At 52.9% G+C, this 105,240-nt stretch overlaps 5 protein-coding genes and 2 long non-coding RNA genes across 23 annotated transcripts; 3 read left to right on the top strand and 4 right to left on the bottom strand.

Moving 5' to 3' along the window:
* The first annotated feature begins 24,870 nt into the window (after nt 1–24,870).
* On the top strand, nt 24,871–39,655 carry SLC4A1 (solute carrier family 4 member 1 (Diego blood group)). Of its 2 annotated transcripts, none has more exons than XM_033847738.2 (20): nt 24,871–25,002; nt 28,571–28,653; nt 28,760–28,847; nt 29,845–29,912; nt 30,773–30,953; nt 31,062–31,197; nt 31,646–31,769; nt 31,925–32,009; nt 32,160–32,356; nt 32,858–33,068; nt 33,333–33,539; nt 33,715–33,863; nt 33,975–34,169; nt 35,144–35,317; nt 35,762–35,851; nt 36,351–36,517; nt 37,013–37,266; nt 38,312–38,481; nt 38,579–38,755; nt 39,452–39,655. In XM_033847738.2, exons 2-20 carry the CDS (start codon nt 28,639–28,641, stop codon nt 39,530–39,532), a joined length of 2,769 nt encoding a protein of 922 aa, XP_033703629.1. In that variant the 5' UTR covers nt 24,871–25,002; nt 28,571–28,638; the 3' UTR covers nt 39,533–39,655. The 2 variants fall into 2 exon arrangements, with proteins under 2 accessions (XP_033703629.1, XP_033703630.1); XM_033847739.2 differs by having other exon boundaries at nt 39,412–39,520.
* Nucleotides 39,656–43,391: 3,736 nt separating this feature from the next.
* LOC141277280 (uncharacterized) lies at nt 43,392–54,663 on the bottom strand. 2 transcript variants are annotated; one of them, XR_012328369.1, is made up of 2 exons: nt 52,729–54,663; nt 43,392–52,633 (listed from the first exon to the last, which is right to left on the bottom strand). It is a non-coding gene; the product is annotated as an uncharacterized lncRNA (long non-coding RNA). The 2 variants fall into 2 exon arrangements; XR_012328370.1 differs by having other exon boundaries at nt 43,392–49,018.
* On the top strand, nt 54,659–69,148 carry UBTF (upstream binding transcription factor). Of its 7 annotated transcripts, none has more exons than XM_033848460.2 (21): nt 54,659–54,799; nt 57,751–57,875; nt 59,378–59,553; nt 60,113–60,196; nt 60,294–60,449; nt 62,826–62,890; nt 63,152–63,272; nt 63,655–63,765; nt 64,112–64,245; nt 64,400–64,541; nt 64,821–64,862; nt 64,994–65,107; nt 65,208–65,363; nt 65,743–65,877; nt 66,134–66,244; nt 66,650–66,738; nt 66,842–67,031; nt 67,827–67,874; nt 67,986–68,057; nt 68,155–68,298; nt 68,384–69,148. In XM_033848460.2, the coding sequence occupies exons 2-21, from the start codon at nt 57,818–57,820 to the stop codon at nt 68,507–68,509; spliced, it is 2,274 nt and encodes a 757-aa protein (XP_033704351.1). In that variant the 5' UTR covers nt 54,659–54,799; nt 57,751–57,817; the 3' UTR covers nt 68,510–69,148. The 7 variants fall into 7 exon arrangements, with proteins under 7 accessions (XP_033704351.1, XP_033704349.1, XP_033704350.1 ...); XM_033848458.2 differs by lacking the exon at nt 54,659–54,799 and adding an exon at nt 55,112–55,256; XM_033848459.2 differs by lacking the exon at nt 54,659–54,799 and adding an exon at nt 56,444–56,582.
* Nucleotides 69,149–69,986: 838 nt separating this feature from the next.
* Nucleotides 69,987–77,501, bottom strand: LOC141277281 (uncharacterized). The gene is made up of 3 exons (XR_012328371.1): nt 77,168–77,501; nt 76,990–77,084; nt 69,987–74,425 (listed from the first exon to the last, which is right to left on the bottom strand). It is a non-coding gene; the product is annotated as an uncharacterized lncRNA (long non-coding RNA).
* ATXN7L3 (ataxin 7 like 3) lies at nt 75,810–83,844 on the top strand. 5 transcript variants are annotated; one of them, XM_033846719.2, is made up of 13 exons: nt 75,810–76,419; nt 77,776–77,886; nt 78,185–78,317; nt 78,521–78,692; nt 78,884–78,981; nt 79,167–79,189; nt 79,495–79,561; nt 79,714–79,799; nt 80,118–80,186; nt 80,456–80,499; nt 80,775–80,846; nt 80,940–81,097; nt 81,211–83,844. In XM_033846719.2, exons 2-13 carry the CDS (start codon nt 77,836–77,838, stop codon nt 81,357–81,359), a joined length of 1,122 nt encoding a protein of 373 aa, XP_033702610.1. In that variant the 5' UTR covers nt 75,810–76,419; nt 77,776–77,835; the 3' UTR covers nt 81,360–83,844. The 5 variants fall into 5 exon arrangements, with proteins under 5 accessions (XP_033702610.1, XP_033702613.1, XP_033702614.1 ...); XM_033846722.2 differs by having other exon boundaries at nt 75,812–76,419; nt 79,516–79,561; XM_033846723.2 differs by having other exon boundaries at nt 75,930–76,419; nt 79,771–79,799.
* A 78-nt stretch (nt 83,845–83,922) lies between these two features.
* TMUB2 (transmembrane and ubiquitin like domain containing 2) lies at nt 83,923–88,053 on the bottom strand. 5 transcript variants are annotated; one of them, XM_019939475.3, is made up of 4 exons: nt 87,951–88,030; nt 87,284–87,357; nt 85,435–85,983; nt 83,923–85,182 (listed from the first exon to the last, which is right to left on the bottom strand). In XM_019939475.3, exons 2-4 carry the CDS (start codon nt 87,316–87,318, stop codon nt 84,816–84,818), a joined length of 951 nt encoding a protein of 316 aa, XP_019795034.1. In that variant the 5' UTR covers nt 87,319–87,357; nt 87,951–88,030; the 3' UTR covers nt 83,923–84,815. The 5 variants fall into 5 exon arrangements, with proteins under 5 accessions (XP_019795034.1, XP_033702616.1, XP_019795033.1 ...); XM_033846725.2 differs by lacking the exon at nt 87,951–88,030 and adding an exon at nt 87,897–87,941; XM_019939474.3 differs by lacking the exon at nt 87,951–88,030 and adding an exon at nt 87,697–87,875.
* Nucleotides 88,054–92,776: 4,723 nt separating this feature from the next.
* Nucleotides 92,777–102,256, bottom strand: ASB16 (ankyrin repeat and SOCS box containing 16). Its single transcript, XM_033847529.2, has 5 exons — nt 101,954–102,256; nt 99,660–99,927; nt 95,653–96,145; nt 94,782–94,895; nt 92,777–94,263 (listed from the first exon to the last, which is right to left on the bottom strand). Exons 1-5 carry the CDS (start codon nt 102,252–102,254, stop codon nt 94,078–94,080), a joined length of 1,362 nt encoding a protein of 453 aa, XP_033703420.1. The 5' UTR covers nt 102,255–102,256; the 3' UTR covers nt 92,777–94,077.
* Nucleotides 102,257–105,240: the final 2,984 nt, after the last annotated feature.

Below are 105,240 nucleotides of genomic sequence, written 5' to 3'. Positions count from 1 at the left end.
TCACATCAGCTGTCAACTCAGGGTGCAGTGTAAAACCCAGAAGTCCTTTAGGGCAGCACTCAAGGAAACTCTTATCTGCAGCCTGTGTGGGGCTGACTGGGCTGAAAGTCAATCCCATAATGCTGTAAGAATAGCAAGATTATTTATTTAAAGCCCCACCAAGTCAGGGCCCTGATAAGGAAGGAGTAGGACACTGAGACCTGGTATGAAAACATCTGTTCTGGAATCCCCATATTCTCCTGAACCCATTGGGCAAGGAGAAGTGGCCTCTCCCCCTTGATAGAAGAGAGCAGTTTCTCCTTGCCTGGATAACATGCAAAGTCCTCACCTGAGGCAGATGCCTCACAAGATGATACTTGCTCTCTTCAATATCTGACCCTGATCCCACTCCATGACTCTAGACCATGGACAAGTCTCATCCTGGAACAAGTGGGGAAGTACTATCCCAGCTATAGGAAGAAAGGGATTGTTCACCAAAAATGCTGCAGCATCTGGCTAACGTAGCAGCAGAAACTGGGAGAACGTGCTTGAGAACAGATCTTGAGGGTGCCGGACTGGGGTCAGGGAGTAGAATATAAGGGTGGATAGCGGAGAGTCTATATTGATCTGGGATACTCTACCATGACTAAGGATTTAACATTTTAAAGCCTTAGCAAGGACATCTGAAACCAGTTGCAATATGCTACTGAGATAGAGCTTCAAAGTTTGGAGGAAACCGTATGTTACAGCAAATGAAGTGGAGATGCTAGAATTTCCTAGGCTGAGTGCTGGGGAAGGGTCAAAAGGCTCAGGGAGATGAGCTCACCAGAATTAAATTATTATTGTGTAAGACCTATTATTATTGCATAAGACCAGAGAACGCTCCAGCTTCCTGTGTTCCTCATGAGGACCCAGAGACACTCACTTAAATAGTGATAAGAAATAGGCTAGTTGTCGGAGAGGCACCGGCATCATTTGCAGTTCAGTAGGGGTTATTCTCTGCAGGCCGAAGTTGACGGTAGTGGACATATCTATGGAACTGGGCTTTGTAGAGTCAGTGGGTATGACACGAACCCAGAACAGAGGCCAGGTGATGCCACTTAGTCATCAGCGTTAAAGTGGACGTAATTACCATAATGGGCAGAAAAACCAAAGTGGCAAGCTGGGATCTATTGTGATAGCCAATGGTCTTCAACATGGAAGACCATGGTCTTCCTAGGTAGGTGGACAGCCAATGAGAGTATTTCTTGACTTATATAACCAAAAACAAGCAAGAGTGTGAGTAGAAGGCTGATGTCGGCCACTGCAACGGAAAATCATGATTCATCACCCAATTTCCAGACCCCAACCATTTTTCAGCTACAGAACCCACTGATTAAAGCAGAGGCCAGTGCCCTTCAGGAAGAATCTTGCAATGCCACAGTAAACTTACATCATAATAATTACCTCACTCCTCCAAAGTCATTCCTCAGAGCAACTAAGGAAAGGGGAATACTCAGATCTTTCAAGGCTTTTGGGTACAGGATTTAAGCTGACAGATGTTAAGGGATCAAAATGCCACCATGCACATGTGTTAGAGTGGGGCATACAGAGGCCAAGTGATAAAAGGAGACCTGGCCAAGTCCATCCCACAGTGGGTCCAATAGGTCCACAGACCCACCTGGTGGTTATTTCCCTGGTCTCTAAATACATAATTGAAATAGATGTACTTAGCAGATAGCAGAATTCTCACATTGGTTTCCTGAAACAAGAGCCATCGGAGTAGGAAAGACCAAGTGGGAACTGCCCCCTATCCCTGCCAAGATATTAAATCAGAAGCAATACCTCATCCCAGGTGAAATGACAGTGATTATAGTCACCCACAAAGGATGCAGGAGTGGTGGTCCCTGTTACATCTCCATTTAACACATCAGTCTGGCCCTTGCAAAAACCTGGTGAATAATCGTAGATGATGAGAACGTAACCAAGTGGTAGCCCCAATTTAGCTGCTGCGCCAGATGATCTGACAGATTATCCTAGAGCATATCAACATAGTCCCTGATAGTTAGTATGTGGCTATCAATGTGGTGAAGGAAAAGGGATTAGAACCTTATAAAAGTAGACTTCCATTGCCTCTCTCCCTGACTTCAAATACTGTTGTTATACATTTTATTTTAGTTGGCATTTATTTCCAGGATTGTTAATGAGTTCAAGCATTTTTTCACATGCTTATTGGTCACTTATATGTACTACAAATATCTTCTCATATTCTGTGCCTTGTCCTTTAGTCCTCTTTATGGTATATTTTCATGAACAAAAATTCTTAATTGTAATATAACCAAATATATCATTTTTTCTTTATGACAGGTGATTTTTCTCTCTTAAGAAATCTTCCCTATCTTGAGGTTATGATGTTTTTTTATTACATTACCTTACAAGAGTTTTATAGTGTTATTTTATTTTGAAGTCTATAATTCACCTGGAATAAATTTTGTGTACGGTGTGAGGTGGGGGTCCAATTTCAGTTTGATCCAGCTCCATTAGTTATTCTCTCTCTCTCTCTCTCTCTCTCTCTTTTTGGTGGGGGGCGGGGGGGTGTCCGTGCTGCACAGCATATGGGATCTTAGTTCCCCAACCAAGGATGGAACCGGCAACCCCTGCATTGGAAGTGTGGAATCTTAAACACTGGACCACCAGGAGAGTTCCTCATTATTTTTTTAAAGTACTTTCCCCACTGCTTTTCTGTCTCAAATCAAGTGTCCGTACAAGTGTGGGTCTGTCTCAGCTCTGTGTTCCGCTTTAGTTGTCTCTTTGTCTGTCCTTGCAACAAATCATAATGTCTTACTTATTAAAACTTTATAATAAGTCTGGATGACTGGTAGGGCAAGTCCTACTATCTTATTTATTCTTCTTTAAGAGTGTCTTGTTTCTTTTCTTGGACCCTTGTGTTTCCAGAATAATTTTAGAATTAGCTTGACATGTGCAACAAAAATGAAATTTATTGAGGTATGATTGACAAATAAAAAATTACATATAAAAAACTGACCTTAGAATTTATATTGGAATTGTGATTGCATTGAATCTATAGCTTAATTTCTACAAAGCTGACATCTTTACAATTCTGAGTCTTCCAATCATTGGATACAGTATATTTTTATTTAGCTTGTCTTAAAAATTTGTCAATAAAATTTTCACATTTTCTTCAAAGAAGTCTTATACATACTTCGTTAGGTTTATCCAAGGTTATTTATAAGTGTTATGCTATTTTAAAAGTACCTTGTTAAAATTTTATTTTCTAATTGTTGCTGGTGTAGATAAGCAACTGACTTTTTATTGTGTTAAAATATATATAACATGAAAATTTCCACTTTAACCATTTCTCAGTGTACAATTCAGTAGCGTTAATTACACTCACAGTGTTGTGCAACCATTGCCACTATTTCCAAAATATTCCCATCACCCTTCATCATACAGTTATGAACATTTGGGTACAGTATGTGTTGGAGTCCCTGTTTTCAATTCTTCTGAATTGCTGTGTCATATGGTAATTCTATGTTTAACATTGTGAGGAGCCCCAAACTGTTTCCACAGTGGCTGAACCATTCTACATTCCCACCTTAACTACCAGGGTTCCAATTTCTCCACAGCCTCACCAGTACTTACTGTCTTTCCCTTTTCACAATAGGTCTCCTAGGAGTTGTGAGGTGGTATCTCATTGTGGCTCTGATTTCCTTTCCCTAATGCCTAATGACGTTGAGTATTTTTCCATATGTTTATTGGCCATTTGTAACCTTCTTTGGAGAAATGTCTATTCAAGTCCTTTGACCATTTTTTAATTGGGTTGTTTGTCTTTGTGCAATTAATTTTTAAGTTGATTCTTTTAATTTATTCAACATTTCTATAAATTGAAATAATTTACTGTAGCAATTTTCTTGCTACACAATTAAATTATTTGCAAATAACAGGTTTTTTTCTTCCTCGCCAAGTAACAAGCATCCTTGTCCTGTTTCTGACCTCAGGAGGAAAGATTTCAATATTAGGTGTGATGTTTTCTGTAGGCTTTTTTTATAGATATCCCTTATCAGGTTATAGAAGTTCACGCCTATTCTTAATTTGCTCAAAGTGTTAATTATTAATGAGTGGCAAATTTTATCAAATGCTTTTTTCGTCTCTGAGATGAATATATGGTTTTCATTCTTTTCATGTTCGTGTGGAAGATTACATTTAATTGATTTTTCTAATGTTACTAAACTCGATGTCTGGGATAGCCCAGTTTGGTCATGATGCATTACCTTTTTCTTTTATTACTGGTTTCAGTTTGCTAATGTTTTGTTTATTTAGGACTTTTGAATCTGTGTTCATGAGCAAGATTGACATGTTATTTTTCTTCCTTGTACTATCCATGCCAGGTTTTGGTATTAAGATAATGCTACTAAATAAGTGAACAAGTGCCTCCTCCTTTTCTGTAATCTGGAATAATTTGTGACTGTTTGGAAGTATTTGCTTCTTGATTATGTGACTGAATTTAATGATGAAGCTCTCTGGTCACGGAACTTGTTTTGTGGGAATATTTTTGACTGCTAATTCAATTTCTTTTATGATTGTAGACTATGTAGGTATTGTATTCTTTTTTTTATTCCTAGAAGGTTTTTGTTTTTATTTCATCAATTAATTTCTCCATTTAAAAAATCAACATTACTGAAGTATAATTTACACACAAGAAATGCACCCATGTTAATTGTACCAGTCAATGAGTTTTGACAAACATACACACCCACAATCAAGATAGGGGATACTTCCATCACTGGAAAAGTTCTTTCGTGCCTCTTCCCAGTCAATCCTCTGCCCCAACCCCAGGCAACCATTTATCTACTTGCTGTCACTGTGAGCTCGTCTTCTTTAGAATTTCATCTAAATGGAATCATATAGGATTTACTACATTGTGTCTGGCTTCTCATACTCAGCATAACATTTTGGAAACTCATTCCTGTTGCTGCAAGTGTTGTTAATTCATTACTTATCAGTGCTGTGTAATATTCCAGGGTATAAATGTACCACAATTTATTTGTCCATTCATTTGTTGATGGCATTTAGGATTATTTCAGTTCTTTTCACTAGTATGACTAAAGCTGCTAAAAATGGTATTGTATAAATTTTTTTGTAATAAAGCGTTTTCATTCCTGGTGGGTAAATACCTACAAGTAGAATTTCTGGATCATATGAGAAGTATGTGTTTACATTTGTAAGAAAGCTCCAAACTTGCAAAGTGGTTGTACCATTTTACATCCCCATCATCAATGTATGAGAGGTCTAGTTGCTTCACATACTCACCAATGTTCAGCATCTTTATTCCTTTTTTAAAATTTAGCTTATTGAAGTATAGTTGATTTACAAGGTTATGTTAATTTCTGCTGTACAACAAAATGATTCAGTTATACATATATACATTCTTTTTCATATTCTTTTCCATTATGGTTTATCACAGGTTATTGAATATAGTTCCCTGTGCTATACAGTAGGACCTTGTTGTTGATCCATTCTATTATTCCTTTTAATTGTAGCCATTCCAGTACCTCAGTGTGGTTCTTCATTATTGAGGTGTAATTTACATACATAGAGCAAAATGTTTTGATTTTAAGCACTGCCATTCAATAATTTAATAGATACATGCACTCAGGTATCCCACACACCTATTAGGACACAGAACATTTCCATCACCCCCAGGAAATTCTCCTCTGCCTCTTCTCAGTCAATCCCCACCACCACCAAAACAACCACTGATCTGAACCATAGATCTGTTTTCCCTATTCTAGAACTTTCTACAGATAGAATCATAAAATAAATATTCGTTGGCACTGGCTTTTTTCCTTCAGGGTAATGTTTTTGAGATTCATTAATGTTGTAGCCATGTATAAGTAATTTGTTTATTTTTATCGATGAGAAATATACCACAGATGTCGACTCATTAACCTGTTGATAGACATTTGAACTGTTTCCAGTTTGGGCTACTATGAAGAAAACTTCCATGAACATTCTCATTGAAGGTTTTAGTCGACATATATTTCATTTCTGTTAGATAAATATCTAGGAGCACATGAATGAATCATAGGATAAGTGTATGATTAACTTTTACTGCCAGACTCTTTTCCAAAGTGGTTTTACCCCTTGTACAATGTACAAAAATGTAAGATTGCCAATGCTCCATCTCCTTTCCAACACTTGGTGTTCTCAATCTCTCTCTCTTTTTTCTTTTTGGCCATGCCACCAGGCTTGTGGTATCTTAGTTCCCCGACCAGGGATTGAACCTGGGCCTGCGGCAATAAAAGCACTGAGTTCTAACCACTGCACCTCCAGGGAAACGCCAGTTTTTTTGCATTTTAGCCATTGAGTGGGTATGTAGTGGTATCTCATTGTGGACTTAATTTGCACTTCTCTGATGACTAATGATGTTAAGTTTTTTCATGAGCTTATTAGTCCCTTGTGTATTTTCTTTTGCAAAGTGTCCAAGTCTTTCATCAAAATTTTAATTGAATTGTTTGTTTTCATAATTGAGTTGCAGGAATTCTTTATATATTCTAGATACAAGGCTTTTGTCAGATAAATGTATTGCAAACATTTTTGCCCAGACTGTGACTCTCTCTAAGGATCAAGGTGCTGGATTTTGTTGTTTTCCAAAATGCTGGACTTTGTTCTAACAGGCAATTCACAAACTTATTCATGATTAACTTAATTCATTTGAAGTTTATTTTTAAGGTATTAGGGAAGGTCTAAATTTGCCTACGGCTAAAAAAGCCCTCATTAACTACTAAAGTGTTACCTTTCTGGGGTCTCTCCTGAATGCCCTGGTTTTTTTAACAAGCGTTCTCCACTCTGGGTGGTCAGAATTTGACTATATCCTAGCCTTCTGTAAGCTCTGGGAATTCTGTAGCTCACAGCACATCTGATCTCTCAGATGTGTGGCGGTTCACCCTTACATGAGTGGCTTAGTATTCAGAGACTCAAGTACACTCTGATGCATATTGCTGGAGCTCTCTCTCTGCACAGCTCCCTTCTCTTTAGTATTCCACTTTGTAAATTCCAAGTGTTACAGCCTCCCAAAACTCTGATCTCTCATCCCAACCCAGCAAATCCACTGCTTTGGGACCCCTTCCTGGCACTGTGGTCTAGAGAGTGCCTCCGGGCAGAAGCTGGGGTAATCACAGGGCTTACTTGGTTCCCTTTCTCCTAGAGATCACAGACCTGCACTGCCTATCCAATGATTAAAAGAGTTGTTTCATATATTTTATCTAGTTTTCTTGTTGTTTACAGCTAGACAGCAATTCCAGTCCCTATAACTCCATCATGATGAGATAGAATTCTCTTATTTCTTCTTGAGTTGGTTTGTGGTGTCATAATTTTCTAGGACATGGCCTATTTTATTGAAAATTTTAAATTCTTTGGCATAAAATAAGTGTATCTGTAACATCCTCTCATTTGTTTAAATGTCCTTAAATTTGGTAGTGAAACTCACCTTTTCATTTCTGATATTTGCAGTATGCGATCTTTTTTTTCCAATGATAAATCTCACTAGAGATTTTTAACTTTTATTAATCTTCTTAAAGAACTACCTTTGTCTTTATTGATTCCCTTTATTGAAGCTTTATTTTGTGTTTTTATTATTAGTTATTTTTCTTCTTTCTTCTTTTAAGGGACTCATTTTGTTCTTTTACTAAATTACAGAAATGGGTAACTTAGGGAATTCCCTGGCGGTCCAGTGGTTAGGACTCTGCACACCCCCCCCCCCCCCCCCGCTCCATTGCCGGGGGCATAGGTTCGAACCCTGGTCAGAGAACTAAGATCCCACAAAAAAAAAAGAAAAGAAAAAAGAAACAGCAAGAAGAAGCCTGAGGATACAAGAAAGAGTACGCTGGCGTCTGGTTCCTCCAAAGGGATAATCCCAAATAAATATCTAAAATAATTTTTTAAAAAAAGAAATGGGTAACTTAGATTGTTCATTATAAACTTATTTTCCAATATACACATTTAAGGCTGTAAATTTTTCTATGAGCATTGCTTTAGCCATTATCCCACAAATATTTTTTTCATTCAATTCAAAACATTTTATAACTTCCATTACGGTTTCTTCTTTAACCCATGAAAACCAATAGGAGAAATATGTAGAGACACATAGGTACAGATATATAAACATCTCTCTATATATTTATAGACATACATATATAAAAATAGATATTTATATGCAGATATAAATATATTTGTGTATTTCTAGATATATTTATAGATAAATATTTACAGAGAGAGAGAAATTAATTTACTGTTTTATTGCCAAAGAATTGGCTTAGTCAATTGTGAGGGTTTTGTTAGACAAATCTGAAATCTGTAGGGCAGGCGCTGACACTGAAGTTCACAGGTAGAATTTCTTCTTCCTCGGGGAACCCTCAGTTTTGCTCTTAAGGCCTTTCAACTAATTGGATGAGGACCGTCCAGAATATCCTTTACTTAAAGTCAACAGATTGTAGATATTAATCCCATGTACAAAATACCTTCACAGCGACACCTAGATTAGTGTTTGATTGAATAACTGGGTACTGTGGACTAGCCAGGTTGACATATGGAACTAACCATCACATCACTGTCTGTCTGATGCTTCTCTCATGATTAGACTCAGGTAATGAGTCTTGGGGAGGAAGATCACAGAGTCCCATCTTCATCCCATCATCTCAAGTGTATGTACTATCAACATAATGTGCGATTGAAGATGTTGACCCTGCTCATTGGCTGAGCTAGTGCCTCCTCTGCTCCATTTATTAATCTATTCAATTACTTAAACATATCAATATGGACTCATGGATATTTGTTTTATACTTTGGGTTGTAATCCAATACTTCTTTATTTTGTTGTTCAAATTGTTCTAGCTTTGGCCACTGGAAACTGCATGGTATATATATTTCCCATCTTCTTACCTTTACCTTTCAGCACGCATGTTCAACAAACATTTATTGAGCACCTACTGTGTGCCTTGCCCTGTGCTAATCATATAGGATCTGCATGTAGTTTAGTATATAAGGGGAGAGAATGAAGAGGAAGAATGAAACTCAAGGTTAGACAGAGCTACAGGATTTGAACATTAGCATTCTTTTAACTTTTTATTTTATATTGGAGTATAGTTGATTAACAGTGTTGTGATAGTTTCAGGTGTACAGCAAAGTGATTCAGTTATACATATACATGTATCTATTCTTTTTCAAATTATTTTCCCGTTTAGGTTGTTACATATATTGAGCAGAGTTCCCTGTGCTATACAGTAAGTCCTTGCTGGTTATCCATTTCATTTTTTAAATTTTTTATTTCTTTCTTTTCTTTTATTTATTTATTTATTTTCTGGCTGCCTCGGTTCTTAGCTGTGGCACGCGGGGTCTTCGCTGAAGCGTACGGGATCTTTCGTTGCGCCACGGGCTTCTCTCTAGTTGTGGCGTGCGGGCTTTTCTCTCTAGTTGTGGCACGTGGGGTCCAGAGCACGTGGGCTCTGTAGTTTGTGACACACAGGCTCAGTAGTTGTGGCACGCAGGTTTTAGTTGCCCCGCGGCATGTGGGATCTTAGTTCCCCAACCAGGGATCGAACCCACGTCCCCTGCATTGGAAGGCAGATTCTTTACCACTGGACCACCAGGGAAGTCCCTGGTTATCCATTTTAAATACAGCAGTGTGTACATGTCAATCCCAAACTCCCTAACTATCCCTCCCCCCCTCCCCCCCGCCAACCATAAGTTCTGAACATTAGAATTTGAACATTACCAAGGAGTGACAGGCTCCAATTTGGGCTTTAGAAAGGTCATCAGTTATAGGAAAGTCAATGGATGGTTCCTTGGTGATTGGCCAGATAAGGTGGAAGTTTTGCAGTCACTTCCAGGTTTCTGGCTTGAGCATTGGGTAGACTGGGGTGTCATTGGCTGAGATAGGGCACCTTGAATGAGGGCCAAGTCACAAGAGTGTGCACCGTGGAGGTAAGATAGCTCAGGAAAGATGAACTTGGGGGAGCACCAACATGGGGGTGAGGTGATAGGAGGAAGATGAGCCAGCCAAGAAGATAGAGGAGAAACCATCAAATAGATAGGAGGGGAACTGAGAGCAGATACCTCCAAGACGGGAGGGGCTGCACATGTCAAATGGTACGGAGAAATCCACCTGGGGAGCTGGGTAATGTTCATTAGACTTGGCAACTTATAGGTTATTAGTGGAAAGGGGAGATAGAGGAGAAGCTGAGCTGTCGGGCAGAGGAGGGAATGAGAGGTGAGAGAGAGAGAGTGTTAGGCATTGTGAAGGGGAGGAGAGCAACAGGGCAACCTCTCTAGCGTCAAGAGAAGCTTGTCTGGTTATTTCAGTGGATAGACTTGAGCTCTTTAGGGCTGTGGGGAAGGAGCGAGTGGAGAGAGAGAGGGAGAGTGGGGAGAATGGAGGGAGGAAGTCCAGAGTGGCCTGTGCCTCAGGGTGGGGGTGGAGTGCTCCAGAGAGGTAGGGTGTCCCATGGGGCAACCTGAGCCCCCTAGAGGACGGGTGCGATCACTACAGACAAGTTTACCGGAGTTGCGGGAGGAGAGGTTATTTATTAAAATCTTCAGCCTTCAAGGGTCTTTACTGATGGAGAGAAATCCTCACTACTACCTGAACTTTGTTTCATGTCCAGTTTATTTATTTTTTTATTTTTGACATCTTTATTGGAGTATAATTTCTTTACAATGGTGTGTTAGTTTCTGCTTTATAATAAAGTGAATCAGCTATACATATACCTGTATCCCCATATCTCCTCCCTCTTGCGTCTCCCTCCCACCCTCCCTATCCCACCCCTCTAGGTGGTCACAAAGCACCGAGCTGATCTCCCTGTGCTATGCGGCTGCTTCTCACTAGCTATTTTATATTTGGTAGTGTATATATGTCCATGCCTCTCTCTCACTTCGTCCCAGCTTACCCTTCCCCCTCCCCTCATGTCCAGTTTATTAACCTTCTGAATCTACTGAATAATTGACATTACTTTAAACAATCAAAAAAATTAAATAAATAAAATAAAATAAGTAAAATAAAAAAGGAAATTCTCTGGCAGTCCAGTGGTTAGGACTTGGCACCTTGACTGCCGTGGCCCGAGGGTTAAATCCCTGGTCAGGGAACTAATGTCCCGCAAGCCAAACAGCGCAACCAAATAAATAGATAAAAATAAAATAAATAAACAATCAACATCTCTCTGATAATCACGCGAGCACAAGTTAACAGGAATTTGACAAATTAAATGTCTCCTAACATTTTAAACATGAATGACAATAATAATTGGCAACACTTAATATTAGCCTTTACTATAAGCTCCAAGCACTGTTTGAAGTGCCTTACATGTATTACTTCATTAATACTAACAACAACCCTTCAAGGAAGGTGCTATGTTTATCACCTGGTTCCCATTTTGCAGCTGAGGCGACTGAAGCCCAGAGACGTGAAGTAACTTGCCCAAGGTCACACAGCTGGTAAGTGTTACACTTGGGATTTGTACTCAGTCACCTGGGCCACCGAGACTCTACTCCAATTACACACTGTAATGAAAACACGGCTGATTTTTCTGAACACTTAAACAAAACATACACAAATATGGCAAAACATACACAAATATGATTATTTCCAAAAGTATTATGTCTGGTTATCAGGCAAATTGAGGCTTCTCTTTGCAATGGTCATTTCCCAATGATCTAAACTCTGTCTTTTGTGTTTTTCTTTGACCGCGCGGTGCAGCTTGTGGGATCTTAGTTCCCTGACCAGGGATGGAACCCGCGTCCCCTGCAGTGGGAGCGCAGTCTTAACCACTGGACCGCCAGGGAAGTCCTTTAAACTCTGGTTTTAAAGTACAAAATGAGGAGAGGGAACTTAAAGCCAGCAGGTGGAGACATCTCTTATGTCCTTACTCATTTTTTGCCTTCATTTTCTGCCCCCTTGGGCACATGGAGGGCCACTTCTCCTGCACTGGCCTGTCCACTGTCAGAAGCATGTTTTGACCATCGGGACATCCTGTCTGCAGTGCCTTGCTGCGTTTCACACCTGGCTTATTTCAGGTTAGCCTGATTATCCTTCTCCTTCTGATGCTGGCACTGTCCCTGCCCGACAGAAGGACTCCTCAGCACGGCCCCTTGACATCCTTGAAAGTTTTCTTGCTACCCCAGGATACAGAAGCCACTATCATCCTGGGAATTGTATTTCCTTTGGTGGAAGAACTGATTTGAGAGGTAAATACGGGAGTCAGGCCATGTTTGGTTTGAGCAATGTCCTCCAGCAGCAGAGTCCGGGGTGTGAGAGGACACCCCCAGGTCAGGCAAGGTTTCGGATCTGCTGGGCAGATGAGGCAGAAGGATGAGGGTGTCTATACATTGCAGATACTGGCAGTCCGTCTTTTTTTTTTTTAATAAATTTATTTAATTATTTTATTTATTTATTTTTTGCTGCGTTGGGTCTTTGTTGCTGTGCGTGGGCTTACTCTTCGTTGCGGTGCGCAGCCTTCTCATTGCCGTGGCTTTTCTTCTTGCGGAGCACAGGCTCTAGGCGTGCAGCCTTCAGTAGTTGTGGCACGTGGGCTCAGTAGTTGTGGCTCGCGGGCTCTAGAGCTCAGGCTCAGTAGCTGTGGCGCACGGGCTTAGTTGCTCCGTGGCATGTGGGATTTTTCCCGGGCCAGGGCTTGAACCCGTGTCCCCTGAATTGGCAGGCGGATTCTTAACCACTGCGCCACCAGGGAAGCCCTGGCAGTCCATCTTAGCGTCCGCCTTCCAAGGCTTCCCATCTGAGATGGAGAAGAGATGGCAGATCCACCAAGCTGTTGGCTCACTCCTTCACGGACACACTCGCTACACTGCTTTGAGCGCATCTGTTTACCTCTCTGCTAAACCACAAGAGGAAATCCCTGCTCCCTCCTGGTGTTTACCGGCCAAACTGATGTGTAACTTGGTGTACAGTAGGCTCCCATTGGTTATGGGCTGCTGCCTCTCTCTGCACAGTCCCAGGACTGCAGTATTTACTTTCCCTCAGACTCTGAGGCTCCCGGGCCCGTCCGCCTGGGTTTCTGCATCCCCAAGCACCTAGCAGGGTGCCTGACACATTAATAGATGCAAAATAAATGTTGTGGACCTATTCTTGGGTGAATAAATGAACTAACTTCCCCATCTTCTCAAAGTTGAGCCTTAGAAAACCCCATTTCCTCCAGTTATCCGAAGGTAAACTGAGGGACAGACTGGAAACCCTTCCCCCATCCTCCCCTCCCCTCGGATATGAGACCCAGTATTTTTTTCTCCCAGACAAGATGGGTTAATGTAGTCGCCTCCCAAATCTGCCAGCTGACAGCGCTGGATCCTGAGATAGGGGCCTGGGTGCTGAGACACCGCTTTCTACTCCCCACCCTGTCCCACCCAAGCCCCTTTAGCACCACTGGTCAAGCCCCATTTGAAATTAACCAGTGTAAGTAAGGGTAGAGCTGATGCTCTGGGTCCTGATTGGCTGCTCCAGGTCTATTCAAAAAGGAACAAGGAGGGGCGGATAAACTAGGAGTTTGGGATTAACATATGCACACTACTATATATAAAATAGGTAATCAATAAGGACCTACTGTATAGCACAGGGAACTCTACTCAATATTCTGTAATAACCTATATGGGAAAAGAATCTGAAAAAGAATGGATATATGTATATGTATAACTGATTCACTTTGCTGTACACCTGAAATCAACACAACATCATAAATCAACGATACCCTAATATAAAATAAAAAATAAAGGGACTTCCCTGGCAGTTCAGTGGTTAAGACTCCTCGCCTCCAATGCAGGGGGCGCAGGTTCCATCCCTGGTGGGGGAGCTAAGATCCCACATGCCCTGCGGTGTGGTCAAAAATAAATTAAATTGAAATAAAATAAAAATGTGCTACTTGAAAAAAAAAAGAAACAAGAAGCAATTTGGACTTTGGGGCTCCCTGCCCTCCTCCAGGCTCCTGGAGAGACAGTTATTAAGCTGAGTCTTCTGGAGCCTGGTTGGCTTCCCCCCGAGGAAGACAGAGGCTCCTGAGAGGAATAGAGGTTTCTGAGGTTTCCCTCAGGAGGTCTTCCCAGAGGTCAACCTTCCTGCTGGGAGTCGCGGTGGGCATCTCAATGTATCCTGATAGGGACAGTTCACGAAGGAGGAGAAGCTAGGGTCAAGGGCTTTGGGACCCAGAGGCCTTGCTTTTCCCCTTCCCCATCAGCCAGGTCTTTGGGTACGTACCCTCACCTGCCAGGATCATCAGACCTCAGGGTCCAACATATGGAGGGACCCTCGGGCTGACTGGGGTTTTCTCCTAACCATGGCAAAACCTACTATTTATCAAACTTTACTACGTGCCTGCAGCTGTGCTAAGGGCTTCCTGGACAGTATCTCATTCTACCTGCACAACCTCTCTGGGAGGCTGGATGTTATGGGTGAAGAATCTGAGACTTTGAAGACATCTGGAAACTTACTCAAGGTCACACAGCTAGTAAGAGGCCAGACCCAGTTGGTTTGACTCCAAAGCCACTGGTTTAACCACAACTCCTCCCCCCAACTCCCCCCCCACCCCCACACCACACACACACACATACACAGTGGGGGACACACCCATAGGCCCAGGCCCTGAGACAGACTCTGCCATCAGCTGTCAGGCAGAGGCCCCACACATCTGGCTCAGCAGATAGGGAGGACCAAGAAGGGATGGAGCTGCTCCCCGAGGGAGGGGCAGTCCCTCAAGTCAGGCTGGGCTCTTTTCTGGAGGAGCCGTCTGACCCCTCCTCCAGCAGGGATGGAGACAGAAGAGGCTCTCTTGGGCTGAGAGGCAGGGGAGGGCCAGACTCACAGAGAGACCCACCTACCCCAGGGAGGGGTGGGTCAGCCATGGAGAGAGATCCCAGGGGATGCAGTGAGAGACAAGCCAGGGACAAGACAGAGGGAGGGTGGAAGTGGATTCCCCCCTCCCCTCGGGTCCACCAACAGCTGTCTCGCCACACAGAACTCACTAGTGAACACTGACATGGCAGGCACAAATACCACCGCCCCCCGCCCCAGCAAAGCGGCCCCTCCACAGCTCTGAGTATTTCAAAGGGTCAGGAAGGGAGGGAGGACAGAGGCAGCTTCCCAGTGGGTTCCATGGTCAGCCCCTGCCACACCTAGTTCTGAGCTCCCTCCTGGGTGCAGGCCTGCCCTGAAAGCAGAGGATGACACTCACAAGGGACCCCTCAGGAAGGGGAGGAGGTCCCGGCAGGAGGACCAGTGGTCATGCGTGCTGGGCAGCCAGTCAACAGAGGCGGGTGTGGCTGGACTGGAGAAGGGACAGAGCTCAATTTTAACACTTAACCAGTTCAGAGGAGAGCACGGAAGCTAGGACCAGTAGGGCAGGACTTGGGATCAAGAGCAAGTTCACAGACAGGAAGGCCAGGCCGGGAGGTGAGCAAAAATCGGGTCAGAAGGAAGAATCTGGACTTTATCCTGGGACGCCAGGAGCAGCTGGCAGCAGGAGTGGTTAGAAGGGCAGGAGCGGGTTAGGTGGGCAGGATCAGTGGGCCCCTGGAGCACGTGCGGACCCCCTACGTGCCCTACCCGCTTTGGGAAGGAAGAGGAAACTGCTTTCCATGGGTTTTCTCCGCCCGCTCGGGGCTCCCCAGGCCTGGATCCCCCTTCCCACACACAGAGGCCCCCAGGGATGGGTCCTCTTCGAACACAGTCCCCTCCCCCCCCCCCCCCGCAGGTTCTCCCCCACCCTCAGGTTCTCTGCTGCTCCCTGCAGGTCCTTCAGGTGTAGAGCTCCCCAAGCAGGCCTGCGTCCAGGCCGCCTGGGCCCTAAGTGGGCAGAGCGGGGGTCTTGGGCCTCTCCCGCATAGTGGATCCAGGACAGGCATCGAGTGACTGTCCCCCACTGGGCAGCCCGCCCTCCAGGCCTGAGTCAGTCTAGTGAGCAGCGGTTTCCGGTCTGCTGCAGCCCCGCCCCAGCGCTGCTCCCTGGGCCTGGTCGGTGTGACCTTGAACTCTCACCGACCCAGAAGAGCCATTTCCTTGAGGGTTTCCCTCCCTGACCCCATCCCAAGCTTTAGACCCTGGCTGCCTATGAGCTGGGTGACCCCTGGGAAGTTACATCACCTCTCTGTGCCCCACTTCCTTCAAGTGTTGTGAGGATTAACGGAGAACAGGCTGTGAGTAAGGACGGCTTACCTTATGGTGGTCTTTGTGCCATGTGATCGAGTCTTTCTGTCTAGATGAGGCAGCAGAGGGTCCGGGGTTGCTACTTAATGGGAAGAGATGAGGTGGAGGGGGCCTGGATTTCAGCATCCCACTGGGGGCTGACGCTTGTTCCAAGACTATTCCTCATTTTGAAGCCCTGTGGTCTCAGGACTTGTGAGCCATCCTAGAGCTACTGTCTCCACCTGTGGGCTGTGTTTTCGCCCCGAGGACAGAGGCTAGATGGTGGGATTAGTGACGGATGAGATAGTACCGGAAAGGGTGGGAAGAGGCAGGCTAGTGCAGACCAGGTTGGAAAATGGCAGGGACCTCAGGGATCAACACAGCAGGGGACAGAGATAATACTGTCAAATGTTCTACACCAGAGGATTCCCCAACGCCCCCACCCCACCGCCCCGCCTCCGGCTTTCAAGGTGCCTCCTCCTTGGGAATTCCCTGGTGGTCTAGTGATTAAGACTCCACACTTTCAATGATGAGGGCCCAGGTTCAATCCCTGGTGGGGGAACTGAGATCCCACAAGCCGCGCAGCACAGCCCCCAAAAAAGATGCCTCCTCCCTCCTCCTTGAAGCCTTCTCTGACCACTTCATTCTCTTACTGGAGAATTCCTGGGGCCTGAGAAGCTGCAGCTTAGCCTTGGCGAACTAAGTGTTCCCCGTTACTGCATGTGATAGGGGCCCACCATTTATTCATCACCGAGTCTTTTGTAAAGAGCTTTCCCAGGACTTCCCTGGTGGCGCGCAGTGGTTAAGACTCCACGCTCCCAATGTAGGGGGCCCGGGTTCGATCCCTGGTACGGGAACCAGTTGCATGCCGCAACTAAGAGTTTGCAAACCACAACTAAGGAGCCCGTAAGCTGCAACTAAGGAGCCCACCTGCTGCAAATAAGACCCAGCACAACCAAATAAATAAATAAATATTTTTTTAAAAAAAGAGCTTTCCCATGTATTAGCTCATTTAATCCTCCTAATAGCCCCGGGAGGGAAGGATGAAAAGTGCTTACTTCCAGGAGGAATTTATCTCATGTATTCCAGTAACATCCTCACCTAGTGAGTAACAGAAAGGTTACACAAACTTGTCCCAACCATTTCTGATGTTAATCCCATTAGAGCCCAATATAAGTGAGAACTTGAGAATTTCACGGGGAAATGGCATTTACAGAATCCAGGTGATTGTGTCCTGACTTCTAACTAATCCAGGGTGGAGCTGAGAGATCAGAGAAGCCAGCGTGTGAAGTGAAAGTTGAAAGAACACTGGAGCCGCCGAGAGCAAGGTTCAAATCCTGGCCCTATTGCCTACTGTGTGACCTTAGGCGGGTTACTTAATCTCTCTGAGACTCATTTTCACCATCGGTAAAAATGGGAATGAGAATGCATCTCTCATACAGTTATTGTGGAGAATCATTCAATCATTCATTCAGTAAAAATTCAGAGCCTACCCTGTGCCAGGCACAGTGATGGACAAGCCTAGCAAAGAACGGGTCTTCAACGAACTACTATGTATAAAATAAATAGGCCACAAGGATATATTGTACAGCACAGAGGATATAGCCAATATTTTATGGTAACTATAAATGGAGTATAATCTTTAAAAATTATGAATCAATATGTTGTACACCTGAAACGTATATCTTATTTTAAGTCAACCATACCTCAATAAAAAAATTTTTTTTAATATAAAAATAAAAAGAACTTGTCTTCATGGAGTTTATGGTCTAGTGGAGAGAGATAACAATAAACAATAAATAAAACGGGAAATGATCAGCTGATAGGAAAAAGCAGGTGATGTGATCCTGGCTGAGATTACTGGGTGTCCTCTCATTTTCATTCTCTCTCTTTTTTTTGGCTGTAGTATCTTAGTTCCCCAACCAGGGATTGAACCTGAGCCCTTGGCAGTGAAAGTGCGGAGTCCTAACCACTGGACCACCTGGGAATTCCCTTCCTCTTCTTCTTGTGTAACTCTGGACACATGGCTTCCCAGGCTCCCTTGAAGCTCAGCGTAACCATGTGACTAAGTCCTGACTAAAGGGATATAAGCAGAAGCCACCTCTGGGAAATGTCCTTAAAGAAAGGGGCACATCTTTCTTTACCCCTTCCTCTTTCCTACCTGCTGGAATGCAGAGGTGATGGCTGAAGCTCAAGCAGCCATATTTGGCCAAGAGGAGAAAGCACCCGCTGAAGATGCCACAGATAGAAGGTGTGTGGGGGCTTCCCTGGTGGCGCAGTGGTTAAGAATCCGCCTGCCAACACAGGGGACACGTGTTCAAGCCCTGATCCAGGAAGATCCCGCATGCTGCGGAGCAACTAAGCCCGTGCGCCACAACTACTGAGCCTGCGTGCCTAGAAGTTGTGCTCCGCAACAAGGGAAGCCACAGCAATGAGAAGCCCGCACACCACGATGAAGAGTAGCCCCACTCGCCGCAACTAGAGAAAGCCCGTGCGCAGCAACAGAGACCCAACTCAGCCAAAAATAAATAAATTAATTAATTTTTTTTAAAAAGTATGTGGGTGGGGTCCCTGACACCGTGGAGGACCAGCCTGAGATCTCCTACCTCCAGACTCTCACATCAAAGAGAAATAAACTTCTGTCTTGCTTAAGCCAATACGATTCGGGGTTTCTCTCATACACAGCCCACCCTGATTTTCCTTGACGTGATGGTAGAGTCGATGGGGTTATCTGTAAATGGGTGATCAAAGATGCAGGGGTAACATTTGATCTGAAACCTGAACGGTGAGAAAGAGCCAGCCAGGGGGAGATTAGGGAGGAGCACCCAGGCGTGGTGGGGAGACACAGGCAGGAATGGCGCTGGGGCCTTGGCAGAGCAGAAAAAGTGGGGTGAGCAGAGGGCAGGAGTAGCCCAGAGTAGGGAATGGGTGTGGGGAAGTCATGAAGGATTTTACACAGGGGAGTAATGTCTTCTGTTTTCTGTTTCTCAAAGGTGAGTCTGAGCGCTGGGTGGCCCCTGTATTGTGAAGTCAGGAGGCCAGGTGGGAGGCTCCTGGGGTGACGGAGGAGCAGGACGGTGGGCCTGGGGAGAAACAGTAGAGAGGGAGAGAAGAGGGTGGAAAAGTGGAGGTGGAGACAATAGAATGAGCCGTGGCTGGATGTGGAGCTAGGGGAAGAGAGGAATCAAGGCAGTAATTCGACTGGGGGCATGAGGAACCAATGGGTGAAGACTGGAGGAGGCCCAGAGTTTGTTCCTTTGCTTATTTGTGTTTAGGGGGAAAGGTCAGAATTAAACCAGACTGTTAACCTGTGTCACCCGTATTGCCTTTCTCCAATAGTAAGTGCCTCGTGCATGCTTTCAGCAGCGGGCTGGGGAACCGATTTTTGCACTGACGGCATTCACAGTCAACAAACACGTATGAACTATCAGCTATGGACAGAGCTCTGGGCCAGGTTTAAGGGACTGAACAATGGTCCCTGTCCTTGAGGTTCATGGTCTGTGGAGGAGAAAGGGCCATGGACCATCCCAGTGGAGCACAGACGGGTGATGACACAGGTGGGCGTGGGCTGAGCCGTTTCAGTCCTCCAGGGGTGGGGGAACATGAGGGGAGGGAGGCTTCACGGAGTTGGCGATGCAAGAGCTGAACCCTGAAGCTTCAGTTCAGCAGATATAGAAAGGGAGGGTGTCTCAGGACAAGGGAACAGCATGTCTAAAAACCCAGAAGCCCAGGGAGTTCCCTGGTGGCCTAGTGGTTAGGGTTCCGGGCTTTCACTGCCATGGCCCGGGTTCAATCCCTGGTCAGGGAACTGAGATCCTGCAAGCAGGACAGCGCAGCCAAAAAAAAAAGACAAAAAAAAAAAAAAACCCAGAAGCCCAGAGAATACAGAAACTTCAGAGAACAGCAAGTGTCAAAACTCCGAGAGAGGGACTTCCCTGGTGGTCCAGTGGTTAAGACTCCATGCTCCCAATGCAGGGGGCCCAGGTTCTATCCCTGATCAGGTAACTAGAGCCGCAACTAAAGATCCCAAGAGCAGCAACTAAGACCCTGCGCAGCCAAACAAATAAATATTAAAAAAAAAAAAGGGCTTCCCTGGTGGCACAGTGGTTGGGAATCTGCCTGCCAATGCAGGGGACACGGGTTCGAGCCCTGGTCCGGGAAGGTCCCACGTGCCACGGAGCAACAAAGCCTGTGCGCCACAACTACTGATCCTGCGCTCTAGAGCCCACAAGGCACAACTGCTGAGCCCACCTGCCACAACTACTGAGGCCCACACGCCTAGAGCCTGTGCTCTGCAACAAGAGAAGCCACTGCAATGAGAAGCCCGTGCACCACAATGAAAAGTGGCCCGTGCTCCCCGCAACTAGAGAAAGCCTGAGCACAGCGCACAGCAACGAATCCAAAAATAAATAAATAAATTAATTAAAAAAAAACAACCCTCTGAGAGAGCTCTCAGCCTTGCCTTGAGGCCCCTTGAGCAGATCCTACCTACAAGGACACCCCACCTCCCTGCCCTCCCTGGAGAGCCAGGCTGACCTCACAGCTCTCCAAGGCTGCCTTTTGACCTCCCTCCTCCCCTTCTGGAGAAACCCCTGGAACGCTCCTCCCCCTCTTCTGTGAGCACCCAGTTCTCAGGGGATCCTGCCGACTCCCGGTTTGTAGCTCGGAGTGACTTACCTTTGCAAGATCTGACCTTGCTGCCCCCAGACAGGCAGAAGCCTCCTTGCTCTCGGGATGCCCCCTGGGACCAGCCAAAGGTGCGGGGATGCGAGTCAAGGGGTACAGGATTCCAGGAGAGGAGGGCTGGACGGGCTCATCCCTGAATGCCCTTCCAGTTCCAGTCCCTCCCCCTGCTTCCCTGCTCTCCCACCCCTCCCCCCTCCCCCCGCCATAAGGATGACTGGTCCATTCACGACATAGAGGCATTACTGCCCCAATTCCATTCACCCCCGCTCTGCTCTGTCCCCAGCCCGTGCTGTAACTTACACCTCTGGTGCCTCCACCTGGGAGGCCTTGCTCCCACTTCTCCTGCTGGACTTTTCTAGGACTTGGCTCAGAGGACTCCCTGGAGACATCTTCACTTCCCAAATTACTCATCCCTCAGTCTCCCCATTCTTTGTTCACACCCCTTGCTGTCATCACACTCTGGTTATTATGTGCTGACACCTGCTGTCTCCATCGGACACGAATTCCTTGAGGATGGATGCTGTGTGGCCCTGGTCACCTGAGACACAGGTGACCTTCAGTCTCCATGGTCTATTTCCCCATTCACGACTCAGTCCCTTACCTGCGTCCAGAGCAGATTATATTCTCAAGCTCCTTTCCATCTGTCATCCCATTTGGTGCGTACATCGGCCCAGAGAGGAAAATCAACACCGGAGAGAGGATGTGGCCAGCTCAAGATCACCTAGCGAAGGGGAGAGCCACCTGCCCCAGCAGTTCACACTGAACCTAAATGCCCCAGCTGTGGCGCACGTGCTTTTAGTGCAAAATCCCAGTGGTTTGACTCCCCAATCCAGGAAGGCACAGGAAGCCACATCTTCACAAGGAATACCCATGGGTCTCTCCAGATCACCTGGCCAGACCCTGTCCCATCTGCCAGCCTCCTGGCTCCCTTCGATGGGTCATCCCATGCTATCTGGACCTCCAGTCACCTTAGCTGCCACTGAACACTATGGACCACTTTGCCCTGAACTTGGACCCAGACCCTCCCTTCCGTTCCCACAAGGGAACTGTCCAGCAAGGCTTTGCTAGGGGTCAAGGGAGAGCAGCACAGGCTCACCCACTGGGCACCAAAGAGTAGGTGTGAGACTACCAGATGGGTCTACCTTCAGTGGTCACCGGCCCACCTAACACTTCACTGTCAAGCCCATTGCAAGGGGCAAGTCACCATGACCCCTCCCCCCTCAGCTCCCTCAGGCCAAGAGAAGGAAGGCAGCCTCTTCCCTTCCAAGGTCTACTGCCAAATCCTCACTTCTCATCGAGGACTGACCGAGTCCCAGCCTGACCGAAAATACGAACGTCTCCTCCCTTCAGGAGAACTTCACACCCTGCCCACAGGGTCTCCCTCGGGGACAACCAGTCCCAACCCATGATCTCGGCTGTGTGGTCTGGAATAATATCAGATGGGGGTGCCACCAAATCCCAGTTCAGGGTGGGCTTCCGCAGGCCCAGCTCGGGGCTCCACCCTCGGCTCACCTTGTTCCTGCCGACATTTGAAATTGGCACCCAAACTTCTACAAGCATGAACTTGGACAGGGGCATCCGTGGACCTTGGAGAGGGGACCAGGTAGGCGCCTCCCTAGTGCTCTAGGAAATGGCCGGGTCTGGATGGCAAGAGGGGCTCTAAGTGAAGAGGATGAGGGGGTGGGGGGTGGGTGGCCCTGGAGGACCAATCAGGTTACCCTCTCAGGGCATCCCGGGGCCCTGGTCAATTCCCCCAAAGCCCAGGCTTTCTGACCATCTCCATCCAGCCCAGGGGCATGGCTAGGGGGAGGCAGGCCTCTCTCGTCTGATTTCCCCAGAGCCCAGCGCAGTGCGAGGCACTGGAGCCTTCAAATAAATTGAACTGACCCAAGTCCAAATTGGAATCAAATGAGTGAAAAGAGCCATCACTTCCTCCTGGAGAATCATAAGCAAGTCAAGTGCGACGTCGGATGGATTTGGGGAAACAGCCACGCCCAGTCAAGGTGACAAGAGTAACCAAGAACACGTGGTGTGAGTAGAAGGACCAGAGGCCAGTCCGCTCTGCTGCTGCTTGGGTGACTGGTGGGCTGGTCCCCGCAGGACAGCCGAACGGCTGGGTGGATTCTCCTTCTAAGCCAGACGTTCCCATTTGTCATCCCCCCTTCTCGCCGCCTCTCACCTAGCTGGCTGCCAGTCCCTTCTGGGCCCTGGGAGAGGTGCTGTGTTGCAGTCTCCTGCACTCAGCTGCCTCTCGGCAACTGGGACAGGCAGAGGGCAAGGTGCCTGGGACCTCTGGGCTGTGGTGGGAAGGCAGGGCCTGCATCTGGTATTCGCTGCCGCGAGCTGCAGAAAACAGCCCAGTCTGGACCAGGGCCTGGAACAGATGCCACCAGCTGGGAGACTGAACACCAAGGCGGAGCAGAGGAGGCATCCCCATCCCCCCTCGCCACGGCCACTCTGCTCCTGACTGGCATGAAGGCCAAGGGTGGCAGGAGGGAGCCCAGGGCTTGGCCTCAGGCAGGACACCAGCTGCGGGGAGTCGCCTACCTCTCCACCCTCAGCTTTCTCACCTGTAAGAGGGAAAGAATAGTAAACAGCGCCTTCCTCAGAGGGGCTTGCAGAGCTCAGAGAGATGGTGCATGTAAAGCGCTGGGCACGGCACCGGCACAGAGCCGGTGCCCATTCATTGGTTATTCTTTTTACTGGGAAGCCACTTTACCTCTCTGTCGTGTTAGTTTCCTCCTCTGTAAAACGGGGAGGCTATAAGGATTAAGTGTGACCACCAGGTGAAGCTCCCAGTGCAGAGCCTGGAACAGACCCTCTGCAAACTGGAGGATTCCAGCTCCGGGTCTGAATGGATGAATGACCTTTCTCTCTCTGCCGGGGCTCGGCACGTGCGGGCTTGTGGTGAGCCCCAGGAAACGGTTGTGGAATTACTGGATATGCCACCTCTCGGTCCTTGTCTCTGCGTTTCTATTGTTTGAGTCTGAAGCAGGAAATCCCCAAGCTGGCGGCCGCAGGACCGACAATCTCCCTTTACAGATGAGGTCACGGAAGCCCGGAGAAGGGCAAGCACTTGCCGTGCGTCCCGCAGCCAAGCAGGGTCGGAGCTGGGCTGGGACGGTTTCCTTCCTCCGTGCAGTGTCCACAAAACCCCCTTTCTGTCCGCTTTCAAACCTCTGTTCACTCGTGCCCATCTGACCTCCTCTTTCAGTCTCTGCCTCTTTCGCAGCCCGAGCCCAGGAACCGGTGACCAGCCCTAGTTCCCGCCAAGAGCAGAGACTGCCCTGCTTGGGGGTGGCGGTGGGAGCTGAGAATGCCGGCTGCTCGGGCCCCGGGGCCTAGGTCGGGCTGCCGACAGAGGAGTCAGTGTGCCCAGACATTGGGGCTTTTTGAGCTCAGAGCTCAGTGTGGGGACGTTGTTTCTGTTGACCTGAGATTGTTTCAGGTTGACTGAAGGGCTGCGTCTTAGCGCCCAGGCGCCAGTTCTTCGGAGCTGGTTGGGGTCTTGAGGAGAGGATGGAGGGGGTGCCCTAGTCTGGGGCAAGAAAGGGCAGTGGCTGCCTGGGTGCCCCCCCTCCGTGAACACCGGTCCCCGAGGGCAAGGCTACAGAGGAAGAGTGAGCGAGTCCCGAGGGACGGCACCAGGACAGGAGGGAGGAGAAAGCAAGCGCCCGTGCATCTTGGGACCTGAGCAGAGGGGCCTGGCCAGAATGAGGAGGGACAGAGGCAGGACAGGGGCATCCAGATGTTGGGACAGACCCACTGGGAGCCTGGGAGCTCCAGGAACCCAGCCATCGAATGTTAGTCCATGAAGGAAGACCCAGGAGACTCGTAGGGGACAGGAGGGCCTTGGGAGGCCTTGGAGGCTGGCCATCCGGGGTTGGGTGGGGTGGGCCAGACTCACAGCTGTCCAGATGTGGGTGAGAGATAACTCTGTTTACTGGGCATCCAGCGGGAGCGGGGCAGGGGGTGGAAGGGGCTCCCAGGGCCCATGGGGCGGGCAGATTAGGAGGCGGGGGCATGAGTCAGGGGTTTGGGAGCTGCCCCAGGGGTGCGGGAGCGAGGACCAAGTGCGGTTAGAGCGGGTGTGAGCTCAGCTGGTCGTAGAGGCCACCAGGCGGCTGCAGGAGTTCGCCGAGGGACCTGGAGGCTCGTGAGCAGGTGAGCAGGGCGGGGAGGGGCTGGGGTGATCCTGAGGTGCCTGTCCTGAGGGTTTCTGCAGGTGCCCAACCTGAATCTGTGCCCGTGGGCATGGATGCTGGACCTGCGAGAGGGGTGCTGGTGGGTGGGATGAGAACGTTACAATGTGTGTTGTTGCCCCTAAGGGCACAGGCCCATTGGCCCCTGCGGCTGGGAAGAGTGGGGCGGCAGGTATTAGGAAGAAAAGGCTGGCACGCGGCAGCAGCCGTGGGTGAGCTGGCTGGGTGAGTACGTGTGGAGGGGCAAATCTGATTCCCCTCCAGGTGTGGGTTCTTGTCAGGTTCCTATTTACCAGCCCCTGAATCGAACAGGCTTGGGTCTCAGCCTCCTCTTTCCCCCGCGTATGGGCACCCCCAGGCCACCCCGTCTCCCTCCTAAGGGGAGAATTGTCAGCTGACACGGCTTCTCATTTTGAAACACTTCCAGGGAATCTAACCAGGGAGACCTGGCACTGTCCCCATCCTAGGGGGTGTTTGGAGGGAAAGGAGGAGTCCCCCACCACCTGAGGATCTCAAAACACTTAGGTTAATTCCATGGGAATTGAAAGAAAATCAGAGGGGGATGAAGATAGCAAGTCTGTACTTGATCCCCAGTAGCAGTGAGAACGATAGCAAACGAAAGCTCTTTTGTGCCAGGCATTAGTCTAAGTGCTTTATATATGTGAACTTACTTAACGCTACCACAGGCCTATGAGGTAGATGTCATTATGATTAGCCCCATGTTACAGATGAGAAAACTGAGGCACAGAGAGGTTGAGTCACTTGCCTAAGGTCACACAGTAAGTGGCAGGGCTGGAATTTGAAGCCAGGCAGCTGGATTGCAGGGTCCATGCTCTTAGTCACTGATACTAAACCAGCTAATAGCTATTTTCTCTTCTGGGAGACAACTCAGGGCAATGGTTAGAGGTGTAGCTGGAGTCAGCTAGGGCAGGGTTTAATCCTGCCTCTGCTACCTACCTGCTAGGGCACCGAAGCAGTAAACCTCTCTGAACCTCAGCTTTCTCATCTGTAAAGCGAGGCTAATGACCTTACCCGCCTCACAGAGTGATATGGGGAGAGATAAAACGGCACAGCCGTGTATGGTGTCAGGACGATTATACAAAGTTGGTGCTCTGCCACCAGGGAGCCCTCCCCGCCTTGTGGTCCACGCCGCCCCCACCAGCCTCTTCCAGCTGTGCTCTACTTCCGGGGCTTCAGATGCCCTGCTCCCCCTTATCTGCCTGGCCCTGGCTGGCGGGCTGGCCAGGTGTTTGGTGCGCTTCATCAGGGTCCAGGCTCTTATCAGTGTCAGCAGAGCAAGGCCTGCAGCTGGGGGGCGGCTGGGCCTGGTGGCGGCTACAATCTGGGTCACGGCTGCACCCTCTGAGGCCCCAGCAGAGCTCGAGACACCTCTGTTCTCCCCTCTCCTCTCTCACTGAAGTCTCAGAACCCCAGCAGGAAGGCGTCCCATTGTACAGACAGGGTGACTGAGCCCTAGAGAGAGGCGGGGAGCTGACAGTCAGTGGCAGAGAGGCAGCCTGGATGTCTGGGCTCTCGGGCTCCGAAGGGACCCTCTGACCCTCTCCCCTCCCAAATGGGAAACTAAGACCACAGTCCCAGCCCATAGGGGGGGGGGGGCGTATGTTTAGCACCTCAGGCAACAAGGCCAGAGAAGGGAGAAAGAGAATAAAAATGGGAGAAGAGGAAGGCAGGGGAACCTGAGGAGAAGGGGACACGGAGGGACAGAAGAGGGAGAGAAAAACTGCGCATGACCAGACTCCTCAAAGGGCAAGTCCCCTGCAGTAGGGACACCCCATCCTCAGGCTTTGGAAACCGCCCCCCCAAGGCCATCACTTTCCCTACCACCCCCCAAAGCAGGGACTCCTGCGTTTCTCAGTGTAGGTCAGGGGCTCACTCACGCCCCTCTCTCTATCTCTAAGGACCTCAGGGCCAACCATTCCTGAGAATGGCTCTTTCCGTATATACTCCCTGCCCTGTTCCCTCCCACGGCACCCAGCCCTGTCTCGCATGGTCCTCTCTCTGCATCTTGCCCACCATTCCTGGCACCCGGGCTAGCCCTCCCCACCTCTCAGTCCTTCACATCCCACCGGTGCTTCTGGACCCAGCACCAGTGTCCCCTCCACCAGAGACGCTCCGCCTGCAGCCCCACTGCGAGTCCTACTTCCCCCTGCCACAGGCACCCTCAGCACCCAGCATGGTCTGCTCACTGCTTGTGTTTGTCTGGGTACGTGTTTTCTCCTGAACGCCTTAGCCTGTCACGTGTTCCCAGCTTGTCTCCCCGGTCAGGGTTACGAGCTTCTGGAGAGTAGAACAGTGTCTTGTTCATCTCAGCTTCCCAGGCTCCATGCCAGGCACAGAGTGGGCACGTTTGTCAACCTGACCCAAATCCCTGCTGCTACAATGCGCTCTGCTGCCGTGGGTAAGGCGGAGAAGGATGTCCCTGCACACGCAGCCTGGGGCCGCGCCAGGGCACCCCTGTGCTCTCCTTGGGCTGGTCCTCACATTCCTGCAGTGGGCATCCTTCCTCTCCACTAGAGACACAACTGAGAAAATGGAGACGCAGGGCTCCACTGCCTCCTGGCTGGGTCCTAGTCATCCTGGCTCCCCAGCCCCAGAGCCCCAAGCCTGCAAGGGGGAGCCCTTCTTACATTCTTTCAACACATACTTATTGAGTGCCTACTACGTGGCAACCACTCTGCTAGGAGTGGGAGATCCAGTGAGGATTGAGACGCACAGGAGCTTAGCACTCATGTGGCTTCCTTTCTAGAGGCGTCCTCAGACCATAGATCCACAAATGAATTAAGAAACCAGAAAATGACAGATTGAGTTAGTGACTGTTAGGGTGGTCAGGAAGGGAATCTGAAGAGGCAGCATATGAGCTGAGATGTGGGAAGGGCTGAAGTGTGGGAGTAGGGGCATCCAGGATGTGGCCAACTACATGTGCAAAGGCCCTGGGGCAGGAAAGGGCTTGGTAAGGAGGCCAATGGAATAGGTGGTGAGAGAGCAAGAGAGAGGGAGTTCAAGATGGAGTAGGGGAGAGAAGCAAGGCCATATCATCCAGGACCTGTGAGCCACTCCTAAGGATACTGCAGCCCCATGCCCAGGAGGAGGCACCCATTTCTGGGAGAAGAGGGTATTCTGTGGAGACTCAGCTAAGCTCCCTGAAGGAGGGACACTTCATGTTCCTGGAGTTGGTGATTCCTGGGGATGGGCAGAAAAGGAAGCCAGGTGAGGACTGGTGGATGGAGGAAGGAGTCGGATTGGAAGAACACCCCCCCTCCCATCCTCCCAAACATCCTTAGGTTGTTGCCAGCTAAGTTTCATCTTCCCTGCTCTGCCCTGTCTCTCCGGCCCCTGCGCACCTGCCCTCAGACCTACAAATCCAACCGCCTACTCACACTTCTTTCCTCTGACCCCATTGTCTCCCAACACCTGGGATCCCCCTTCACTCAAATACAGCCTCCTGTGGGGACGAATGGGAGACCCCAGGCTGCCCTGTGCCTCACTCAGCCTGTGCCTTTCCCCTGCAGGGACCTGCAGTGTGGGTTATGCTGGGGGCTCAGATCACTGCAGACAATTGAACAATCAGGACAGCGCCATGGGGGATTCACAGGTGAGTCTTGGGTGGCATGTGCAGGGCTCCTAACCCTGGACTCCTACCTTCACGGAGGTTTGTGGAGCCCCCTCCACAGCCCAGCCCTGATGGCACCTTCTCACAGGAGAATGAAGATAAGCTGGAAGAGTTTCTAGAGCAGAAGGAATATGAAGACCCTGGATTCCCCACGCTCCAGGTGGAGGAAGCAGAAGGTGAGCCCCATCTCCCTCTCTCCTGCTGGGATGAGCTGCTGAGTCCCATTAGACAGAGGTGGGGAACTTGTCCTCCCCTTCTCCCCGCTCCCCACCGGCCCAGCCCCAGGGCCAGTTCTCCCACAATCCTGGCTGATTGAAGGATAAACAGAGTTTTGTTTGAAATGATCACAGGAGGTGACTGGGGGTAGGTGCTGGAGGCAGGACCAGTCACCCATCACTGTGCCCCTTAGATTTTGTAAGAGGGCAGCCAGGCCTGTCGGGGACGAGGGCATGAGCCCGCATGCCACCCGTGCCTATCCAATGCCGGCTTCCAGGCCAGGCACTGGGCCTGTTCTGGGAACATTGTTCTGTTTGGGGGTCCAGGAGTTCTGAGAAATGGGGGGGCCGTAGAGACCCTCAGGGCGGAGAAACATCAGGAAACCTTCCTGGGCCTCTGCCCAAGGTCTCGCTTGGGGAGCCCCGGGAAGGGACCTGTTTACTGTCAACAGGACTTAAGTGCTAGCAATTGGTATTGGAGATAAGAGGCCCCTCTGGGAAATGAGGGCTGGGGGTGTAGGGGCCAATAATATAAGGGCAGACCCCACGGGGCACCCAAGCTCCACTTGGAGGCAGCGAGAAGCTACTGGCTGGTGGGATCGTTGAGGCAGGTGGGAAGAAAGAAGGGAATCTGGCCCCAGAAGGTAGCAGGAGAGGGAAGAGAATTGCCACTCAGGACTCCCCAGTCCCCTTGGAGATGACCCTCCTCGTCACCACTGAGGATGAGCCCCAGGGGTCCTCCACAGCGCTCAGATGGGGAGTGACAGTGCCAGGCTGGGCGGCCAAGAACACGCGTGGGGGGCCACAGCCCAATGAGCAGCAGGGGCAGGGTCCCAGCCAGGGGCAAGGGGAGGGAGAGCGGCATCAACCCTGTGGTGTCCAAGGCTCATGCTGGTGGTGCAGGAAAGTCTTGCGGGAATTGTCTGCGGCCAGCGCTAACCGGCTTCTTGATTTTCAGCTCAGCTCACCGAACCGACAGCCACAGACTACCACACCGCGTCGCACCGCCCCCCAGACGTCCTCGAGGTGAGCACCCCAGCCTCCCCCGATTCTCTTTCCTGTGCTGCCCTTGGGATCCATCATTCTACCAGGGGAGGAGAGGAGCAGAGGGATAGCTACAGTTTCAGGATGGGAGGGACCCCACAAACAGGGAGAGAAGGAATGGGCCTCCTGGGAAATAGGTAAAGGACATCTGCCAGTGAGGGGGGAGACCCGGGGCCCCCTTCCACTGATGGGGGAGCTCCCTGGACAGAGATAAATGGACAGCTGGAGGTCGGAGCCACCAGGTCCGCTGGCCCTGGCTGGGCTGTCAGTTACTCCCCGGGGAAGCACAGAATTAAATACACGCTCTCCTCAGCCCAGCCCCCCACGGCCCCCCGCGTCCTTGCTGGACTCCAGACGGTCTAGCTGGTTAGAAAATCGGGTCTGCCCTCAGCTAGGCCCCTGGGACTGGCCATCTGGCCCCAAGGAACCCCAAGGGCATGCTGAGCCCACACGACAATCTTGGAGGCAGGAGGCTGACCCAGTGACCCCAAAGGCTTCCCTCTTCTTTCCTCTCCTGCCCCCTCTAGCAGCCCTTTTGCCCCAGAGTTTGTTCAAATGCCTCTGAAATGGGGTGAGGGGCCTGGTCAGGAGGCTGGGGAACAGAGCCAGAGGTGGGGGACCCCCAGTCATCTCCTCATAGGTCACACCTCACTCTACACCCTAGGATGGAGCTCCTGATGGTGCCTTTTGAGCTCAGGCTCTGCCCTCAGGGCTCCAGGACCCCTGGGCCTCTGATGGACATCTCTCAGAGCCCGCTGAGTGCCCACCGTGCCCTGGGCTTCCAGCCTCCCCATAGCCCTGCCCGGGGCCCGAGGGACTAATGCAGGCCTGTGGGGCTGCAGGTCGTCGTGGAGCTGCGGGAACTGGTGATGGATGAAAAGAACCAGGAACTACAATGGATGGAGACAGCGCGCTGGGTGCGGCTAGAGGAGAACCTGGGGAAGGACGGGGTATGGGGCCGCCCACACCTGTCTTACCTCACCTTCTGGAGCCTCTTGGAGCTGCAGAAAGCCTTTGCCAAGGGTGAGTGAGCCCCTCTGTGCCCCGCTGCGCGTGGCCCCTGCATGTGAAGTTGCTAGGGAGGAGGAGGGCCAGGGCCAGCCAGCCCGTTCACCCCTCCCCTGCCTGCAGGTACTGTCCTCCTGGACCTGCCAGAGAAATCCCTGGCCGGGGTGGCCAACCAGCTGCTCGACAGGTTTATCTTCGAGGGGCAGATCCAGCCTCAGGACCGAGAAAATCTGCTCCGGGTCCTGCTGCTCAAACACAGGTGCCCCTGCCTGCCAGGCCCTGGATTCCACACCCACAGGGCCCATCTCCCCAGCCCGCCTGCCCCAAGCTCTCCCTGGGGGTCCAGATGGCCCCTCCCGACCAGGCTGGGTCCCACTTTTCTTCCACAATGTCTCCTGCTTCCGGCACCTCTCGAGCGGTAACCACGTCTCCACGCTTAGGGTTGGGGGCCGCTGGTCCCCAGGAGGGCGGGCTCTCAAGGTCCCTCTCTCCATCCATTCTTCTGGCTCCACCTAGTCGTTCCAGACAGAGGCCACCCGCTTCCATCCACAGTGTCCTTCAGAGGAGGCTGATTCTCCTTCCGCCCTGGGCCTCTCTATTCTGGTCACTGGCAAGTCCCATGTCCCTCCCACCACAGGTCTCCACTCTGCTGACAGCCCAGGCTGAGCTGCCTACTCAGCCCATGTCCCCTGTGTGTCGCCCTGCAGCCACGCCAGAGACGTGGAGGCCCTGGGGAGTGTGAAGCCTGCAGTCCTGACACGTTCTGGGGACCCTTCACAGCCTCTGCTCCCACAGCATCCGTCGCTGGAGACAGAGCTCTTCTGTGAACAGGTGAGGCTGTACCAGGGGTGTGTGAGGAGAGCCGGAAAGCTCCCAACCTGAACATGGTTCGAAATGAGAGTGGGTAGGGCAGACGGGGTGGGCTGCTCCAGTGTCCAGGGTCCAGAGTGGCCGGAGGACTCCCCTCACCCCCCTCCTTCCAACAGGGAGAGGGGAGCGCGGAAGGGCACTCGTCATCTGGAATGCTGGGAAGGAGTCCCCAGGACCGGGAGGCCACCCTGGTGCTGGTGGGTAAGTGGGCAGAGCGTCCGTCCCTCACCCCTTCCTGTCCCCTGCTCCTGCCTCCTGCCCTGGCCCAGCCTGCCTCTCCCTAAGCCTGGACCCCAGCAGCGTGCCCCCCTTGGCCTGGCCCGACCACCTCACTTCGTCTGTCCCCAACAGGCTGTGCCAGGTTCCTGGAGCGGCCAGTGCTGGGCTTTGTGCGACTAAAGGAGCCCATGGAGACGGAGCAGAAGCCACAGGAGCCAGAGGGGCCGGCAGTCCCTGTGCGCTTCCTCATCGTGTTGCTGGGACCTGAGGCCCCCAACATCGACTACACCCAGCTGGGCCGGGCTGCTGCCACCCTCATGTCAGAGAGGGTGAGGAGGGGCCGGCGAGGGCTGGGGGAGCCCAGGGGGCTGGGTGGCAGCTGAGGCCTCGTCCCCAGCCCCGGTTACTTTAACTTCACTAGTTTGGCCCATTCAGTCTGATCTAGCTGCTTCCATCCTGTCTGGCCAGGGGGAGTCCAGGCCCGTGTAGTCTGGCCTAACCCTGCCTGATCAGGCCTGGTCTAGTCTGGCCCACTCTGCCCCGGTTCTGTCTGGTTAGGTCTGGCCTGGTCCAGCCTGATCTGCTCTCGTTCCATCTGGTCTGCTATAAGCCACCTGGTTCGCTTTAGTTCTTTCTGCTTTCCCGACTCAGGGCCCTGTCTGCCTCCCCAAAGCCCTTTCAGAGCAGAAGGTGGAAGGCCAGCGGGGAAGGAAAAGCAGTTCCCAGCAAGCAAGGGCTGGGGGAGAGGGGCCCCTAGGCCCTGGCTGTGGCCTCTTGGATCCTTTTGTTGAGCAGGTCCTTGTGGCTCTGACCTTCCTTCCTGCTCCCAGGTGTTCCGCACTGATGCATACTTGGCCCAGAACAAGGAGATGCTGGTGCATTCCCTAGAGGGCTTCCTAGACTGCAGTCTGGTGCTGCCGCCCACGGACACGCCCTCTGAGGATGCCCTGCTCAGTCTGGTGCCCGTGCAGAAGGAGCTGCTGAAAAGACGCTACCTGCCCAGCTCGACCAAGCCAGAGCCCAGCTTCCTCAAGGGCCTAGGTACCTGCCCTGCCCAGCCCTGGGCACCTGCCCTGCCCAGCCCTGGGCTTGCTGAGCCCCCAGACCTCCAGAGAGCCCAGCACAGCCCTGTGAGCCCCTACCGCCCCTCTTCCCATTAAACCTCCCATGTCCCCTCTCCCTGTCCTCATGCCTCCCAGCCTCCTGGACCCCCCCATTCCCATCAGACAATCCCCTTCTCGATTCCCTTTTCCCCACACTTCCCCCTTCCACCCCCCGTTACCGTGGTCCTGCCCTTCACTACAGATTTGAATGGGGGTCTAGAGGACACCCAGGATGACCCCCTGCAGCGGACAGGCAGGCTCTTCGGGGGACTGGTACGTGACATCCGGCGCCGCTACCCCCGTTACTTGAGTGACATCACAGACGCATTGAACCCCCAGGTCCTGTCTGCCATCATCTTCATCTACTTTGCCGCCCTGTCACCCGCCATCACCTTCGGTGGCCTCCTGGGTCAGTGCCTCTGTGTGTCCCACTAACCCTCACCTCCGACCCTCTGGCCTCAGTATCAGCCCTGACTTTGCCCCGATCTGACACTCTGGACCCCCACATCATCTTGTCCATGAGATGCTCTATTGGCCTCTGGAAATGACCTTGACCTTGACTGCACTGTCACTTCCATCCACAGGAGAAAAGACCCATAACCTGATGGGTGTGTCGGAACTGCTTATCTCCACCGCGGCGCAGGGCATCCTCTTCTCCCTGCTGGGGGCTCAGCCCCTGCTCGTGGTGGGCTTCTCAGGACCCCTGCTCGTGTTTGAGGAAGCGTTCTTCTCGGTAGCTCTGTTCTGGCCCCACTGTCACCCTGTAACTGGCCCCTGGCTGCTGCTTCATGCACGGGGCCTGGGCCCATTTACCTGACCCCAGCTCCCTCTGACCGCCCTACAGTTCTGCAAGAGTAACGGCCTGGAGTACATCGTGGGCCGCGTGTGGATTGGCTTCTGGCTCGTCCTGCTGGTGGTGCTGGTGGTGGCCTTCGAGGGCAGCTTCCTGGTCCGCTTCATCTCCCGCTACACCCAGGAGATCTTCTCCTTCCTCATCTCCCTCATCTTCATCTATGAGACCTTCTCCAAGCTGGTCACGGTGAGGGCCATGGGAGTGTTAAGAGGCACGTGTGCGTGCATGTGTGTGCGCGTGCGTCCGTGTGTGTGTGTGACCGTGCACAAGCTGTGTGACTGTCATTGCGCATGCGTCTGTACGGCATTTATGTGGCCGTGTTTTCACGGTATGTGACTGTGACCACATACATGTGGATGCCTGCTGTCTGTGGGCCGGTGTTCTCACCACGGCCGTGCGGAGTGACGGTGCATGAGAGCTCCCGTCTGCCTGCACAGGCCCACGTGTATAACAACATGCAGTAACCAGTGGGCACGTGTGAGACTGAATGTGGGAAACTGCAGGCATGGCGGGGTAGCAGGGGTCCTGGAGACTCTGAAGTCCCCCACTCCTTCTCCTGCAGTTGCCCTTAGGAACTGCAGGGCCTGCAGAGGGCAGGCCCCACCTCCTCAGCTCTGTCACCTTAAACCATGCCTACCTCTGTGTCCGCATTTTACATGGAGGAAGGGTGGATCCTGTGCATCTACCCGATCCTGTTGGTCGGTGGGTCCTTCTCTGCTTTCCAAGTGTCTGGAGCCTGAGTCTTTTTAGGAAGCTCCTTGGCACTTGTTTCCTGCCCTCCAGCCTTCTCATGGCTCCCAGACCCTGGATGCTCCTGTGCGCGCGCGCGCGCACACACACACACACACACACACACACTTTCATTTCCTCCATGGCCTGCCCCGCCCAAGCCTAGCCTGGTCCTCAGTCCTGAAAACCAAGCCGTGGAATCGCATTGCCTCTCTGTTACTATGTCAGTTGAGGAAGAAGAGAGGTAGAGGGATGATGCATAGACAGATGGATGGATGAACGGATGATGAAGAGAGAGAGAGACGCTGAATAGAGAGAGGGATGATGGATGGGTGGACGATGGATAGAGAGATGATACGTGATGCGTGTATCATGATGGCTGGAGGATGGATGGATGGGAGGAAAGAGGATGCCTTGGTTTTCTGCTGCAGATCTTCCAGGACCACCCACTGCTGGAGAACTATGACCACAATGTGACAAGAATACCCAAACCTCAGGCGCCCCTGCCCAACACAGCCCTCCTCTCTCTTGTGCTCATGGCTGGCACCTTCTTGTTCGCCATGACGCTGCGCAAGTTCAAGAACAGCTCCTACTTCCCTGGCAAGGTCAGCACATCCCCCCACCTGTCCTTGCCTACACTGCCCTGTCCCAGTCTACAGCACTCCCCTCAGCTTTCCCAGTGCCATTCGTTCCCCTTCTTACCCTAGGTTCCCATTTCCGATTCCAAGCCGCCCTCCCCCCTCATCATGCAGGATTTTACTCTTGAGACAAGCGCATCTCACTTTCTCGGCACGTCCAGGCTGAGAACCCAGGGGGGAACCAAGGACAGTTCTTGGAAGGGAGTGGAGAAGCTGTGGGGCCGGGGGTGGGGCTGGGCCAGGTGAACAAGAAAGGAGGCAGGTATGTTGAGAAGCAGGACAGGGCATTAGATGTTCCCCCTGGGGAGAGTGGGACCGCCTGGTGAAGACGGGGCAGGAGTGGGGGCAAGTGGCAGGTGAGAGGTGGGAAGCAACTGGGCACTGACCATTGGTCCCTTCACCTGCCCTCAGCTGCGACGAGTCATTGGGGACTTTGGGGTTCCCATCTCTATCCTGATCATGGTCATGGTGGATGCCTTCATCCAGGACACCTACACTCAGGTGACCCTCTCCTCCACCCTTATTTCATTCCCCCAGCATGCACCCTCCCCCAAACTGCCTTCCCAAACCTGAAGCCAGCTAGAACTACCCCTTCCCCAGTCCCGTCTCTCCAAGCAGCCCCATGTTCTTCCCACAGCCCTTCAGGACACCTCTGGCTGAAGAAAGGGCCTGGGTCAGTTTGCCCCCTTTTACTCCTTAATCCAGAGCAGTAGGAAAGAATCCGCTTTGAAGCCAGGTTGATCTGAGTATGAATCTCAGTTTTGCTACCAAATAGCTGTGCAATGCAGAGCCAGCTACATAACTTCTCTGATCCTGTTTCCTCATCTATAAAGTAGGGAATGAGAAAATGTATGTAAAGGGCTTTAGTGCAGTGACTGAGTACCAAGTAGATGCTCAATATAAGTAAGTTCCCAAGGGCCCAGGACCCTGGTTCTCCCTGTCCCCACCCTTCCCCATCCCCCTGCCCCCAGGTGTTCTCACCAGCATCCCCCTCCCACAGAAACTCAGTGTACCTAAAGGGCTCACCGTGTCCAACACCTCGGCCCGAGGCTGGCTCATCCACCCGCTGGGCTTATATAAGCCATTTCCCATCTGGATGATGTTTGCCTCCGCCCTGCCTGCCCTGCTGGTCTTCATCCTCATCTTCCTTGAGTCCCAGATCACCACGTAAGAGCCAGGGTGGGACTGGGCCTGGGAGGGTCCGAGGCAGAGAAAGGGACAGGCTCCAGGCAGGCAGGACACCAGCGACTGAATGCTAGTAGGAAGGATGGACGGACAGGAGGTCCAGGTTTTGTGGGACATGACGTGGTACTATTTAGGGAGCCCTTTTTAATAAAAAGAATATAAAACGAGAACTATAAAATTAGGCGCTAGATCTTGGAACGGGCCTGTGCCCGTGAGGTTCCCTGAAGCGTATGTTTCTTTAGCTTCAGCGTAGCTCGGCCGGTGGGTGTTCTAGGTGATGATGAAAACACTTCTGCTCTTAGAGTCTCGATTTCTCAAGATGGTGCAGGAGGGAGGGGAGAAAGGAACTCTAAGGGAGACGGGCAAAGAAGGATAAACTAAAGTACAGAGGGACCCAAGTCTAGGGGAGGAAAGAGAGGGTGAAGGGGGTTGGGGTGAAGGAGAGCCCCGCTTACTCCTGACCTTCCACACCCCCAGGTTGATCATCAGCAAACCGGAGCGCAAGGTGGCCAAGGGCTCTGGCTTCCACCTGGACCTGCTGCTGGTCATGGGCATGGGCGGGGTGGCCACCCTCTTTGGGATGCCCTGGCTCAGTGCCACCACTGTGCGTTCTGTCACCCACGCCAATGCCCTTACGGTCATGGGCAAGCCCAGCACCCCAGGGGCTGCAGCCCAGATTCAGGAAGTCAAGGAACAGCGGATCAGCGGCCTCCTGGTCTCTGTGCTCGTGGGTGAGTGAGGATTGGCCACACTTTCCAGCACCCTCAGCCCCTGCCCCTTAGGATCCAGTGCCCCTCCAGCCCTGACCACCCTGCAGCCAGGTCTCCCCAGACACCCACTGCCCACATCTCCCCAGTGTCAGTTATTCACATGAAGGAGTTCTGGAGGAAATACCCGAGGCACTGAAATGGGATCTGAGGGGGATGGGGGGGACACTCCATTACTGGAAGCTTCTCTAGACAAGACCCTGTACTCTGAGCTTCTCCAACAGTTCAGTGAACTGTGGGCTCCAGCCCTGCCCCGCTGCTGACTAGGTATCCCACCTTGTCTCTGGACCTCAAGTTTCCCTCTCTGCACCATTACAGGGTTCATTAGATGCTGAGCTCTCTCTAGCTCAGTTGCTCTGTGACTCATACAAAGGGCAGTGCTCCTAGGTGGGGGTGTGAGGTGAAGACAGAGGGTCACTGATCTGAGTTCCAGAGCAGCTGAGAGTCCAGTTGGGCTTGGTGTGGGCAGCGCCACGGGATGCAGAGGCCAGGGAAGTTTCCTAAAGGAGGCGAAGCTGATGCTAGCTGGAGGAGGGCTGGGATTTGGGTAGGTGGAGGGTGATGGAGGCATTCTGGACCGGGGTAAGAGGAAAGGTGGGCTTCTCTGCCCTCTGTGACTCCCTAGGTTAAAGGAGTAGGCTTTGAAGTCAGGCAGGCAAGAGTCTGACTCCCTGCTCTGCCACTTACTAGCTGTGTGGCCTTAGGTTAGTTGCTTCACCTCTCTGAGTCTGCTTCCTCATCTGCAAAATGGGGGTAATATCTATTAAGAGGATCCAGGGAATTCCCTGCTGGTCCAGTGGTTAAGACTTGGTGCTTGCACTGCTGTGGGCCCGGGCTCCATCCCTGGTTGGGGAAATAAGATCCCAGAAGGTTCCCGGCGCGGCCAGAAAAAAAAAAAGAGGATCCACAAAAAGGGTTCCATATAGTCCCTGTGACATCATTGCCCAGCCTCTGCTTGTGCCGATCCTCTGGGGCAGCTGGGGCTAAGACTGCGTGGATCTCCCCACAGGCCTGTCCATCCTCATGGGGCCCATCCTGTCCCACATCCCCTTGGCTGTGCTCTTTGGCATCTTCCTCTACATGGGGGTCACATCCCTCAGTGGCATCCAGCTTTTTGACCGCATCTTGCTTCTGTTCAAGCCGCGCAAGTACCACCCGGATGTGCCCTACGCCAAGCGGGTACGGGGCCCTCCCGGCTGCCCAGGTCAGGGGCGGGGGGTGGGTGGGGGCCGGGTGCCTGGGCAGGGCAGGCCATGACCCCAGCCTCCGCCCGCAGGTGAGAACCTGGCGAATGCACTTGTTCACGGGCACTCAGATCATCTGCCTGGTAGTGCTGTGGGTGGTGAGAAGCATCAAAGCCATCTCGCTGGCCCTGCCATTCATCCTCATCCTCACGGTGCCCCTACGCCACTTCCTGCTGCCACTCATCTTCCAGAACCTGGAGCTCCAGTGTGTGAGTTGCTTCTCCCACCACCCAGCCCGCGCCCCTCCCCCCCATTTCCTATGGCCAGAGGGCACAACTCCAGAGCAGAGGGCAGCAAGGGGACATCAGTGGGGCTCAGCGAATGTGAGAAGTGTGTCTGGGAACTAAGGAAGGCAGAAGAGCATCGTGATTAAGGTCTAGGTTGGGGCCTGCGTCCAAATCCCGGCACTGCCACATCCCAGTGTGTGACCTGGAGCTAGCGGCCTCGTTTCTCTCTACCTCAGGTTTCCTCACCTGTAAAGAGAGGAATAATGACAGGGCTGGTGAGAGGACTGAGAGGCTCACGAGATGTGTTCCACTTGGGTGGTTCCCACCACTGAGCGGCTAGTCCTGTGGTCTTATAAACCATCCGGAGAGTGGCTCTTCCAGTAGAATTCTTCCACGATGTGACACAGGTCACTGTGGTGCTGCCCCGGTGAAGGGGTCTCCTGCCTGCCCTCTGGAGGCCCTCCCCTACCGGGGCACCAGATTCCTGGAGGCTCCCCACCCTGAGGAAACCTCTCATCTAGACCAACCCTAGGAGATGCAGGGACAGGACAAGACTTGTCCAAGGTTCAAAGAGAGACAGGCTCTCCTGACCCCAGAGGTGCCTCCGCGCTGGGGGGAGGGCTCACCTGGGCCCTCAGCCGCTCACCCTATGTCCTTCCTGCCCCCCCCCGCCCCCAGCTGGATGCTGACAATGTCAAGCCGAACTTCGATGAGGAGAACGGTCAGGATGAATATGATGAGGTGGCCATGCCTGTGTGAGGGGAGGGCCCAGGCCCCAGAGCCCCCTCCATCGTTCCACTTCCCCACTCTCCCAGGAAAAGCAGAAGTTCATGGGCACCCTATGGACTCCCAGGTCCCTCCTGGGGCAGCAGTCGAGGCCCTGGGGCCACGGGTGGGGGAAGGAAAGGGTGTCTAGGAAACCTTGTATGAAGGGTAGACTGGCTTTTCTGGATAGAAAAGGCCAGTGGGGCCCACAGTAGGGGGATTCGCTGTGCAGTCCCTCCTGTGGCCACACTGCCACCTGGGAGTCCCACCCTGGAAGACTTAGATTCAAGCCCTACCTCCTCATGACACAGACACGGGAAGTAAAGAGGATGGGAGTTGGGTGGGGGGGATTCAAATTCCTGCTTTCTGTGTGACCTTGGGCAAGTCCCTGGATCTCTCCAGCCTCTGCTTCCTCATCTGTAAAATGGGTATATTGATAATCACACCCACATTACAGGATGGTTTCTGAGGACCAAAGATAAATGTGAAAAAAGGGCTTCGTAAAATCTGAAAGGACTATTACACAGTAGTCATCCTTCTTCAAGCCTGCCCAGAGTCACAGAGCTCCTGAGGCACACAGCCGGGATTTGACCTCTGAGGCCAGAGTCTACTTCAGTCACCCACCTTTCCATGATGCCCCTGCTGGCCCCTCTCTTCCCCCTCTCTGCTCCCACTGGGGACCCTCTTCTCTGGGGCGGAGGAAGGTGTCCTGGTGAGGGTAAGGTGCAGGTGAGGACAAAATCAGGGCTGGGACTCAGGACTCCTAAGTGCTGCTCCCTCCCCCACGCTCTCATTCATTCACTCATCCATTCATTCCACAAACATTTATCTAAGGCCCTGGGCCCCGTGGACACAGAGGTGACTGAGACAAGCCGTTGCCTTGGGGTTGGGAGTGGGGGGCAGTGTACAGTCTGTTCTTCATTTGGATGGGGGTGGGGGAGGGTGGGAAGATAGGGAGGAGATGGGGAGGGGGAGGGAGGGAGGTTTGTAATTTATACCTTGTGTATCCTCAGAGCTTTCATTGTCCTTGAGCTACACGCAGGCACACTCGCGCACGCGAGCCCCAATTAGAGACACACTGTCCTCAGCTCCACTTGAACCAAATCTTGGGGAGAACCCAGATTCGACCAATTGGGGTAGGAGACAGTGGGAGCTGCAGAATATGGGCAAAATCTATTTTTTTACAAAAGAAAAATATAAAAAGAGTTGAAAGAACTGGAAGTGGTGAGAGATGGTTGAAACTGAGAATCAGGGTGTGACAGAAAAAAAGGAGGCTGAGAGAGGGCTCTCAGGTTCCTCCTGAAGGCTCACAGCTGCCTCCCACCACTTCACTGTTCTATGCCTCAGTTTCCTCATCTGTGAAATGGGGACGATAATGGTACCTACTTCGTAGGTTTGTTGTAAGGATTAAAGGAGACGTTGCCTATAAAGTGATTGCTTAGCACAGCGCCTGGCCTCAGACCCCATCAGAAGAGTTCAATAAAGTTAGCTGCTGGTATTGTTATTCTGACTGGGATGCCCCTGCCCCTTCCTACCCTCTGCTCCTTGAACACTGCCAAGTGGAAAAAGTCACTCACCCTGCTAGCACCCTTCCCCTTGATGTTTGGGAATAGGTTTTACTAATAAATGCATCTGTGGTGGAGTGAGTGCCATGCTGGAATTCCCTTCCCAGGGTCGGGGGTCCAAGGGGTCTGGGCTGGACCAGGTGGAGAAGGAAGGTATGGTGTGGAGCTGGTGTAGGGCTGTGGCCCTAGGGGGCAGGAAGGGCCAGGCTGGGGGAGGGGTGTGGCACTAGAGTTGGGGGAGAGGCAGGGCTGGTGGCCCAGAGCCCTAGGGTGGAGAGGGCCAGCACCCAGTGAGGGGGTGGGAGAGCAAGGGAAGACAAGTTTATGCCCCGGACATCCCTCCTCTCCAAAATAAGCATGGAGGTGGGGAGAGGGGCGCCCCCTGCCCCTTGCACAGTGAACCCCACATCCCTTAGGACCAGTTGGCCCCTTAGCCTGGACACATCAGGCTGGGCAGCACCGCTAACAGAAATTGTCAGAGAGAAAATGCGATTTGCCATCGGTCACACAGGAACAGCATCTCTTGACCAGCTTTCCACCAGCCTCCACTGTGATGCCCTTGGAGGCCCTGCCCCCCACTCCCACCCCCAGCCACTTCCAGCAACTCTAGGGGACTGCTGGGCCAGGTGTCACCCACCCCTGGTGAGGAAGGTGTCAGGACATCACCCCTCACCACCCCAACCCTCCAAAGAGAGGTCAGTGCAGGGTTGGGCCGCCTGGCTTCCTTCCCTGGATCTATATTTACATGCTGCCTATCCCCAGCTGACCCCTCCCAGGCTGGCCAGGGCGGCCGCCAAAGGGCCAGAGAGCTACTGTGGCCCCAGGATAGTAGTCTCAGCCAGTCACCTCCCACACACGGCAGCTTCATGTCCCACAGAGTTGTCCCAGTCCCCAGGGCTTGACAGAGGGACACCCTAAGTCAGCAGGGAAGGCATTAAGGAAACGTGAAGACCGCAAAAAATCAGTCGGGATCCAGCTTCCTGCCTGGCCCGAGACCTTACTCTCCCGACATTTCCTGCCCCCTCTCCTCGCAGATGCCCTGCCCCCCACGTCCACATTTCCTCTCAGGAAAACTACCTCAACGTGAATTAGCTGCCGTGAGGAACACCCTTTTGTGTGAACGCAGAGTAACCTAAGCCTAACCCACTCCCGGCAAGGGAATAACTCAACAGAGTTGAAAATCTCTGTACCTGAAACTATTCTTTGCAGGACTATGAAAGCGAAAAGCTAGAAAGAGTCCAAATACTCAGCAATAGGAGAGCTGTTAGTAAATTACAGTGAATTACCCGACATCAATATAATGGACCCTTAGGCAGGCCCTAAAAACAACGATGATGATGAAGAAGTGATTGGATCCGCTTGGTGCAATCACGTGATCCTGGGCATCTGAGGCCGAGATATTTGAAATTCCAGCTAAGAACCACATTCCTGAGCTCAGTTTTCTGCATCTGTAAAATGGAGGTCAGGACACGGTACTTACCTCATAATGTTACTGAGCGGATGAATTGAGATCACACACCAGTGGGTCCTAGCCCAGTGCTGGCACTGAGTAAGCAAAAGTGCATTCCTAGGATTTCCCTCGTGGCGCAGTGGTTAAGAATCCGCCTGGCAATGCAGGGAACACGGGTTTGATCCCTGGTCCGGGAAGGTCCCACATGCCGCAGAGCAACTAAGCCCGTGTGCCACAACTACTGAGCCTGCGTGTCACAACTACTGAAGCCTGCATGCCTAGAGCCTGTGCTCCGCAACAGGAGAAGCCACCACAATGAGAAGCCTGGGCATCACAGTGAAGAGTAGCCCCTGCTTGCCGCAACTAGAAAAAGAAAGACTTTGCGCAGCAACGGGACCCAACACAGCCCCCCAAAAAACTTAAAAATAAATAAATTAATTAATTAAAAAAGAAAAAGTGCATTCCTATTCCTAAGGGAAGCACGCAGTGATGTGACTGTCATGGTGACAGCCTTGTGGAAAAGTATGGTGGGCACAGGAATGAAGGTTAGAGGCTTAGATGGAAAAAATTAAAATGCCACGGTGGTAGAGGTATAGGGGATATCAATTTCTTTCCTCCTTCTTTTGGACTTTAGGTGCAAAGGGTTAAGTTAATCATCCTCCTCAGTCCAGAGTGGATTTTCGTTGACCGTTCTTATTTCCTTCCTTCTGTCCTTCCTTCCCCTTTGTCCTCATTTTCTATTCCCTCCTATTTTCTTTCCCCTCCATAGGTGGTCACTCTCACATGTTTAATGTGTATCTTTTTGTGTGAACATAGTCTTGAAAATATGTATCATTGATATTGTTTTAAGTTTTATTATGAATTTTAATACATACACAAAAGTAGAGACAATAGTACAACAAACCACCATATACTCATCTCCCAGATGCAGAAATTATCAAGATTTTGCCTTAAAATCTTACTTAAATCTTTGCTTAAAATACACTTTCTCTTTTTTCCCTCTGCTGAACTAAATACTTGAAAGTAAATTTCATACGTCATGCCATTTCACCCTTATACCTTTCAGCTATGCGTCCCCCCAGCACTGATCATTTTTGAACCCAACTGCAGTGCCATTGTCACACCCAACAAAATGAGCAAAAAATTTGCAAAATTAGCATTCAATCCATAACTAAATTTCTCAGAATGCCTCTTTTTGGTTGGTTTCAGCGGGTATGTGTGTGTTGGGCTGTACCCCACAGGCCTACAAGCCCTGTGCTTGCCCAGCTTCGAGACCCAAGAAAGAGCCCAGAGTCAGCAATAGACACATCGATGGTTTAATGGATGCGGGAGCCTACATGTGTGAAGCAGGGTCCTGGAGCGACACCTCACCATGTACGGCAGACAGGACGTGGTGGCAGTCTTCGCTCCCTAAGGGAACGGGAGACTGCCACATACAGGGGGAACTGACATCAGGTTGGCTCATTAGTTACCAGGGAAAGCAGCAGAGAGGCACGCCCCTCACCACCCCTTTGATAAGCTATCACTAGCTGGGCCTGGGGCAAGTACATAGGAAGGTCAGTCATGTGCGTAGGGTATAGGTGAAGCAGGCACCTGTCGGGCAGGGGATGTACACAGAGCAAGAGAACAGCCATCTTGAATGGCCTGACATTACAGTGTATTCTAATGTATTATTCTACATTATTCTAATGTATTCTAATACATATTCTAATGTATTTCTATACATTACCAGCACTGTGTTCTAGGCCTTGCACTGTTCGTCCTCTTTGCACCCAGCACTGTGGCTTTAAGATCCAGCCAGGTTGCCCTGAGTTGGATCCAGCCAGGAACAGAGTTGCTTTAATTGCTGTGGGGTGCTCCATGGGGGCATTCCCCACCTTTGGCCTCTTCACTCTCCCAGGGAGGGACATCTGACTGCACCCAACTCCCCTGCAGTAAGCAATGCTGCAACGCACATCCTCAGCCTTGTCCTCTTATGGATCTAGTGAGAATCTCTCTGAGTTATAAATGTAGAAGCCAGGAGTGGACTTGCTAGGTCATAGGGTATAAATACATCTGTCTTCATTTGACTAAGTACAGCCATATTTTTCTCCGCTATGTCTGCACCAGGCCACACTCCCACACACAGAGCAGGAGGTTCCTATATTCCCATATGATTGATATTATCCAGCTGTCTGATTTTTCCTACCCCGACTGAGGTATTATCTCACTGTTTTTTGGGGGTTTTTTTTGCGGTACGCGGGCCTCTCACTGTTGTGGCCTCTCCCGCTGCGGAGCACAGGCTCCAGACGCGCAGGCTCAGCGGCCATGACTCACGGGCCCAGCCGCTCTGCGGCATGTGGGATCTTCCCAGACCCGGGCACGAACCTGTGTCCACTGCATTGGCAGGCAGACTCTCAATCACTGAGCCACCAGGGAAGCCCCCTCACTGTTGTTTTATTTGCATTTGTCTGATCACCAAAGAGTTTGAGCATCTTTGCACTTGGTGATTAGTCTTTAACGTTTCCTCTTATATAAAGTCTTTTTACATCATTGGATCATATTTCTATTGATGCCTTTTTGGAGGTTGATTTGCAAGAGATCTGGAAGAATCTATGTTGGTTTTGGATGTTGCAAAAATATTCTCCCATTTTGTCATCTCTCTCTTAACTTTGTCCACCTCGTTGAACAGAAATCTTTAATGTTGATGTCATTAAATATACACAAGAGGAAGAGTTTGGGTTTGATTCAATAGGCACCAGCAAGTCACTGCAGGTTCTAGAACTGGGGATGACGTGATGAAAGTGATTCACCTGGGAGCTGTATACAGGAGAGGTTGGCTGCAAAGAGGAAAATTGGGAATCCTTCCATGTAGGTGAGTCAATAGCAGAGGCAGGTGGACATAGCTCCAATTCTCATAGGACTTCCAGTCTGCGTGGGAGCCAGGCGTTCAACAAGAATGATGCGTAATTCTGCAGGGAGTGCTGGGAGCAGAGGCCGGCTGAGGTTTGGCAAGGATTCCTCGAGACATTTACTCTGATTCCTGAGGGAAAAGTAAGAGCTGGCCCAGTGATGAGAAAGGGGGGATATCTTGAGAGAATAAGAGTCTGGAAAATGGAAAACATTGAGAAATAATCTGAAGATGAAGTGGGTGAAATTTGCTCAGCAAAGCCAAGTCACATGGTGGAAAGCCTGCTGGGTTGGCAGGCCACATGGTGACCTCAAAAAATTGTTTCTTTCCCAGGCACCTGGGCCCAAAGCCAGATGACAGGAAGTGAGGAAGGAAGGGCTGGTAAGCAAGCAGAAGCAGTAGGTTGAAGCCATGGTCTGGGAGCTTGGCAGGAATGGGACAGAGAGCACCCAGCTGACTTTTTTCCAAGCTAGCCCAGGCTAGGAGGACACGTTTGCAGCCATGCAATCATCTTTCTCTTTCCCTTAAAACATGTCTGTATATTTTCAAATTTCAAAAAGAATACATGTATACTATAAAACACTTAAAATTACAGAACTATTTAACATAGAGAATAAAAGCCTCCAATACCCCACCCCCACCCCAGTAACCATTGTTAATAATTTAGAGTGTTTTCCTCCAGATATATTTATATGTGAACACTCATTTCCACATATATAGTTTTTTAATAGAGCATATATAATTTTTTAACAGAGCTTCAAATACATGAAGCAAAAACTGATGGGACTGAAAGGAGAAACAGATAAATCCACAGGTACAGTAGGAAACTACAACTACTCTCTCGATAATCCACAGAACAGGTAGAGAGGAAATTATTAAGGATACAGAACCCCTGAAGAGCACCATCAACTTACTTGACCTAGGTTACAGTTGTAGAACATTCCAAGCAACAATAGCAAAATACACATTCCCTTCAACTGCACATGGATCACTCACCAAAACAGACCATATTCTAGGCCATAAAAAACCTTAACAAATGTAAAAGAACTGAAATCATACAGAGTATAACTTATGTCCGTAACAGAATTAAATGACTAGTATATCAAAGATGAAGTGTACAGTATAATGATTTGACTTACATGCATCATGAAATGATTACCACAATAAATTTAGTGAGCATCCATCATCTTGTATAGATATAAAATAAAAGGGACTTCCCTGGTGGCACAGTGGTTAAGAATCCACCTGCCAATGCAAGGGACACGGGTTCGAGCCCTGGTCCAGGAAGATCCCACATGCCGTGGAGCAACTAAGCCCATGCGCCACAACTACCGAGCCTGCGCTCTAGAGCCCTTGAGCCACAACTACTGAGCCCGCGTGCCACAACTACTGAAGCCTGCACGCCTAGAGCCTGTGCTCCGCAACAAGAGAAGCCTGCACACCGCAACAAAGAGTAGTCCCCACTCACCACAACTAGAAAAAGCCCTTGCACAGCAACGAAGACCCAATGCAGCCAAACATAAACAAATAAATAAATTTATAATTAAAAAAAACCGAAATCATACAATGTCTTCCCTCAGAACACAATGGAATTAAAGTAAAAGTCAACAACAGAAAGATAGCTTGAAAATCCCAAAATACTTAGAGATAAAGCGCACACTTCTAAATAACACATGGGTCAAAGAAGAAATTTCAAGAGAAATTTAAAAATATTTTGCAATGAATGAAAACAAAAATACTACTTATCAAAATTTGTAAGATGTAGCAAAAACATTGCTTGCAGGGAAATTTATATCACCACGTGCATATAGTATCAGAAAGAAGAAAGATCCAAAATCAATAATCTAAACTTCCACTTTAGGAAACAAGAACAAAAAGAGCAAATTAAATGCAAATTAAACAGAAGAAAAGAAATCATAAAAATCAGAGCTGAAATCAATGAAGTTGAAAACAGGAAATCAGTAGAGAAAATCAACAAAAGCAAAAGCGGGTTCTTTGAAAAGATCAACAAAATTGATAAGCTTCTAGCCAGGGTAACTAAGAAAAAGAAGACACACATTGCTAATATCAGAAATGAAAGAGGGGACATAACTATAGCTCTCATATACATTAAAAGGATAATACAGAAATATTATAAACAGCTCTATGCCTACAAATTTGACAACTTAGATGAAATGGACCAATTCCTTAAAAAATACAATCTGCCAAAATCCACACAAGAAGAAATCTGAATGCGTCTTTATCTGTTAAAGAAATTGAATTAATAATTAGTAACCTCCTAAAACAAGAAGCACCAGGCCCAGCTGGGTCACTGGTGATTTCTATCAAACATTTAAGAAAGGGCTTCCCTGGTGGCGCGGTGGTTGAGAGTCTGCGTGCCGATGCAGGGGACACGGGTTCGTGCCCCGGTCCGGGAAGATCCCACGTGCCGCGGAGCGGCTGGGTCCGCGAGCCATGGCCGCTGAGCCTGCGCGTCCGCAGCCTGTGCTCCACAACGGGAGAGGCCACAACAGTGAGAGGCCCGCGTACCACAAAAAAAAAATTAAGAAAGAAATTATAACAATTCTCTACAGTCTCTTCCAGAAGATAGAAGCAGTCAACTCTTTGTATCCTCAGGTTCCACATCTGCAGGTTCAACTAACTGTGGATTGAAAATATTCCAAAAAAATTTTTTCCAGAAAGCTCCCAAAACCAAAACTTGCATTTGCTGTGTGCTGGCAAGTATTCATGCAGCATTTACATTGTATTTTCAACTATTTACATAGCGGCTACATTGTATTAGGTATTATAAGTAATCTAGAGGTGATTTAAAGTATATGGGAGGATGTACATAGGATATATGCAAATACTAAGCCATTTTATATAAGGGACTTGAGTATCTGTGGATTTTGGTATCTGCAGGGGTCTTGGAACCAAGCCCCTGTGGTTACCAAGGGATAACTGTACTTCCTAACTAATTCTACGAGGCCAGCATTACCCTAATACCAAAACCAAAGACATTACAAGAAAAAGAAAAAACTACAGATCAATATCTCTCATGAATATAGATGCAAAAATTCTCAACAAAATATTAGCTAATCAAATTCAACAATGTATAAAAAGAACTATACACCACAACCAAGTAGGATTTATTCCAGATATGCAAAGCTGGTTCAATAGTTGAAAATCAATTAATGTAATCCATCACATCAACTGGCTAAAGAAGAAAAGTCACATGATTGTATCAATCGAGGCAGGAAAAGCATTTGACAAAATTCAATACCCATTCATCATAAAAACTCTCAGCATGCTAGGAATAGAGTATGCTCCTCAGTTTGATAAAGATCAACAAACAAGGTACAGCGAACATACTTAATGGTGCGTATCTTGACGCTTTCCCACTAAGATCAGGAACATGGTAGGTATGTTCTCTCTCACCACTGCTTTTCAACCTCGTACTGGAAATCCTAGCTAATGCAATAAGGAGAAAAGAAAGGAAAAGAAAAGGAAAGTTTAGGAAGAAAGAAGCACAGATTAGGAGGAAAGAAATAAGGCTGTCTTTTTTTGCAGATGACGCAATCATCTATGTAGAAAATCTGAAAGAATCAACCAAAAAACACTCCTGGAATTAATAAATGATTATAGCAAGGTTACAGGACACAAGGTTAATGTACAAAAGTCAATTGCTTTCCTATATATCAGCAATGAACAAGAGGAATTTGAAATAAAAAACACAGTGTTATTTACATTAGCACTCAAAAATAAAAAAAGAAAAGAAATACTTAAGTATAAATCTAACAAAATATGTATAAGAACTATATGAAGAAGATTACAAAACTCTGATGAAAAATATCAAAGAAGAACTAAATAAATGGAGAAATGTCTATGTTCATGAATAGGAAAACTTAATATTTTCAAGCCATTAGTTCTGGACTTCCCTGGTGGCACAGTGGTTAAGAATCCACCTGCCAATGCAGGGGACACGGGTTCGATCCCTGGGCCAGGAAGATCCCACATGCCAAGGAGCAACTGAGCCTGCATGCCACAACTACCGAAGCCCGCACACCTAGAGCCCATGCTCCGCAACAAGAGAAGCCACCGCAATGAGAAGCCCGCGCACCGCTCACCGCAACTAGAGAAAGCCCACGTGTAGCAACGGAGACCCAATGCAGCCAAAAAAAAAAAAAAAAGACATCAGTTCTTGTCATTTTGATCTACAGATTCAAAGCAATCCCAATCAAAATTCCATCAAGTTATTTTGTGGACATCAACAAACTGATTCTAAAGTTTACGTGGAGAGGCAAAAGACCCAGAATGGGCAATACAATATTGAAGGAGAAGAACAAAGTTCAAGGAATGACACTACTCAACTTCAAGATGTGTATAAAGCTACAGTAATCAAGACAGTGTGGTATGGGTGAAAGAATAGACAAATAGATCAATGGAATATAATAGAGAGCCCGGAAATAGATCCACATACATATAATCAACTGATCTTCGACAAAGGAGCAAAGGCGATACAATGTGGCAAAGATAGTCTTTTCAACAAATGGTGCTGGGGAATTCCGTAGTGGTCCAGTGGTTAAGACTGGGCACCTTCTCTGCCGTGGGCCCAGGTTCAATGCCCGGTCAGGGGAACTAAGGTTCCGCAAGCTGCGTGGCACAGCCAAAAAAAAAAAAAAAAAGCTGCTGGAACAACTGGACATCCACATGCAAAAAATTTAAAAATCAATCTAGATATAGATCTTATATCCTTCACGAAAAATTAACCCCACATGGATCATATATACCTAAATCTAAATCACAAAACTATAAAACTCCCAGAAGATAACACAGGAAAAATCACAAAACTCCCAGAAGATAACATAGGAAAAATCACAAAACTCCCAGAAGATAACATAGGAAAAATCCTAGGCGACCCTGGGTATGGTGGAGGCGTTTTAGATACAACACCAAAGGCATGAAAGACATCCCTGATAAACTGGAATTTATTAAAATAAAAAACTTCTGCTCTGAGAAAGACAAAGTCAAGAGGATGAGAAGACAAGCCACAAACTGGGAGAAAATATTTGCAAAAGACACCTCTGATAAAGGACTGTTAGCCAAAATATACAAAGAACTCTTAAAACCCAACAATAAGAAAACAAACAAAGTCAGGACTTCCCTGGCAGTTCAATCCCTGGTCGGGGAACTAAGGTCCCACATGCTGCATGGCAAGCCAAAAAAAAAGAAAACAACCTGATTGAAAAACTGGGCAAAAGATCTGAACAGACATCTCACCAAAAAAGATATATGGATGGCGACTAAGCATATGAGAAGATATCCAACATCATATGCCCTTAAGGAATTGCAAATTAAAACAATGAGATGTCACCACACACTTCTTAGAATGACCAAAATCCAAAAACACTGACAACACTACTTGGCAGTATCAAATAATGTCTGATATATTTAAAGCCTATGATATAGGAATCCACTCCTAGAAATACACCCAGGAGGAATGAATGCATATATCCACCAAAATATAGGCACAAGAAGGTTTGAAGCTGTTTTATTCATAGTAGTCAAAAACTGGAAACAACCCATATGCCCATTAGAAGTAGAAAGAATAAATTGTGGTATATTTATACAGTGGAATACTACATAGCAATGAAAAGGCATGAACCAGTATTACGTGCAACATCATAAATTAATCTTAGACATAATGTTGAGTGAAAGAGGTTAGATGTAAAAGAATACATACTGAATGATTCCATGCATATGAACTCCGAAAACAGGCTAAACTTATCTTATGGCAATAGGTCAGAATACTGGTGACATTTGGAGGGGAATATTGACTTAGAGTGAGCTTGCTCAATGCTAGAAATATTCAATATCTTGATCAGGGTGGTAGTTACATTATACATATATGTATATGTATGCATGAATATATATACATACATATATGTAACAAGTAAACTATGTATACATAGGTAAAAATGCATCAAGCTGTACTCTTAAGATGTGTACACTTCATTATCTGTAAGTTACACCTCAATAAAAAAGAAAAAAATAAATGAGGGACAGTAGCTCCCCCCAAAAAAGAAGCAGGTTTACGTCACTATCTTAAATTTTAAAAAAAAATGCATTTCCAAATACGCATTATAATACATAACTTTGAAAACAATATATTCATCTGTATACTATCTAAAATTACTCCATGTACACTAGGAATTTAAGTGCCACACTTTGGTTAATGCATTCCAGGCACAGTAGGGGTTTTATATGAGCTAGTGCTGGGATACTGGCAACCCAAGGAAAGGCTGGGGCCAAGTGGAGAATGAGTAACTAGGATTATGCCTTGTCACCAGCCTGGCTGGGGTTGTGGAATGCTGAGGCTCTGCTTCAAGGCACAGGGCAGAAAACTGGGAGGGAGGGGGAAGTGAATTGGGAGAGGCGGCATATAAAAAAGACCAAGGGTAGGTTCCCTCATGCTCTGGCCCATAGCCCAAGTCCTAGACTCCTGACCTCACCAGAGACACAATAGACGTAAAACAAGCCAATTGGTTTCCAAGTGGGAAAAGTGCCAGCTATGATTTTTGCTGCCCAAGAAATGAAAAATCAATAATTATCATTCTTGGGCTTCCCTGGTGGTGCAGTGGTTAAGAATCCGCCTGCCAATGCAGGGGACACGGGTTCGTGCCCCGGTCTGGGAAGATCCCACGTGGCGCAGAGCAACTAAGCCCACGGGCCACAACTACAGAGACTGCGCTCTAAAGCCCGCGAGCCACAACTACTGAGCCCACATGCCACAACTAATGAAGCCCGCGCACCTAGAGCCTGTGCTCTGCACGCAACAAGAGAAGCCACTGCAATGAGAAGCCCACGCAACCCAATGAAGAGTAGCCCCCACTCACCGCAACTAGAGAAAGCCCCACGCACAGCAACGAACACCCAATGCAGCCAAAATAAATTAATTAATTAAAAATAATAATTATTATTATCATTCTTATGATTCATGTTCATCCTGTTTTATTCCAAAGCCCTTTACCGAAAGGCCCCTTGGCCCAGCCAAGAAGTTCAGGGCCAGGAGCCAGGACACCTGGACTCCAGATCTGTGTGTGGAAGACTTGGAACTTTCTTGGGGTCTAAGTCTCATTGTAAACATCGCAAGTGACATTGTGGAGTATTTTACAGTTTTACATATATCATCTCACTCGACCCTCCAGCCCCTGGCGAGGAAAGCAGAGAACATAGGATTGCTATTTTAATTTTATAGACAAGGAAACTGGGATCAGATGAGGTTAAGAGATTCAATCAAACTCACACTGTTAAGAAGGTTGGGAAGCCGAGAAGCTCGGAAGCTGGGACTTCTGACTCCAAACCCTTTGCTGTTTCCCAGTCAAAACAAGAAAGTCAGTCCCTGCAGGCTCGAAGTGCGGTGTGAGATGTCTTGGTCCTACACAAAATGCACTCTGTAGGTTCCAAGGGCAGAGCTGGGTTTGTGGGGCTGAAACTTGTACAATTGGAAGGGAGGGGGAGACTCAGAAATAATACCAAATGATGAATCAAAATTAAGGACAGGGCCTTGAACAGGCCCTGCGATGAGGAGCCCTGAAGCGTAAGCTTCAATAGCATCAAGGTAAATCGGCCCCTCCTACATGCCCTACCCACTGAAAAATCCAGACACACCAGACCTTGACAGGATTTTCCTCCTTGTTTGTGAAACGTGGCAGATGTGGGCTATGGAAGTCCTGGGAAAGGAATCTCATTTCTCCCAGGAGACAAGAGGAATTACAGCAGCAGCGAGGCTGTTGTGTGAGGATGGAGAAGGCTGTGTGCCAGGGGAGAGTCCAAAGGGGCCGGTGATCCAGCTGGTCGAGATGTGGGCCGTAGCAGTGTTGGTGTGGTAGACTGGCATTCCGGGACCCGGGAGCAATGGCTCTGCCCCCGGAGCGATGGCCCAAGCCGTAGGCTCGCCGATTGGAAGCAGGCGTTCTTCAGACTGTCTTCTGGCTTCCTGCGTCCAGATGAACCTTCCTCGGAGGAGGAGAGGCAGAGACAGACAACCACAGCCGACAGCAATGGGAGGGTAGATGGTGGTCCCGCCCAGGCCTTTCGATCCCCGCCCAGGCCCTAAAATCCCTGGCCCTCAGGATGGTGGAGAGCGGAAACCTACGAGGAGGCTGCCCCGCTGCGGCTCGGGCGGCGAGGCCGGGGTGCAAGGCTCCCCTCGCGGCTCCCCGCCGCCGCCGCCGCCGTGCGGGGGGCGGGGGGTAGGGTTGGGGGGGCAGTGCCCGCGGCCTGTTTTCCCAGGGCTGGCCGAGCCTTTTTGACAAGCTGATTGCGTGGCGGGGATTGGCTAGTCCGGGCGTGACGCCGGTTAACAACAAAGGTGGAGTTGGAAGAAATTAGATTAAAGGCGAGGGGGCAAAAAAAAAAAAAAAAAAAAAAAAAAAAATTAAACGGGGAGCAGGCAAGGGACAGGAGGCAGAGACCGAAGGGGAGATGCTCGAAGCGCGGTCTCGCGGCTCCGACTTTGCCCCGGAATCCTCTTCGCCTAAACCAACCAGGATTTTTGCTCTCAACCCGGACTCCGGCCCAGCTACCGAAGCTGGGGTGGGAGGGATGGTTTTGCTTCTTGAGAAATGCCCCCAACTCTCACCCTGACACCCCCTTGCTACGGCCCAGGGGGAGAATTATTTGCTCGGACTCCTCGGACCCTAAACCCGAAGGAGGTGAGGGGCATTGAGAATAGCGTGAGGCTCGCTCTGAAACCCGGAAGGCCCTCGCGGGGCTCCGAGATCGGACGAGGCGGGGTACTCCCCCGGTTTTCCAATGTGTTACAAACCTAAGAGCTTCTTGCTTGCTTTTTTTTTTTTCTTTTTGGTAACACCCCCCCTTTCTATCCCCCCGCCACTTGGCTCCAGGGTTGCAAAAGCAAAGAGCAATAAAAAAAAAAAAAAGCGCGCACACACTCAGACACACACCAGTGGCGACAGGGGAGAGTTGGAAAGACGCAGGAGAGAAGCAGGAGGCAGCGGGGAGGGAGCAATGGGACCGGGAAGCCGCAGGTTCCCTCGCAAATCCCCCTCCGTCCCCACGTCGTCTCGCCGGCCGCGGCAGGGGAGCGAGGAGCCGGGCGAGCAGATGGAGGAGTGGAGCTCGCTCTAGGCATCGGGCTTGGCCGGAGAATGGAGGAGCCGCCAAGCGATCGGCTGATTGGAAGAGAAACGCAGAGCGATGGAGGCGGGGGTAGGAGGACGATTTCTCTGCGGGGACTGGCGGCGGCGTATACGCCCGGGTCGGGCGCTGCAGAGCTTGGCTAGCTTTCAACCCGCGCTTGCCGGCTCCAGCCCCGCGCGCCCCCACCCCCAGCCCTCCCGGCGGCTCCGCAGGTGAGTGCGAGCTGGGGGCAAAAAGATCCAAAAGTCTCAACACGCCCGCCCTACCAAAGGAAAAAAAAAAAAAAAGCATTTTTCCTTTTCTTTTTTTTTTATTTTCGTGCAGCCCCCAGCGCGGTGGGAGGGAAGGGGTGAGGCTAAGCCGCCCGGAGGAGGCGGAGGGGCCAGGCGAGGCCCGGGTGGCCCGGGAGGCGGCGGCGGCGCCGAGGCGGCTCTGACGGGCGAGCGCTCGGAGCGGCGCTGCGCTGCGCCGAGGCGGGCGGGCGGGCGGAGCGGGGCGGGCGGAGCGCGGCGCGTGGGGCTCGCCATTAGCCGTCGCTCCGCTTCGCCATCTCGGGCTTTGTCTGGCGACTTGCTGCCCCGGCGTCGGCTGCGGCGGAGCTGCGGCTCGGCTCTTCGGCCCGCCGCACCCCTAAGGTGCCCCTGGCCCGCGCTCCCATTCACACGCTCGGTAAGTGAGCCCCGGCGCCGCCGATTTCGGGGGAGAGGGGTTGCTGAGAGTGGTGGCGGCGCCGATCTCCATGCGCCCGGGCAGGCCTGGGGAGCCATGCCGGGCTGGATTGAACCAGCTCCCAGAGAGGCTCCTCCGCCGGAGCCCGTCGCCCCCTCGCCGTTTGCGGGGTTTAAGGAGCAAAGGAGACTTTTTATTTTAATTAGCAAGGAGGATATTTTGTAGGGATAATTTTTTTGAAAGTTTCGTGTGTGTGCTGCTCGGCAGCTAGGCGACCGCGAGGCAGGCGCCGAAGCCTGGCGCCGCGATCGGCGTGCGTGCGCCCCGAGCCGGTGGCTACGCTCTGGGGATAAGGGTGGGCGCGGACCGCCCGCTCAGCGAGGCGGGCGAGGGGAGCGTATGAGGGCTGGAGTGGAAGCCCGAATCTGAGCTGGGAAGACTGGGGAGAGAGCTCCGGAGCAGGGCTGCAGCCGACCCCTGAGCCTCCACGGCCGCCTGGGGGCCCTCCGGGCACCCTCTCTGCGGCCGCACCTCGCGCCCTCCCTCCCGCGCCGGCCGAGCCTGTTAGTTCCCCCGCGGGTCTGGCGAGGTCGCTCTCGGCGCCCGCCCGCCCGCCTGCCTCGGCTCCGAGCCCCGCCGCCATCCGGGCGGCTGCGTGTCTCCCTGCCCCGGCCCCCCCCCTCCCCGGCGGCGGCAGCCGCCGCCGCCGCCACCACCACTACCACCACCACCACCACCACCACCACCCCCCTCCCCTCCTTCCTTCCCTCCGCCTCGGCCGCCCGGGTCCCCCCAGCTCCCGCCCCTCCTCCCAGCTGCCCCCCGCGGAGCCCGCCCGGGCAGGCTGTGGGAGGGAGCGGAGCCGGCGAGGCGGGCGGGCTGGCGCTCGCTCCCCGGGGGTCGGTGTGCGCTCTACGGGGAAGGACGCGCTCGCTGCCCCGCTTCTCCCGCCCCCCCTCCCGCTCCTCCTCCTTTCTCCCTCCTCCTCCCCGCTCCGGCGGCGGAGGCTGCGGCGGCGGCGGGGGGTGTGCGAGCTGAGGCCGGGGCCGGCGGGCGGGCGGCGGGCGGGCTGCCTGCAGGCGGAGGGCGCTGTGCTTTGTGCTTTTCGCCGCGAGGAGCAGCAGGCAGCAGCCACAGCCGCCGCCGCCACAGCAGCAGCAGCAGCCGCCGCCCCAGCGCCGCCGCCGCCGCCGCGCCCGGAGGAGGAGCCGCTGCCGCCGCGGGAGGGAGCTGCGGCTGTGCCCGGCCGAGCGGGGGAGGGCGCCGCCGCTCAGAGCCGGGGAGGGAGCCGCCGGAGCGGGAAGCCCGGAGGCCGCGCTGCGCCGGGTAACCGAGGCGGCTGAGGACGCGCGCCGGGGTCGGGGCCGGGCGGCGGGGAGCGAGCCGTGGGTGCGGTGGACACCCGGAGGAGACCCGGGGCGACCTCCGGGCAGGGGACTGGGCGAGAGAGGACCAGGGCACTGGAGAGGACGCCGAGAACCGGGGGAGGGGAGGGCAGGAAGCGAGGCCCGAGCCGAGCCCCGGCCGCAGGCGGAGGAGCCCGCGCTTCTCCGAGCCGGCAGGCGCAGTTCTCTCCGGCCGCCGGAGGGGGCGGCGGGGCCGGTGAGCGCTGCTCCCCCGCCTCCCGGCCGCCGTCCTCCCGCCCTCTCCTTGGCTCGGCTCCCCGGAGGCCGGGGCGGGGGCGCCGGCGGGGCTGGGCCGCAGGCTCGGGGGAGGAGGCGGTGGTTCCCGCCGTGGTCGCGCCTCTGCGCCGGGCTCCTCCGTGAGCGTCGGGGTGGCTGGGCGGTGGCGGCGCCTCTGGCCGGGGTGGGTGGCTCGGGGGCGGGGGGCAGGCCAGGCCGCTTCTCTCCGGCTGCTCGCCCGCCCAGGCGGGCGGGGACGGCGTCGGGAGCCCGAGGGGGAGGGCGGCGGGAATCCGGATCCGGTCCCCGGGGGCGATGCGGCCGCTGCGCTCCGGGGCCGGCGGCGGCTGCGCTGCGTCCGGGTCCCCGCCGGGTTGCGGAGGCGGGGGGAACCGGCCGGGGGGGAGCGGGAGGAGGAGACTACAGCGCGTGCCCGCTTCCGCGGCCGCGCGCGCCCTTTACCCGCCCTTCCTCCTCCCCCGCCCTGCAGCCTGGGGCCTCCCCGGGGCGGGGCGCACAGAAGAGGAGGAGTTTTTTTTTTTTTTTTTTTTTTTTTTTGGCCGGGGTGGGGGAAGGAGGGCGGAGGGCGGGTGCTATAGCTGCACGCGGGAGCTGGGAGCAGTCTCTCGCGTGGGCAGGGGAGGGCGCACGCCGAGGAGCGGGGCTGTAGGGGCTGGGGGGCGGGGGGTGCGTGGTTAGGAGGTAGAGGAGGAGCGCACTCCCACCCCCACCAACTCATTAAGCCTCCTAGAGTCTTGGCTGGGTTTCTCTGAGAGTGTGGGCTTATGTTCCCCTCCCCTTTGGGGGAGGGAGGGATAGACAGTCCCCCACCTCTCAGCCCGCCTGAATGGGGACTGGTGTCTCTTCTAAAGGGTGAGGTGGCTTTGACCCCGGCTTGCCTGGCCAGCACGACCGAGGAGGTGGCTGGACGGCTGGAGAATGAACGGAGAAGCCGACTGCCCCACAGACCTGGAAATGGCCGCCCCCAAAGGCCAAGGTAGGAGCCCCGACCTTCAGGGCTCTTTAACTTAAATCCTCTTTTCTCACGTAGGTCTGCAAGGCCCACTCCCCTTCTAAAGGTTTTCTCCAGTCTGCATTCTCTGAAATGATACGGGAGAGAGCGGCTTGAGTGTCAAACATCCCTTACACTGGGGGTTTGGCTAAACCCAAATTATTTGGCCTTGAACCTATAAACTGTATTTTTCACACTCCATTACCCCCACGTCAGAGGAGGAGAAGGAGGCATATGCAAGTCTTCCTTCTGGGGTTCCCAGTCAGCTCTAGTGTGTCCCCAACAGTGTTCTGGAACGGGAGGGAAGATGAGGAATGTGGAGGAAGGGGGAGATGAGAGGGATTGGGGAGGCTTTTCAGGTTCTTTATTGTTATGAAGAGGACAGTTTTTGGTGAGGCAGGTTGGAGAGAAAGGGTGTTTTGATGGCTTGAGGCCTCAAAGATAAATAACTACACCCTACCCCACCCAGTGGGGATCCAGTGTGTAGGGTGGCAGGGGGTAGGATGAATCTGAGCATCTGGCAATGCCTGTGGGACATTGAGAAGAGAGAGGATTATGGGTTCATGTGACCCATCTGTGGAAACCCTGGCCCAGGTTACCAGATGTAAATACAAGAGCCCTTTTGACTCCTAGCCTTGGATAGCTGTCCTCCCAGCTTACTTTCCAGGGTAGCCACCCTCCAGAGAGGCCTCACTGGAGCTACCTTTCAGTGGCTGGAAATAGCTGGTCCAGACTCCGTTTTCTGCCTGCATGGGGAGTTGGGCTGAGAAGACAACTCAGAATTCTAGGGGAGGGAGCAGAGGGGCGGTGTCTCCCTGGAGCAGGGCCCTGGGAGCGTTTGCCCACCTGCCTGCCTTGCCTCACAGCTGCTCTATATGGTTCTACCATTGGTTTACTTACCCCAAATTCTCCTTTGGTCCTCTTTGAGAGGAGGGGTAGGATGGTGGAATACTCACGCCTCTAACGCTAGTTTCTAGCTCTGCTGGAGAGAAACAACAGCACGGGTTCTCCTTACTGCCCACACCCCCTCCTCCGTCTGCACATTTAGGGTAGCCACCTAGAACTTGGATTGAATTTAGCTTCACGTTTAGATGTGTTGCCTCCCTCCTTCCCTTCCTTCTCCGATAAGCTAGCTGTTCTCCAGCAGTGTCCCAAATCACTGTAGCGTCCTTTCCCCCCACTTCGCTACAGTAAACTGTAACTCGTGTCAGGCTGGCGTGTTAGAAATGATAATAGCTTTGAAGTAAGCCAGACTGGAGTCCAGGTCTGGGTTTCTAGGCCTGATGCTGTCTGGACTGGAGTCCCCACTCTAATCCGTATGGCCATGGCTTTTCCTTAAGGCCAGGCCATGTCTTGTGTATGCCTTCAGATGGGAAATACTCAGGGTCTGGGATGCTCTGGGAAGGAAGGGTTGAGTGCTTAAGGACTGGGGAGCAGATGGGGGCTGGCATGAGCTAGGCATGATGGCTTTTCTTACCCTTCCCCAGACCGCTGGTCCCAGGAAGACATGCTGACTTTGCTGGAATGCATGAAGAACAACCTTCCATCCAATGACAGCTCCAAGTTCAAAACCACCGAGTCACATATGGACTGGGAAAAAGTAGCATTTAAAGACTTTTCTGGAGACATGTGCAAGCTCAAATGGGTGGAGATTTCTAACGAGGTAACGGATCCCCCCCACATGCTTCCTGACACATTCAAACACACATCTACACTTACCCTTGCCTCAATCTTCCTGGTGGAGGAGATGGAACAGAAGTCTATAAACAGGAAGGAAAGAGACTAGGCAAGGTGCTCTTGTGGTCGCCCTTGTGCATTTCGGGAGGTGGCACGGTTGACAGCACTGGCCAAGACTTCTCAGTTCTGCCACTTTCTAGCTGTGTGGCCTTGAATACTTACCGTCTTAGAGCGTCTGTTGCCTGAGCTGTTTGAATGAGGTGCTGACATGAACAACCATTTCGAGGTCAGGCGGTCGCCTTGTTGCTGTCCTGTGCTGTGTACTGACTGCCTGGGCCTCTGTAGTAAGCACAGACCAGTGCCTGGGTGTCTGCCTGGGTGTCAGGGCTGCCTGAGTTGTGTCACTGTCGGCCCCTGCCCTCCTCCTTTGATAACTTCAGTCTAGTGGAAAGTAAAAAAGGCCCGTTGGGAAACAAGGCTTCGTTCCTGGGTGGTGTCCCCCTCTTCGGAACTTCCCCTTCCACTCACCTCCCTTCTTCCTCCAGGTGAGGAAGTTCCGTACGTTGACAGAATTGATCCTCGATGCTCAGGAACACGTTAAAAACCCTTACAAAGGCAAAAAACTCAAGGTGAGTTTCCATGAGAAGGAGCACAAAGGTTTGGAGAGGCAAGGTCCAAAGAACGGCCAGTGTCTCACCTTGACCATGTCCTTGTCCCTCCTTCCAGAAACACCCGGACTTCCCAAAGAAGCCCCTGACCCCTTATTTCCGCTTTTTCATGGAGAAGCGGGCCAAGTACGCAAAACTCCACCCCGAGATGAGCAACCTGGACCTGACCAAGATTCTGTCCAAGAAATACAAAGAGCTGCCGGAGAAGAAGAAGGTGGGGGGAGGGGGACCAAGGTGCGGGGAGGGAAGAGGCCGGGAGCAGCTGATATGGTGTAGGTCATCTGTTGGGGGTGGTGAGGGCTTAGACCAAGGGACCTGGCATCAGGGGCATGGGTGGGTCAGCTGAGCAGGGTAGGGCCTTGGGCAGCCACACCTGATCACCCTCTCCCAGGCCCACATGCTGTCCGGCGTGGGCACTGCTGCAGGTGTAACCCTGACGGAGGCAGGCAAAACCCGTAGTGTTCTTTCACACACACGTCCTCACTGTTAGGCCTGCAGAGCTGTTCACTTCTGCTATTTCCCCACATGGTCTCGTTTGATGCTTGTAGAGGTAACCCCGGGAGACTGGGTTCTCCTGATTTTGTGGGCAATGAACGGGGGTGCAGGAGGGTATCGTGTCCCAGGACTCCGGTTTAGTGTTCAGGTTCCCTGCCTAGTGCTTTTCCCACTGCCACGTCCACAGGTTACATGGGCGGGCTTCCCCTTGCACACATTGTCCCTCGTGGCCTCACGCTCTCCCAGACCCTCAAGCCCGTTAACCTTGGGCAGGGGCTGCCCAGCCTCCCAGGCAGGGGTGGACACAGCACAGTGAGATCATGCGGTACCTTGCAGAGGTAGACAGCAAAGCACTGCAGCTGGGACACGAGTGAGGTGGGGTGGGGAGAGAGACCCACACACAGAGGAGATGCTACGTGGCGAGATGGAGTCAGGGAGAGATGTTGGCAAGGGGCAGCAGGAGAGACAAGAGGGCACATTTATTTGCTGGGAGAGGACACAGAGTTGCAGGCAGCCAGCTCCCGGGAGGGCACCAGCGCTGGGAGTAGCCCTCTTCCTGGTCTGCACACCCTGGCTTCGGGCTCACGTGGCCTGTTCTGTACCCAGAAAAGGAGCTAGCTTGGCTGGGCAGATCCGGCTGTCTGCAACTACTGCTTGAGCCAAGCCGGAGTATGAATCGCTGGAGCTATTCTTGACCCCTACGATGGGGCCGTCACAGAACTGACTGTACACATAACACCGAGACATTTCCACGGGGTGGGAGGGAGAGGCAGAGGGTCTCAGGTTCAGGGAGGGATAGAAGAAACTCCGTGGTAGAGTGGACAGAGTGCCGGCCCAGGGGACACAGGCCTTGAGCCTGTTCTCCTGGCTACTGCTGAATCGCTGTGTATGTGCCCTTCGGTAAGTTACTTCAGTCCTTCCGGCCTGGTCTTGATCTGAGGTGTGGAGAGTGAGCCTGGTCTGGGTGGTGCCTTCCGGCTGTCAAACCTGCTGTCTTGTGTGAGGAGGGCTGCGACAGGGGCTGAGCAGGCTGGGTTCTGCTCCCGGTTTTCTGCGGGAACCTTGGAGGGAGGTGGAGCTGCCTCGCTTCTTGCGCCTGATGAGAGGCAGGGGTTGCGCTCAATCAGTTTGAGACCCTGGCCTCCTCCAGTGCTAACTCATTTGTGAATCTGGGAAGAAGAGGGATAAAGGAAAGATGGACATTGAGTGGGAGCCAGGACAGGATGTAGATGAGGAAGGGAAAGAGACAGGCTGGAAAGGAAGTCAGAGTGAGGGGTGTGGAGAGGCAGGAAGGATACCGGGCTGGAGGTGGGATGGTGGGAAGGGAGGACCAGGCTGGTAGAAGCCGGTGCAGGCGAAGGAAGGGAAGCCAAACAGCAAAGGAGAATGACGGGGCTGGGGGAGGGAGGGCTCAAGGAGCCAAAGAGCCAGGAGCCTGGAAGAAGGGATCAGAGGCAGGGAAGGTGGCAATGACTGAGGAAGGGGGTGGGGGTGGGGATGGTGTCAGGATCGCCAAGGACAGCCAGGGACCCAAAGGTAGCAGATGGGGGGAAAGAATCCAGATACAGGAATTCACTCTGGGTTCCCTTCAATGCGATCTCCCTTTGGAGCAGGACTCAGCCTGCCACTTGCCCTGTGGGCCACCTCTGAGGGGGCAGATTACTATTAGCTGCCCCAGACACGGGAGGAGAGCGCGACAGGAGCAAGGCCTACATCTTCTCCTGACTCTCCCTGGGAGTGTCCTGGCGTTGGGGAAGGGCAGAGGGGTAGTGTTGTGGGGAGTCCCAGCCCTGTCGCTGCTTACTGTGTGACTGGATAATGCCATGTCCCCTTCCTGGGACTCTTTCCCTTTCTTAAAGGGAGGGGATAGGATGTAGGATGTGTTCTGGGAGACCCCTGTGGCTCCCGCTGTCTGGGCTACGGTTGAGTTCCCCATCCTCAGCCCGCTGGAAGGCAGACCGCCATCCCTTTCCTGCTCGTGACATCCTCTGTATACATCACCAACTGGGAGGCAGAATAGCTAGCAAGGAGGACTTAGTGGGTTTTGTAGCTCAGGCCTTGGGTTGTGGATGACCCCGTCACCTCCTCCCCCCAGATGAAATATATTCAGGACTTCCAGAGGGAGAAACAGGAGTTTGAGCGAAACCTCGCCCGATTCAGGTAAGGCAGTGGAGCCCAGAGGAGGGCCACAGGGTGCTGGGTGCGGCAGGAGAGGGTAGCAATGGCCAGAACCTGGCACTTGAGGCACGGAAGAGGGATGGGTCACCTGTAGACCCTAATGGCTTAGGCTCAAGGGGAGGGACCGGAGCAGATAGGCCAGCTGATAGGCCAAGGAGCCTGGGTGGGTGGGGCAGCTAGCTTGGGTCTGCCCTGGCAGGATCCCCTCCCCGCATTGACTGTTGCTCCCCGTGCCCTGGCTAGGGAGGATCACCCAGACCTAATCCAGAACGCCAAGAAGTCGGACATCCCTGAGAAGCCCAAAACCCCCCAGCAGCTGTGGTACACCCACGAGAAGAAGGTGTACCTCAAAGTGCGGCCAGACGTGAGTGTCCGGCCAGGGGGTGGCAGGGAGGGCGCACGGTAGTGGCAAGGGGGAGCCGCGCCAGATCGGCCGGGCACGGTGCAGGGGAGCAGGAGAGGAGGCCCCTCCCCAGGGGTGGGCTGCATGGACAGGGCCTGGGCCAGCTGGCGTGCGAGTGTGTGCATGTGTGCGTGTGTGAGCCTGTCCCTTTGCACCCAGGCGGGACCCCCCGCCCCACCCCACCCCACCCCCGCCGCCTCTCTGCCTTCCCCTCCTGGCCTGTGGGGGACACTCTCGTGACCTCCTGTGGCCTGAGGGGGCGGGGGCCTCTGTGTCCCCCTCCCCTGCCCCTCCCCCCTTGCCCCTGGCTGCCTGTGTGTGTCTGACGGCTTTTGGTTTGCAGGCCACTACGAAGGAGGTGAAGGACTCCCTGGGGAAGCAGTGGTCTCAGCTCTCGGACAAAAAGAGGCTGAAATGGATTCATAAGGCCCTGGAGCAGCGGAAGGAGTACGAGGTTAGGCTTCCGCTGCGCTCCTCCCCGCCCGGCTCTTCACGAGCCTCTGCCCTCTGACTCTGCGGCCTCCGCACTCTGCGGCAGGCGGTCTCTCCCCGTCCTACCGCTGAGGGAGGGGCCTTCGGGCCCCTCACCTCTGCCCCTACCTTCCCCGCCCCGCCCCCCCCCATGAGATCTCAGGCTAGGGCAGGGCAGGGCACCACGTCTCGGGTGACACAGCAGACACGCGGCCACCCCCCAGCTTTGCTCCCTGCCTCCCCTTCCCAGCGGCTCTCCCCCACCCCCCCGGCCCCAGCTAACCCCACACCCCGTTGCCCTCCATCCCCCCCCCCGCCTCACTCTGCAGGAGATTATGCGTGACTATATCCAGAAGCACCCCGAGCTCAACATCAGTGAGGAGGGCATCACCAAGTCCACCCTCACCAAGGCCGAACGCCAGCTCAAGGACAAGTTTGACGGGCGACCCACCAAGCCACCTCCGTGAGCGCTGCCCTGGGCTGGGTGGGCGAGTGGGCAACTAGGGAGCCGGGCTGGGGAAGGGCCTCAGCCCAGGCTCTGGAAGTGAGGGGGCTGCCGCCCTGGGCCTCCCAGGTCGCTCACAGGGCCGCTCCTCCCTTGCTGCCGGTTGTGACAGGAACAGCTACTCGCTGTACTGCGCAGAGCTGATGGCCAACATGAAGGACGTGCCCAGCACAGAGCGCATGGTGCTGTGCAGCCAGCAGTGGAAGCTGCTGTCCCAGAAGGAGAAGGACGCCTACCACAAGAAGTGCGACCAGGTGAGCTGTGGCAGGGGCCAGCCCTGGAGAGGGAGGACTCCTGGAGGGCCCTGGGGTTTTGAAGCATGAGGTCTGACCCCTGGGCACCTGCTTCAGACATGGTGTTGTGCTAGGTTTAGCATCTGGGCTGATCCAGGCAGATTCTCGGGCCTCGCGCTTGCCATCTATGGAGGGAGACTAGGCCCTGTCCAGGCTCTGGAAGGTCTGCTGAGGGCTACTGTTTGTCCCCCTCCCGTGAGGCTGCCCCCGTACTGACCCCGACTCCCCTTCCTTCCCCAGAAAAAGAAAGATTATGAGGTGGAACTGCTCCGTTTTCTAGAGGTGAGTGTTCCTTTCGGGAGGGCAGCGGGCAGAGAGAGGCCGGGGAATTGGTGAGCAGCGCCCTTAAGACAACCAGGAAGCAGCCTGGGGACCAGACATTCAGCCCCATGGTGCCCCTTCTCCCCAAGCAGAGCCTGCCTGAGGAGGAACAGCAGCGGGTCCTGGGGGAGGAGAAGATGTTGAACATCAACAAGAAGCAAGCCACCAGCCCAGCCTCCAAGAAGCCCTCCCAGGAAGGGGGCAAGGTGGGCAGGGGGCACGACCAAGCAGGTCCTGGGGGAGGGGGGGAGGCAGGGCTCCCCGTGAGCACCCCGTGGACCCCGACCCTCTTTGCACATCTACAAGGGTGGCTCGGAGAAGCCCAAGAGGCCCGTGTCAGCCATGTTCATCTTCTCGGAAGAAAAGCGGCGGCAGCTGCAGGAAGAGCGGCCTGAGCTTTCAGAGAGCGAGCTGACCCGCCTGCTGGCCCGCATGTGGAACGACCTGTCAGAGAAGAAAAAGGTCAGGCTTGCAAGACCGGAGGGGCTGCCGGGCAGAGTCTGGGCTGCTTCTCCCCTGGGGGCTAGCCGTACTTCCTCACCCCGCCCCAGGTGTGTGTGGGGTGTGAGCCGCAAGGGTGCCTGGGCGCAGATGGTGGGGCTGGGAACCCAGCGAGCCGGAAGGCGGGAAGCTGTCAGCTGTGGGCTGTGAGCTCCCTGGGGAGAAGGGCCGCTGGGCGGCTTGTGCCCCAGGCCGGAGACATCTGCACTGGCCCACGCCTCTGCTCACCCCACCCTTGCCGGTGGCGGTGGCGGGGAGAGCCTTCAACTGCTGGACGGACGAGCCACGTGCGCCCCCTGGGGGTGGCCGGAAGGCTGACGCCTCTGCCGCCCCTCCGCAGGCCAAGTACAAGGCCCGGGAGGCCGCACTGAAGGCCCAGTCAGAGAGGAAGCCGGGCAAGCTGCCAGAGTCGCCCAAAAGAGCCGAGGAGATCTGGCAACAGAGTGTCATCGGCGACTACCTGGCCCGCTTCAAGGTGGCAGGCAGTGGGAAAGGGGTTGTTCGGGGTGTTTTCTTTTCTTTCTTTTCTTTTTCTTTCTTTTGGCGGGGGTGTGTGTGTGTGTGTTGTTTTTCTGCTTTTTCCATTTTCTTTTTCTTTCTTTTTTTTTTCTGGATAAGTAGTTGCTTTATTATTAATTTCATAGGAAAGGGGTTGTTCTGCCACCGCCCATGCAGACCCGCTCCAGCCCTAGGTGACCCTTCCCACAGCTGACACCCCTGTCTGTCCCCAGAACGACCGGGAGAAGGCCTTGAAAGCCATGGAGATGACTTGGAACAACATGGAAAAGAAGGAGAAACTAATGTGGATCAAGAAGGCGGCCGAAGACCAAAAGCGATACGAGGTAGAAAGAGGGCTTCTGGTTAGCGCGGTGGGGCAGGATGGAGCTGGGGCACCTCTCTCCACTTAAAACTCAGGAGCACCCTCCTGGGTGGGCGGCTTTCCTCACTGCGTGGGACTTGGAGCCAGAAGTCCCGGCTTGGGTTGTGTGACCCTAAGTAAGTCTCTTAACTTCCTCGTGTGAGCCTCAGTGACGCATCACTGAAACGAGGGCAGTGATGCTAGTCGTGTGAGTGCAGTCATGAAAGCACTTTCAGACGGCAGTGCCGGTCTGACACAGGTGTGAGTTGTTAGGAAGTTGCTCCTTGGCTGTGCCTCAGTTTCTCCTCCTTCCTGGTACACCAAAGGAGAGTCAGATGGCATGGGGCAGGCGGGAGGGTGAGTGTGACCTTTCCGGGTGTCCCCATAGAGAGAGCTGAGTGAGAGGCGGGCGCCCCCGGCTGCTGCAAACTCATCCAAGAAGATGAAGTTCCAGGGAGAACCCAAGAAGCCTCCCATGTGAGTCCGGGGGCTGGAGTTCACCCTAGGGATGGGGAGGGTCAGGGCAGGACGGCCGCTTGGTTGGTCTCCTGACCTTCCCTGCAACACCCCCGCCTCCCAGGAACGGTTACCAGAAGTTCTCCCAGGAGCTTCTGTCCAATGGGCAGCTGAACCACCTGCCACTGAAGGAGCGCATGGTGGAGATTGGCAGCCGCTGGCAGCGCATCTCCCAGAGCCAGAAGGAGCACTACAAAAAGCAGGCCGAGGAGCAGCAGAAGCAGTACAAAGTGCACCTGGACCTCTGGGTCAAGGTGAGAGGCCCGGGGGACCCTAGGAAGGAAGACGGAAGCATCGTGGTGGCTGGTCTGCATTCATGATTTCATTCAGTGTCCCAGCAGTCTTTCAGGGTAATGATTACTATCAAAGATAAGGGAACCAAGGCTCAGAGAGGTTAAGTAACTTAGCCAAGGTCACACAGCTAGTGAGTGGGACAATCCAAATCAGACTGCCTTTTCCTCCCTCCAGCTGGGACCAGGGGACCTTTCCTAGACTCTGGCTCAGCCCCTAGCCTCTGAGCTTCCTTTCTGTGCCTTGCTTGAGCAGTCAGATCTGTAAAGTGGGGAGAGTCACTGGTGTCCTCCCCGGCCACCCAGGCAGGTTGGCCAAGGACCCAGGAAATTAGCAGGGTTTAAGTGTTTCAGAAGTCTGGTGAGCCCCACTGCATTGGCAGTGGCTCTGGACTTGGCTTCTGGGGAGGAGTGATGCAGCCAGGCTATGGAAGTCATCGTGAGGGGCTTCTCTGAGCTGAGGAAGACCCTGAATCTGGCACCTCCATTTGGGTAGAGTAACAGGACAGACGTGAAAACCAACAGTCCTAGGACAGGGTAGCTTAGAAAAGGCTTCAGGGCATCTTAAGCAGAAACACTGAGCTGTGTTCTCAGGTCCCTGGGGTTCTCTGCAGAGACCCAAGGTATGGGGAGACTGGGATGGGCGAAGGTGGGATGGTGGGCAGTGCTCAGCCCACTGCCTGGCACTTGGCCAGCATGCTCAGTCAGCAGTGGTTTGGGTCATGTTCCAACCCTCACCTCCTTCTCTGTCTCCCACAGAGTCTGTCTCCCCAGGACCGTGCAGCATATAAAGAGTACATCTCGAATGTGAGTCTGGGAGCGGGCTGGTGTTGGGATAAGGAGGGAACTTGGGCGGGGCGGTGGGTGTTTAGAACTCACGGCTGCTCCCTTTGCCCACGTCCCCATCCTCTCCTACAGAAACGTAAGAGCATGACCAAGCTGCGAGGCCCGAACCCCAAGTCCAGCCGGACGACCCTGCAGTCTAAGTCGGTAAGGAGCCCCTCTCAGAAGCGGGACCGGGAGCGGGGGGTCCGCGGTGCCCGGAGTGGTGTGGCAGGGACCACTGATGCGCTTCCGTCCCTCCAAGGAGTCTGAGGATGACGATGAAGAGGATGAAGAGGAGGAGGAGGAGGAGGAGGAGGAGGAAGATGATGAGAACGGGGACTCCTCTGAGGACGGGGGGGACTCCTCCGAATCCAGCAGCGAGGATGAGAGCGAGGATGGGGATGAGGTGGGATGGACGGGGCCCAGTGGGAGGGGAGAGTGGGGCCCCGCCAGGACGGCCACCTGGTGACTGCACACTCCTTGCCTCGCAGAACGAGGAGGACGACGACGACGAGGACGACGACGAGGACGACGACGAGGATGAGGACAACGAGTCCGAGGGCAGCAGCTCCAGCTCCTCCTCCTCGGGGGACTCCTCGGACTCTGACTCCAACTGAGGCTCAGCCCCACCCGGGGCTCCCCTCCCCGACTGACCACCTTTGTTTCTCCCCCATGTTCTGTCCCCTGCCCCTTGGCCTCCCCCACTTTCTTTCTTTCCTTTTTTTTTTTTTTTTTAAAAAAAAAAACAAAATACGGTGGGGGGAGGCACTGGAGGCGCCCAGGCCAGAACTCTTCGGCCTCAGAGACATCAGCCCTGGGGGGCCTTCCAGGGAGCACAACCATCAGACTGAGCCACCACTGGACCGGCCCAGCCCACCCCCCTCTGCACTTGCGGTTCCAGCATGGACAATGGACCTGGGAGTGGGATGGGGGGGTGGGCCCCAAAGAGTTCAGTGAGGCCCCCTACACCTGCAGCCCAACCCAAGGGAGGGTGGAAGCTTGGGAAAGACCCCTTTCTTTCCAGAGGGGCTTGCAGCCTGGACCCCTACGTTGGAACTGGAGGCAGGGAACATGGGAGAGGAGGGGCGGGCGCCTATGGGAAAATAGGCACTGCCCCATGGCCCTCTCCTGCCCCCTGCGGGAAGGAGCTGCCTGGACCCACTCACGGCGGGGAGGGGGCAGAAGTGTTTTTTATATATGTGTATATATTTTTTTTTTTTAAGCTCTGAGCTGTCAACGAGACGTTTCCTACCGACCTCGGCTGCCGTCTCTGTTGTCATTTCTGGGAGAGGGAGGGTTTAGGGGGTAGGTTTGGGACTTTTTTAAAACGGTCTTGATGCGTATGGAAAAGCGTATGTGCGCGTGTGTGTGTGCGTGCGTGTGCGTGTGCGGCCTATACGTAGCATGGGTGCACCTGTGGGTGTGCAAAGGCACATGTGCATTTGTGCGTGTAAGAGAGAAGGGGGCGCCCACCTCAGTGTATGAAACTGGTAAAAGGGTTGGTGAGGGCCAGGGAGACGTTGATCCTGGTGGGGATGGGCCGGGGTGGCCCCTTTCTCCATATCTTCTGCTTTGCTTGATCTCTAATTCAATTTGGGGGGGTGTACTGAAGCCACTCTGATGTTTCCTGTACTGGTTTCCCTCTGGCAGGGTCATTGGAGCTACTGCTAGTCTCCAGTACCCAGCAGGACTGTGGGGAGGGGGAACGGACCAGGTGAAGCTTAAAGCTTTGATTTGGTGGGAAAGGCCCCTGCAGCTCATCTGAGGGGTCACCCAGCCACCCTGGGCCCTGAACCTGGCCTTCAAGAAATGTGTTGGAAGCTCTTAACTTACACATCCCTCCTGTCTTTCCCCCTGCATCTCCTGCAGCTGCCCCACGCCTGTTTCCTTTGATTTCTCAGGTGTGCTCCCTTCCCCGCCCCACCTCCCCAAATCCACAGCTTTGGGAAGAGGTCTGCAAAAGCTGCTTTTGCAAGCTGTCCTCCTAAGCCTTCCCAGCCATCCCCCTCGTTTTGGTACCTGATTCCCAGATTCTTCATAAGCCAAGCCACCTTGCCTCTGTGGGTTTAATTTTTGTTGGTTTGTTTTTTATTAAATTTTGGCTTCTCTCTTTTTAAAAAAAAACAATCACATCAGTGACCTATTTAATTGGGGCTTTGTGCATTTCCACCTTCCCCTCCAAATGGAAGCCAAGGGATGGGGAAGAATGGGAACTCTACCTAGGAGGTGGGATGGGAAAGGTAGGTCCCCTTCCCAGAGGAAGGCAGACCATCTGCTTTGCCTTAGCCATGGTGCTGTGGGGGGGAGGGGGTGGCTAGGGAGGGACACTCCCCACTCCTACTCCCCTTTGTCCGGATCCTGGAATTAGGTACAGGGGTCCGTAAGGTTCTATTTCTTCCCAAGAGCCCCTGCAAAGAACCCCATTACCCTGAGTGCCCCTGCGCTGTTCTTTTAGCAGAATGTGTTTTCATTTAAAAACAACTTTGAATGGGGCACTTTTTTTTTTTTTCCTGTTTTAAAATTTGAAAAATTCTTACAGTACGAACAGGGCTGTGGTGGTGGGGGAGTTAGTGCTGTGAGAGGTGACTCGGTGCATTTTGGCACTGGGATGGGACGGCTGGGATGGGAGGACCCTCACTCCCACCCCACCTCCCGGTTTTTTCCTAATATTTAAGAAGTGTTTTTGTAGGTTTCAACAACTGCAACTTGAATTTGCATCATGGGAGGTGGGAGGGAATGGCTTAGAGGTGTCTGCCTAAGCTGAAGGCCAACTGTGGAAGTTTTGTTTTCCCTTTTTTTGTACAATAAAGTAAAAAACAAAGATTTGACTGCTGTCTGATCACTGGACTCAATGAAGGGCGAGTAGAGACAGGGGCGACCGACAGTCTCAATGTGGAAAGACCCTTGAAGCCAGCTTGTTTGCCCCTTCTTTCTAGAACCATCTTCCTCATCCCTGACGATTCCGTAGGCAGCCTGCCTTCACATTGTTTCGTGCTACTGTTCTTGTACTTTCTCAATTCAGTTTGTTCACCTCGGGTTGTCAGACCACTAAGGCCTGAGAATTTGGGAAACAGATACATTATTTTCTCCTGGAATGCACTGCCTTGAAAAACAGAGGTGATGAATGAACCATTAGGGTCAGGGGTGTTCACCATGGTCATGCAAGGGCTTATCTTTGGGAGTTGGGGTAACCCTCCCACCTTGAGCCCTCAGCCTCACCAGGGTTAGGAATGACTTTCCTAATGACCCAGACCTCTGATGGGAAGTGGGCTGGGCTGAGATGACTTGCTCCCTGATGTTAAGGAAGACAGCCTTCCCTCCACAAGCCTTGGCTGGGTTCCTGCAACCACCAAGGGCTAACGACCCAGGGCCATCTAAGACCTCTCCCTTCACCCCACACCCCTCTCTCACTCTTGGCCAAACTTCTGAAAAGCTCCTTGCCCCTCATGGTCTCCCATTTCCTCACCTCCCACCCACTATTGCCCTGAGGTGACTCGCTGAGGTCACCAACATGTTCATCAGTTACACCCAGTGGACACTTGTCTGTCTCTTTTTTTAAAAATTTAATTTGGCTGCTCTGGGTCTTAGTTGCGGCACAAGGGATCTTTTAGTTGTGGCATGTGGATTCTTAGTTGCGGCATGTGGGATCTACTTCCCTGACCAGGGATTGAACCTGGGCCTCATGCATTGGGAGTGTGGAGTCTTAACCACTGGACCACCAGGGAAGTCCCACTTGCCTGTCTCTTGACTTCTTGGTCTACTCTGCTGGCATCCACTCCTCCTCATTCTTTTTTTTTTTTTTAATAAATAAGGGATTGATTTTATTTCTTTAATATTTATTTTATTTACTTATTTGGTTGTGTGGGGTCTTAGCTGTGGCAGGTGGGCTCCTTAGTTGCAGCACATGGGCTCCTGAGTTGTGACACGTGGGCTCCTTAGTTGAGGCATGTGAACGCTTAGTTGCAGCATGCATGTGGGATCTAGTTCCCTGACCAGGGATCGAACCCAGGCCCCCTGCATTGGGAGCATGGAGTCTTATCCACTGTGCCACCAGGGGAAGTCCTACCTCCTCCTCATTCTATCCTAGGTGTTCAAGTCACTCTATGAACCCCCAGTTATCACCCATAGTAACCATTCCAAAAGGTGGTCTCTATAGAGACCGCTCTTCCAAGCTGCAGACCCGTACAGACTTCAGTGTATCCTTTGGGATATCTTGCAGGCACCTCATACCTCAAGACCCCAGATGATCACTAACTATCTGGTCATTCAATCTAGAAATCAGTGTATCATCCTTAAGTCCTCGCTCCCTATTTCATCTCTTAGTGAAAGGAGGTGAAATTCGCTCACCTAGACCCGTCCGTTCCATTTCCCGTATCTCTCTCAAATCTGTCTACCTGCTTCCATCCCCATCCTCTTCAGGCCATCACCATTGCTCAACTTCTGCGAAGACCTAAAACTGGTCTTCCTGCTTGCTCTCTTGCCCCCTACAGTCCATTCTGCACACAGCAACCAAAACTATCTTTTTAAAACAAATCTGATGACCTTACACTTACAACTCCTTGTCTTACAATGACCCTAAAAGGCCTAACCCTTGTTTCCCCTCTCCCTTCTCTCACTCCACTCTTCCTAATCACTCACAAGGATCGAGCCAAGGGATCTGTCTTTTGTTCCTCAAACATGCCTACCACAGGACCTTTGCACTTGTTTTCTCTACCCAAAATGCCATTCCCCCAACACTACAGATAGCTTGTTTTTCCCATTCTTCAGACTTAAGCTCAAATGTCACCTCACAGGCCTTCCCTGACCACCCTCTCTAGAGAGGCCTTCTTCTACATCTCCTTGTTTCTTATCTGTTTACTTGTTCATTGTCTATCTCTCCAAGTAGAAGGCAACGTATCTGTTCATTCATTACAGTAATCCCAGCACCTAAAAGTGCCTGGCATACATTTTACAGTCAAGAATTATTTGTTGAGGGACTTCCCCGGCGGTCCAGTGGTTAAGATTCTGTGCTTGCACTGCAGGGGACGCAGGTTCGATCTCTGGTCAGGGAACTAAGATCCCACATGCTGTGCAATGCAGCCAAAAGAAAAAAAAAAAAGGCAGTATTTGTTGAATGAGGGAATAAATAGGGCCCACAATGCCCTGGGGATCTGGTGCCCTTGCTGTCCTCTCTGCCCAACTCCAGCTACACAAGCCATCCAAGATTCAAACACACTACACTCTCTTCCCACATTCTGCCTGTACACATAACCATTCCCTCTGCCTAGAATGTTCCTCTTCACCTCTCTTCCTAGTTCATTCAGGGCTCCACTTAAAAGACCACTTCCTCCAGGGAGCCTCCCCTGACCCCCTGACTAAAAGATCTCTATGCATTTGTTTCTTCAGCAGCCTGGATGCCTTCACATTCGATCTTTCTTCCACTTCAGGCTTTGCTGGGCTGTAAGCCCCACTAGGACAAGGTCTGTGTGTCTCTCTGGCTCACTGCACTTCGCCCAGAGCCTGGACCAGTGTAGTCCTTAGTGTTTATTGACTGGTGCTAACTGTGGAGACCGGGCACGTGCCCAAAGAGGTCACCACCACAGACTGCTCAGGCCAAGTGCCAAATGAATAGTACAATCCAGTTTTAAAGGAGTTTCTTGTGAGGGTGGCCAGGGGTGAAGTGAGGAAGGATTTAGGTAAACAGGGAGGAGATAGGAAGGCTTCCTGGGCATATGTAAATTCCTTGGGGCAGGATGTATTGCCCATATTCCGAGACTAAGAAACAGATCAGGGTCATCGGAGTGGAGAATTCCTGATTCACACTGTGGAGACACCTTTAGTCCTGGCCTCACTACTTTGCTCTAGACTCAAGTTCAAACACCTTCTGAGAGTCTCCACCAGCTGATTCCACAGTAACTCCAACATATCTCAGACTGAACTTGTCATTGTCCTGTATCCTCACATCTCCTCCTCAGAGTTCCCCATCTTGGTTAACGATGTATTCAGGGTCTCTCTCTCCTTTACCCCACACATCTCAAGCTATAACAAAAACCTACTACTTCTAAGCTATCCAGACTCCACATTCCAGAGTGATCTACTTAAAATGCAAGTCAAACAGTTCCCCTTGAGGACTCCTCACAGCCTGTAGGGTTAAAGCCCGCAGACTCCTCAGCATACCCTTAGTCCTGCATGGTCTGCCCTGCTTACTTCCTGCTATTTCCCCATATATTCCTATGTTCCAGCCAGTGCCCAGACTCCTGGGCACTTCACTTTTTTTTTTTTTAATAAATTTATTTATTTTTGGATGCATTGGGTCTTCGTTGCTGCACGCAGGCTTTCTCTAGTTGCAGTGAGAGGGGGCTACTCTTCATTGTGGTGCGTGGGCTTCTCATTGCTGTGGCTTCTCTTGTTGCGGAGCACGGGCTGTAGGCGGGCGGGCTTCAGTAGTTGTGGCTCGCGGGCTCTAGAGCACAGGCTCAGTAGTTGTGGCGCACGGGCTTAGTTGCTCCGCAGCATGTGGGATCTTCCCGGACCAGGGCTCGAACCCGTGTCCCCTGCACCGGCAAGAGGATTCTTAACCACTGAGCCACCAGGGAAGTCCCGAGCTCTCTTATTCTTATTACACTGGCAATTATTTTCCTACAGGTCTGTTTACCCCACAAATTGTGAACTTCTTGAGGAAGTGTAACTGTCTTATTTTATTTTTGCATCCCAGCACGGATGCACCATAAGAATTCTTAACAGCGCACCGTAAGAGTAACAGCTCAGCACACTGAGCCGAGTTTCTCAGGCACTGACTTGTCAATCCCCACAACAACCTAATGAGATAGGTACTATCATTATACCCGGTGACAACAGTGTAAACTGGGGCAACAGAGAGCTCGTTTGCTCAAGTTCGTTTGTCAAGTCCACAGATTTAAATTCAGATGATTCCTGGTCTTAACCACTTAGGACTACTGCCTCTATAAATGCTTGCTGAAGACTAAAGAATCAGTGATGGCCCCAAAGTATGTGATTTAAGACTTTCCTCATTTAATCTCATCTTCTGAAGGAAGAGGGCTGTCATATACCCGTTTTAGGACTCCAGACACAGAGAGTAACTGAGATGGAAGCGCCAGTCTAAGCATCTACTGCGGCTGGGAAAGGCCCTTTGCTCCAGAAGAGGGACTGTGAGAGCGCGCGGATATGGGCACACACTGGAGAGTAGAACTGAGTCGGAGTAAGGGTCTGGCCACTGACTGGCAAGCTGTGGAGAGGAGGGGGGGGGGGGGCGGTCCAGCGTGGGTTCCGGAAGCAGGAAAGGCGAGCAGGTGTGGGATCTAAATTAGGATGACGGCGGGGAGGGCGCTCCGCTCAGACTGGCACAGCTCGGCCTCTGCCCTCAGCGGAGGACCCTCATCTCGGGCGTCTGTTGGTTCTCAGGCCTGGAGTGGGCTGAGACCCGCCCAGGAACACGGGGAACCGAGGCTCGGACGAGCCCCCTTCAGGTTTTCTGGCCTGAGTTGCTGCGTCCCACTTCAACTCTGGCCTCTTCACAGAAGCGACTGCACGCTTCAGGGTGAACTCCGGGGTGGGAGCGCTGGGGGGAAAAAGAGCCGGGAGCCCGGAGGGAAGGGCGGGGGAACCTGGGCCGGAAGGCGTCCCAGGCTCGGCTGGGAGCCGGCGCTCTCTTTCGACGCCACCCGCTGCCCCCGCCCCGGAGCCGGCCGGGACGGCACAACGTCTCCGCCCCCAGCGCACCGCGCACCTCACCTTGAACGCCGCTCCACCCACCGCCATCCTATTGGGCCGGCCGGGCCGGGGCGAGACGGCAATTGGCCGAGGTGGCTCCCGAAGGCCCCGCCCATCTCCCCGCCCCCGTCCCCGTCCGCCGGTACTTTGGACGGCGGCGTGGCGCCCCTCCTCCCCGCCCGGTCCCCGCCCCCTGGAGCAAATGCTGCCGAGCTGCGGCCGCGGGGCAGATGCACGCGCTCGGGCCCTTCTAGCAGGCGCGAGCAGTCGCTGGGCGCGCGAAAGCGAAAGAAGGAAGAGGAAGGGAGGGCGGGGGCGGGGTGTTGAGGAGGGGCGGGAGGAGGAAGAGGAGGAGGTTGGAGCGCGCTCGCGCTTGGCCTCGCGCCCGCGCGAAGGGAGGGGGGAGAGGGGCGCGCGCGCGCACGCTCGCGTTCTCGCTCGCTCCATCCATCCATCCTCCGGTCGCGGCACGCGCGCGCGCTCCGGGCTCGCGCCGCACCCCCCGCCCGGGAGAGGCGGGCTGGAGTGGGGGGCGGGGGGAGGGGCGCGCGGACGGCGCGCGGACTGCGCGCGGGCGGGGTGAGGTGAGGAGGAGGAGGCGGCGACGGGACGAGAAGGGAGGGGAAGGGGCCATGGCCGCCCGGTGAGGCGGCGAGGCGGGGGGGCGGCCCGACCCCCCGGCCCCGGGCCCTGGGCCCCGGGGAGAGGCGAGGACGGACCGACGGACATGGGGCTCCGGAGCAGCCGCCGCCGCCGCCGCCGCCGGAGGACGCGGCCCTGAGAGGCCGCCGGGCCCCGGCGCGGCCCCCCGGGCGGGGTGAGTACGGGACGGAGACGGGGACGGGGGAGGGGCCTGCGGGGGGCGGGGGGCGGGGCCCGAGGCGGGGCTTGGGCCCCCTCCCCCCAGGTCTGGGTCAGCGCCCCTTCCCCTCCCCCCGGGCCGCCGCGGAAACGCCCGGCTTCCCCCGGCTTCCCGGCCCGGCCGGGGCCCCCTGCTCTCCCCCTGTCTGGGTCCCCCCTGGGCGGGGCAGGGCCGGCCGGGGAGGGGGCGCGGGGCCTTTGTTAGGGAGCCAGGCCCCAGCCCCCGGGACAATAGAGACACCCTCCCGGACTCCTCTCCCCGGCCGGCCGGGGCTGTCGGCGGGCGGGGAGGAAGAGGGGCCGGGACGCGTCCCACTCTGCCCACTCTCTAAGGGTCGGTCTGTCCCGGACCGGCGCCGGCCTCCGGCGGCTCGGCTCTCCTCCCCCCAGTTGGTATGATGCAGCAGCAGTGCCGCAGGGACGGGGGAAGAGCCGAGGCCCGGCCTCCTACCCTCCCCAGTGCCCCCGGCTCATTTGTCAGTCCCCACCCCACTCTAGGCCGGCAGCTCCTTAAACTCGTACCCACCGTTCAGAGGGGCCCCGGACTGTGGGCGCTGTTTCTGAATCCTTTGGTGGGGATTCCTGGACTTTGGGGCTCTTGGAGAGACTTCCGGGCTGGTCCTGAGGGAGGGAGGGTGGTTATCTAAAAGAAGAACAGGTAAGGGGAGTGCCCACTCTTGGCCTGCCAACCCACCGGACTCTACCTCCTCTTGCTCATGGTGGCTAGAAATGCCCCTTTAGCTCTAGATTTCTGTGGGCTCTGCTCCCCTTCTGTAGTGGCAGGCTTATTGCAAGGGAAGATAGAGTGGGGTGAAGGTTGTAGGGTCCTAGGGCCATTCCTACTTTTGGTAGCAGTACCCCCCCAAGTGGACATCCTGGCTGAAAGCAGAGGTGGCTCTGAGGAGAGCCTAGCGAAGGGAGGGGAGTGTATTTAGGAGTCTGTGCAGTTCTTTGCCACACCCTGTGGGTTTGCTTTGAGGCCTTAGAGTTCCTTCTCCTCCCCCTGCTGCATTGCACCATGGGTATCGAAGAGGGGTTCGAGTTTTGGGGACCTGGGGGGAGCTGCTGCCTGCTGTAGACCCAGACTCTGATTGGCAGTAGAGTCCAGGGCCTGAGTTCAGGCTTGGGAAGGACTAGGCCGCCCTTGGGTTTCAGGCCCTGAAGGACCATCCAGACTTAGTGAGCCTAGGCTTTAGGGAGAGGTAGATCCCGATGCCACCATCGAGCTCTGGGCAGCGAGGTGCGGAGGGGAGGTGGCAGTCATCAGAGGTGTCTTGGACTCACACCAACACCCCCACCCCCATGTGTGCAGCCGTGTTGCCGCCCGCTGTGCTATGAGCAGTCAGAGCGCCGTCTCCACAAGAGTTTACAAATGAAAATGGAGGAAATGTCTTTGTCTGGCCTGGATAACAGCAAACTAGAGGTGAGGGCTCCCCCACGTGTGCCTCCAGTTCTTTCTCTTGATGTTTCTTCGTCACTTTATCTGGTATCCGCACCAGAGAGGAATTTGGGTAGTCAGCCTTGTTCCTTAAAGGGAATAGCCAGCTAAGAAGGCCCGAGGATCCAGAAGAAGAAAGAACTCGAAGTCAAGATGGGGAAAATGGCAGAGAAAGCATTATTTTTGACCAGGGCGAATTGGCAGGAGATTTGGTTGGTGAGAGTTGCTTTCAGTCCATGGGACTATGACTCTTGTGACCCTGGATGTTCTCCCCTGGGCCCAGGCCATCGCTCAGGAGATATACGCGGACCTGGTCGAGGATTCTTGTTTGGGATTCTGCTTTGAGGTACACCGGGCTGTCAAGTGTGGCTATTTCTTCCTGGACGACACGGACCCTGATAGCATGAAGGATTTTGGTGAGCTTCAGGGTTGAAGGAGAGCAGTCTAGCCCTGTCCTGGGAGTGCTTGGAGGGTCCTTCTCTGGCAGCCGCACCACATGTAGAACGTGGAGCTCCTGTGAGCTTAGGCAGGGGCTTTGAAGAGGCCGTGGGGCCATGGGTGGGAACGAGAGGTGAGGGTCCCCTGCCCGCCCTGATTGACACGCCTCTCCTGTCCCCAGAGATCGTGGACCAGCCGGGGTTGGACATCTTTGGACAGGTTTTCAACCAGTGGAAGAGCAAGGAGTGTGTTTGCCCCAATTGCAGCCGCAGCATTGCCGCCTCCCGTTTTGCTCCCCATCTGGAGAAGTGCCTGGGAATGGGTCGGAACAGCAGTCGAATCGCCAACCGCCGGTGAGGGCTTCTCCCCCTGCTAGAACCAGAGCGGCTCACCTTTTGCAGCCCGTCCCATGGTGTAGCCCTCCAGGGGCATTAGTAGGGCACAGAGGGTGGGTCACGCTTGGCCCCAGATGCTCCACTCTACCTGTGAAGTCGGGGGCAGAGAGGTGGCAGCCTTGACCCTTCCTCTTCCCTACCCTTGGCAGGATTGCCAATAGCAACAACATGAACAAGTCTGAGAGTGACCAAGAGGATAACGATGACATCAATGACAACGACTGGTCCTATGGCTCAGAGAAGAAAGGTGTTTGGGGATCTGGGGAATTTGGGGGCCATTGGGGTGAGGCGGGCTCGCAGGAATTGGGTATGTAACAGTCACAAGTTGTTATCCTGAATGAGGGGGGAGAGTGTAGCTTTGTACTTTGCTTTAGGTGCCCTTAGATTGGGAACTTAAAGTGACCCTACCTTTTATCCTTTTGTCCTACACAGCCAAGAAGAGGAAATCAGACAAGGTGAGAGCTGGGGCAAGCATGAGGGAGATTTGGGCGAAGGACACATACCCTCCCCTTTGGGTAGGGAGTCCTCGGGTGTCTTGACTCAAGTCTGAGGTCGCTGGGTACCTCTCTGGGTTCTGGGATGAGGGTGTCTGGTGGGCAGGAGGGCAGCAGAGGCCTTGGGGGAAGGTGGGAGGAGGGAGTCTGGGTAGACGGGCCTCTTACTGATGGGGAAGGGTAGGGATTTGAGGATGCTTCTTTGTCAAATCTTTTTTCCTTCCCTGGGTTCTCGGCTCCCCCTTATCGTTACCCTTTCCCCAAAGCTATGGTATCTCCCATTCCAGAACCCCAATTCCCCTCGAAGATCCAAGTCTTTAAAACACAAAAATGGTAAGTGGGGCTGGAACAACGGGAGTGATTCTAGCTGTGTCTTCTGGGACTCATTGCTGGAGGGCAGAGGGGGGCGCGGGGGGCGGGCCGGGGTATCGAGGGAGGGCCTGTGATCCTTCTGTCACCCCCACTTCCTCTCTGGTTATTTTCAGGGTTCTCTGTCTGTACCTCTGCATCAAACACCCTTCCCCTTCTTTTTTCTTCTTCAGGGGAACTTAGCAATTCGGATCCTTTTAAGGTGAGTAGGGGCTGCCCCTTGTAGGTTCCCTCTCATTGTCCTTGTTGTGGTTGCGTGGGATTGGACAAGTGGGGATCAGAATGCTGACAGCCAGAAGCACTAGATGGGGTATTTAGGTCTTGCATGTGTATGTTCTCTGTAGGTCCCAACCCCTTACCCCTGTGCAGGTGGGATGGAAGGGATTGTTAGAAAACTGCTGGGCAGTCTTAAGGCCTTCTCACTTAGGAAGGGATGAGAGGGACTGATTCTGCACCCCCCCCCCCAACCTCCCTTCTTTGGCTGCCCCTTCTCTAACCTGTACCTCTGGTTCTTGCCCAGTATAACAACTCAACTGGGATCAGCTACGAGACCCTGGGGCCGGAGGAGCTGCGTAGCCTGCTCACCACGGTGAGGGACCAGGGAAGGGGAGGCCCTCGGGAGCGAGCTGAGCCACAGGCAGTGGTTGAGGCCCTGAAAGAGGCTGCTGACGTGGCAGTGAGGGCACCTAGGTCTCTCTCTGGAATTAGGCTTCCTGGCCATTGGTGGTCTGGGGCCGTCTGCCGTGGACACCCTGGGGCCATTTCTGCTTACAGTCTAGCATGTGTACAGAAGAGAATGTCTAGTGTCTAGAGTAGGCTTTCCTCCATCCCTCCTTTCAGCTTATATTCCTCTTCCAGCAATGTGGGGTGATTTCTGAACACACCAAGAAGATGTGCACAAGGTGAGCTCAGAACCTAGGAACAGGGCCAGGGGGCCCTCCTGCACACTCACCCTGGGCACACGGGTCGGGAGTACCCCTGGACTTGAGCAGCGGGACTCCCACCCTTCCCCTCCCCTCTTCTAATGGTCAGGCCTTAGGCCACAATCTGGGGGCTCTCCGTTCATCCCTTCCCTGCCTTTGTCCATCCCTCCCACCTCTGCTGAGGGGAGGGGCTTCACCTGCATTCCTCAGACCCTTCCTGCCTTGTCAGGGTCTGATGATTCTCTCCCCACCAGGTCCCTGCGCTGCCCCCAGCACACGGATGAGCAGCGGCGAGCCGTGCGGATTTATTTCCTTGGACCCTCGGCGTGAGTGACCCTCCAGGAAAGGTGGTGGGTTGTGGAGATTAAGGATGACGATTGGTATCCCTGAAGCCCTTCTCTGGCCTCTTCCCTTTCCAGCGTCCTTCCAGAGGTCGAGAGTTCCCTGGATAATGACAGCTTTGACATGACTGACAGCCAGGCCCTGATCAGCCGGCTTCAGTGGGATGGCTCCTCCGATCTCTCACCCTCTGATTCAGGTTCCTCCAAGACGAGTGAGAATCAGGGATGGGGTCTAGGTAGGTGATACAGCTGGGCCCCGGGGGCTCTCTGCCCGAAGCCAAGGACGGGGAGCACCTTGCGTTCCCCTGCCACGAACCTGCCCTCAACCCTCGCGCCTCCTTCTCTTCAGGTACCAACAGCTCCGAGTCACGGAAAACCAAGAAAAAGAAATCCCATCTGAGCCTGGTAGGGACTGCCTCTGGCCTGGGCTCCAACAAGAAGAAAAAGCCAAAGCCTCCGGCACCCCCGACGCCCAGCATCTACGATGACATCAACTGACTCGGGTGCAAGGGATAGCCTTTGGCTGAGCAGAGCCCTCCCTCCCGACCCCCACCCAGGTGGCATAGCCTGGCAAATGGACGGCTGCTGGGGGTTTGGGCTTGGGAAGTTTGGTGGGCCAGGCAGGCAGAGGATCCAATTATGCACCCCTGGGGGGTGTCAGGGTCTTCTGCGAAGGAGCACGAGCCCTCGGCGTGCAGGACTCAGACCTGGACATATTATGCCTTGGACATAAGTTCGGTGGGGAGGCGGTTTTCCTATTTATTCTGTGAGTTACTGGATGTCCAGCTAGGCCAGGGGCCTGACCTGGGCACTGTGCCAGGGCACTGCCGCCCCCCACCCCAGGAACTGGACTAAGCCCTGCCGAGGAGCATCGTGGCTACCCGGGAGGCGGTGGGTTGGAAGCTGAGCCTGGAGGGGGCCTCCCCCAGCTGCCCTCAGCAATGTGAATGGGTCCGGTGCTTGCAGCTGAGGAGCAGGGCTGGGCGTGTCCTGTCTGTGTGCAGCAGAAGCCTATCAAACGCCCCCATCCCAGGGGTAGGCAGGCACAGCGAGCTGTCTGCTGAGGTAGGCGTCCAGAACTGCCGCCGCCTTCCCTGCCCCTCACAGGGGCAGCCCTTTCCCCTCAGTCCCCATGGGCCTCCTTGGCAGCGGGAGCTGTCCTTTTGTTGTTGGGTGCCAGGAAAGGGCCTCCAGCCTCTACAGCTTCAAGGGCAGGGGGAGGGTAGGAAGAGGGAGCTGTGTATCAAAATGACTCCCCCCCTACCTCTCCTCCCTGACCCAGGGCTGGCGAGGAGTGGGGCCCCAAGGTGAGAGGGAACGGTGCTGCTTTATTTGAAATGTTTTCTTACCTCATTCCCTGCCCCAGGAAGGGGCCCAGCCTCACCCTCCTGGGGTGGCCCCATGTTCCTCCTGCCTACCCTGCCCCACTGCCCTACCAGGGCAGCCCAAGTTCCCAACTGCTGCTTGCCACCCCCTCTTTAACCTTGACCAGCTCCAGTTCCTCTCTCGATGCTCCTGCCTCTGAAGCCTGCCCTGTTTCCCCTTCCTTAGCCGCTTTTAAGTTATTTATTCTGTACTTGTGGTTTGGGGCTCTGAGGAAAATCCTGCTCTTTTGCTTCTCCCCCCTTGCTAGGAGTGGGGCAGGAAGAGAGGGTGGTCTCTGTGCTCGGGGCTGTCAGCGGAGGGGGAAGGGGTGCCACGCCTAGACAGTGCCCCTCTGTGGGACTGTGTGCCAGTGTGCCCACCTGCCTGGTCTACATCCTGAAGAGATGTATCGTCCCACCTCCACGTGGGCACCGTGGCTCTCAGGAGCCGAGCTGGAGGCCTGCAGTCTGGGCGGGGAGCAGAGCTGACTGACACAGGGATGGAGTTGACCCTGAGCCATGTTCTCTGGCACTCGCAGGACGTGTCCCCTGTCCTCCTCCCAGGAGGAGCCATCCCACATTTGGGTAGCTAGTACCCAGGACTGGTTGGACTGATTTGGGTTAGGGACCCTAGAGGGTTAAGGGAACAAGAGATAGGGCTGTAGTACCCTGTCTGGAACCCCAATCTCCCCCTGGGGTGGCTCTGATTGTGGCTGACGCCTGGTTACAAACTGGTTTTTAACCCAAGAATTGATTATTTTTTAAAAAGCCAAATTTTGGCAGGAGTTAGAATAAATCCTGGGGCCTGGGCTCCTCTGTTCTCGCTCTTCCACAGCCTTCTCCCTCTAAGGGGAGCCAGAGGGAAAGGAGGACCCCAGCCAGCCTCCAGCCTGCTCCCAAATGAAGACTTGGGAGTAGGTTGAAGGTGAAGGGAGGAAGGCCGCGGGCCACTCTTCCTTCTGAGAGGCAGCTGCAGCTCAGGCCCTAATAAGTACACCCTTTCACCTCTGGCCTCTCCCTTTCCCCCTTCTGGTTGGAGGAGGGAGAAGTGGGAAGTAGTTTGGGAACTGGTTTGTCCACATCCACTTCCCCATTGTTCCCTGGCCCGCCCTCAGGGCAGAGCCCCCTGCCCAGGCTGGGTAAGAGATGGGCTTGGTCCAGCAGAGACCCTGAGGGAGCAAACCCCTTTCCTTCCGGGGAGAGTGTGCCCCCCCTACCATGTAGTTGAACAGGGGCTAGGAGCTCCCCACTCCCTTCCCTCTAACAGCAGGCTGTGTGGGTTTCAATTCCCATCCTTCCCACCCCGGCTAGGTGTCGTCCACCCTGTATTCTATCATGTGTCTGAGTGTGTGTGGGGGGGTTCTGTACTAATTTCCATGGCCGGTGGCTTTTCCTTCCATGCATCACTCCCCCCCGCATGCCCAGGGGCCACCCGCCTGGCATTACCGCATGCTGGGGTCATTGGGGGAGGGGGGTGGGGCTCACGCTGTCCTGTGGTCTTGAGATTTTTATTTTTGCATATGTAATCCATCCTGTACAGGTAGCTAACTTTGTAAACGCTGTGTATTCCCCCTGCCCCCATGGCTGCTGGTGTAAATAAACTGCATCTCCCGTTGGTAGCCCGGCCTACCCACCCTCATTCCCGGGTTGCTGGGGGCAGAGCAACAGCGTTCTCTCAATGTCATAGGAGACTCCACGGCCACAAAATGGAACTTTATTCAGTCACAGACACGGCCCTCCATCCAAGAGCCCCAGAGGCAAGGGCCTGGGGCCCAGTGCTCCATACCCAGAGCTCGTCCTTGGAGCTGGGCAGAGTAGGACACTGGCTGAGGGCCAGAGCTGCCTCTTGCTTACAGCCTTAGGCCTAGGGTAGCAGCAGCTGTGGCCCGGCCTCTCCCAATGCTGGGGGCTTGGCTTTGTGCCCCAATCCCCTTCCTGACTGAGCTCTATAAGGGACTATTTTTTTTAAAAAGAATATAAGCAAAGTGCTTTGAAAAGAAAAAGAACACTGGAAACCATCCAGAACACAGAGAACACCCTATTCCCGCTACGGGGTGAAGGGAGAAGGTGGAGGTGGCCAGGTGCCTACAGGGAAGGCTGACACTTCACTCCTGCCCATGTGATTTCAGTCTCGAAAGATGGATATTCCACGAGGGAACCGAAAGATACTCCAGGCTCCCTATAGAAGTATGCTGGGGCCATGCTGAACTGCCCTGACAGGCAGCCCTGGGGGCTGAGGAGCAGACATGCAGGATAATGGAAAGAGCTAGGGCCACGGCTGGGAGGGAATCCTCAGAGCCCAGGCTCCCCACTGAGCTGGAACACCAGCTCACCTCTGAACTTCAGGACCTTAAAATTGAAGGAAGATGACATTCTCATTTCTACCTGAGTTGTGCTTGCACAGAGGGGATGTCTGTACCCTCGTGGACGTGAAGGGGAGGCCCCGTGCCTGCCTCCTGGGTCCTATGGAGGGGGACCCACCACATCCTTTCCACCCTTCCCTCCCAGGCCCTTGGGCCCAGCTCTGGCCAGGAAAGGGGGGAGGCCATAAAGGAGGAAGACCACGCCTTTCATTTTCTCCCTACGGTCCTTATCGTCCATACATCCCAAATACTAGGAAGCTGAAGAAGACAGTGACCCCCACCAGGGAGACAGTGGCAGGTGCTGTGAAGAACTGACGGTAATTGATACGGAAGTACCAGACCACACCCAACAGCACCACAAACACAGGCACCATGAGGCTGCCCACACTGACGCCGAGGCTGGGCGGCTCAGTGGCTGAAGAGGGGGCCAGGGAGGCCGAGGGGCCTGGAACAGCTGACCCAAGGGGTGAGTGGTGACAGTGAATCACACAGTTGTCGGTAATGTTCAGGGAACGCAGTGTGCGGCCTGGGTCCTGCAGCAGGCGGCCCTGGTAGATCAGTTTCATCTGGCTTTCTTGTCCAGGGAAGTATTTACTGTAAGGATGAGACAGACAGAAGGACAGACAGAGGGCAAGGAATGAGAAGGCTGGAAGGCCTGGACCAACAAAGCAAGGCACTGGGGGGAAACTGCAGGGTGGCTTTCTAAGGAAGTACTCCCCCACCCGCCCTGTAAGGGCCGCACCTGACGCTTCCCTGCTGCTCCCACGTCTGTATCAGCCTCCTCCGAGAAGACCAAGGGCTGGGGGCATGGGGTGCAAGCAGCCTCCCACTTCCCAGCCCACCTACCTCTTCAGAGCACCCACAGTATCCTCTGGCCTGGCCACAGCCAGCTCCTCGGTGTCGTTGAGGAATTTGAGCCGCACATTGATGAGGCAGGCGCTATCCTCAGATCTCTGGGGCACCTCTGGACCGCTGCTCCCCGGGCCCGCTTGTCTTTTGGGCAGGCCTTGGATGTCAAGCAGATGCTCAAGGCTGGGCTCAATACCACCCCCAGCTCCGGGTTCCCCTGTGGAGTCTCCCCCACCTTCGCCAGCCTCTTCAGCCTTCTCATCATTACCCTCTGATGGATGTGGGAGTTCGGTTGGCTCTGGGGTGACTTGGCCCGCCACCAGATGGTCCACATGCCCCAGGTGGAGGACGGATGTGTCGCCAGCTGACACAATAGTGCCCAGGAGCTGGCTGCTACCGCTGTCGGCTACGTAGGTAGAGAGCCAAGCTAGGACCAAGGCTAGAATCAGCACCGCCACACCTGCCACCACAGTCACCTCATTACCCACACCCTCAATAAGGGTGACATCAGAGAGCTCCATGGCCTGGCTGCTGACTGGGTCCACACTGCGGGAACAAAGGGGGACAGCATCAGCAGGGCATGAGGGGTCGCAAGCAGGTTTCCTGTTTGTGTAGGCTCTAACTGACCCAGCCCCGAAAGAAAATGGAGTTCAGTGTCCTGTAGAGACACAGACCTTCCGAACTCTGGACCCCCAATCTACAGCTAAGGACTTACCCCTTGCCTCTAACCTGAAACGCTGGCTTTCAGGTTCCACGCCCTTCCTCTCTCACACTCCCACCCCCCGAGTAAGCACGGATCATCAGGAAAACCTTACAGCTTTGTTGCTGCTGCTGCTGCTGTTACTGTTCGTTGCTTTTTTGGCAGGTGGGGAAAACATTTGCTTCTGTGAGCCCTGAGTTTCTCTAGGATTTTTATCTATTGGTAAAGCAACTATGCCCCCCCTGAGATGCCTCCAAGGTGGCTTCAGAGAAGCCAAAAAAGCCCGGAGTATTTTATTTGGGGCCCCTTTGAAGGCACAGCGCAGCCACTCTTGCCAGATTGTGTCATTTGAACTCAGTCTCATTCACGGTCACGGATCTACGTCCAGATGTCAAGAGCCAAAGAAAATTAATTTATCAAAAGCAAAGTCAGACCAACCCAAAGGGACAGCCCAGGAGGGGCCATCAACAGACACTATGCAGCGGACATTGTGTCTGCCTCCTCCGAAATTCTTCGGGCAGCAAAGCAGAACAGACACCAGAAGGACCACCCTCCTGGGTCACTGTAGGCTCACAAATGCAAAACCACTACCTGCATAGAAGTGATTCGGACAAGATTCCAAAATGGCTCTCACAATGCATATCACAATCTCCCCTCCTGTCCTGTGTTCTCCCTCGGCAGTTTCTTAGAAAGGTAGAAAGGATATCTGCTTGCTCCTTGGAGTACCTACTCTTTCCCTTAGAGAATCTGCTGCTTTCAAAGCTGTCCCTGGGCAAATCCAGTCTGATGATTATCATTACCAGACTATTCTCACAGCACCTATAAAACTTCATTATACTTATCTACCAGTCCATCTCTCTACTAGACTCCTGGAAGATAAGGTTCACATGTATTTCTCCATGTACCGTAGTGCCCAGCATAACCCCACAGTAGCTGCTCAAAGAACACTGCGGAACATATCAACATCTGAATACTTTTCACATCCTTATTTAGTACGTGGGCCCTGGGATCAGGAGAAACAACAAACAAAAAAACTCCCAAACTAACTATAACCCCCTTTGCCTCTTACTAGCTCTGTAACCTCAAACAATTTTCTCAGAGACTCAGCGTTCTCATCAGTAAAATGGGGTTAAAAATAGTACCTACCTCATAAGGTTGTTTTGAAGATGACGGGAAATCATCGAAGCAAAATACTTAGCACAGTGCCTGGCACATTGCAACTGTTCAGTAAACAAACAGTAGCAGTCATTTATCACTCCCACAACTAACCCCTAATGGTAAGAAGGTTAACGGCATTAACCCTGATTTAAAGAAAAGGAAACTGCGGCGAACAGAGGCAAAAACGACTAGCACAGGCACAGGGAACTTTCGAGGGGAGGGACTGGGCAGGACCCCAGGTCTCCCTCCTCAGAGGCCTCTTTGCTCGCTCCTCAACCTGTGAGCGACCCTGACGGCGCGGTGAGGAGGGGTCCCCGATCCTGCCTTTTCTGACGCGAAGGCTCCGCGTTTGGGCGGTCCTATTCCCGCGGCGCTGGAGAGGAGTCCGTGGGCCCACCCACCTCCGGCCGCTGTGGCCAAACCCGCTTCTCCCAGCCCGCGACGGGTAGAGTCAGGTGAGGGGTTCACAAACCATCCACACCCCTCACACTTCGGGGCGGGGCCGGGAGACTGGGGGCGGGGCTTGAGTACGCGGGGGAACATGGGAAATTAAAGGGGATCTGGACCGGTACTGTGCCTGGATAAGGAAGGAGATCCTCACCTGAAGCGGCCAGACTAAGTGTTTTGACTTCGCCAAGACGGCCCGTGGACTCACCTTTCTGTAGAGGCCGGGGGAGGGGCTGGCTAGCCCTGATTCTGTCCAGGGTCCGGGCTCTTCCGGCTTCTCCCGGAAGCTGTTAGAACCAGAGACAGGAAGTTCCGCCTCCGCGCCTTGCACTGATGACGACAAGCTACGTAAAGCGGGCTGACGTAAACGTATTCTTTAAATAAAAGGGACAGGTTTCTCAGCGGAAGGAGGGGCGGAGTTATAGTTGGCGGGATCCTGGCCCTCCCGGGGCAAGGCCACGCCTGGTGGGCGGGGCCTAAGGAGCCCATGGATGAGGGGCGGGGCCAGGAGGGAGTTACGGGAGGTGCTTGGGCAAGGGGTGTGACTTCGCGTCTGGATGTCCGAGCGGGCTGGCACCGCTGGGCAGACCAGAGCGGCGCTTTCCTCTTCGCAGCCTTTTTCTTCCGGCCTTGCTCCCAGCCTCCCGGGCTGATTGGATTTACTACTGCTCTGCAACGCGCACTGAGCTCCGGGTTAGCGGAATCAGCCGGGACTGGTCTTTCTGATCTCAAAGAGCCCAACTCAGGGCTAGTCGAGATGACAGACAAGGAGACAATTTAGTCACCAGCCGGTGCTCCGAGAATGCGGCCCCAGGTAGTGTGGAACCTTGGTAAATAAGGCAAGAAAGCATTTCAAAAGAAGGCACAGATTCATTGCAGGCTTAGGACACAGGAAAAGCAGGAGCCCCAAGAAAGACAGGGAAAAAAGGTTCAGCTTACAAGAATTTACAAGAATTTATCCGGATTTTTGAAATTAAAATTTGTTCTAAAGACGTTTTGGGGTTTTTGCTGTTGTTTTCCGGTGAACTATTGATTGAAGTGTAAATAATGCTGACGGGAAAACTCAAAAGCGAAGAGCTCGTTAGTTTTCACCAACTGAACACATCGGTGGAAACAGGACTCAGATCAAGAAATAGAAAATGAGGGCTTCCCTGGTGGTACAATGGTTAAGAATCCTCCTGCCGATGCAGTCGACACGGATTCGAGCCCTGGTCCAGGAAGATGCCTCTTGCCGCGGAGCAACTAAGCCCGTGCGCCACAACTACTGAGCCTGTGCTCTAGAGCCCACGAGCGACAACTACTGAGCCCACGTGCCACAACTACTGAGCCCGCGTGCCACAACTACAGAAGCTCGTGCGCCTAGAGCCCGTGCTCCCCAACAAGAGAAATCACTGCAATGAGAAGCCCGCGCACCGCAAGGAAGAGTAGCCCCCGCTCGCCACAACTAGAGAAAGCCCGTGCGCAGCAACAAAGACCCAATGCAGCCAAAAATAAAGAAAGAAAGAAATAGAAAATGACCCCAGAACTGCCCTTCAGGCCTCTTCGCCACTAACTTGCAAAGAGTAGTCACTACTATGATTTCTGTCACCATAGTTTTCTGTTTTTGTATTTTGTATAAGTGGAATCAAACAGTATGTACTCTTTGGTGTCCGGCTTCTTTTTTTCTTTTTCAGTCTTTTCTTATTGTGGTAAAATATACATGAAATTTACCATTTTAACCTTTTTTTTTTTTTTTGCAGTACGCGAGCCTCTCACCGTTGTGGCCTCTCCCGCCGCAGAGCACAGGCTCCGGACGCGCAGGCCCAGCGGCCATGGCTCACGGGCCCAGCCGCTCCGCGGCACGCGGGATCCTCCCGGACCGGGGCACGAACCCGTATCCCCTGCATCAGGGGATATCCCCTGTACACATGTACAATTGAATATATATCTGTACAATTGAATATTCAATTGTGTATATATACGATTGAATGTATATATACACAATCGAATACTCTCTCTCTCTCTCTCTCTCTCTCTCTATATATATATATATCACATTTTCTTTATCCATTCATCTATTGATGGACACAGGTTGCTTCCATATCTCGGCTATTGTAAATAATGTTGCTGTGAACACTGGGGTGCATGTATCCTCTTGAATTAGTGTTTTCATTTTCTTTGGATATATACCCAGGAGTGTAATTGCTGGATCATATGGCAGTTCTATATTTAATTTTGAGGACCCTCCATACTGTTTCCCACAGCGGCAGCACCAATTTACATTCCCACCAACAGTGCACAAGGGTTCCCTTTTCTCCACACCCTCAGCAACATTTATTATTTTGATCTTTTTGATGATGGCCATTCTGACAGGTGTGAGGTGATACCTCACTGTAGTTTTGATTCACATTTCTCTGATTATTAATGATGTTGAGCATCTTTTCCTGTGCCTGTTGGCCATCTGTATGTCTTCTTTGGAAAAATGTCTATTCAGGTCTCCTGCCCATTTTTTTTTTTCCTGCCCATTTTTTAATCAGGCTGTTTCTTTTTCTTTTTTTTTTTTTTTGATGTTGAGTTGTATGAGCTGTTTATATATTTTGGGTATTAACTCCTTATCGGTCGTAATCATTTGCAAATATTTTCTCCCATTCAGTAGCTTGTCTTTTCGTTTTGTCAATGGTTTCCTTTTCTGTGCAAAAGCTTTTAAGTTTAGTTAGCTCACCAGAGGTGAAGTCTTAAGATAGCCATGGCGGTGAGGAAAATGGATAGAAGGGAAGAAGGAAGAACTGGCTGGGGATGCGGATATGCTTGGAATATCCTTGGAATGCTCAGCAGCTGGGATGAAGGGGTGGAAAAAGTGGAGGTTGAGTCTGACAAGGATGCGTTTTGTGAGTGTGTACAGCAAAGGACAGGATGCAGTTGAGTTAAGGGTGTTTTGAAAGAGGGGCTTTCAGGGTTAGGTTTTTGAGGGTGGAGGAATTATGAGAGGAAAAGAGAGGAAAGAAAGAAGCCTGCAGTTGGGACTATATCACTGCCCAAAGCTGGTCTCTCACATATAATAATAATTTAAAATTAACAGAGGATTTTAAGGGATCTTAGCTCCCTATCTGTTTATTTTTCCTAAACTATTGAACTTGGGTATTTTTATACCTTTATGCGCAATTATGATGGCTATAGAACGGTGAATGTATCTGTAAATCCTGGATGGTGCCTTAACTAAATGTTTATAGTATATCCGTCCTGTAAAAAATCAAGAAGTGCTCCTTCCCTAACCGCTAGATGCTATTTGTTTCGTGTTTGCCTATTTGCTAGGCAAAAAGGTGTCTGTTCCTTTAATTTGCATTCATTGGATTACTAGTGAGGTTTTGCACATCTGTCATGTTCCGTCAACCACCTTGTAAATTAATAGTTTAGGCCTTATGCCTTTTCTTCCCTTCAATTTTTTTTTTTTTTAATTTCACAAGGATCCATGGGGATACCCCTTTGTAAAAAATTCAAATGCAGACCATAAAAAGCCCCACTGGCACAGTCCCTCTCCCCTCCCCAGAGGGAAATATTTGGGAACCTGCCTTCCAGGCCTTTTTCTATTCATCTCTAATCATGGGGCTTGGTTTTGTTTGCTGTACATGTTGTATTCCAACCTTGGTAACAGTCTTGGTAATCTTTCCAAGTAGTACATATGCTGGTCACTTGGAATCCCTTCCCAGTTTTCTCCTGCCGTGGGTACTACCCTTTGTAAGGACTGAATTGTATTCCATAGTGTGGTTTTGTTTACCATTTCCCACATGTTGAGTTGTTGCTAGCAAGGCTGGGCTGAATATTCCTGTGTGTACCAGCCTTTTGTATAACTGGGGAGCAATTTAAGGGCACTGCTCTTGCCCACTGAAGAGGCAATTTCCTTTCTGACCCACAGGATAAGCAAGAACTTATGTCTCCATATCTTCACAGGCACTGCATATTATCGATCTTTAAAATGTCCCCTGGGAATTCCCTGGCAGTCCAGTGGTTAGGACTTGGTGCTTTCACTGCGGTGGCCCGGGTTCAATCCCTGGTCAGGGAACTAAGATCCTGCAAGCCACCAAAAAGTCCCTCAATCTAGTAGGAGAATTATATCTTACTGTTGTTTTAATTTGCATTTCCCTAATTACTGGTGAGGTTGAGCATGACCATTCACTGCTTTGACAGATATTTGAGTGTCCACTCTCTGCAAGGCATTGCACAAGTCAGCAATGGTGAATAAAACAGATGTCATTCCTGCCCTTACAAATCAAGGAAATGAAATCTTTTAGCGGCAGTTACTTTTTCAACATTTTGCCTTTTACTTGTGTTTTTGATTCGGTGCTTTTATAACTAAATTTAAATTTTTTCTGTATCCAGACCGATGAGTCTTTTCTTTTATGCTTTTATCCTGGAAAATCTTCTCTTACCCCCAAATCAGATACATAATCACATGCATCTTTTGCGTTTTCTTTAAGCAGGTATTTGTCATTGTAAATATAACAGAAAAGGCCATGCTCGCTAGGGTCTGCCTGCTGTAAAAGGGGAGACAGCTCGACATCCTCCCGAGAGTGAGGCTCCTCGCGTGGCCCCAGGACTAGAGAGGATTTCCCTCTCTTCTCTCGGGCTTTTTGGATCTGTGAAATTAAAGCAAAACTTTCACCTAGAAAGGAGATGGTGCTGCTCTGCATAACGAGGTAAAAGACTGTCTTCATGTTGGTGAAAGGAAATACCCGCAGATACAACTTTCCACGGAGGAGGGGAGGCTGGGCAACAACTGCAGGAGGCCGACCCAGGACTCCTGATACATCTCTACCATGTGACTCCAAGTGGTAATTACAGTGGAGAGCCCAGGGTCCCTCACCTCAGCAAAGGGACAGGAGAACAGCCACCTCCTCCAGGGGGTACTACAAGCTCAGGGTCTGGGAGAGTTCCTGTGTTGTTCTTATACTCTTTCTCCTATCACAAGAGTAACAACTGCTCAGTGCAGAAAACCTGGGAACCACAGAAGAGTACAAAGAGGAGGAATAAACATGGAGCGATAGGTATCTCAGCCACATTTCAACCTAACAGTCACACTTTTGTTCTGTGCACAAATCATTTATTTGCATTCATGAAAACTGGCTTTGGGCTTCCCTGGTGGCGCAGCGGTTGGGATTCCGCCTGCCGAGGCAGGGGACACGAGTTCATGTCCCGGTCCGGGAAGATCCCACATGCCGCGGAGCGGCTGGGCCCGTGAGCCATGGCCGCTGAGCCTGCGCGTCCGGAGCCTGTGCTCCGCAACGGGAGAGGCCACGACAGTGAGAGGCCCGTGTACCGCAAAAAAAAAACAAAAACAAAACAAAACAAAAAAAAAACGAAAACTGGCTTGGCCTAAAAAGCTTCCTCTTAAAGATGAATGGTGGTACTTTTGACTCTGGGACCAGAGGAGGAAATGAGAGGGAAAGAAGGGAAAGCTGGTGGCTGGTCCTTCTGTTACAGACCCTCTAAGACCATGAGTGCGGTGACCACAGTTTAAGATACTGTGCATCACTGAGGGGTGAGGAAAACCACCCAGTGCAACCACCCAGAAGGCTCTGCAGAAAGAGGGCTATTAGGCCAAGTCTTGGGGATCAAATCAGCTTCAACCAGGGCAAAAAAATGTGGGAAGGGTAGTCCAAGCAGAGGGAACAGCACATGCAGATGCCTGGAAGCAAAGGGGAGCAGGTCATATCCAGCAACTGGTAACTAGTTTGCTAAGGCTGAGTTACAGGCATCTTAGAAGGGAGAAGGCAGATCACGAGGCCAGGGAGCTTGGCGGAGGCAGGGGCTAGAAGGTTTGTCTGCCTTGTTAAGTTTTTATTTTAGCCTGAAGGTGGTGTGGAGCCACTGAAGGGCATCATCAGAGTTCCGATTCCCAAAGATCGTCCCAACATCCTTGCACGGCGTGGGTTTTAAGACCAGTCAGTGAAGTCCTCCCTTGAAGGGACAAAAGCAGGACGGGCATTGGCAGCACTGCTAGAGGCAGAGGCTGTCACTCTTTAGGAGTCTGAACAGGTACATGGGTAGCAGGTCTCGGGACAACGAGGATCACTTCCTCCCGGCTTGTGGCCCGCCTGGATGGAGGGGCCATCATCCACTTAGGCGAAGGAGGAAGATGCGGACAAAGGCTGAGTCTGCAGACCTTCCCATGGGAGAGAGGAGCTGAAGTTCAGGTCGAGCTGGAGGTCAGCGGGTGGCTCAAGAAGCCAGTAGAGGGATGAGCTGGCCCCAGCGGACATGCAGAGTGTGGATAAGAAGCCAGGGACTGGTCCTCCAGGGTTGCGGGGGCAACTGACGGAGGGGGCAGGACAAGCTCTGGGAGCAGCTGGGCACGGGGCTCACTGGATACACCCCTCCACACGCAGCAGCAGGTAGTCCCTGAGGAGCGGGGGCAGGGGGAGGCGGGCGGCAGCCTGTCGGCAGCGGCTACCCAGCTGAGCACGGATGGCCAGCCGGGCCAGGTGCTGCAGCCGCCTCGGCTGATTGACCATGCACAGGGCCGAGCTGTAGAAGGCTTCGTGCTCCTGGATGGGGAGTGGAACAGGGTCAGATGGCCCAACGCCCTGACTTTGCCCTTCCATCTGGGGGTGACCTAGTGGTGGGGCCCTGGGATTTTGCAACCTGCACCCACCTGGGCGTTTGGCTCATCTTGAAGGACTCAGATTCAGAAGCAAAGGCCCTGCAGGGGTCATGGGAGCTGGGACCACACTGCAGAGCAGGGTCTCAGCCATGTCTGCACCCACCCCCACTCCAAAGATACTGGCACAGTGCCCACTCAGTCAGAGATGCCTGATAAATGTCTATACTGATGCAGGTAAGAGAGAGGCTAGAGAGTTGTGTGCAATTAAAGGTTGTCCTGAGCTTCCGGGGGCAGGGGACCCTGGAACCCAGAGGTTTCACTCTGCCCATCCTCCTCCCACCCAGAGTCCCTCTTGCTCCTGCCTCCAGGAAGCCCACCCTGGAGGGACAGGCCTGGGGCTCATCCTTCCTCTCCATCTCCCCCAGAGCCCAGGAAGGAGCTGTGCTCATGGGGCGGACTTACCTGCCACAGCTCTGGAAGCACTGCCTCAACCCAGGTATCACAGGATGGAACACAAGGGTAGGCATTAAGCAGGACTTCCAGGGCTCGAGGGAAGTTGGCACAGTGTCTCAGCATCTAGAAATCAAAAGAGAGTCTCAGGGCTTCCCTGGTGGCGCAAGTGGTTGAGAGTCCGCCTGCCAATGCAGGGGACACGGGTTCGTGCCCCAGTCCGGGAAGATCCCACATGCCGCGGAGAGGCTGGGCTCGTGAGCCATGGCCGCTGAGCCTGCGCGTCCGGAGCCTGTGCTCCGCAACTTGAGAGGACGCAGCAGTGAGAGGCCCGCGTACAACAACAACAACAACAACAAAAAAAAAAAAAAAAAGGAGTCTCAGACTAGAAAACAAAAGAGGGTCTCAGGGGTACCATGCCTCTACCAACCAGCCTGGGCCAAAGCCCCACTCACATCCAAATCTGTTCTTTTTTTGCCTGCCCACGTGCCATGCAGGATCTTAGTTTCCCGACCAGGAATCGAATCCGTGACCCCTGCAGTGGAAGCGCAGCGGCTTAACCACTGGACTCCCAGGGAAGACTCACATCCAAATTTGAGAGGCCAAGATCTGAGTCCCTCCTCATCCTTTTCTAGCCTCAGTTTACCCTACCTTCAAGTGTGCTCCAACCTCCTGGCCCCAGCCAGTTTCCTTGGGGGCTGTTTTTCTCCCTTAGACACCCTCTCCCATAGCCCTCACTGGTCCTTCCCAAGAGGCGGACAGATCTCTGGCCCAGAGAGCGGGCTCTCTGTCTCTTAGCCTCTCTTCCTGGAGGCTGGGCAATTCCAGCTCCAGGCATACCCCGCCCGTCAGGAGTCTTCTTTCACAGGCCCTCCCTGCGCACCTCAGGGCGCGCAGGCTGGGCCCCATAGTCCAGCAGGGCAGCAAAGAGGATCTCGGGCTCCCAGTTGGGGGCGTCCTGGACGGCCTGCAGCGCGCAGTCCATGGGCGTTTCGCCCGCCCCATTGGGAACTGCAGCGCAGGCCCCGTGGTGCAGCAGCAGCTCAGCCAGGCCCCCGCAGCCGTTGGCACAGGCGTTGTGCAGCGGCGTGTGGCGTTTGCGCCCTGCCGCCCGGGCATCTGACCCGGCTTCCAGGAGCCGGCGCACGGCGGCCTGGTGCTGCCGCCTGCTGCCCGGGCCCTCGGCCCCCGCGCACGCGGCGTTCAGGGCCGTCTCGCCCTGGCTGGTGCGCAGGTTCACGTCGGCGCCGTGCTCCAGGTAGAGAGCCACATGCTGCTCCAGGCCTCGTGCCGCCGCCACGTGCAGGGGCGTCACCTCGCTGTCCTGTACCGCCAAGTTCACGGTTGCTCCCGCCTCCAGCAGCTGCTTGGCGCACCTGGAGGCAGGGTACAAGGCCCTTGAGGCAAATCCTGAGGGACCAGGCCTGGCCTGGGACCCCCTCAGCCTGCTGTCATCCCTGACCCCTTCTTCCCACCTCTCTTGGCTCAAGCGAGCCTGGCGCCCACCACCAGACTCACAGAAGCCCCATGACAGAGAGCAGAGCTGGAAGGCCCATCCAAGTCACTGGGAGCATTTCAGTTTTCAGCCCAGAAAAGTTGTGGTGCAGCCCAGGACATACAGCAAGTTAGTGACTGCGGAGGAATTAATACTCACTGCCTCAGACCGTCCCTCCCAGAGTCTAACCTGACTCCCCCATCAGATAGGGACCCCAAGGCCTTGTTCTGAATCACTTGTCAGTGGTCTCCTAACATTTTTTTTTATTAGCCCTATTTTCTTTTATTTTATTTATTTATTTATTTTTGCGGTACACGGGCCTCTCACTGCCGGGGCCCCTCCTGCCGCGGAGCACAGGCTCCGGACACACAGGCCCAGCGGCCATGGCTCACGGGCCCAGCCGCTCCGCGGCATGTGGGATCGCCCCGGACCAGGGCACGAACCCATGTCCCTCGCATCAGCAGGCGGACTCCCAACCACTGCGCCACCAGGGAAGCCCTTCTCCTAACATTTTGAAAGCACAGAAAGTTTTGAAAACCCACTGATGTGTACACTGTGAAGCACAGAAAATTAAGGAGTATGACCCCCAAAGAAAACAGAAATAGAAGTCCTAATTAGTAAAAAACAAAACAAAAGTCGTAATTAGTATTTTCTTCCTCTCTCCAAACATGAAGACCACCTTTCTCAGCCAGCCACACCCACTCCAGCAAAGGAAGGCACTTGGGTCCCACTTACTTCACTTTCCCCTGGAGAAAACAAACAAAACCAAACAACAAAAACCAGGTTTTAGGGAGCACGTGTTTCACAGGTGTTTCATAGGTCAGAACACTGTTGAGGCAAATATGCATCATTAACCGCCTCCGGGTAAACCAAACACGCTGCAAACTAAATTCATGATGGCACTAAACTAACAGGGATTTAAAAAGCCAGAACGGTAGCCACTGGAAACTCAGGAGCAGATCCATCAACCCCATCGAAACCCTGATGAAAAAGTGTCCTTCCCCAAAATGGCCAGCATTCCAGCTCCCTTCAGTGCGCATGTCCGGTAGGCACTTTGCTCAGTGGCCAAGCTCTGAGTAGCAGCCAGCCAGCCACACACTACTTAATTTATTACCTCGGTAAGTTCTAATCATAGGCTCGTTTCTGTTTCTATATACTAAATTTAAATAACTCCAAGAAGCTCGCCCAGTAGGGTTCCAGGAAGTGAGACCATTCTCAGTTCACTTCAAAGGATCAAGTGTGCTGGAAGGTGCACCACATGCCCATAAGACCTCAAGAAAGGACTGGGAATTTTGGATCATTTCTGGGTCCATCACTGATCTAGATCTACATGGGTAGATTCCAGCACGTGGGCTGTGGAATGCCTTTCAGGAGCCCTTGATTCCTTGCCCCCACCAGCCTTATCTGTGGACCTGACTTGTCAAAGTGCAAATACCTTCATGTAGGGTGTGGCCAAGAAACTGTTGACCTTAAAAAGGTGGGAAGAGGAAGCGTCCATCACACTAAGATTGGGAAACACTGGGCTAGATCTTTCTTGATGCCTACCTCAAAATAGCTAGGAATGTGGCTGCAGAGGGTTCCCAGGGAATAGGAGACTGCAGTTGGGACAGGGTTTTTCCAAAAAGCAACAGGGCTTCTGCCTACTGGGCTTAGCTGATGTGACCTTGGACAAGTCACTAAACCTTTCTGAGTCTCAGGTTTTTCACCATAGAATGAGACCTGTCTCAGGATAGAAAGCCCAGAGATAATAAACCCATGTACCTATGGTCAACTAATCTATGACAAAGAAGGCAAGGATATACAATGGAGAAAAGACAGTCTCTCCAATAAGCGGTGCTGGGAAAACTGGACAGCTACATGTAAAAGAGTGACTCCCTAACACCATACACAAAAATAAACTCAAAATGGATTAGAGACCTAAATGTAAGACTGGACACTATAAAACTCTTAGAGGAAAACACAGGAAGAACACTCTGACATAAATCACAGCAAGGTCTTTTTTAATCCACCTCCTAGAGAAATGGAAATAAAAACAAAAATAAACAAATGGGACCTAATGAAATTTAAAAGCTTTTGCAAAGCAAAGGAAACTACAAGACAAAAAGACAACCCTCAGAATGGGAGAAAATATTTGCAAACAAATCAATGCACAAAGGATTAATCTCCAAAATATAAAAACAGCTCATGCAGCTCAATATTAAAAAAACAAACAACCCAATCCAAAAATGGGCAGAAGACCTAAATAGACATTTCTCCAGAGAAGACATACAGATGGCCAAGAAGCACATGAAAACCTGCTCGACAACACGAATTATTAGAGAAATGCAAATCAAAACTACAATGAGGTATCACCTCACACCAGTTAGAATGGGCATCATCAGAAAATGTACAAACAACAAATGCTGGAGAGGGTGTGGAGAAAAGGGTACCCTCTTGCACTGTTAGTGGGAATGTAAATTGATACAGCCACTATGGAGAACAGTATGGAGGTTCCTTAACTAACTAAAAATAGAATAACCATGTGACCCAGCAATCCCACTACTGGGCATATACTCTAATAAAACCATAATTCAAAAAGATGGGGCTTCCCTGGTGGCGCAGTGGCTGGGAGTCCGCCTGCCGATGCAGGGGACGCGGGTTCGTGCCCCGGTCCGGGAAGATCCCACATGCCGCGGAGCGGCTGGGCCCATGAGCCATGGCCGCTGAGCCTGCGCGTCCGGAGCCTGTGCTCCGCAACGGGAGAGGCCACAACAGTGAGAGGCCCGCGTACCGCCAAAAAAAAAAAAAAAAAAAAAAGACACATGCACCCCAACGTTCATTGCAGCTCTATGTACAATAGCCAGGTCATGGAAGCAACCTAAATGCCCATCGACAGACGAATGGATAAAGATGTGGTACATATATACAATGGAATATTACTCAGCCATGAAAAGGAACGAAATTGGGTCATTTGTAGAGACGTGGATGGATCTAGAGACTGTCATACAGAGTGAAGTAAGTCAGAAAGTGAAGAACAAATATCGTATATTAACGCATATATGTGGAACCTGGAAAAATGGTACAGATGAACTGGTCCGCAGGGCAGAAATAGAGACACAGATGTAGAGCACAAACGTACAGACACCAAGGGGGGAAAGTGGCTGGGGGGGGGGGGTGGTGGTGGTATGAATTGGGAGATTGGGATTGACATGTATACACTAATACGTATAAAATAGATAACTAGTAAGAACCTGCTGTATAAAAAAATAACTAAAATAAAATTCAAAGAAAAAAAAAAGAATGAGACCTGTCTCCCATGACGTTGTGAGGACATGTGTTTCTGGCACGTGAGCTGGAGACACACACACATACCCACACACCCCCTCCCCAAACCATCTCAGCCCCTGGGCACCTACTGTAAGGACTCAGGGGTTGTGCAGAGGTGCAGGGGTGTTGTGCCTTCCTCAGACAACACATTGACCTTGGCGCCGAAGGTCAGCAGCAACCGCACACAGTCGGACTGGGCCCGGGCACAGGCCTCGTGCAAGGCGGCCCGGCCCCCAACCCGGGCGTCCAACTCAGCTCCCCGCCGGATCAGGTAGCGGGCGCAGTCGGTGTGGCCTCGGGCAGCAGCGATGGTGAGGGGTGTCGTATGCTTGGCTTTGGGGGTCAGCACCCAGAACCCTGGGGGGAGCAGGCAGTGTTAAGGGGGGTGGGTATGAGGCTGGCAGGCAGGGCAGGCTGTCATGTACAACTGACGCTGCCCTGCCCTCTGTACGCCTGGCTGAGCACAAACCCTGTGCCCGTCTGTACCTGTGGAGAGGGGCTTGCTCAAGCCCCAGCTGAGAGTGTAAATTGGAACAGCCTTTTAGAAGTTTGTCAGTCTGTAACAAAACGTAATACGTGGGTCATAGGAAAAACATTTAATTGCTCTTTTTTTTTCTTCTTTTTTTGGCCACACTGAGAGGCTTGTGGGATCTTAGTTCCTCGACCAGGGATCGAACGCTGGCGCCGGCAGTGGGAGCGCCGAGTCCTAGCCACTGGACTGCCAGGGAATTCCCTTAATTGCTCTTTAAAACCACAAGGGCAGCTAAGGAGGGTGAATCCTGTTAGGGAAAACTCTGGGTCTTTGAGCTGCTGGTGGAGTCCTTGGCTCTTTTAACTTGGGCGCGCTGGTGTTGGGGAGGGGAGGGAGTTACACACAGGAGTGCCTGGAACTGACTCAGGGAGTGGCCAGAGCAGAGCTGAAGAAGTCCTAGGATGCTCCTGGGGTGGGGAGGGTGGCATGGAAATGGGGGGAAGGGCAGAGAGGGAGGATAAGAGATGGAGGTAGAGAAAAGAAGAGTGGGAAGAGGGGTCGATCACGGGACTGGTGTTGAATCCGAATTGTAGAAATCGCCAAGGTCTTGTTCAAAGGACACAGATGGCTAATATCCTGCTGTCAGTTGTTTGCATTGTAGCTAAGTAAATCCCTGGGTTTCCTAAATCTTGGGTAAAGCATGTTTTGTTTTTTATTAGGATTGAAATTAAGGCCAAGTTCCATTTGGGAGATGGAGATGGTGGACATGCTGGAAGAGGAGACCAGGGTGCCCTGGGTGGGGTCACATCTCTAACAGTTGAAGGAATTTGGCCTGGTGGTGACCGTGAGAGCATAAGCTCTCCAAGGATTTTGAACCCCCATATCCATGGGTGGGGTGTGAGGCAATCTCCTGTCAATCTTTTTTTTTTTTTTTTTTTTTTTTTGCGGGGGTGGTTTCTTTTCTCCTGCCTAAGAACAGAGCAATCATTTGGTTTACATGGACAAACCTTCTGGTCAGAATAGATCCTAAGGAAGATCATTGAACAAGTACACAAAGATGTTGGTCATACTGTTATTTAAAATAGTTTTTTTTAAAAAGGAAACCTAGGGACTTCCCTGGTGGTCCAGGGGGTAAGACTCCATGCTCCCAATGCAGGGGGCCTGGGTTCGATCCCTCGTTGGGGTACTAGATCCTGCACGCATGCCGCAACTAAGAGTTCGGATGCCTCAGCTAAGAAGTCTGCATGCCAAAACTAAGACCAGGTGCAGCCTAAATAGATAAATAATAAATATTTTTAGCAATAAATAAATAAAACAAAAAAGAAGCCTAATCTAACCAATCTGTTTGGGGACTAGTTCTATAAATCATGGCACACCCATACAATAGAATTCATGCATCTATTTAAATTATTACGTGGGGAATTCCCTGGCAGTTCAGTGGTTAGGACCCTGAGCGTCCAGTACCGAGGGCCCAGGTTCAATCCCTGGTTGGGGAACTGAGATCCCGCAAGCCGCGCGGCATGGCCAAAAAAAAAAAATTATGTGGACTTATGGTTATTGACATAGAAAGATGTTACATGAAAAAAACAGGCTATAAATAGCATCTGGAGTATAATTTCATTCTATGAAAGAAAAAATATTCACGCGTGGAGATACATTCAGAGAAACGATTGCATTCGACTACAACTGTGTTCCTGTGGAAGTCATATAACATGTCACTATAACTTGAAATCTGAAAAGACATACAAATCACTAAGCATGCCTCATCTCTGTTTAGGAGGGAGCTGGAATCGGCAGTGGGAAGGGATGGTCTAGTCTATGGTCTGGAGGGGGGCGATGGGGCCCAGGCTCCCCCCCCACCCTCCCCTCCTCCCTCTCCCTCCTCTTCTGCCCCCACCGGGTGCTCCCTACCCTGTTCAGCTGACCAGGCCAGCTGGTTGCTCACTGTCTCCACAATCATGTTGGCAGCGCCTTCATCTTGGAACAGGGCTTGGATCTGTTGCAGGTCACCGGAGAACAGGGCATTGTGCACAGCTGGGTCCCGGCAGGAGCAGCGCGGCCGAGTGAGTTGGGTCCGGGAACTCGAGGGGCACCTTTGGCTCTGGTACTGCTGGGCTGCAGCCCGCCGCCGGTCCTCCCATTCCAGCCACTCCCGCTTCAGGCGGAGAGAGCGCAGGGTGGAGGAGGTGAAGGGGAAGGTCTCCCCTGCCATGGGGAGGGATCCAGGGGTCTGGGCAGTGGCAGCTGGGCAGAGCAGGTTCCCTCAGCCCGACTGCCACCCTTGCTCTGAGGAGCCACCCTGCCCCCAACCCGTGACCCAGAGAAAGGAGCAGCTGAGGCTATAAATAGGCCCTTTGCTGTCCTGGTAAACAGTTTGCCCAGAGTCATGATCTTGGTGCAGAGAAAGTGTTGGGCCAACCCCCAGCCCGCGGCTAGGGACAGCCCCTGCCCCTGCAGATACCCTCCAGCTGGGGAGCCGGCCCTCAGCTGAGCTCCAGGTCCACACCTCCCACTTCTCTGGAGTGAACATCTTGGGTTGGCAGGGTCCGAGGTGAGTGAAACAGTCAATCAGGGAAATGGACGGGACAGGGTCTCTCTGATGCTGTCTGGAGGGCAGACCCCTGCCCAGGAAATAAGGGCCGGTGAAGTCAGAGTTTGAACCCCTCTTCTTGGCATCTGCACATACACACACAGGGCTTAACAGCACTTAAATCACTTTTATATCCATCTTCACTCAGGTGACCATACATATTTTCTGGCTTGCCCGGGTAAACAGCAAGCTTGATTTTGACAATTAATTATATGATCAGGCTGATGATCACAGTCTGACCGCCTCTGAGATGGGTGGCCTTATTTCTGTTTTACTGATGAGGAACTTAAGGCTTAGCGAGGTGAAACCACTTGCTCAAGGTCACAGCTCGTGACGGGGGAGCCAGACTAGGACCACAGTGGGTCTGACTCTGTAGATGGTGCACTTTGGTGAGAGAGCCTCTCCCCACCTTCCAAGCAGGACAGCATGGTCCCTAACACTGCCTTTAATGCGTCTTGGTTAGGGTTTTTTTTTTCCCCCCCCCCGCAGCTCCTAAAAGGGCTTACATGCCTGCCTGAGGAGGACCAAGGGCTTGACCTCCCAACTCTGGGGACCAAGGAGACCTTCAAGCCAGAAACCCACTCAGTCAAAGTGGCTGTGCTTCCACGAGCCTCTAGGGGGAAGAATGAGGCCGTGAAACAGCACTAGGTGCTGGCCGCCGAGCAGTGAAGGGGAGGGCAGGAGGGAGGTCAGCCCTGGCCCCAGAAGCTCTTCTCAGCCAGTGGGTGGTGGGGCAGCCCCTTGGCCCCTCAGGGTCTGCCTGTCCCCATCGCGCCCTGGCTGCATGGCTGCCCCGGCGCGCACACACACACACACACACACACACACACACACACGCTTTCACACACACACACACACACACACACACACGCTTTCACACACACACACACACACTTTCCAGCTCCCATTCTCCCATCTTCAGTTACCATCTCAAGGCCTTTAACCTGGACCAGCCCTGCCTCCTACCTGGTGTTCCCTCCTCTGGCCACAACCCCTCTGCTCCACTGCCCAATGGGAAGGATCTATCTAAACAGTTCATTTCCTAGCTTGAAAACGTCTGCTGACTTCCAAGCCCTGCCCTTTCCCACTAAGCCCCATGCCCTGGTTTGGCCTCACATCAGGCAGCTGTCCCCTCACGGATCCTCGCCTTTCCCTCCCATTCCCTCTGCTTGGAATTCCCTCCTGACTCATCCCTCAAAGTCCACCTCAGAGGTCACCTGCGGTGGGAGACACCTGCTCAGGTCGCCCACCCCTGCGGTTCCAGCCACCCCCCAATCCGTGCTCCTGGAGGACCTTCCGTGTGCTTTGTCAAGCCCCTGTCCCCAGGTGCCGTGGACCACAGCCTGCCGCGCTGGATGCGGGCTCCAGAGCAGGACCTGAACGGATTCAGGTGGGGCTCTGGTGCCCAGCAGGGCCTGGCGCACAGCAGAGCTTGTTGCGCTGCTGAGGAGCCCTTGGCTCGTCGTGGGCCGGCCTCTCACGTGTAGCACGTTGACTGAGGGCCCCTGTTCTCCGCCGGGGCAGACACTCATCTGCCTGCCCAAGTGGGTGGCAGCAGCCTGGGCTGTTTCCAGCTCTGCCCTTACCCTGCTGTTCACCCACTCTGGCCCCAGCCTCTTCGTGGTATTCCAGGGTGGGGGATCCCAGAGGAGGAATGAGATCGTGCCCAGCGAGGGCTTGGAGATCCTCAGAGAAAGGCGCCCGTTCGATGTTTTAATTGCCCAGCCAACAGCCCAGCTGAGCACCCGGAGCTGGGCTCCCAGGGCTGGGAGCTGGCAAAACGCGACGGGGCCGAGAGGGGCCTTCTCCCGAGGCTCACGGTAGTCATGGTCGGTGGGGCCTGAGGCTGTTCTGACCTCCCCAGCCTCTCTGCAGCTCTTGTCACAGGCCTGAAGGTGCTCTGACTACAGATCAGTCCTCAGAGGTACCATATGTTCAGTCCCCTATCCTTAGCCTTAACTTCCTGAGGGCAGAAAAACTATCCTCAGCATTAACTTCCTGAGGCCTTTACTTCAACCCACACGTGAACCCACAGGGAGCCCAGTTTTACTGGCAGGAACAGTGCCAGGCAACTGGATACCCAGCCTGCCTTCTGGGAGCTCAGAGCCTGTGGGGGGGAATGAAGCACACAAGAAACCAGGGCATCTGTCAGGATCGTGAGCAGCAGAGACCACAGCTCAAGGGGGCTGAGTGCGGGGGGGCACCGCAGGCCAGGGGCAGGGCTGGTTTAGGTGCAGGAAGACCACCCGGCAGAGATGGGCGGCTCCGGCCCAGATCTAAGCTACAGAGGTGGAGCTGGGGAGTTAGCAGCACGGGGAAGAGAAAGAAGTGCGTGGTGTGCTCAGGTAGGAAGACCCCGTGAGAGTGTGAAAGGGGTGCTGGTGAATTAGCCCCTTCTTGTTCCTGCGCTTGGGCCACAAAAGCCTTCTAGAACAGAGCCCCACTGCCACCAGCAGCCAGCTGAACATGGAGTTCTTAAAGCACCTGTTCACTTCAGCTTTGAGACTGGGATCCGTGGGATCAGCTTTTCTTTGGAAAAAGGGAGCCTAACCCCTTCTCCCAGAGCCGCACCAAGCCCATTGGAGGTCCTGACTCACAGCTGCCTGGT

The sequence above is a fragment of the Tursiops truncatus genome, chromosome 20, assembly GCF_011762595.2.
Source record: "Tursiops truncatus isolate mTurTru1 chromosome 20, mTurTru1.mat.Y, whole genome shotgun sequence".
NCBI classification, from domain to species: domain Eukaryota; kingdom Metazoa; phylum Chordata; class Mammalia; order Artiodactyla; family Delphinidae; genus Tursiops; species Tursiops truncatus.
The sequence above is the reverse complement of the archived record's forward strand: the minus strand, read 5'-3'. Positions and strand labels throughout refer to the sequence as shown.

Coding starts and splice junctions, on each gene's coding strand:
- ATXN7L3 (XM_033846719.2), top strand. CDS start 77,836: ATGAAAATGGAGGAAATGTCTTTGTCTGGCCTGGATAACAGCAAACTA. Junction 78,318..78,520: donor TGATAGCATGAAGGATTTTG/GTGAGCTTCAGG, acceptor TCCTGTCCCCAG/AGATCGTGGACCAGCCGGGG. Junction 78,693..78,883: donor AGTCGAATCGCCAACCGCCG/GTGAGGGCTTCT, acceptor TACCCTTGGCAG/GATTGCCAATAGCAACAACA.
- TMUB2 (XM_019939475.3), bottom strand. CDS start 87,318: ATGATTTCCCGTCATCTTCAAAACAACCTTATGAG. Junction 85,984..87,283: donor CTTCAAAACAACCTTATGAG/GTAGGTACTATT, acceptor TTGTTCCCGCAG/TGTGGACCCAGTCAGCAGCC. Junction 85,183..85,434: donor ACTGTGGGTGCTCTGAAGAG/GTAGGTGGGCTG, acceptor TCATCCTTACAG/TAAATACTTCCCTGGACAAG.
- ASB16 (XM_033847529.2), bottom strand. CDS start 102,254: ATGGCAGGGGAGACCTTCCCCTTCACCTCCTCCACCCTGCGCTCTCTC. Junction 99,928..101,953: donor GGCCTGGTCAGCTGAACAGG/GTAGGGAGCACC, acceptor TGCTCCCCCCAG/GGTTCTGGGTGCTGACCCCC. Junction 96,146..99,659: donor ACAACCCCTGAGTCCTTACA/GTAGGTGCCCAG, acceptor CCCTGCCTCCAG/GTGCGCCAAGCAGCTGCTGG.
- UBTF (XM_033848460.2), top strand. CDS start 57,818: ATGAACGGAGAAGCCGACTGCCCCACAGACCTGGAAATGGCCGCCCCC. Junction 65,364..65,742: donor ACCTGTCAGAGAAGAAAAAG/GTCAGGCTTGCA, acceptor GCCCCTCCGCAG/GCCAAGTACAAGGCCCGGGA. Junction 65,878..66,133: donor ACTACCTGGCCCGCTTCAAG/GTGGCAGGCAGT, acceptor GTCTGTCCCCAG/AACGACCGGGAGAAGGCCTT.
- SLC4A1 (XM_033847738.2), top strand. Junction 32,357..32,857: donor CCACCCTCATGTCAGAGAGG/GTGAGGAGGGGC, acceptor TCCTGCTCCCAG/GTGTTCCGCACTGATGCATA. Junction 33,069..33,332: donor CAGCTTCCTCAAGGGCCTAG/GTACCTGCCCTG, acceptor CCTTCACTACAG/ATTTGAATGGGGGTCTAGAG.